Here is a 144,179-nt window from a genome sequence, read left to right as displayed (position 1 = left end):
TAAGTGCATAAAACAGTAAAATAATGCTTAAAATCGAGACCCTAATTCGGAAACCCTAATCTGGGACGTTTGAAATTCGTGCTAAAAAAACAGAGTCACGGCCGATGTTTTTCGAAACTTTTGTGGGAAATGATTAAGCTTGATGATTTATAATAGAATTTCGAAGAAACGGAGTGCATAAAACAGTAAAATAGTGCTTAAAATCGAGACCCTAATTCGGAAAGCTTAATCTCGGACGTTTGAAGTACGTAAAAACAAAAAATCGTGTCACGGTCGACTTTTTTTTTAACGTTTCGAGGGGAATCATTAGGCCTAAAGATTTAGAATACAATTTCAAAAAAACGGAGTGCATCAAATAGTAAGAGAGTACTAAAATCGAACCCTAATTCGTAAACCGAAATCTTTGAAGTTTGAAGGACGTGCTAAAAAAATTGAGTCACGGCCGACATTTTATTGAAACTTTTGAGGGGAATGATTAGGCTTGATTATTTAGAATAAAATGTCGAAGAAACAGAATGTAAAATACAGTAAAAGAGTGCTTAAAATCGAGACCCCAATTTAGAAACCCTAATATGGGACATTTGAAGGACGTGCTAAAAAAACTGAGTCACGACCGACGTTCTTTTGAAACTTTTGTAGGGAATGATTAGGCTTGACGATTTAGAATAGAATTTCGAAGAAACGGAGTGCATAAAACAGTAAGAGAGTGCTTAAAATCGAACCCTAATTCGTAAACCCTAATCTGGGATGTTTTACGTACGTGCTAAAAAATCGAACCCTAATTTGTAAACCCTAATGTGGGAAGTTTCAAGTACGATCGAAATAAACCGAGTCACGATCGACATATTTCGAAACTTTTGTGGGAAATGATTAGGCTTGATGATTTAGAATAGAATTTCAAAGAAAATAAATGCATAAAACAGTAAAATAATGCTTAAAATCAAGAACCGAATTTGGAAACCCTAATCTGGGACGTTTGAAATTTGTGCTAGAAAAACAGAGTCACGGCCGACGTTTTTCGAAACTTTTGTGGGAAATGATTAGGCTTGATGATTTAGAATAGAATTTCAAAGAAAATAAGTGCATAAAACAGTAAAATAATGCTTAAAATCGAGACCCTAATTCGGAAACCCTAATCTGGGACGTTTGAAATTCGTGCTAAAAAAACAGAGTCACGGCCGACGTTTTTCGAAACTTTTGTGGGAAATGATTAGGCTTGACGATTTAGAATAGAATTTCGAAGAAACGGAGTGCATAAAACAGTAAGAGAGTGCTTAAAATCGAACCCTAATTCGTAAACCCTAATCTGGGATGTTTTACGTACGTGCTAAAAAATCGAACCCTAATTTGTAAACCCTAATGTGGGAAGTTTCAAGTACGATCGAAATAAACCGAGTCACGATCGACATATTTCGAAACTTTTGTGGGAAATGATTAGGCTTGATGATTTAGAATAGAATTTCAAAGAAAATAAATGCATAAAACAGTAAAAGAGTGCTTAAAATCGAGACCCCAATTTAGAAACCCTAATCTGGGACATTTGAAGGACGTGCTAAAAAAACTGAGTCACGACCGACGTTTTTCGAAATTTTTTTGGGAAATGATTAGGCTTGATGATTTAGAATAGAATTTCAAAGAAAATAAGTGCATAAAACAGTAAAATAATGCTTAAAATCGAGACCCTAATTCGTAAACCCTAATCTGGGACGTTTGAAATTCGTGCTAAAAAAACAGAGTCACGGCCGACGTTTTTCGAAACTTTTGTGGGAAATGATTAGGCTTGATGATTTATAATAGAATTTCGAAGAAACGGAGTGCATAAAACAGTAAAATAGTGCTTAAAATCGAGACCCTAATTTGGAAAGCTTAATCTCGGACGTTTGAAGTACGTAAAAACAAAAAACCGTGTCACGGTCGACTTTTTTTTTAACGTTCCGAGGGGAATCATTAGGCCTAAAGATTTAGAATACAATTTCGAAAAAACGGAGTGCATCAAATAGTAAGAGAGTGCTAAAATCGAACCCTAATTCGTAAACCGAAATCTTTGACGTTTGAAGGACGTGCTAAAAAAATTGAGTCACAGCCGACATTTTATTGAAACTTTTGACGGGAATGATTAGGCTTGATTATTTAGAATAAAATGTCGAAGAAACAGAATGTAAAATACAGTGAATGAGTGCTTAAAATCGAGACCCCAATATAGAAACCCTAATCTGGGACATTTGAAGGACGTACTAAAAAAACTGAGTCACCACCGACGTTCTTTCGAAACTTTTGTAGGGAATGATTAGGCTTGACGATTTAGAATAGAATTTCGAAGAAACGGAGTGCATAAAACAGTAAGAGAGTGCTTAAAATCGAACCCTAATTCGTAAACCCTAATCTGGGATGTTTTACGTACGTGCTAAAAAATCGAACCCTAATTTGTAAACCCTAATGTGGGAAGTTTCAAGTACGATCGAAATAAACCGAGTCACGATCGACATATTTCGAAACTTTTGTGGGAAATGATTAGACTTGATGATTTAGAATAGAATTTCAAAGAAACTAAGTGCATAAAACAGTAAAATAATGCTCAAAATCGAGAACCTAATTTGGAAACCCTAATCTGAGACGTTTGAAATTTGTGCTAAAAAAACCAAGTCAAGGCTGACGTTTTTCGAAACTTTTGTGGGGAATGATTAGACTTGATGATTTAGAATAGAATTTCAAAGAAAATAAGTGCATAAAACAGTAAAATAATGCTTAAAATCGAGACCCTAATTCGGAAACCCTAATCTGGGATGTTTGAAATTCGTGCTAAAAAAACAGAGTCACGGCCGACGTTTTTCGAAACTTTTGTGGGAAATGATTAGGCTTGACGATTTAGAATAGAATTTCGAAGAAACGGAGTGCATAAAACAGTAAGAGAGTGCTTAAAATCGAACCCTAATTCGTAAACCCTAATCTGGGATGTTTTACGTACGTGCTAAAAAATCGAACCCTAATTTGTAAACCCTAATGTGGGAAGTTTCAAGTACGATCGAAATAAACCGAGTCACGATCGACATATTTCGAAACTTTTGTGGGAAATGATTAGGCTTGATGATTTAGAATAGAATTTCAAAGAAACTAAGAGCATAAAACAGTAAAATAATGCTTAAAATCGAGAACCTAATTTGGAAACCCTAATCTGGGACGTTTGAAATTTGTGCAAAAAAAACAGAGTCACGGCCGACGTTTTTCGAAATTTTTTTGGGAAATGATTAGGCTTGATGATTTAGAATAGAATTTCAAAGAAAATAAGTGCATAAAACAGTAAAATAATGCTTAAAATCGAGACCCTAATTCGTAAACCCTAATCTGGGACGTTTGAAATTCGTGCTAAAAAAACAGAGTCACGGCCGACGTTTTTCGAAACTTTTGTGGGAAATGATTAGGCTTGATGATTTATAATAGAATTTCGAAGAAACGGAGTGCATAAAACAGTAAAATAGTGCTTAAAATCGAGACCCTAATTTGGAAAGCTTAATCTCGGACGTTTGAAGTACGTAAAAACAAAAAACCGTGTCACGGTCGACTTTTTTTTTAACGTTTCGAGGGGAATCATTAGGCCTAAAGATTTAGAATACAATTTCGAAAAAACGGAGTGCATCAAATAGTAAGAGAGTGCTAAAATCGAACCATAATTCGTAAACCGAAATCTTTGACGTTTGAAGGACGTGCTAAAAAAATTGAGTCACAGCCGACATTTTATTGAAACTTTTGACGGGAATGATTAGGCTTGATTATTTAGAATAAAATGTCGAAGAAACAGAATGTAAAATACAGTGAATGAGTGCTTAAAATCGAGACCCCAATATAGAAACCCTAATCTGGGACATTTGAAGGACGTGCTAAAAAAACTGAGTCACGACCGACGTTCTTTCGAAACTTTTGTAGGGAATGATTAGGCTTGACGATTTAGAATAGAATTTCGAAGAAACGGAGTGCATAAAACAGTAAGAGAGTGCTTAAAATCGAACCCTAATTCGTAAACCCTAATCTGGGATGTTTTACGTACGTGCTAAAAAATCGAACCCTAATTTGTAAACCCTAATGTGGGAAGTTTCAAGTACGATCGAAATAAACCGAGTCACGATCGACATATTTCGAAACTTTTGTGGGAAATGATTAGGCTTGATGATTTAGAATAGAATTTCAAAGAAACTAAGTGCATAAAACAGTAAAATAATGCTTAAAATCGAGAACCTAATTTGGAAACCCTAATCTGAGACGTTTGAAATTTGTGCTAAAAAAACGAAGTCAAGGCTGACGTTTTTCGAAACTTTTGTGGGGAATGATTAGACTTGATGATTTAGAATAGAATTTTAAAGAAAATAAGTGCATAAAACAGTAAAATAATGCTTAAAATCGAGACCCTAATTCGGAAACCCTAATCTGGACGTTTGAAATTCGTGCTAAAAAAACAGAGTCACGGCCGACGTTTTTCGAAACTTTTGTGGGAAATGATTAAGCTTGATGATTTATAATAGAATTTCGAAGAAACGGAGTGCATAAAACAGTAAAATAGTGCTTAAAATCGAGACCCTAATTCGGAAAGCTTAATCTCGGACGTTTGAAGTACGTAAAAACAAAAAACCGTGTCACGGTCGACTTTTTTTTTAACGTTTCGAGGGGAATCATTAGGCCTAAAGATTTAGAATACAATTTCAAAAAAACGGAGTGCATCAAATAGTAAGAGAGTACTAAAATCGAACCCTAATTCGTAAACCGAAATCTTTGAAGTTTGAAGGACGTGCTAAAAAAATTGAGTCACGGCCGACATTTTATTGAAACTTTTGAGGGGAATGATTAGGCTTGATTATTTAGAATAAAATGTCGAAGAAACAGAATGTAAAATACAGTAAAAGAGTGCTTAAAATCGAGACCCCAATTTAGAAACCCTAATATGGGACATTTGAAGGACGTGCTAAAAAAACTGAGTCACGACCGACGTTCTTTTGAAACTTTTGTAGGGAATGATTAGGCTTGACGATTTAGAATAGAATTTCGAAGAAACGGAGTGCATAAAACAGTAAGAGAGTGCTTAAAATCGAACCCTAATTCGTAAACCCTAATCTGGGATGTTTTACGTACGTGCTAAAAAATCGAACCCTAATTTGTAAACCCTAATGTGGGAAGTTTCAAGTACGATCGAAATAAACCGAGTCACGATCGACATATTTCGAAACTTTTGTGGGAAATGATTAGGCTTGATGATTTAGAATAGAATTTCAAAGAAAATAAATGCATAAAACAGTAAAATAATGCTTAAAATCAAGAACCTAATTTGGAAACCCTAATCTGGGACGTTTGAAATTTGTGCTAGAAAAACAGAGTCACGGCCGACGTTTTTCGAAACTTTTGTGGGAAATGATTAGGCTTGATGATTTAGAATAGAATTTCAAAGAAAATAAGTGCATAAAACAGTAAAATAATGCTTAAAATCGAGACCCTAATTCGGAAACCCTAATCTGGGACGTTTGAAATTCGTGCTAAAAAAACAGAGTCACGGCCGACGTTTTTCGAAACTTTTGTGGGAAATGACTAGGCTTGATGATTTATAATAGAATTTCGAAGAAACGGAGTGCATAAAACAGTAAAATAGTGCTTAAAATCGAGACCCTAATTCGGAAAGCTTAATCTCGGACGTTTGAAGTACGTAAAAACAAAAAACCGTTTCACGGTCGACTTTTTTTTTAACGTTTCGAGGGGAATCATTAGGCCTAAAGATTTAGAATACAATTTCGAAAAAACGGAGTGCATCAAATAGTAAGAGAGTGCTAAAATCGAACCCTAATTCGTAAACCGAAATCTTTGACGTTTGAAGGACGTGCTAAAAAAATTGAGTCACGGCCGACATTTTATTGAAACTTTTGAGGGGAATGATTAGGCTTGATTATTTAGAATAAAATGTCGAAGAAACAGAATGTAAAATACAGTGAAAGAGTGCTTAAAATCGAGACCCCAATTTAGAAACCCTAATCTGGGACATTTGAAGGACGTGCTAAAAAAACTGAGTCACGACCGACGTTCTTTTGAAACTTTTGTAGGGAATGATTAGGCTTGACGATTTAGAATAGAATTTCGAAGAAACGGAGTGCATAAAACAGTAAGAGAGTGCTTAAAATCGAACCCTAATTCGTAAACCCTAATCTGGGATGTTTTACGTACGTGCTAAAAAATCGAACCCTAATTTGTAAACCCTAATGTGGGAAGTTTCAAGTACGATCGAAATAAACCGAGTCACGATCGACATATTTCGAAACTTTTGTTGGAAATGATTAGGCTTGATGATTTAGAATAGAATTTCAAAGAAAATAAATGCATAAAACAGTAAAATAATGCTTAAAATCAAGAACCTAATTTGGAAACCCTAATCTGGGACGTTTGAAATTTGTGCTAGAAAAACAGAGTCACGGCCGACGTTTTTCGAAACTTTTGTGGGAAATGATTAGGCTTGATGATTTAGAATAGAATTTCAATGAAAATAAGTGCATAAAACAGTAAAATAATGCTTAAAATCGAGACCCTAATTCGGAAACCCTAATCTGGGACGTTTGAAATTCGTGCTAAAAAAACAGAGTCACGGCCGACGTTTTTCGAAACTTTTGTGGGAAATGACTAGGCTTGATGATTTATAATAGAATTTCGAAGAAACGGAGTGCATAAAACAGTAAAATAGTGCTTAAAATCGAGACCCTAATTCGGAAAGCTTAATCTCGGACGTTTGAAGTACGTAAAAACAAAAAACCGTTTCACGGTCGACTTTTTTTTTAACGTTTCGAGGGGAATCATTAGGCCTAAAGATTTAGAATACAATTTCGAAAAAACGGAGTGCATCAAATAGTAAGAGAGTGCTAAAATCGAACCCTAATTCGTAAACCGAAATCTTTGACGTTTGAAGGACGTGCTAAAAAAATTGAGTCACGGCCGACATTTTATTGAAACTTTTGACGGGAATGATTAGGCTTGATTATTTAGAATAAAATGTCGAAGAAACAGAATGTAAAATATAGTGAAAGAGTGCTTAAAATCGAGACCCCAATATAGAAACCCTAATCTAGGACATTTGAAGGACGTGCTAAAAAAACTGAGTCACGACCGACGTTCTTTCGAAACTTTTGTAGGGAATGATTAGGCTTGACGATTTAGAATAGAATTTCGAAGAAACGGAGTGCATAAAACAGTAAGAGAGTGCTTAAAATCGAACCCTAATTCGTAAACCCTAATCTGGGATGTTTTACGTACGTGCTAAAAAATTGAACCCTAATTTGTAAACCCTAATGTGGGAAGTTTCAAGTACGATCGAAATAAACCGAGTCACGATCGACATATTTCGAAACTTTTGTGGGAAATGATTAGGCTTGATGATTTAGAATAGAATTTCAAAGAAACTAAGTGCATAAAACAGTAAAATAATGCTTAAAATCGAGAACCTAATTTAGAAACCCTAATCTGGGACGTTTGAAATTTGTGCTAAAAAAACAGAGTCACGGCCGACGTTTTTCGAAACTTTTGTGGGGAATGATTAGGCTTGATGATTTATAATAGAATTTCGAAGAAACGGAGTGCATAAAACAGTAAAATAGTGCTTAAAATCAAGACCCTAATTCGGAATGCTTAATCTCGGACGTTTGAAGTACGTAAAAACAAAAAACCGTGTCACGGTCGACTTTTTTTTTAACGTTTCGAGGGGAATCATTAGGCCTAAAGATTTAGAATACAATTTCGAAAAAACGGAGTGCATCAAATAGTAAGAGAGTGCTAAAATCGAACCCTAATTCGTAAACCGAAATCTTTGACGTTTGAAGGACGTGCTAAAAAAATTGAGTCACGGCCGACATTTTATTGAAACTTCTGACGGGAATGATTAGGCTTGATTATTTAGAATAAAATGTCGAAGAAACAGAATGTAAAATACAGTGAAAGAGTGCTTAAAATCGAGACTCCAATATAGAAACCCTAATCTGGGACATTTGAAGGACGTGCTAAAAAAACTGAGTCACGACCGACGTTCTTTCGAAACTTTTGTAGGGAATGATTAGGCTTAACGATTTAGAATAGAATTTCGAAGAAACGGAGTGCATAAAACAGTAAGAGAGTGCTTAAAATCGAACCCTAATTCGTAAACCCTAATCTGGGATGTTTTACGTACGTGCTAAAAAATCGAACCCTAATTTGTAAACCCTAATGTGGGAAGTTTCAAGTACGATCGAAATAAACCGAGTCACGATCGACATATTTCGAAACTTTTGTGGGAAATGATTAGGCTTGATGATTTAGAATAGAATTTCAAAGAAAATAAATGCATAAAACAGTAAAATAATGCTTAAAATCAAGAACCTAATTTGGAAACCCTAATCTGGGACGTTTGAAATTTGTGCTAGAAAAACAGAGTCACGGCCGACGTTTTACGAAACTTTTGTGCGAAATGATTTGGCTTGATGATTTAGAATAGAATTTCAAAGAAAATAAGTGCATAAAACAGTAAAATAATGCTTAAAATCGAGACCCTAATTCGGAAACCCTAATCTGGGACGTTTGAAATTCGTGCTAAAAAAACAGAGTCACGGCCGACGTTTTTCGAAACTTTTGTGGGAAATGATTAGGCTTCATGATTTATAATAGAATTTCGAAGAAACGGAGTGCATAAAACAGTAAAATAGTGCTTAAAATCAAGACCCTAATTCGGAATGCTTAATCTCGGACGTTTGAAGTACGTAAAAACAAAAAACCGTGTCACGGTCGACTTTTTTTTTAACGTTTCGAGGGGAATCATTAGGCCTAAAGATTTAGAATACAATTTCGAAAAAACGGAGTGCATCAAATAGTAAGAGAGTGCTAAAATCGAACCCTAATTCGTAAACCGAAATCTTTGACGTTTGAAGGACGTGCTAAAAAAATTGAGTCACGGCCGACATTTTATTGAAACTTCTGACGGGAATGATTAGGCTTGATTATTTAGAATAAAATGTCGAAGAAACAGAATGTAAAATACAGTGAAAGAGTGCTTAAAATCGAGACTCCAATATAGGAACCCTAATCTGGAACATTTGAAGGACGTGCTAAAAAAACTGAGTCACGACCGACGTTCTTTCGAAACTTTTGTAGGGAATGATTAGGCTTGACGATTTAGAATAGAATTTCGAAGAAACGGAGTGCATAAAACAGTAAGAGAGTGCTTAGAATCGAACCCTAATTCGTAAACCCTAATCTGGGATGTTTTACGTACGTGCTAAAAATCGAACCCTAATTTGTAAACCCTAATGTGGGAAGTTTCAAGTACGATCGAAATAAACCGAGTCACGATCGACATATTTCGAAACTTTTGTGGGAAATGATTAGACTTGATGATTTAGAATAGAATTTCAAAGAAACTAAGTGCATAAAACAGTAAAATAATGCTTAAAATCGAGAACCTAATTTGGAAACCCTAATCTGGGACGTTTGAAATTTGTGCTAAAAAAACAGAGTCACGGCCGACTTTTTTCGAAACTTTTGTGGGAAATGATTAGGCTTGATGATTTAGAATAGAATTTCAAAGAAAATAAGTGCATAAAACAGTAAAATAATGCTTAAAATCGAGACCCTAATTCGGAAACCCTAATCTGGGACGTTTGAAATTCGTGCTAAAAAAACAGAGTCACGGCCGACGTTTTTCGAAACTTTTGTGGGAAATGACTAGGCTTGATGATTTATAATAGAATTTCGAAGAAACGGAGTGCATAAAACAGTAAAATAGTGCTTAAAATCGAGACCCTAATTCGGAAAGCTTAATCTCGGACGTTTGAAGTACGTAAAAACAAAAAACCGTTTCACGGTCGACTTTTTTTTTAACGTTTCGAGGGGAATCATTAGGCCTAAAGATTTAGAATACAATTTCGAAAAAACGGAGTGCATCAAATAGTAAGCGAGTGCTAAAATCGAACCCTAATTCGTAAACCGAAATCTTTGACGTTTGAAGGACGTGCTAAAAAAATTGAGTCACGGCCGACATTTTATTGAAACTTTGGAGGGGAATGATTAGGCTTGATTATTTAGAATAAAATGTCGAAGAAACAGAATGTAAAATACAGTGAAAGAGTGCTTAAAATTGAGACCCCAATATAGAAACCCTAATCTGGGACATTTGAAGGACGTGCTAAAAAAACTGAGTCACGACCGATGTTCTTTCGAAACTTTTGTAGGGAATGATTAGGCTTGACGATTTAGAATAGAATTTCGAAGAAACGGAGTGCATAAAACAGTAAGAGAGTGCTTAAAATCGAACCCTAATTCGTAAACCCTAATCTGGGATGTTTTACGTACGTGATAAAAAATCGAACCCTAATTTGTAAACACTAATGATTTAGAATAGAATTTCAAAGAAAATAAATGCATAAAACAGTAAAATAATGCTTAAAATCGAGAACCTAATTTGGAAACCCTAATCTGGGACGTTTGAAATTTGTGCTAAAAAAACAGAGTCACGGCCGACGTTTTTCGAAACTTTTGTGGGAAATGATTAGGCTTGATGATTTAGAATAGAATTTCAAAGAAAATAAGTGCATAAAACAGTAAAATAATGCTTAAAATTGAGACCTTAATTTGGAAACCCTAATCTGGGACGTTTGAAATTCGTGCTAAAAAAACAGAGTCACGGCCGACGTTTATCGAAACTTTTGTGGGAAATGATTAGGCTTGATGATTTATAATAGAATTTCGAAGAAACGGAGTGCATAAAATAGTAAAATAGTGCTTAAAATCGAGACCCTAATTCGGAAAGCTTAATCTCGGACGTTTGAAGTACGTAAAAACAAAAAACCGTGTCACGGTCGACTTTTTTTTAACCTTTCGAGGGGAATCATTAGGCCTAAAGATTTATTATACAATTTCGAAAAAACGTAGTGCATCAAATAGTAAGAGAGTACTAAAATCGAACCCTAATTCGTAAACCGAAATCTTTGACGTTTGAAGGACGTGCTAAAAAAATTGAGTCACGGCCGACATTTTATTGAAACTTTTGAGGGGAATGATTAGGCTTGATTATTTAGAATAAAATGTCGAAGAAACAGAATGTAAAATACAGTAAAAGAGTGCTTAAAATCGAGACTCCAATTTAGAAACCCTAATCTGGGACATTTGAAGGACGTGCTAAAAAAACTGAGTCACGACCGACGTTCTTTTGAAACTTTTGTAGGGAATGATTAGGCTTGACGATTTAGAATAGAATTTCGAAGAAACGGAGTGCATAAAACAGTAAGAGAGTGCTTAAAATCGAACCCTAATTTGTAAACCCTAATCTGGGATATTTTACGTACGTGCTAAAAAATCGAACCCTAATTTGTAAACCCTAATGTGGGAAGTTTCAAGTACGATCGAAATAAACCGAGTCACGATCGACATATTTCGAAACTTTTGTGGGAAATGATTAGGCTTGATGATTTAGAATAGAATTTCAAAGAAAATAAATGCATAAAACAGTAAAATAATGCTTAAAATCAAGAACCTAATTTGGAAACCCTAATCTGGGACGTTTGAAATTTGTGCTAGAAAAACAGAGTCACGGCCGACGTTTTACGAAACTTTTGTGGGAAATGATTAGGCTTGATGATTTAGAATAGAATTTCAAAGAAAATAAGTGCATAAAACAGTAAAATAATGCTTAAAATCGAGACCCTAATTCGGAAACCCTAATCTGGGACGTTTGAAATTCGTGCTAAAAAAACAGAGTCACGGCCGACGTTTTTCGAAACTTTTGTGGGAAATGATTAGGCTTCATGATTTATAATAGAATTTCGAAGAAACGGAGTGCATAAAACAGTAAAATAGTGCTTAAAATCAAGACCCTAATTCGGAATGCTTAATCTCGGACGTTTGAAGTACGTAAAAACAAAAAACCGTGTCACGGTCGACTTTTTTTTTAACGTTTCGAGGGGAATCATTAGGCCTAAAGATTTAGAATACAATTTCGAAAAAACGGAGTGCATCAAATAGTAAGAGAGTGCTAAAATCGAACCCTAATTCGTAAACCGAAATCTTTGACGTTTGAAGGACGTGCTAAAAAAATTGAGTCACGGCCGACATTTTATTGAAACTTCTGACGGGAATGATTAGGCTTGATTATTTAGAATAAAATGTCGAAGAAACAGAATGTAAAATACAGTGAAAGAGTGCTTAAAATCGAGACTCCAATATAGGAACCCTAATCTGGAACATTTGAAGGACGTGCTAAAAAAACTGAGTCACGACCGACGTTCTTTCGAAACTTTTGTAGGGAATGATTAGGCTTGACGATTTAGAATAGAATTTCGAAGAAACGGAGTGCATAAAACAGTAAGAGAGTGCTTAGAATCGAACCCTAATTCGTAAACCCTAATCTGGGATGTTTTACGTACGTGCTAAAAAATCGAACCCTAATTTGTAAACCCTAATGTGGGAAGTTTCAAGTACGATCGAAATAAACCGAGTCACGATCGACATATTTCGAAACTTTTGTGGGAAATGATTAGACTTGATGATTTAGAATAGAATTTCAAAGAAACTAAGTGCATAAAACAGTAAAATAATGCTTAAAATCGAGAACCTAATTTGGAAACCCTAATCTGGGACGTTTGAAATTTGTGCTAAAAAAACAGAGTCACGGCCGACGTTTTTCGAAACTTTTGTGGGAAATGATTAGGCTTGATGATTTAGAATAGAATTTCAAAGAAAATAAGTGCATAAAACAGTAAAATAATGCTTAAAATCGAGTCCTTAATTCGGAAACCCTAATCTGGGACGTTTGAAATTCGTGCTAAAAAAACAGAGTCACGGCCGACGTTTTTCGAAACTTTTGTGGGAAATGACTAGGCTTGATGATTTATAATAGAATTTCGAAGAAACGGAGTGCATAAAACAGTAAAATAGTGCTTAAAATCGAGACCCTAATTCGGAAAGCTTAATCTCAGACGTTTGAAGTACGTAAAAACAAAAAACCGTGTCACGGTCGACTTTTTTTTGTAACGTTTCGAGGGGAATCTTTAGGCCTAAAGATTTAGAATACAATTTCGAAAAAACGGAGTGCATCAAATAGTAAGAGAGTGCTAAAATCGAACCCTAATTCGTAAACCGAAATCTTTGACGTTTGAAGGACGTGCTAAAAAAATTGAGTCACGGCCGACATTTTATTGACACTTTTGAGGGGAATGATTAGGCTTGATTATTTAGAATAAAATGTCTAAGAAACAGAATGTAAAATACAGTAAAAGAGTGCTTAAAATCGAGACCCCAATTTAGAAACCCTAATCTGGGACATTTGAAGGACGTGCTAAAAAAACTGAGTCACGACCGACGTTCTTTTGAAACTTTTGTAGGGAATGATTAGGCTTGACGATTTAGAATAGAATTTCGAAGAAACGGAGTGCATAAAACAGTAAGAGAGTGCTTAAAATCGAACCCTAATTCGTAAACCCTAATCTGGGATGTTTTACGTACGTGCTAAAAAATCGAACCCTAATTTGTAAACCCTAATGTGGGAAGTTTCAAGTACGATCGAAATAAACCGAGTCACGATCGACATATTTCGAAACTTTTGTGGGAAATGATTAGGCTTGATGATTTAGAATAGAATTTCAAAGAAAATAAATGCATAAAACAGTAAAATAATGCTTAAAATCAAGAACCTAATTTGGAAACCCTAATCTGGGACGTTTGAAATTTGTGCTAGAAAAACAGAGTCACGGCCGACGTTTTTCGAAACTTTTGTGGGAAATGATTAGGCTTGATGATTTAGAATAGAATTTCAAAGAAAATAAGTGCATAAAACAGTAAAATAATGCTTAAAATCGAGACCCTAATTCGGAAACCCTAATCTGGGACGTTTGAAATTCGTGCTAAAAAAACAGAGTCACGGCCGACGTTTTTCGAAACTTTTGTGGGAAATGATTAGGCTTGATGATTTATAATAGAATTTCGAAGAAACGGAGTGCATAAAACAGTAAAATAGTGCTTAAAATCGAGACCCTAATCCGGAAATCTTAATCTCGGACGTTTGAAGTACGTAAAAACAAAAAACCGTGTCACGGTCGACTTTTTTTTGTAACGTTTCGAGGGGAATCATTAGGCCTAAAGATTTAGAATACAATTTCGAAAAAACGGAGTGCATCAAATAGTAAGAGAGTGCTAAAATCGAACCCTAATTCGTAAACCGAAATCTTTGACGTTTGAAGGACGTGCTAAAAAAATTGAGTCACGGCCGACATTTTATTGAAACTTTTGAGGGGAATGATTAGGCTTGATTATTTAGAATAAAATGTCGAAGAAACAGAATGTAAAATACAGTAAAAGAGTGCTTAAAATCGAGACCCCAATTTAGAAACCCTAATCTGGGACATTTGAAGGACGTGCTAAAAAAACTGAGTCACGACCGACGTTCTTTCGAAACTTTTGTAGGGAATGATTAGGCTTGACGATTTAGAATAGAATTTCGAAGAAACGGAGTGCATAAAACAGTAAGAGAGTGCTTAGAATCGAACCCTAATTCGTAAACCCTAATCTGGGATGTTTTACGTACGTGCTAAAAAATCGAACCCTAATTTGTAAACCCTAATGTGGGAAGTTTCAAGTACGATCGAAATAAACCGAGTCACGATCGACATATTTCGAAACTTTTGTGGGAAATGATTAGACTTGATGATTTAGAATAGAATTTCAAAGAAACTAAGTGCATAAAACAGTAAAATAATGCTTAAAATCGAGAACCTAATTTGGAAACCCTAATCTGGGACGTTTGAAATTTGTGCTAAAAAAACAGAGTCACGGCCGACGTTTTTCGAAACTTTTGTGGGAAATGATTAGGCTTGATGATTTAGAATAGAATTTCAAAGAAAATAAGTGCATAAAACAGTAAAATAATGCTTAAAATCGAGTCCCTAATTCGGAAACCCTAATCTGGGACGTTTGAAATTCGTGCTAAAAAAACAGAGTCACGGCCGACGTTTTTCGAAACTTTTGTGGGAAATGACTAGGCTTGATGATTTATAATAGAATTTCGAAGAAACGGAGTGCATAAAACAGTAAAATAGTGCTTAAAATCGAGACCCTAATTCGGAAAGCTTAATCTCAGACGTTTGAAGTACGTAAAAACAAAAAACCGTGTCACGGTCGACTTTTTTTTGTAACGTTTCGAGGGGAATCTTTAGGCCTAAAGATTTAGAATACAATTTCGAAAAAACGGAGTGCATCAAATAGTAAGAGAGTGCTAAAATCGAACCCTAATTCGTAAACCGAAATCTTTGACGTTTGAAGGACGTGCTAAAAAAATTGAGTCACGGCCGACATTTTATTGACACTTTTGAGGGGAATGATTAGGCTTGATTATTTAGAATAAAATGTCTAAGAAACAGAATGTAAAATACAGTAAAAGAGTGCTTAAAATCGAGACCCCAATTTAGAAACCCTAATCTGGGACATTTGAAGGACGTGCTAAAAAAACTGAGTCACGACCGACGTTCTTTTGAAACTTTTGTAGGGAATGATTAGGCTTGACGATTTAGAATAGAATTTCGAAGAAACGGAGTGCATAAAACAGTAAGAGAGTGCTTAAAATCGAACCCTAATTCGTAAACCCTAATCTGGGATGTTTTACGTACGTGCTAAAAAATCGAACCCTAATTTGTAAACCCTAATGTGGGAAGTTTCAAGTACGATCGAAATAAACCGAGTCACGATCGACATATTTCGAAACTTTTGTGGGAAATGATTAGGCTTGATGATTTAGAATAGAATTTCAAAGAAAATAAATGCATAAAACAGTAAAATAATGCTTAAAATCAAGAACCTAATTTGGAAACCCTAATCTGGGACGTTTGAAATTTGTGCTAGAAAAACAGAGTCACGGCCGACGTTTTTCGAAACTTTTGTGGGAAATGATTAGGCTTGATGATTTAGAATAGAATTTCAAAGAAAATAAGTGCATAAAACAGTAAAATAATGCTTAAAATCGAGACCCTAATTCGGAAACCCTAATCTGGGACGTTTGAAATTCGTGCTAAAAAAACAGAGTCACGGCCGACGTTTTTCGAAACTTTTGTGGGAAATGATTAGGCTTGATGATTTATAATAGAATTTCGAAGAAACGGAGTGCATAAAACAGTAAAATAGTGCTTAAAATCGAGACCCTAATCCGGAAATCTTAATCTCGGACGTTTGAAGTACGTAAAAACAAAAAACCGTGTCACGGTCGACTTTTTTTTGTAACGTTTCGAGGGGAATCATTAGGCCTAAAGATTTAGAATACAATTTCGAAAAAACGGAGTGCATCAAATAGTAAGAGAGTGCTAAAATCGAACCCTAATTCGTAAACCGAAATCTTTGACGTTTGAAGGACGTGCTAAAAAAATTGAGTCACGGCCGACATTTTATTGAAACTTTTGAGGGGAATGATTAGGCTTGATTATTTAGAATAAAATGTCGAAGAAACAGAATGTAAAATACAGTAAAAGAGTGCTTAAAATCGAGACCCCAATTTAGAAACCCTAATCTGGGACATTTGAAGGACGTGCTAAAAAAACTGAGTCACGACCGACGTTCTTTCGAAACTTTTGTAGGGAATGATTAGGCTTGACGATTTAGAATAGAATTTCGAAGAAACGGAGTGCATAAAACAGTAAGAGAGTGCTTAAAATCGAACCCTAATTCGTAAACCCTAATCTGGGATGTTTTACGTACGTGCTAAAAAATCGAACCCTAATTTGTAAACCCTAATGTGGGAAGTTTCAAGTACGATCGAAATAAACCGAGTCACGATCGACATATTTCGAAACTTTTGTGGGAAATGATTAGGCTTGATGATTTAGGATAGAATTTCAAAGAAACTAAGTGCATAAAACAGTAAAATAATGCTTAAAATCGAGAACCTAATTTGGAAACCCTAATCTGGGACGTTTGAAATTTGTGCTAAAAAAACAGAGTCACGGCCGACGTTTTTCGAAACTTTTGTGGGAAATGATTAGGCTTGATGATTTAGAATAGAATTTCAAAGAAAATAAGTGCATAAAACAGTAAAATAATGCTTAAAATCGAGACCCTAATTCGGAAACCCTAATCTGGGACGTTTGAAATTCGTGCTAAAAAAACAGAGTCACGGCCGACGTTTTTCGAAACTTTTGTGGGAAATGATTAGGCTTGATGATTTATAATAGAATTTCGAAGAAACGGAGTGCATAAAACAGTAAAATAGTGCTTAAAATCGAGACCCTAATTCGGAAAGCTTAATCTCGGACGTTTGCAGTACGTAAAAACAAAAAATCGTGTCACGGTCGACTTTTTTTTTAACGTTTCGAGGGGAATCATTAGGCCTAAAGATTTAGAATACAATTTCGAAAAAACGGAGTGCATCAAATAGTAAGAGAGTGCTAAAATCGAACCCTAATTCGTAAACCGAAATCTTTGACGTTTGAAGGACGTGCTAAAAAAATTGAGTCACGGCCGACATTTTATTGACACTTTTGAGGGGAATGATTAGGCTTGATTATTTAGAATAAAATGTCTAAGAAACAGAATGTAAAATACAGTAAAAGAGTGCTTAAAATCGAGACCCCAATTTAGAAACCCTAATCTGGGACATTTGAAGGACGTGCTAAAAAAACTGAGTCACGACCGACGTTCTTTTGAAACTTTTGTAGGGAATGATTAGGCTTGACGATTTAGAATAGAATTTCGAAGAAACGGAGTGCATAAAACAGTAAGAGAGTGCTTAAAATCGAACCCTAATTCGTAAACCCTAATCTGGGATGTTTTACGTACGTGCTAAAAAATCGAACCCTAATTTGTAAACCCTAATGTGGGAAGTTTCAAGTACGATCGAAATAAACCGAGTCACGATCGACATATTTCGAAACTTTTGTGGGAAATGATTAGGCTTGATGATTTAGAATAGAATTTCAAAGAAAATAAATGCATAAAACAGTAAAATAATGCTTAAAATCAAGAACCTAATTTGGAAACCCTAATCTGGGACGTTTGAAATTTGTGCTAGAAAAACAGAGTCACGGCCGACGTTTTTCGAAACTTTTGTGGGAAATGATTAGGCTTGATGATTTAGAATAGAATTTCAAAGAAAATAAGTGCATAAAACAGTAAAATAATGCTTAAAATCGAGACCCTAATTCGGAAACCCTAATCTGGGACGTTTGAAATTCGTGCTAAAAAAACAGAGTCACGGTCGACGTTTTTCGAAACTTTTGTGGGAAATGATTAGGCTTGATGATTTATAATAGAATTTCGAAGAAACGGAGTGCATAAAACAGTAAAATAGTGCTTAAAATCGAGACCCTAATCCGGAAATCTTAATCTCGGACGTTTGAAGTACGTAAAAACAAAAAACCGTGTCACGGTCGACTTTTTTTTGTAACGTTTCGAGGGGAATCATTAGGCCTAAAGATTTAGAATACAATTTCGAAAAAACGGAGTGCATCAAATAGTAAGAGAGTGCTAAAATCGAACCCTAATTCGTAAACCGAAATCTTTGACGTTTGAAGGACGTGCTAAAAAAATTGAGTCACGGCCGACATTTTATTGAAACTTTTGAGGGGAATGATTAGGCTTGATTATTTAGAATAAAATGTCGAAGAAACAGAATGTAAAATACAGTAAAAGAGTGCTTAAAATCGAGACCCCAATTTAGAAACCCTAATCTGGGACATTTGAAGGACGTGCTAAAAAAACTGAGTCACGACCGACGTTCTTTCGAAACTTTTGTAGGGAATGATTAGGCTTGACGATTTAGAATAGAATTTCGAAGAAACGGAGTGCATAAAACAGTAAGAGAGTGCTTAAAATCGAACCCTAATTCGTAAACCCTAATCTGGGATGTTTTACGTACGTGCTAAAAAATCGAACCCTAATTTGTAAACCCTAATGTGGGAAGTTTCAAGTACGATCGAAATAAACCGAGTCACGATCGACATATTTCGAAACTTTTGTGGGAAATGATTAGGCTTGATGATTTAGGATAGAATTTCAAAGAAACTAAGTGAATAAAACAGTAAAATAATGCTTAAAATCGAGAACCTAATTTGGAAACCCTAATCTGGGACGTTTGAAATTTGTGCTAAAAAAACAGAGTCACGGCCGACGTTTTTCGAAACTTTTGTGGGAAATGATTAGGCTTGATGATTTAGAATAGAATTTCAAAGAAAATAAGTGCATAAAACAGTAAAATAATGCTTAAAATCGAGACCCTAATTCGGAAACCCTAATCTGGGACGTTTGAAATTCGTGCTAAAAAAACAGAGTCACGGCCGACGTTTTTCGAAACTTTTGTGGGAAATGATTAGGCTTGATGATTTATAATAGAATTTCGAAGAAACGGAGTGCATAAAACAGTAAAATAGTGCTTAAAATCGAGACCCTAATTCGGAAAGCTTAATCTCGGACGTTTGCAGTACGTAAAAACAAAAAATCGTGTCACGGTCGACTTTTTTTTTAACGTTTCGAGGGGAATCATTAGGCCTAAAGATTTAGAATACAATTTCGAAAAAACGGAGTGCATCAAATAGTAAGAGAGTGCTAAAATCGAACCCTAATTCGTAAACCGAAATCTTTGACGTTTGAAGGACGTGCTAAAAAAACCAAGTCAAGGCCGACGTTTTTCGAAACTTTTGTGGGGAATGATTAGACTTGATGATTTAGAATAAAATGTCGAAGAAACAGAATGTAAAATACAGTGAAAGAGTGCTTAAAATCGAGACCCCAATATAGAAACCCTAATCTGGGACATTTGAAGGACGTGCTAAAAAAACTGAGTCACGACCGATGTTCTTTCGAAACTTTTGTAGGGAATGATTAGGCTTGACGATTTAGAATAGAATTTCGAAGAAACGGAGTGCATAAAACAGTAAGAGAGTGCTTAAAATCGAACCCTAATTCGTAAACCCTAATCTGGGATGTTTTACGTACGTGCTAAAAAATCGAACCCTAATTTGTAAACACTAATGTGGGAAGTTTCAAGTACGATCGAAATAAACCGAGTCACGATCGACATATTTCGAAACTTTTGTGGGAAATGATTAGGCTTGATGATTTAGAATAGAATTTCAAAGAAAATAAATGCATAAAACAGTAAAATAATGCTTAAAATCAAGAACCTAATTTGGAAACCCTAATCTGGGACGTTTGAAATTTGTGCTAAAAAAACAGAGTCACGGCCGACGTTTTTCGAAACTTTTGTGGGAAATGATTAGGCTTGATGATTTAGAATAGAATTTCAAAGAAAATAAGTGCATAAAACAGTAAAATAATGCTTAAAATCGAGACCTTAATTTGGAAACCCTAATCTGGGACGTTTGAAATTCGTGCTAAAAAAACAGAGTCACGGCCGACGTTTTTCGAAACTTTTGTGGGAAATGATTAGGCTTGATGATTTATAATAGAATTTCGAAGAAACGGAGTGCATAAAACAGTAAAATAGTGCTTAAAATCGAGACCCTAATTCGGAAAGCTTAATCTCGGACGTTTGAAGTACGTAAAAACAAAAAACCGTGTCACGGTCGACTTTTTTTTAACCTTTCGAGGGGAATCATTAGGCCTAAAGATTTATTATACAATTTCGAAAAAACGTAGTGCATCAAATAGTAAGAGAGTACTAAAATCGAACCCTAATTCGTAAACCGAAATCTTTGACGTTTGAAGGACGTGCTAAAAAAATTGAGTCACGGCCGACATTTTATTGAAACTTTTGAGGGGAATGATTAGGCTTGATTATTTAGAATAAAATGTCGAAGAAACAGAATGTAAAATACAGTGAAAGAGTGCTTAAAATCGAGACCCCAATTTAGAAACCCTAATCTGGGACATTTGAAGGACGTGCTAAAAAAACTGAGTCACGACCGACGTTCTTTTGAAACTTTTGTAGGGAATGATTAGGCTTGACGATTTAGAATAGAATTTCGAAGAAACGGAGTGCATAAACAGTAAGAGAGTGCTTAAAATCGAACCCTAATTCGTAAACCCTAATCTGGGATGTTTTACGTACGTGCTAAAAAATCGAACCCTAATTTGTAAACCCTAATGTGGGAAGTTTCAAGTACGATCGAAATAAACCGAGTCACGATCGACATATTTCGAAACTTTTGTTGGAAATGATTAGGCTTGATGATTTAGAATAGAATTTCAAAGAATATAAATGCATAAAACAGTAAAATAACGCTTAAAATCAAGAACCTAATTTGGAAACCCTAATCTGGGACGTTTGAAATTTGTGCTAGAAAAACAGAGTCACGGCCGACGTTTTTCGAAACTTTTGTGGGAAATGATTAGGCTTGATGATTTAGAATAGAATTTCAAAGAAAATAAGTGCATAAAACAGTAAAATAATGCTTAAAATCGAGACCCTAATTCGGAAACCCTAATCTGGGACGTTTGAAATTCGTGCTAAAAAAACAGAGTCACGGCCGACGTTTTTCGAAACTTTTGTGGGAAATGACTAGGCTTGATGATTTATAATAGAATTTCGAAGAAACGGAGTGCATAAAACAGTAAAATAGTGCTTAAAATCGAGACCCTAATTCGGAAAGCTTAATCTCGGACGTTTGAAGTACGTAAAAACAAAAAACCGTTTCACGGTCGACTTTTTTTTTAACGTTTCGAGGGGAATCATTAGGCCTAAAGATTTAGAATACAATTTCGAAAAAACGGAGTGCATCAAATAGTAAGAGAGTGCTAAAATCGAACCCTAATTCGTAAACCGAAATCTTTGACGTTTGAAGGACGTGCTAAAAAAATTGAGTCACGGCCGACATTTTATTGAAACTTTTGACGGGAATGATTAGGCTTGATTATTTAGAATAAAATGTCGAAGAAACAGAATGTAAAATATAGTGAAAGAGTGCTTAAAATCGAGACCCCAATATAGAAACCCTAATCTAGGACATTTGAAGGACGTGCTAAAAAAACTGAGTCACGACCGACGTTGTTTCGAAACTTTTGTAGGGAATGATTAGGCTTGACGATTTAGAATAGAATTTCGAAGAAACGGAGTGCATAAAACAGTAAGAGAGTGCTTAAAATCGAACCCTAATTCGTAAACCCTAATCTGGGATGTTTTACGTACGTGCTAAAAAATTGAACCCTAATTTGTAAACCCTAATGTGGGAAGTTTCAAGTACGATCGAAATAAACCGAGTCACGATCGACATATTTCGAAACTTTTGTGGGAAATGATTAGGCTTGATGATTTAGAATAGAATTTCAAAGAAAATAAGTGCATAAAACAGTAAAATAATGCTTAAAATCGAGACCCTAATTCGGAAACCCTAATCTGGGACGTTTGAAATTCGTGCTAAAAAAACAGAGTCACGGCCGACGTTTTTCGAAACTTTTGTGGGAAATGACTAGGCTTGATGATTTATAATAGAATTTCGAAGAAACGGAGTGCATAAAACAGTAAAATAGTGCTTAAAATCGAGACCCTAATTCGGAAAGCTTAATCTCGGACGTTTGAAGTACGTAAAAACAAAAAACCGTGTCACGGTCGACTTTTTTTTTAACGTTTCGAGGGGAATCATTAGGCCTAAAGATTTAGAATACAATTTCGAAAAAACGGAGTGCATCAAATAGTAAGAGAGTGCTAAAATCGAACCCTAATTCGTAAACCGAAATCTTTGACGTTTGAAGGACGTGCTAAAAAAATTGAGTCACGGCCGACATTTTATTGAAACTTCTGACGGGAATGATTAGGCTTGATTATTTAGAATAAAATGTCGAAGAAACAGAATGTAAAATACAGTGAAAGAGTGCTTAAAATCGAGACTCCAATATAGAAACCCTAATCTGGGACATTTGAAGGACGTGCTAAAAAAACTGAGTCACGACCGACGTTCTTTCGAAACTTTTGTAGGGAATGATTAGGCTTAACGATTTAGAATAGAATTTCGAAGAAACGGAGTGCATAAAACAGTAAGAGAGTGCTTAAAATCGAACCCTAATTCGTAAACCCTAATCTGGGATGTTTTACGTACGTGCTAAAAAATCGAACCCTAATTTGTAAACCCTAATGTGGGAAGTTTCAAGTACGATCGAAATAAACCGAGTCACGATCGACATATTTCGAAACTTTTGTGGGAAATGATTAGGCTTGATGATTTAGAATAGAATTTCAAAGAAAATAAATGCATAAAACAGTAAAATAATGCTTAAAATCAAGAACCTAATTTGGAAACCCTAATCTGGGACGTTTGAAATTTGTGCTAGAAAAACAGAGTCACGGCCGACGTTTTACGAAACTTTTGTGCGAAATGATTATGCTTGATGATTTAGAATAGAATTTCAAAGAAAATAAGTGCATAAAACAGTAAAATAATGCTTAAAATCGAGACCCTAATTCGGAAACCCTAATCTGGGACGTTTGAAATTCGTGCTAAAAAAACAGAGTCACGGCCGACGTTTTTCGAAACTTTTGTGGGAAATGATTAGGCTTCATGATTTATAATAGAATTTCGAAGAAACGGAGTGCATAAAACAGTAAAATAGTGCTTAAAATCAAGACCCTAATTCGGAATGCTTAATCTCGGACGTTTGAAGTACGTAAAAACAAAAAACCGTGTCACGGTCGACTTTTTTTTTAACGTTTCGAGGGGAATCATTAGGCCTAAAGATTTAGAATACAATTTCGAAAAAACGGAGTGCATCAAATAGTAAGAGAGTGCTAAAATCGAACCCTAATTCGTAAACCGAAATCTTTGACGTTTGAAGGACGTGCTAAAAAAATTGAGTCACGGCCGACATTTTATTGAAACTTCTGACGGGAATGATTAGGCTTGATTATTTAGAATAAAATGTCGAAGAAACAGAATGTAAAATACAGTGAAAGAGTGCTTAAAATCGAGACTCCAATATAGGAACCCTAATCTGGAACATTTGAAGGACGTGCTAAAAAAACTGAGTCACGACCGACGTTCTTTCGAAACTTTTGTAGGGAATGATTAGGCTTGACGATTTAGAATAGAATTTCGAAGAAACGGAGTGCATAAAACAGTAAGAGAGTGCTTAGAATCGAACCCTAATTCGTAAACCCTAATCTGGGATGTTTTACGTACGTGCTAAAAATCGAACCCTAATTTGTAAACCCTAATGTGGGAAGTTTCAAGTACGATCGAAATAAACCGAGTCACGATCGACATATTTCGAAACTTTTGTGGGAAATGATTAGACTTGATGATTTAGAATAGAATTTCAAAGAAACTAAGTGCATAAAACAGTAAAATAATGCTTAAAATCGAGAACCTAATTTGGAAACCCTAATCTGGGACGTTTGAAATTTGTGCTAAAAAAACAGAGTCACGGCCGACTTTTTTCGAAACTTTTGTGGGAAATGATTAGGCTTGATGATTTAGAATAGAATTTCAAAGAAAATAAGTGCATAAAACAGTAAAATAATGCTTAAAATCGAGACCCTAATTCGGAAACCCTAATCTGGGACGTTTGAAATTCGTGCTAAAAAAACAGAGTCACGGCCGACGTTTTTCGAAACTTTTGTGGGAAATGACTAGGCTTGATGATTTATAATAGAATTTCGAAGAAACGGAGTGCATAAAACAGTAAAATAGTGCTTAAAATCGAGACCCTAATTCGGAAAGCTTAATCTCGGACGTTTGAAGTACGTAAAAACAAAAAACCGTTTCACGGTCGACTTTTTTTTTAACGTTTCGAGGGGAATCATTAGGCCTAAAGATTTAGAATACAATTTCGAAAAAACGGAGTGCATCAAATAGTAAGCGAGTGCTAAAATCGAACCCTAATTCGTAAACCGAAATCTTTGACGTTTGAAGGACGTGCTAAAAAAATTGAGTCACGGCCGACATTTTATTGAAACTTTGGAGGGGAATGATTAGGCTTGATTATTTAGAATAAAATGTCGAAGAAACAGAATGTAAAATACAGTGAAAGAGTGCTTAAAATTGAGACCCCAATATAGAAACCCTAATCTGGGACATTTGAAGGACGTGCTAAAAAAACTGAGTCACGACCGATGTTCTTTCGAAACTTTTGTAGGGAATGATTAGGCTTGACGATTTAGAATAGAATTTCGAAGAAACGGAGTGCATAAAACAGTAAGAGAGTGCTTAAAATCGAACCCTAATTCGTAAACCCTAATCTGGGATGTTTTACGTACGTGATAAAAAATCGAACCCTAATTTGTAAACACTAATGATTTAGAATAGAATTTCAAAGAAAATAAATGCATAAAACAGTAAAATAATGCTTAAAATCGAGAACCTAATTTGGAAACCCTAATCTGGGACGTTTGAAATTTGTGCTAAAAAAACAGAGTCACGGCCGACGTTTTTCGAAACTTTTGTGGGAAATGATTAGGCTTGATGATTTAGAATAGAATTTCAAAGAAAATAAGTGCATAAAACAGTAAAATAATGCTTAAAATTGAGACCTTAATTTGGAAACCCTAATCTGGGACGTTTGAAATTCGTGCTAAAAAAACAGAGTCACGGCCGACGTTTATCGAAACTTTTGTGGGAAATGATTAGGCTTGATGATTTATAATAGAATTTCGAAGAAACGGAGTGCATAAAATAGTAAAATAGTGCTTAAAATCGAGACCCTAATTCGGAAAGCTTAATCTCGGACGTTTGAAGTACGTAAAAACAAAAAACCGTGTCACGGTCGACTTTTTTTTAACGTTTCGAGGGGAATCATTAGGCCTAAAGATTTATTATACAATTTCGAAAAAACGTAGTGCATCAAATAGTAAGAGAGTACTAAAATCGAACCCTAATTCGTAAACCGAAATCTTTGACGTTTGAAGGACGTGCTAAAAAAATTGAGTCACGGCCGACATTTTATTGAAACTTTTGAGGGGAATGATTAGGCTTGATTATTTAGAATAAAATGTCGAAGAAACAGAATGTAAAATACAGTAAAAGAGTGCTTAAAATCGAGACTCCAATTTAGAAACCCTAATCTGGGACATTTGAAGGACGTGCTAAAAAAACTGAGTCACGACCGACGTTCTTTTGAAACTTTTGTAGGGAATGATTAGGCTTGACGATTTAGAATAGAATTTCGAAGAAACGGAGTGCATAAAACAGTAAGAGAGTGCTTAAAATCGAACCCTAATTTGTAAACCCTAATCTGGGATATTTTACGTACGTGCTAAAAAATCGAACCCTAATTTGTAAACCCTAATGTGGGAAGTTTCAAGTACGATCGAAATAAACCGAGTCACGATCGACATATTTCGAAACTTTTGTGGGAAATGATTAGGCTTGATGATTTAGAATAGAATTTCAAAGAAAATAAATGCATAAAACAGTAAAATAATGCTTAAAATCAAGAACCTAATTTGGAAACCCTAATCTGGGACGTTTGAAATTTGTGCTAGAAAAACAGAGTCACGGCCGACGTTTTACGAAACTTTTGTGGGAAATGATTAGGCTTGATGATTTAGAATAGAATTTCAAAGAAAATAAGTGCATAAAACAGTAAAATAATGCTTAAAATCGAGACCCTAATTCGGAAACCCTAATCTGGGACGTTTGAAATTCGTGCTAAAAAAACAGAGTCACGGCCGACGTTTTTCGAAACTTTTGTGGGAAATGATTAGGCTTCATGATTTATAATAGAATTTCGAAGAAACGGAGTGCATAAAACAGTAAAATAGTGCTTAAAATCAAGACCCTAATTCGGAATGCTTAATCTCGGACGTTTGAAGTACGTAAAAACAAAAAACCGTGTCACGGTCGACTTTTTTTTTAACGTTTCGAGGGGAATCATTAGGCCTAAAGATTTAGAATACAATTTCGAAAAAACGGAGTGCATCAAATAGTAAGAGAGTGCTAAAATCGAACCCTAATTCGTAAACCGAAATCTTTGACGTTTGAAGGACGTGCTAAAAAAATTGAGTCACGGCCGACATTTTATTGAAACTTCTGACGGGAATGATTAGGCTTGATTATTTAGAATAAAATGTCGAAGAAACAGAATGTAAAATACAGTGAAAGAGTGCTTAAAATCGAGACTCCAATATAGGAACCCTAATCTGGAACATTTGAAGGACGTGCTAAAAAAACTGAGTCACGACCGACGTTCTTTCGAAACTTTTGTAGGGAATGATTAGGCTTGACGATTTAGAATAGAATTTCGAAGAAACGGAGTGCATAAAACAGTAAGAGAGTGCTTAGAATCGAACCCTAATTCGTAAACCCTAATCTGGGATGTTTTACGTACGTGCTAAAAAATCGAACCCTAATTTGTAAACCCTAATGTGGGAAGTTTCAAGTACGATCGAAATAAACCGAGTCACGATCGACATATTTCGAAACTTTTGTGGGAAATGATTAGACTTGATGATTTAGAATAGAATTTCAAAGAAACTAAGTGCATAAAACAGTAAAATAATGCTTAAAATCGAGAACCTAATTTGGAAACCCTAATCTGGGACGTTTGAAATTTGTGCTAAAAAAACAGAGTCACGGCCGACGTTTTTCGAAACTTTTGTGGGAAATGATTAGGCTTGATGATTTAGAATAGAATTTCAAAGAAAATAAGTGCATAAAACAGTAAAATAATGCTTAAAATCGAGTCCCTAATTCGGAAACCCTAATCTGGGACGTTTGAAATTCGTGCTAAAAAAACAGAGTCACGGCCGACGTTTTTCGAAACTTTTGTGGGAAATGACTAGGCTTGATGATTTATAATAGAATTTCGAAGAAACGGAGTGCATAAAACAGTAAAATAGTGCTTAAAATCGAGACCCTAATTCGGAAAGCTTAATCTCAGACGTTTGAAGTACGTAAAAACAAAAAACCGTGTCACGGTCGACTTTTTTTTGTAACGTTTCGAGGGGAATCTTTAGGCCTAAAGATTTAGAATACAATTTCGAAAAAACGGAGTGCATCAAATAGTAAGAGAGTGCTAAAATCGAACCCTAATTCGTAAACCGAAATCTTTGACGTTTGAAGGACGTGCTAAAAAAATTGAGTCACGGCCGACATTTTATTGACACTTTTGAGGGGAATGATTAGGCTTGATTATTTAGAATAAAATGTCTAAGAAACAGAATGTAAAATACAGTAAAAGAGTGCTTAAAATCGAGACCCCAATTTAGAAACCCTAATCTGGGACATTTGAAGGACGTGCTAAAAAAACTGAGTCACGACCGACGTTCTTTCGAAACTTTTGTAGGGAATGATTAGGCTTGACGATTTAGAATAGAATTTCGAAGAAACGGAGTGCATAAAACAGTAAGAGAGTGCTTAAAATCGAACCCTAATTCGTAAACCCTAATCTGGGATGTTTTACGTACGTGCTAAAAAATCGAACCCTAATTTGTAAACCCTAATGTGGGAAGTTTCAAGTACGATCGAAATAAACCGAGTCACGATCGACATATTTCGAAACTTTTGTGGGAAATGATTAGGCTTGATGATTTAGAATAGAATTTCAAAGAAACTAAGTGCATAAAACAGTAAAATAATGCTTAAAATCGAGAACCTAATTTGGATACCCTAATCTGGGACGTTTGAAATTTGTGCTAAAAAAACAGAGTCACGGCCGACGTTTTTCGAAACTTTTGTGGGGAATGATTAGACTTGATGATTTAGAATAAAATTTCAAAGAAAATAAGTGCATAAAACAGTAAAATAATGCCTAAAATCGAGACCCAAATTCGGAAACCCTAATCTGGGACGTTTGAAATTCGTGCTAAAAAACAGAGTCACAGCCGACGTTTTTCGAAACTTTTGTGGGAAATGATTAGGCTTGATGATTTATAATAGAATTTCGAAGAAACGGAGTGCATAAAACAGTAAAATAGTGCTTAAAATCGAGACCCTAATTCGGAAAGCTTAATCTCGGACGTTTGAAGTACGTAAAAACAAAAAACCGTGTCACGGTCGACTTTTTTTTTAACGTTTCGAGGGGAATCATTAGGCCTGAAGATTTAGAATACAATTTCAAAAAAACGGAGTGCATCAAATAGTAAGAGAGTGCTAAAATCGAACCCTAATTCGTAAACCGAAATCTTTGACGTTTGAAGGACGTGCTAAAAAAATCGAGTAACGGCCGACATTTTATTGAAACTTTTGAGGGGAATGATTAGGCTTGATTATTTACAATAAAATGTCGAAGAAACAGAATGTAAAATACAGTAAAAGAGTACTTAAAATCGAGACCCCAATTTAGAAACCCTAATCTGGGACGTTTGAAGGACGTGCTAAAAAAACTGAGTCACGACAGACGTTCTTTCGAAACTTTTGTAGCGAATGATTAGGCTTGACGATTTAGAATAGAATTTCGAAGAAACAGAGTGCATAATACAGTAAGAGAGTGCTTAAAATCGAACCCTAATTCGTAAACCCTTATCTGGGATGTTTTACGTACGTGCTAAAAAATCGAACCCTAATTTGTAAACCCTAATGTGGGAAGTTTCAAGTACGATCGAAATAAACCGAGTCACGATCGACATTTTTCGAAAATTTGGTGGGGAATGATTAGGCTTGATGATTTAGAATAGAATTTCAAAGAAAATAAGTGCATAAAACAGTAAAAGAATGCTTAAAATCGAGAATGTAATTCGGAAACCCTAATCTGGGACATTTGAAATTCGTGCTAAAAAAACCGACTCACGGCCGACGTTTTTCAAAACTTTTGTGGGGAATGATTAGGCTTGATGATTTAGAATAGAATTTTTAAGAAAATAAGTGCATAAAACAGTAAAATAATGCTTAAAATCGAGACCCTAATTCGGAAACCCTAATCTAGGACGTTTGAAATTCGTGCTAAAAAAACAGAGTCACGGACGACGTTTTTCGAAACTTTTGTGGGGAATGATTAGGCTTTATTATTTATAATAGAATTTCGATGAAACGGACTGCATAAAACCGTAACATAGTGCTTAAAATCTAGACCCTAATTCGTAAACCCTAATCTTGGACGTTTTACGTACGTGCTAAAAAATCAAACCCTAATTTGTAAACCCTAATCCGGTTCGTTTGAAGTACGATCGAAATAAACCGAGTCACGGTCGACATTTTCTGAAACTTTTGTGGGGAATGATTAGACTTGATGATTTATTATAGAATTTCAAAGAAAATAAGTGAGTGCATAAAACAGTAAGAGAGTTCTTAAAATCGAACCCTTATTTGTAAACCCTAATCTGGGACGTTTGAAGTACGATCAAAATAAACCGAGTCACGTTCGACATTTTTCGAAACTTTTGTGGGGAATGATTAGGCTTGATGATTTAGAATAGAATTTCTAAGAAAATAAATGCATAAAACAGTAAAATAATGCTTAAAATCGAGAACCTAATTTGGAAACTCTAATCTGGGACGTTTGAAATTCGTGCGAAAAAAACCAAGTCACGGCCGACGTTTTTTGAAACTTTTTTGTGGAATGATTAGGCTTGATGATTTAGAATAGAATTTCAAAGAAAATAAGTGCATAAAACAGTAAAATAATTATTAAAATCGAGACCCTAATTTGGAAACCCTAATCTAGGACGTTTGAAATTCGTGCTAAAAAAACAGAGTCACGGCCGACGTTTTTCGAAACTTTTGTAGGGAATGATTAGGCTTTATGATTTATAAAAGAATTTGGATGAAACGGACTGCATAAAACCGTAACATAGTGCTTAAAATCGAGACCCTAATTTGTAATCTCTAATCTTGGACGTTTTACGTACGTGCTAAAAAAACCAACTCACGGCCGACGTTTTTCAAAACTTTTGTGGGGAATTATTAGGCTTGATGATTTAGAATAGAATTTCGAAGAAACGGAGTGCATAAAACAATAAAATAGTGCTCAAATTCGAGACCTTAATTCGACAACCCTAATCTGGGACGTTTGATGGACGTGATAAAAAAACTGAGTCGCAACCGACGTTCTTTCGAAACTTTTGTAGCGAATGATTAGACTTGATGATTTAGAATAGAATTTCAAAGAAAATAAGTGAGTGCATAAAACAGTAAGAGAGTTCTTCAAATGGAACCCTTATTTGTAAACCCTAATCTTGGACGTTTGAAGTACGATTGTAATAAACCGAGTCACGGTCGACATTTTTCAAAACTTTTGTGGGGAATGATTAGGCTTGATGATTTAGAATAGAATTTCAAAGAAAATAAATGCATAAACAGTAAAATAATGCTTAATATCGAGACCCAAATTCGGAAACCATAATCTGGGACGTTTGAAATTCGTTCTAAAAAAACCGAGTCACGGCCGACATTTTTCGAAACTTTTGTTGGGATGATTAGGCTTGATGATTTATAATAGAATTTTGAAGAAACGAAGTGCATAAAACAGTAAAATAGTGCTTAAAATCAAGACCCTAATTCGGAAAGCCTAATCTGGGACGTTTGAAGTACGTAAAAAAAAAACCGTGTCACGGTCGACTTTTTTTTGAAAGTTTCGAGCGGAATCATTAGGCCTGAAGATTTAGAATACAATTTCGAAAAAACGGAGTGCATAAAAACCGTAACATAGTGCTTAAAATCGAGACCCTAATTTGTAATCTCTAATCTTGGACGTTTTACGTACGTGCTAAAAAAACCGACTCACGGCCGACGTTTTTCAAAACTTTTGTAGGGAATGATTAGACTTGATGATTTAGAATAGAATTTCAAAGAAAATAAGTGAGTTCATAAAACAATAAGAGAGTTCTTAAAATCGAACCCTTATTTGTAAACCCTAATATGGGACGTTTGAAGTACGATCGAAATAAACCGAGTCACGTTCGACATTTTTCGAAACTTTTGTGGGGAATGATTAGGCTTGATGATTTAGAATAGAATTTCTAAGAAAATAAATGCATAAAACAGTAAAATAATGCTTAAAATCGAGAACTTAATTTGGAAACTCTAATCTAGGATGTTTGAAATTAATGCGAAAAAAACCAAGTCACGGCCGACGTTTTTTGAAACTTTTGTGGGGAATGATTAGGCTTGATGATTTAGAATAGAATTTCAACGAAAATAAGTGCATAAAACAGTAAAATAATGATTAAAATCGAGACCCTAATTTGGAAACCCTAATCTAGGACGTTTGAAATTCGTGCTAAAAAAACAGAGTCACGGACGACGTTATTCGAAACTTTTGTGGGGAATGATTAGGCTTTATGATATATAATAGAATTTCGATGAAACGGACTGCATAAAACCGTAACATAGTGCTTAAAATCTAGACCCTAATTCGTAAACCCTAATCTTGGACGTTTTACGTACGTGCTAAAAATTCGAACCCTAATTTGTAAAACCTAATCTGGGACGTTTGAAGTACGATCGAAATAAACCGAGTCACGGTCAACATTTTCTGAAACTTTTGTGGGGAATGATTAGACTTGATGATTTAGAATAGAATTTCAAAGAAAATAAGTGAGTGCATAAAACAGTAAGAGAGTTCTTAAAATCGAACCCTTATTTGTAAACCCTAATCTGGGACGTTTGAAGTATGATCGAAATAAACCGAGTCACGGTCGACAATTTTCGAAACTTTTGTGGGGAATGATTAGGCTTGATGATTTAGAATAGAATTTCAAAGAAAATGAGTGCATAAAAAAGGAAAATAATGCTTAAAATCGAGAACCTAATTTGGAAACCCTAATCTTGGATGTTTGAAATTTGTGTGAAAAAAACCAAGTCACGGCCGACGTTTTTCGAAACTTTTGTGGGGAATGATTAGGCTTGATGATTTAGAATAGAATTACAAAGAAAATAAGTGCATAAAACAGTATAATAATGCTTAAAATCGAGACCCTAATTCGGAAACCCTAATCTAGAACGTTTGAAATTCGTACTAAAAAAACAGTCACGACCGACGTTTTTCGAAACTTTTGTGGGGAATGATTAGGCTTTATGATTTATAATAGAATTTGGATGAAACGGACTGCATACAACCGTAACATAGTGCTTAAAATCTAGACCCTAATTCATAAACCCTAATCTTGGACGTTTTACTTACGTGCTAAAAAATCAAACCCTAATTTGTAAACCCTAATCTGGGATGTTTGAAGTACGATCGAAATAAACCAAGTCACGGTAGACATTTTTTTGAAACTTTTGTGGGGAATGATTAGACTTGATGATTTAGACTAGAATTTCAAAGAAAATAAGTGAGTGCATAAAACAGTAAGAATGTTCTTAAAATCGAACCCTTATTCGTAAACCCTAATCTGAGACGTTTGAAGTACGATCGAAATAAACCGAGTCACGGTCGACATTTTTCGAAACTTTTGTGGGTAATTCGTAAACCGAAATCTTTGACGTTTGAAGGACGTGCTAAAAAAATTGAGTCACGGCCGACATTTTATTGAAACTTTTGAGGGGAATGATTAGGCTTGATTATTTAGAATAAAATGTCGAAGAAACAGAATGTAAAATACAGTAAAAGAGTGCTTAAAATCGAGACCCCAATTTAGAAACCCTAATCTGGGACATTTGAAGGACGTGCTAAAAAAACTGAGTCACGACCGACGTTCTTTCGAAACTTTTGTAGGGAATGATTAGGCTTGACGATTTAGAATAGAATTTCGAAGAAACGGAGTGCATAAAACAGTAAGAGAGTGCTTAAAATCGAACCCTAATTCGTAAACCCTAATCTGGGATGTTCTACGTACGTGCTAAAAAATCGAAACCTAATTTGTAAACCCTAATGTGGGAAGTTTCAAGTACGATCGAAATAAACCGAGTCACGATCGACATATTTCGAAACTTTTGTGGGAAATGATTAGGCTTGATGATTTAGAATAGAATTTCAAAGAAAATAAATGCATAAAACAGTAAAATAATGCTTAAAATCAAGAACCTAATTTGGAAACCCTAATCTGGGACGTTTGAAATTTGTGCTAAAAAAACAGAGTCATGGCCGACGTTTTTCGAAACTTTTGTGGGAAATGATTAGGCTTGATGATTTAGAATAGAATTTCAAAGAAAATAAGTGCATAAAACAGTAAAATAATGCTTAAAATCGAGACCCTAATTCGGAAACCCTAATCTGGGACGTTTGAAATTCGTGCTAAAAAAACAGAGTCACGGCCGACGTTTTTTGAAACTTTTGTGGGAAATGATTAGGCTTGATGATTTATACTAGAATTTCGAAGAAACGGAGTGCATAAAACAGTAAAATAGTGCTTAAAATCGAGACCCTAATTCGGAAAGCTTAATCTCGGACGTTTGAAGTACGTAAAAACAAAAAACCGTGTCACGGTCGACTTTTTTTTGTAACGTTTCGAGGGGAATCATTAGGCCTAAAGATTTAGAATACAATTTCGAAAAAACGGAGTGCATCAAATAGTAAGAGAGTGCTAAAATCGAACCCTAATTCGTAAACCGAAATCTTTGACGTTTGAAGGACGTGCTAAAAAAATTGAGTCACGGCCGACATTTTATTGAAACTTTTGACGGGAATGATTAGGCTTGATTATTTAGAATAAAATGTCGAAGAAACAGAATGTAAAATACAGTGAAAGAGTGCTTAAAATCGAGACCCCAATATAGAAACCCTAATCTGGGACATTTGAAGGACGTGCTAAAAAAACTGAGTCACGACCGACGTTCTTTCGAAACTTTTGTAGGGAATGATTAGGCTTGACGATTTAGAATAGAATTTCGAAGAAACGGAGTGCATAAAACAGTAAGAGAGTGCTTAAAATCGAACCCTAATTCGTAAACCCTAATCTGGGATGTTTTACGTACGTGCTAAAAAATCGAACCCTAATTTGTAAACACTAATGTGGGAAGTTTCAAGTACGATCGAAATAAACCGAGTCACGATCGACATATTTCGAAACTTTTGTGGGAAATGATTAGGCTTGATGATTTAGAATAGAATTTCAAAGAAAATAAATGCATAAAACAGTAAAATAATGCTTAAAATCAAGAACCTAATTTGGAAACCCTAATCTGGGACGTTTGAAATTTGTGCTAAAAAAACAGAGTCACGGCCGACGTTTTTCGAAACTTTTGTGGGAAATGATTAGGCTTGATGATTTAGAATAGAATTTCAAAGAAAATAAATGCATAAAACAGTAAAATAATGCTTAAAATCAAGAACCTAATTTGGAAACCCTAATCTGGGACGTTTGAAATTCATGCTAAAAAAACAGAGTCACGGCCGACGTTTTTCGAAACTTTTGTGGGAAATGATTAGGCTTGATGATTTATAATAGAATTTCGAAGAAACGGAGTGCATAAAACAGTAAAATAGTGCTTAAAATCGAGACCCTAATTCGGAAAGCTTAATCTCGGACGTTTGAAGTACGTAAAAACAAAAAACCGTGTCACGGTCGACTTTTTTTTTAACGTTTCGAGGGGAATCATTACGCCTAAAGATTTAGAATACAATTTCAAAAAAATGGAGTGCATCAAATAGTAAGAGAGTACTAAAATCGAACCCTAATTCGTAAACCGAAATCTTTGACGTTTGAAGGACGTGCTAAAAAAATTGAGTCACGGCCGACATTTTATTGAAACTTTTGAGGGGAATGATTAGGCTTGATTATTTAGAATAAAATGTCGAAGAAACAGAATGTAAAATACAGTAAAAGAGTGCTTAAAATCGAGACCCCAATTTAGAAACCCTAATCTGGGACATTTGAAGGACGTGCTAAAAAAACTGAGTCACGACCGACATTCTTTCGAAACTTTTGTAGGGAATGATTAGGCTTGACGATTTAGAATAGAATTTCGAAGAAACGGAGTGCATAAAACAGTAAGAGAGTGCTTAAAATCGAACCCTAATTCGTAAACCCTAATCTGGGATGTTTTACGTACGTGCTAAAAAATCGAACCCTAATTTGTAAACACTAATGTGGGAAGTTTCAAGTACGATCGAAATAAACCGAGTCACGATCGACATATTTCGAAACTTTTGTGGGAAATGATTACGCTTGATGATTTAGAATAGAATTTCAAAGAAAATAAATGCATAAAACTGTAAAATAATGCTTAAAATCAAGAACCTAATTTGGAAACCCTAATCTGGGACGATTGAAATTTGTGCTAAAAAAACAGAGTCACGGCCGACGTTTTTCGAAACTTTTGTGGGAAATGATTAGGCTTGATGATTTAGAATAGAATTTCAAAGAAAATAAATGCATAAAAATGTAAAATAATGCTTAAAATCAAGAACCTAATTTGGAAACCCTAATCTGGGACGTTTGAAATTCGTGCTAAAAAAACAGAGTCACGGCCGACGTTTTTCGAAACTTTTGTGGGAAATGATTAGGCTTGATGATTTATAATAGAATTTCGAAGAAACGGAGTGCATAAAACAGTAAAATAATGCTTAAAATCGAGACCCTAATTCGGAAAGCTTAATCTCGGACGTTTGAAGTACGTAAAAACAAAAAACCGTGTCACGGTCGACTTTTTTTTTAACGTTTCGAGGGGAATCATTACGCCTAAAGATTTAGAATACAATTTCAAAAAAACGGAGTGCATCAAATAGTAAGAGAGTACTAAAATCGAACCCTAATTCGTAAACCGAAATCTTTGACGTTTGAAGGACGTGCTAAAAAAATTGAGTCACGGCCGACATTTTATTGAAACTTTTGAGGGGAATGATTAGGCTTGATTATTTAGAATAAAATGTCGAAGAAACAGAATGTAAAATACAGTAAAAGAGTGCTTAAAATCGAGACCCCAATTTAGAAACCCTAATCTGGGACATTTGAAGGACGTGCTAAAAAAACTGAGTCACGACCGACGTTCTTTCGAAACTTTTGTAGGGAATGATTAGGCTTGACGATTTAGAATAGAATTTCGAAGAAACGGAGTGCATAAAACAGTAAGAGAGTGCTTAAAATCGAACCCTAATTCGTAAACCCTAATCTGGGATGTTTTACGTACGTGCTAAAAAATCGAACCCTAATTTGTAAACCCTAATGTGGGAAGTTTCAAGTACGATTGAAATAAACCGAGTCACGATCGACATATTTCGAAACTTTTTGTGGGAAATGATTAGGCTTGATGATTTAGAATAGAATTTCAAAGAAACTAAGTGCATAAAACAGTAAAATAATGCTTAAAATCGAGAACCTAATTTGGAAACCCTAATCAGGGACGTTTGAAATTTGTGCTAAAAAAACAGAGTCACGGCCGACGTTTTTCGAAATTTTTGTGGGAAATGATTAGGCTTGATGATTTAGAATAGAATTTCAAAGAAAATAAGTGCATAAAACAGTAAAATAATGCTTAAAATCGAGACCCTAATTCGTAAACCCTAATCTGGGACGTTTGAAATTCGTGCTAAAAAAACAGAGTCACGGCCGATGTTTTTCGAAACTTTTGTGGGAAATGATTAGGCTTGATGATGTATAATAGAATTTCGAAGAAACGGAGTGCATAAAACAGTAAAATAGTGCTTAAAATCGAGACCCTAATTCGGAAAGCTTAATCTCGGACGTTTGAAGTACGTAAAAACAAAAAACCGTGTCACGGTCGACTTTTTTTTGTAACGTTTCGAGGGGAATCATTAGGCCTAAAGATTTAGAATACAATTTCGAAAAAACGGAGTGCATCAAATAGTAAGAGAGTGCTAAAATCGAACCCTAATTCGTAAACCGAAATCTTTGACGTTTGAAGGACGTGCTAAAAAAATTGAGTCACGGCCGACATTTTATTGAAACTTTTGAGGGGAATGATTAGGCTTGATTATTTAGAATAAAATGTCGAAGAAACAGAATGTAAAATACAGTAAAAGAGTGCTTAAAATCGAGACCCCAATTTAGAAACCCTAATCTGGGACATTTGAAGGACGTGCTAAAAAAACTGAGTCACGACCGACGTTCTTTCGAAACTTTTGTAGGGAATGATTAGGCTTGACGATTTAGAATAGAATTTCGAAGAAACGGAGTGCATAAAACAGTAAGAGAGTGCTTAAAATCGAACCCTAATTCGTAAACCCTAATCTGGGATGTTTTACGTACGTGCTAAAAAATCGAACCCTAATTTGTAAACACTAATGTGGGAAGTTTCAAGTACGATCGAAATAAACCGAGTCACGATCGACATATTTCGAAACTTTTGTGGGAAATGATTAGGCTTGATGATTTAGAATAGAATTTCAAAGAAAATAAATGCATAAAACAGTAAAATAATGCTTAAAATCAAGAACCTAATTTGGAAACCCTAATCTGGGACGTTTGAAATTTGTGCTAAAAAAACAGAGTCACGGCCGACGTTTTTCGAAACTTTTGTGGGAAATGATTAGGCTTGATGATTTAGAATAGAATTTCAAAGAAAATAAATGCATAAAACAGTAAAATAATGCTTAAAATCAAGAACCTAATTTGGAAACCCTAATCTGGGACGTTTGAAATTCATGCTAAAAAAACAGAGTCACGGCCGACGTTTTTCGAAACTTTTGTGGGAAATGATTAGGCTTGATGATTTATAATAGAATTTCGAAGAAACGGAGTGCATAAAACAGTAAAATAGTGCTTAAAATCGAGACCCTAATTCGGAAAGCTTAATCTCGGACGTTTGAAGTACGTAAAAACAAAAAACCGTGTCACGGTCGACTTTTTTTTGTAACGTTTCGAGGGGAATCATTAGGCCTAAAGATTTAGAATACAATTTCAAAAAAACGGAGTGCATCAAATAGTAAGAGAGTGCTAAAATCGAACCCTAATTCGTAAACCGAAATCTTTGACGTTTGAAGGACGTGCTAAAAAAATTGAGTCACGGCCGACATTTTATTGAAACTTTTGACGGGAATGATTAGGCTTGATTATTTAGAATAAAATGTCGAAGAAACAGAATGTAAAATACAGTGAAAGAGTGCTTAAAATCGAGACCCCAATATAGAAACCCTAATCTGGGACATTTGAAGGACGTGCTAAAAAAACTGAGTCACGACCGACGTTCTTTCGAAACTTTTGTAGGGAATGATTAGGCTTGACGATTTAGAATAGAATTTCGAAGAAACGGAGTGCATAAAACAGTAAGAGAGTGCTTAAAATCGAACCCTAATTCGTAAACCCTAATCTGGGATGTTTTACGTACGTGCTAAAAAATCGAACCCTAATTTGTAAACACTAATGTGGGAAGTTTCAAGTACGATCGAAATAAACCGAGTCACGATCGACATATTTCGAAACTTTTGTGGGAAATGATTAGGCTTGATGATTTAGAATAGAATTTCAAAGAAAATAAATGCATAAAACAGTAAAATAATGCTTAAAATCAAGAACCTAATTTGGAAACCCTAATCTGGGACGTTTGAAATTTGTGCTAAAAAAACAGAGTCACGGCCGACGTTTTTCGAAACTTTTGTGGGAAATGATTAGGCTTGATGATTTAGAATAGAATTTCAAAGAAAATAAATGCATAAAACAGTAAAATAATGCTTAAAATCAAGAACCTAATTTGGAAACCCTAATCTGGGACGTTTGAAATTCATGCTAAAAAAACAGAGTCACGGCCGACGTTTTTCGAAACTTTTGTGGGAAATGATTAGGCTTGATGATTTATAATAGAATTTCGAAGAAACGGAGTGCATAAAACAGTAAAATAGTGCTTAAAATCGAGACCCTAATTCGGAAAGCTTAATCTCGGACGTTTGAAGTACGTAAAAACAAAAAACCGTGTCACGGTCGACTTTTTTTTTAACGTTTCGAGGGGAATCATTACGCCTAAAGATTTAGAATACAATTTCAAAAAAATGGAGTGCATCAAATAGTAAGAGAGTACTAAAATCGAACCCTAATTCGTAAACCGAAATCTTTGACGTTTGAAGGACGTGCTAAAAAAATTGAGTCACGGCCGACATTTTATTGAAACTTTTGAGGGGAATGATTAGGCTTGATTATTTAGAATAAAATGTCGAAGAAACAGAATGTAAAATACAGTAAAAGAGTGCTTAAAATCGAGACCCCAATTTTGAAACCCTAATCTGGGACATTTGAAGGACGTGCTAAAAAAACTGAGTCACGACCGACATTCTTTCGAAACTTTTGTAGGGAATGATTAGGCTTGACGATTTAGAATAGAATTTCGAAGAAACGGAGTGCATAAAACAGTAAGAGAGTGCTTAAAATCGAACCCTAATTCGTAAACCCTAATCTGGGATGTTTTACGTACGTGCTAAAAAATCGAACCCTAATTTGTAAACACTAATGTGGGAAGTTTCAAGTACGATCGAAATAAACCGAGTCACGATCGACATATTTCGAAACTTTTGTGGGAAATGATTACGCTTGATGATTTAGAATAGAATTTCAAAGAAAATAAATGCATAAAACTGTAAAATAATGCTTAAAATCAAGAACCTAATTTGGAAACCCTAATCTGGGACGATTGAAATTTGTGCTAAAAAAACAGAGTCACGGCCGACGTTTTTCGAAACTTTTGTGGGAAATGATTAGGCTTGATGATTTAGAATAGAATTTCAAAGAAAATAAATGCATAAAAATGTAAAATAATGCTTAAAATCAAGAACCTAATTTGGAAACCCTAATCTGGGACGTTTGAAATTCGTGCTAAAAAAACAGAGTCACGGCCGACGTTTTTCGAAACTTTTGTGGGAAATGATTAGGCTTGATGATTTATAATAGAATTTCGAAGAAACGGAGTGCATAAAACAGTAAAATAATGCTTAAAATCGAGACCCTAATTCGGAAAGCTTAATCTCGGACGTTTGAAGTACGTAAAAACAAAAAACCGTGTCACGGTCGACTTTTTTTTTAACGTTTCGAGGGGAATCATTACGCCTAAAGATTTAGAATACAATTTCAAAAAAACGGAGTGCATCAAATAGTAAGAGAGTACTAAAATCGAACCCTAATTCGTAAACCGAAATCTTTGACGTTTGAAGGACGTGCTAAAAAAATTGAGTCACGGCCGACATTTTATTGAAACTTTTGAGGGGAATGATTAGGCTTGATTATTTAGAATAAAATGTCGAAGAAACAGAATGTAAAATACAGTAAAAGAGTGCTTAAAATCGAGACCCCAATTTAGAAACCCTAATCTGGGACATTTGAAGGACGTGCTAAAAAAACTGAGTCACGACCGACGTTCTTTCGAAACTTTTGTAGGGAATGATTAGGCTTGACGATTTAGAATAGAATTTCGAAGAAACGGAGTGCATAAAACAGTAAGAGAGTGCTTAAAATCGAACCCTAATTCGTAAACCCTAATCTGGGATGTTTTACGTACGTGCTAAAAAATCGAACCCTAATTTGTAAACCCTAATGTGGGAAGTTTCAAGTACGATTGAAATAAACCGAGTCACGATCGACATATTTCGAAACTTTTTGTGGGAAATGATTAGGCTTGATGATTTAGAATAGAATTTCAAAGAAACTAAGTGCATAAAACAGTAAAATAATGCTTAAAATCGAGAACCTAATTTGGAAACCCTAATCAGGGACGTTTGAAATTTGTGCTAAAAAAACAGAGTCACGGCCGACGTTTTTCGAAATTTTTGTGGGAAATGATTAGGCTTGATGATTTAGAATAGAATTTCAAAGAAAATAAGTGCATAAAACAGTAAAATAATGCTTAAAATCGAGACCCTAATTCGTAAACCCTAATCTGGGACGTTTGAAATTCGTGCTAAAAAAACAGAGTCACGGCCGATGTTTTTCGAAACTTTTGTGGGAAATGATTAGGCTTGATGATGTATAATAGAATTTCGAAGAAACGGAGTGCATAAAACAGTAAAATAGTGCTTAAAATCGAGACCCTAATTCGGAAAGCTTAATCTCGGACGTTTGAAGTACGTAAAAACAAAAAACCGTGTCACGGTCGACTTTTTTTTGTAACGTTTCGAGGGGAATCATTAGGCCTAAAGATTTAGAATACAATTTCGAAAAAACGGAGTGCATCAAATAGTAAGAGAGTGCTAAAATCGAACCCTAATTCGTAAACCGAAATCTTTGACGTTTGAAGGACGTGCTAAAAAAATTGAGTCACGGCCGACATTTTATTGAAACTTTTGAGGGGAATGATTAGGCTTGATTATTTAGAATAAAATGTCGAAGAAACAGAATGTAAAATACAGTAAAAGAGTGCTTAAAATCGAGACCCCAATTTAGAAACCCTAATCTGGGACATTTGAAGGACGTGCTAAAAAAACTGAGTCACGACCGACGTTCTTTCGAAACTTTTGTAGGGAATGATTAGGCTTGACGATTTAGAATAGAATTTCGAAGAAACGGAGTGCATAAAACAGTAAGAGAGTGCTTAAAATCGAACCCTAATTCGTAAACCCTAATGTGGGATGTTTTACGTACGTGCTAAAAAATCGAACCCTAATTTGTAAACCCTAATGTGGGAAGTTTCAAGTACGATCGAAATAAACCGAGTCACGATCGACATATTTCAAAACTTTTGTGGGAAATGATTAGGCTTGATGATTTAGAATAGAATTTCAAAGAAACTAAGTGCATAAAACAGTAAAATAATGCTTAAAATCGAGAACCTAATTTGGAAACCCTAATCTGGGACGTTTGAAATTTGTGCTAAAAAAACAGAGTCACGGCCGACGTTTTTCGAAACTTTTGTGGGGAATGATTAGACTTGATGATTTAGAATAGAATTTCAAAGAAAATAAGTGCATAAAACAGAAAAATAATGCTTAAAATCGAGACCCTAATTCGTAAACCCTAATCTGGGACGTTTGAAATTCGTGCTAAAAAAACAGAGTCACAGCCGACGTTTTTCGAAACTTTTGTGGGAAATTATTAGGCTTGATGATTTATAATAGAATTTCGAAGAAACGGAGTGCATAAAACAGTAAAATAGTGCTTAAAATCGAGACCCTAATTCGGAAAGCTTAATCTCGGACGTTTGAAGTACGTAAAAACAAAAAACCGTGTCACGGTCGACTTTTTTTTGTAACGTTTCGAGGGGAATCATTAGGCCTAAAGATTTAGAATACAATTTCAAAAAAACGGAGTGCATCAAATAGTAAGAGAGTGCTAAAATCGAACCCTAATTCGTAAACCGAAATCTTTGACGTTTGAAGGACGTGCTAAAAAAATTGAGTCACGGCCGACATTTTATTGAAACTTTTGAGGGGAATGATTAGGCTTGATTATTTAGAATAAAATGTCGAAGAAACAGAATGTAAAATACAGTGAAAGAGTGCTTAAAATCGAGACCCCAATTTAGAAACCCTAATCTGGGACATTTGAAGGACGTGGTAAAAAAACTGAGTCACGACCGACGTTCTTTCGAAACTTTTGTAGGGAATGATTAGGCTTGACGATTTAGAATAGAATTTCGAAGAAACGAAGTGCATAAAACAGTAAGAGAGTGCTTAAAATCGAACCCTAATTCGTAAACCCTAATCTGGGATGTTTTACGTACGTGCTAAAAAATCGAACCCTAATTTGTAAACACTAATGTGGGAAGTTTCAAGTACGATCGAAATAAACCGAGTCACGATCGACATATTTCGAAACTTTTGTGGGAAATGATTAGGCTTGATGATTTAGAATAGAATTTCAAAGAAAATAAATGCATAAAACAGTAAAATAATGCTTAAAATCAAGAACCTAATTTGGAAACCCTAATCAGGGACGTTTGAAATTTGTGCTAAAAAAACAGAGTCACGGCCGACGTTTTTCGAAACTTTTGTGGGAAATGATTAGGCTTGATGATTTAGAATAGAATTTCAAAGAAAATAAATGCATAAAACAGTAAAATAATGCTTAAAATCAAGAACCTAATTTGGAAACCCTAATCTGGGACGTTTGAAATTCGTGCTAAAAAAACAGAGTCACGGCCGACGTTTTTCGAAACTTTTGTGGGAAATGATTAGGCTTGATGATTTATAATAGAATTTCGAAGAAACGGAGTGCATAAAACAGTAAAATAGTGCTTAAAATCGAGACCCTAATTCGGAAAGCTTAATCTCGGACGTTTGAAGTACGTAAAAACAAAAAACCGTGTCACGGTCGACTTTTTTTGTAACGTTTCGAGGGGAATCATTAGGCCTAAAGATTTAGAATACAATTTCGAAAAAACGGAGTGCATCAAATAGTAAGAGAGTGCTAAAATCGAACCCTAATTCGTAAACCGAAATCTTTGACGTTTGAAGGACGTGCTAAAAAAATTGAGTCACGGCCGACATTTTATTGAAACTTTTGAGGGGAATGATTAGGCTTGATTATTTAGAATAAAATGTCGAAGAAACAGAATGTAAAATACAGTGAAAGAGTGCTTAAAATCGAGACCCCAATTTAGAAACCCTAATCTGGGACATTTGAAGGACGTGCTAAAAAAACTGAGTCACGACCGACGTTCTTTCGAAACTTTTGTAGGGAATGATTAGGCTTGACGATTTAGAATAGAATTTCGAAGAAACGGAGTGCATAAAACAGTAAGAGAGTGCTTAAAATCGAACCCTAATTCGTAAACCCTAATCTGGGATGTTTTACGTACGTGCTAAAAAATCGAACCCTAATTTGTAAACCCTAATGTGGGAAGTTTCAAGTACGATCGAAATAAACCGAGTCACGATCGACATATTTCGAAACTTTTGTGGGAAATGATTAGGCTTGATGATTTAGAATAGAATTTCAAAGAAACTAAGTGCATAAAACAGTAAAATAATGCTTAAAATCGAGAAACTAATTTGGAAACCCTAATCTGGGACGTTTGAAATTTGTGCTAAAAAAACAGAGTCACGGCCGACGTTTTTCGAAATTTTTTTGGGAAATGATTAGGCTTGATGATTTAGAATAGAATTTCAAAGAAAATAAGTGCATAAAACAGTAAAATAATGCTTAAAATCGAGACCCTAATTCGGAAAGTCTAATCTGGGACGTTTGAAATTCGTGCTAAAAAAACAGAGTCACAGCCGACGTTTTTCGAAACTTTTGTGGGAAATGATTAGGCTTGATGATTTATAATAGAATTTCGAAGAAACGGAGTGCATAAAACAGTAAAATAGTGCTTAAAATCGAGACCCTAATTCGGAAAGCTTAATCTCGGACGTTTGAAGTACGTAAAAACAAAAAACCGTGTCACGGTCGACTTTTTTTTGTAACGTTTCGAGGGGAATCATTAGGCCTAAAGATTTAGAATACAATTTCGAAAAAACGGAGTGCATCAAATAGTAAGAGAGTGCTAAAATCGAACCCTAATTCGTAAACCGAAATCTTTGACGTTTGAAGGACGTGCTAAAAAAATTGAGTCACGGCCGACATTTTATTGAAACTTTTGAGGGGAATGATTAGGCTTGATTATTTAGAATAAAATGTCGAAGAAACAGAATGTAAAATACAGTGAAAGAGTGCTTAAAATCGAGACCCCAATTTAGAAACCCTAATATGGGACATTTGAAGGACGTGCTAAAAAAACTGAGTCACGACCGACGTTCTTTCGAAACATTTGTAGGGAATGATTAGGCTTGACGATTTAGAATAGAATTTTGAAGAAACGGAGTGCATAAAACAGTAAGAGAGTGCTTAAAATCGAACCCTAATTCGTAAACCCTAATCTGGGATGTTTTACGTACGTGCTAAAAAATCGAACCCTAATTTGTAAACCGTAATGTGGGAAGTTTCAAGTACGATCGAAATAAACCGAGTCACGATCGACATATTTCGAAACTTTTGTGGGAAATGATTAGGCTTGATGATTTAGAATAGAATTTCAAAGAAACTAAGTGCATAAAACAGTAAAATAATGCTTAAAATCGAGAACCTAATTTGGAAACCCTAATCTGGGACGTTTGAAATTTGTGCTAAAAAAACAGAGTCACGGCCGACGTTTTTCGAAATTTTTTTGGGAAATGATTAGGCTTGATGATTTAGAATAGAATTTCAAAGAAAATAAGTGCATAAAACAGTAAAATAATGCTTAAAATCGAGACCCTAATTCGTAAACCCTAATCTGGGACGTTTGAAATTCGTGCTAAAAAAACAGAGTCACGGCCGACGTTTTTCGAAACTTTTGTGGGAAATGATTAGGCTTGATGATTTATAATAGAATTTCGAAGAAACAGAGTGCATAAAACAGTAAAATAGTGCTTAAAATCGAGACCCTAATTTGGAAAGCTTAATCTCGGACGTTTGAAGTACGTAAAAACAAAAAACCGTGTCACGGTCGACTTTTCTTTGTAACGTTTCGAGGGGAATCATTAGGCCTAAAGATTTAGAATACAATTTCGAAAAAACGGAGTGCATCAAATAGTAAGAGAGTGCTAAAATCGAACCCTAATTCGTAAACCGAAATCTTTGACGTTTGAAGGACGTGCTAAAAAAATTGAGTCACAGCCGACATTTTATTGAAACTTTTGACGGGAATGATTAGGCTTGATTATTTAGAATAAAATTTCGAAGAAACAGAATGTAAAATACAGTGAATGAGTGCTTAAAATCGAGACCCCAATATAGAAACCCTAATCTGGGACATTTGAAGGACGTGCTAAAAAAACTGAGTCACGACCGACGTTCTTTCGAAACTTTTGTAGGGAATGATTAGGCTTGACGATTTAGAATAGAATTTCGAAGAAACGGAGTGCATAAAACAGTAAGAGAGTGCTTAAAATCGAACCCTAATTCGTAAACCCTAATCTGGGATGTTTTACGTACGTGCTAAAAAATCGAACCCTAATTTGTAAACCCTAATGTGGGATGTTTCAAGTACGATCGAAATAAACCGAGTCACGATCGACATATTTCGAAACTTTTGTGGGAAATGATTAGGCTTGATGATTTAGAATAGAATTTCAAAGAAACTAAGTGCATAAAACAGTAAAATAATGCTTAAAATCGAGAACCTAATTTGGAAACCCTAATCTGAGACGTTTGAAATTTGTGCTAAAAAAACCAAGTCAAGGCTGACGTTTTTCGAAACTTTTGTGGGGAATGATTAGACTTGATGATTTAGAATAGAATTTCAAAGAAAATAAGTGCATAAAACAGTAAAATAATGCTTAAAATCGAGACCCTAATTCGGAAACCCTAATCTGGGACGTTTGAAATTCGTGCTAAAAAAACAGAGTCACGGCTGACGTTTTTCGAAACTTTTGTGGGAAATGATTAAGCTTGATGATTTATAATAGAATTTCGAAGAAACGGAGTGCATAAAACAGTAAAATAGTGCTTAAAATCGAGACCCTAATTCGGAAAGCTTAATCTCGGACGTTTGAAGTACGTAAAAACAAAAAACCGTGTCACGGTCGACTTTTTTTTTAACGTTTCGAGGGGAATCATTAGGCCTAAAGATTTAGAATACAATTTCAAAAAAACGGAGTGCATCAAATAGTAAGAGAGTACTAAAATCGAACCCTAATTCGTAAACCGAAATCTTTGAAGTTTGAAGGACGTGCTAAAAAAATTGATTCACGGCCGACATTTTATTGAAACTTTTGAGGGGAATGATTAGGCTTGATTATTTAGAATAAAATGTCGAAGAAACAGAATGTAAAATACAGTAAAAGAGTGCTTAAAATCGAGACCCCAATTTAGAAACCCTAATCTGGGACATTTGAAGGACGTGCTAAAAAAACTGAGTCACGACCGACGTTCTTTTGAAACTTTTGTAGGGAATGATTAGGCTTGACGATTTAGAATAGAATTTCGAAGAAACGGAGTGCATAAAACAGTAAGAGAGTGCTTAAAATCGAACCCTAATTCGTAAACCCTAATCTGGGATGTTTTACGTACGTGCTAAAAAATCGAACCCTAATTTGTAAACCCTAATGTGGGAAGTTTCAAGTACGATCGAAATAAACCGAGTCACGATCGACATATTTCGAAACTTTTGTGGGAAATGATTAGGCTTGATGATTTAGAATAGAATTTCAAAGAAAATAAATGCATAAAACAGTAAAATAATGCTTAAAATCAAGAACCTAATCTGGAAACCCTAATCTGGGACGTTTGAAATTTGTGCCAAAAAAACCAAGTCAAGGCCGAATTTTTTCGAAACTTTTGTGGGGAATGATTAGGCTTGATGATTTAGAATAGAATTTCAAAGAAAATAAGTGCATAAAACAGTAAAATAATGCTTAAAATCGAGACCCTACTTCGGAAACCCTAATCTGGGACGTTTGAAATTCGTGCTAAAAAAACAGAGTCACGGCCGACGTTTTTCGAAACTTTTGTGGGAAATGATTAGGCTTGATGATTTATAATAGAATTTCGAAGAAACGGAGTGCATAAAACACTAAAATAGTGCTTAAAATCGAGACCCTAATTCGGAAAGCTTAAACTCGGACGTTTGAAGTACGTAAAAACAAAAAACCGTGTCACGGTCGACTTTTTTTTTAACGTTTCGAGGGGAATCATTAGGCCTAAAGATTTAGAATACAATTTCGAAAAAACGGAGTGCATCAAATAGTAAGAGAGTGCTAAAATCGAACCCTAATTCGTAAACCGAAATCTTTGACGTTTGAAGGACGTGCTAAAAAAATTGAGTCACGGCCGAAATTTTATTGAAACTTTTGAGGGGAATGATTAGGCTTGATTATTTAGAATAAAATGTCGAAGAAACAGAATGTAAAATACAGTAAAAGAGTGCTTAAAATCGAGACCCCAATTTAGAAACCCTAATCTGGGACATTTGAAGGACGTGCTAAAAAAACTGAGTCACGACCGACGTTCTTTCGAAACTTTTGTAGGGAATGATTAGGCTTGACGATTTAGAATAGAATTTCGAAGAAACAAAGTGCATAAAACAGTAAGAGAGTGCTTAAAATCGAACCCTAATTCGTAAACCCTAATCTGGGATGTTTTACGTACGTGCTAAAAAATCGAACCCTAATTTGTAAACCCTAATGTGGGAAGTTTCAAGTACGATCGAAATAAACCGAGTCACGATCGACATATTTCGAAACTTTTGTGGGAAATGATTAGGCTTGATGATTTAGAATAGAATTTCAAAGAAACTAAGTGCACAAAACAGTAAAATAATGCTTAAAATCGAGAACCTAATTTGGAAACCCTAATCTGGGACGTTTGAAATTTGTGCTAAAAAAACAAAGTCACGGCCGACGTTTTTCGAAACTTTTGTGGGGAATGATTAGACTTGATGATTTAGAATAGAATTTCAAAGAAAATAAGTGCATAAAACAGTAAAATAATGCTTAAAATCGAGACCCTAATTCGGAAACCCTAATCTGGGACGTTTGAAATTCGTGCTAAAAAAACAGAGTCACGGCCGACGTTTTTCGAAACTTTTGTGGGAAATGATTAGGCTTGATGATTTATAATAGAATTTCGAAGAAACGGAGTGCATAAAACAGTAAAATAGTGCTTAAAATCGAGACCCTAATTCGGAAAGCTTAATCTCGGACGTTTGAAGTACGTAAAAACAAAAAACCGTGTCACGGTCGACTTTTTTTTTAACGTTTCGAGGGGAATCATTAGGCCTAAAGATTTAGAATACAATTTCGAAAAAACGGAGTGCATCAAATAGTAAGAGAGTACTAAAATCGAACCCTAATTCGTAAACCGAAATCTTTGAAGTTTGAAGGACGTGCTAAAAAAATTGATTCACGGCCGACATTTTATTGAAACTTTTGAGGGGAATGATTAGGCTTGATTATTTAGAATAAAATGTCGAAGAAACAGAATGTAAAATACAGTAAAAGAGTGCTTAAAATCGAGACCCCAATTTAGAAACCCTAATCTGGGACATTTGAAGGACGTGCTAAAAAAACTGAGTCACGACCGACGTTCTTTTGAAACTTTTGTAGGGAATGATTAGGCTTGACGATTTAGAATAGAATTTCGAAGAAACGGAGTGCATAAAACAGTAAGAGAGTGCTTAAAATCGAACCCTAATTCGTAAACCCTAATCTGGGATGTTTTACGTACGTGCTAAAAAATCGAACCCTAATTTGTAAACCCTAATGTGGGAAGTTTCAAGTACGATCGAAATAAACCGAGTCACGATCGACATATTTCGAAACTTTTGTGGGAAATGATTAGGCTTGATGATTTAGAATAGAATTTCAAAGAAAATAAATGCATAAAACAGTAAAATAATGCTTAAAATCAAGAACCTAATCTGGAAACCCTAATCTGGGACGTTTGAAATTTGTGCCAAAAAAACCAAGTCAAGGCCGAATTTTTTCGAAACTTTTGTGGGGAATGATTAGGCTTGATGATTTAGAATAGAATTTCAAAGAAAATAAGTGCATAAAACAGTAAAATAATGCTTAAAATCGAGACCCTACTTCGGAAACCCTAATCTGGGACGTTTGAAATTCGTGCTAAAAAAACAGAGTCACGGCCGACGTTTTTCGAAACTTTTGTGGGAAATGATTAGGCTTGATGATTTATAATAGAATTTCGAAGAAACGGAGTGCATAAAACACTAAAATAGTGCTTAAATGCGAGACCCTAATTCGGAAAGCTTAAACTCGGACGTTTGAAGTACGTAAAAACAAAAAACCGTGTCACGGTCGACTTTTTTTTTAACGTTTCGAGGGGAATCATTAGGCCTAAAGATTTAGAATACAATTTCGAAAAAACGGAGTGCATCAAATAGTAAGAGAGTGCTAAAATCGAACCCTAATTCGTAAACCGAAATCTTTGACGTTTGAAGGACGTGCTAAAAAAATTGAGTCACGGCCGAAATTTTATTGAAACTTTTGAGGGGAATGATTAGGCTTGAATATTTAGAATAAAATGTCGAAGAAACAGAATGTAAAATACAGTGAAAGAGTGCTTAAAATCGAGACCCCAATTTAGAAACCCTAATCTGGGACATTTGAAGGACGTGCTAAAAAAACTGAGTCACGACCGACGTTCTTTCGAAACTTTTGTAGGGAATGATTAGGCTTGACGATTTAGAATAGAATTTCGAAGAAACAAAGTGCATAAAACAGTAAGAGAGTGCTTAAAATCGAACCCTAATTCGTAAACCCTAATCTGGGATGTTTTACGTACGTGCTAAAAAATCGAACCCTAATTTGTAAACCCTAATGTGGGAAGTTTCAAGTACGATCGAAATAAACCGAGTCACGATCGACATATTTCGAAACTTTTGTGGGAAATGATTAGGCTTGATGATTTAGAATAGAATTTCAAAGAAACTAAGTGCATAAAACAGTAAAATAATGCTTAAAATCGAGAACCTAATTTGGAAACCCTAATCTGGGACGTTTGAAATTTGTGCTAAAAAAACAAAGTCACGGCCGACGTTTTTCGAAACTTTTGTGGGGAATGATTAGACTTGATGATTTAGAATAGAATTTCAAAGAAAATAAGTGCATAAAACAGTAAAATAATGCTTAAAATCGAGACCCTAATTCGGAAACCCTAATCTGGGACGTTTGAAATTCGTGCTAAAAAAACAGAGTCACGGCCGACGTTTTTCGAAACTTTTGTGGGAAATGATTAGGCTTGATGATTTATAATAGAATTTCGAAGAAACGGAGTGCATAAAACAGTAAAATAGTGCTTAAAATCGAGACCCTAATTCGGAAAGCTTAATCTCGGACGTTTGAAGTACGTAAAAACAAAAAACCGTGTCACGGTCGACTTTTTTTTTTAACGTTTCGAGGGGAATCATTAGGCCTAAAGATTTAGAATACAATTTCGAAAAAACGGAGTGCATCAAATAGTAAGAGAGTGCTAAAATCGAACCCTAATTCGTAAACCGAAATCTTTGACGTTTGAAGGACGTGCTAAAAAAATTGAGTCACGGCCGACATTTTATTGAAACTTTTGACGGGAATGATTAGGCTTGATTATTTAGAATAAAATGTCGAAGAAACAGAATGTAAAATACAGTGAAAGAGTGCTTAAAATCGAGACCCCAATATAGAAACCCTAATCTGGGACATTTGAAGGACGTGCTAAAAAAACTGAGTCACGACCGACGTTCTTTCGTAACTTTTGTAGGGAATGATTAGGCTTGACGATTTAGAATAGAATTTCGAAGAAACGGAGTGCATAAAACAGTAACAGAGTGCTTAAAATCAAACCCTAATTCGTAAACCCTAATCTGGGATGTTTTACGTACGTGCTAAAAAATCGAACCCTAATTTGTAAACCCTAATGTGGGAAGTTTCAAGTACGATCGAAATAAACCGAGTCACGATCGACATATTTCGAAACTTTTGTGGGAAATGATTAGGCTTGATGATTTAGAATAGAATTTCAAAGAAACTAAGTGCATAAAACAGTAAAATAATGCTTAAAATCAAGAACCTAATTTGGAAACCCTAATCTGGGACGTTTGAAATTGGTGCTAAAAAAACCGAGTCACGGCCGACGTTTTTCGAAACTTTTTTGGGGATGATTAGGCTTGATGATTTATAATAGAATTTCGAAGAAACGAAATGCATAAAACAGTAAAATAATGCTTAAAATCGAGACCCTAATTCGGAAAGCCTAATCTGGGACGTTTGAAGTACGTAAGAAAAAAAAACCGTGTCACGTTCGACTTTTTTTTTAAAGTTTCGAGGGGAATCATTAGGCCTGAAGATTTAGAATACAATTTCGAAAAAATGGAGTGCATCAAATAGTAAGAGAGTGCTAAAATCGAACCCTAATTCGTAAACCGAAATCTTTGACGTTTGAAGGACGAGCTAAAAAAATCGAGTCACGGCCGACATTTTATTGAAACTTTTGAGTGGAATGATTAGGCATGATTATTTACAATAAAATGTCGAAGAAAAAGAATGTAAAATACAGTAAAAGAGTGCTTAAAATCGAGACCCCAATTTAGAAACCCTAATCTGGGACGTTTGAAGGACGTGCTAAAAAAACTGAGTCACGACCGACGTTCTTTCGAAACTTTTGTAGGGAATGATTAGGCTTGACGATTTAGAATAGAATTTCGAAGAAACAAAGTGCATAAAACAGTAAGAGAGTGCTTAAAATCGAACCCTAATTCGTAAACCCTAATCTGGGATGTTTAACGTACGTGCTCAAAAATCGAACCCTAATTTGTAAACCCTAATGTGGGAAGTTTCAAGTACGATCGAAATAAACCGAGTCACGATCGACATTTTTCGATACTTTTGTGGGGAATGATTAGGCTTGATGATTTAGAATAGAATTTCAAAGAAAATAAGTGCATAAAACAGTAAAATAATGCTTAAAATCGAGAATGTAATTCGGAAACCCAAATCTGGGACATTTGAAATTCGTGCTAAAGAAACGGACTCACGGCCGACGTTTTTCAAACCTTTTGTGGGGAATGATTAGGCTTGATGATTTAGAATAGAATTTCAAAGAAAATAAGTGCATAAAACAGTAAAATAATGCTTAAAATCGAGACCCTAATTCGGAAACCCTAATCTAGGACGTTTGAAATTCGTGCTAAAAAAACAGAGTCACGGCCGACATTTTTCGAAACTTTTGTGGGGAATGATTAGGCTTTATGATTTATGATAGAAGTTCGATGAAACGGACTGCATAAAACTGTTACATAGTGCTTAAAATCTAGACCCTAATTCGTAAACCCTAATCTTGGACGTTTTACGTACGTGCTAAAAAATCGAACCCTAATTTGTAAACCCTAATCTGGTTCGTTTGAAGTACGATCGAAATAAACCGAGTCACGGTCGACATTTTTTGAAACTTTTGTGGGGAATGATTAGACTTGATGATTTCGATTAGAATTTCAAAGAAAATAAGTGAGTGCATAAAACAGTAAGAGAGTTCTTAAAATCGAACCCTTATTTGTAAACCCTAATCTGGGACGTTTGAAGTACGATCGAAATAAACCGAGTCACGGTCGACATTTTTCGAAACTTTTGTGGGGAATGATTAGGCTTGATGATTTAGAATAGAATGTCTAAGAAAATAAGTGCATAAAACAGAAAAATAATGCTTAAAATCGAGACCCAAATTTGGAAACCATAATCTGGGACGTTTGAAATTCGTGCTAAAAAAACTGAGTCACGGCCGACGTTTTTCTAAACTTTTTTGGGGATGATTAGGCTTGATGATTTATAATAGAATTTCGAAGAAACGAAATGCATAAAACAGTAAAATAATGCTTAAAATCGAGACCCTAATTCGGAAAGCCTAATCTGGGACGTTTGAAGTACGTAAGAAAAAAAAACCGTGTCACGTTCGACTTTTTTTTGAAAGTTTTGAGGGGAATCATTAGTCCTGAAGATTTAGAATACAATTTCGAAAAAATGGAGTGCATCAAATAGTAAGAGAGTGCTAAAATCGAACCCTAATTCGTAAACCGAAATCTTTGACGTTTGAAGGACGAGCTAAAAAAATCGAGTCACGGCCGACATTTTATTGAAACTTTTGAGGGGAATGATTAGGCATGATTATTTACAATAAAATGTCGAAGAAAAAGAATGTAAAATACAGTAAAAGAGTGCTTAAAATCGAGACCCCAATTTAGAAACCCTAATCTGGGACGTTTGAAGGACGTGCTAAAAAAACTGAGTCACGACCGACGTTCTTTCGAAACTTTTGTAGGGAATGATTAGGCTTGACGATTTAGAATAGAATTTCGAAGAAACGGAGTGCATAAAACAGTAAGAGAGTGCTTAGAATCGAACCCTAATTCGTAAACCCTAATCTGGGATGTTTTACGTACGTGCTAAAAAATCGAACCCTAATTTGTAAACCCTAATGTGGGAAGTTTCAAGTACGATCGAAATAAACCGAGTCACGATCGACATATTTCGAAACTTTTGTGGGAAATGATTAGACTTGATGATTTAGAATAGAATTTCAAAGAAACTAAGTGCATAAAACAGTAAAATAATGCTTAAAATCGAGAACCTAATTTGGAAACCCTAATCTGGGACGTTTGAAATTTGTGCTAAAAAAACAGAGTCACGGCCGACGTTTTTCGAAACTTTTGTGGGAAATGATTAGGCTTGATGATTTAGAATAGAATTTAAAAGAAAATAAGTGCATAAAACAGTAAAATAATGCTTAAAATCGAGACCCTAATTCGGAAACCCTAATCTGGGACGTTTGAAATTCGTGCTAAAAAAACAGAGTCACGGCCGACGTTTTTCGAAACTTTTGTGAGAAATGATTAGGCTTGATGATTTATAATAGAATTTCGAAGAAACGGAGTGCAGAAAACAGTAAAATAGTGCTTAAAATCGAGACCCTAATTCGGAAAGCTTAATCTCAGACGTTTGAAGTACGTAAAAACAAAAAACCGTGTCACGGTCGACTTTTTTTTGTAACGTTTCGAGGGGAATCATTAGGCCTAAAGATTTAGAATACAATTTCGAAAAAACGGAGTGCATCAAATAGTAAGAGAGTGCTAAAATCGAACCCTAATTCGTAAACCGAAATCATTGACGTTTGAAGGACGAGCTAAAAAAATCGAGTCACGGCCGACATTTTATTGAAACTTTTGAGGGGAATGATTAGGCATGATTATTTACAATAAAATGTCGAAGAAAAAGAATGTAAAATACAGTAAAAGAGTGCTTAAAATCGAGACCCCAATTTAGAAACCCTAATCTGGGACGTTTGAAGGACGTGCTAAAAAAACTGAGTCACGACCGACGTTCTTTCGAAACTTTTGTAGGGAATGATTAGGCTTGACGATTTAGAATAGAATTTCGAAGAAACAAAGTGCATAAAACAGTAAGAGAGTGCTTAAAATCGAACCCTAATTCGTAAACCCTAATCTGGGATGTTTAACGTACGTGCTAAAAAATCGAACCCTAATTTGTAAACCCTAATGTGGGAAGTTTCAAGTACGATCGAAATAAACCGAGTCATGATCGACATTTTTCGATACTTTTGTGGGGAATGATTAGGCTTGATGATTTAGAATAGAATTTCAAAGAAAATAAGTGCATAAAACAGTAAAATAATGCTTAAAATCGAGAATGTAATTCGGAAACCCTAATCTGGGACATTTGAAATTCGTGCTAAAGAAACCGACTCACGGCAGACGTTTTTCAAAACTTTTGTGGGGAATGATTAGGCTTGATGATTTAGAATAGAATTTCAAAGAAAATAAGTGCATAAAACAGTAAAATAATGCTTAAAATCGAGACCCTAATTCGGAAACCCTAATCTAGGACGTTTGAAATTCGTGCTAAAAAAACAGAGTCACGGCCGACATTTTTCGAAACTTTTGTGGGGAATGATTAGGCTTTATGATTTATGATAGAATTTCGATGAAACGGACTGCATAAAACCGTAACATAGTGCTTAAAATGTAGACTCTAATTCGTAAACCCTAATCTTGGACGTTTTACGTACGTGCTAAAAAATCGAACCCTAATTTGTAAACCCTAATCTGGTTTGTTTGAAGTACGATCGAAATAAACCGAGTCACGGTCGACATTTTTTGAAACTTTTGTGGGGAATGATTAGACTTGATGATTTAGAATAGAATTTCAAAGAAAATAAGTGAGTGCATAAAACAGTAAGAGAGTTCTTAAAATCGAACCCTTATTTGTAAACCCTAATCTGGGACGTTTGAAGTACGATCGAAATAAACCGAGTCACGGTCGACATTTTTCGAAACTTTTGTGGGGAATGATTAGGCTTGATGATTTAGAATAGAATTTCAAAGAAAATAAATTTATAAAACAGTAAAATAATGCTTAAAATCGAGACCCAAATTCGGAAACCATAATCTATGACGTTTGAAATTCGTGCTAAAAAAACCGAGTCACGGCCGACATTTTTCGAAACTTTTGTTGGGATGATTAGGCTTGATGATTTATAATAGAATTTCGAAGAAACGAAGTGCATAAAACAGTAAAATAGTGCTTAAAATCGAGACCCTAATTCGGAAAGCCTATTCTGGGATGTTTGAAGTACGTAAAAAAAGAAAACAGTGTCACGGTCGACTTTTTTTTGAAAGTTTTGAGCGGAATCATTAGGCCTAAAGATTTAGAATACAATTTTGAAAAAACGGAGTGCATCAAATAGTAAGAGAGTGCTAAAATTGAACCCTAATTCGTAAACCGAAATCTTTGACGTTTGAAGGACGTGCTAAAAAAATCGAGTAACGGCCGACATTTTATTGAAACTTTTGAGGGGAATGATTAGGCTTGATTATTTACAATAAAATGTCGAAGAAACAGAATGTAAAATACAGTAAAAGAGTACTTAAAATCGAGACCCCAATTTAGAAACCCTAATCTGGGACGTTTGAAGGACATGCTAAAAAAACTGAGTCACGACAGACGTTCTTTCGAAACTTTTGTAGCGAATGATTAGGCTTGACGATTTAGAATAGAATTTCGAAGAAACAGAGTGCATAATACAGTAAGAGAGTGCTTAAAATCGAACCCTAATTCGTAAACCCTTATCTGGGATGTTTTACGTACGTGCTAAAAAATCGAACCCTAATTTGTAAACCCTAATGTGGGAAGTTTCAAGTACGATCGAAATAAACCGAGTCACGATCGACATTTTTCGAAAATTTTGTGGGGAATGATTAGGCTTGATGATTTAGAATAGAATTTCAAAGAAAATAAGTGCATAAAACAGTAAAAGAATGCTTAAAATCGAGAATGTAATTCGGAAACCCTAATCTGGGACATTTGAAATTCGTGCTAAAAAAACCGACTCACGGCCGACGTTTTTCAAAACTTTTGTGGGGAATGATTAGGCTTGATGATTTAGAATAGAATTTCAAAGAAAATAAGTGCATAAAACAGTAAAATAATGCTTAAAATCGAGACCCTAATTCGGAAACCCTAATCTAGGACGTTTGAAATTCGTGCTAAAAAAACAGAGTCACGGACGACGTTTTTCGAAACTTTTATGGGGAATGATTAGGCTTTATTATTTATAATAGAATTTCGATGAAACGGACTGCATAAAACCGTAACATAGTGCTTAAAATCTAGACCCTAATTCGTAAACCCTAATCTTGGACGTTTTACGTACGTGCTAAAAAATCAAACCCTAATTTGTAAACCCTAATCCGGTTCGTTTGAAGTACGATCGAAATAAACCGAGTCACGGTCGACATTTTCTGAAACTTTTGTGGGGAATGATTAGACTTGATGATTTAGAATAGAATTTCAAAGAAAATAAGTGAGTGCATAAAACAGTAAGAGAGTTCTTAAAATCGAACCCTTATTTGTAAACCCTAATCTGGGACGTTTGAAGTACGATCAAAATAAACCGAGTCACGTTCGACATTTTTCGAAACTTTTGTGGGGAATGATTAGGCTTGATGATTTAGAATAGAATTTCTAAGAAAATAAATGCATAAAACAGTAAAATAATGCTTAAAATCGAGAACCTAATTTGGAAACTCTAATCTGGGACGTTTGAAATTCGTGCGAAAAAAACCAAGTCACGGCCGACGTTTTTTGAAACTTTTTTGTGGAATGATTAGGCTTGATGATTTAGAATAGAATTTCAAAGAAAATAAGTGCATAAAACAGTAAAATAATTATTAAAATCGAGACCCTAATTTGGAAACCCTAATCTAGGACGTTTGAAATTCGTGCTAAAAAAACAGAGTCACGGCCGACGTTTTTCGAAACTTTTGTAGGGAATGATTAGGCTTTATGATTTATAAAAGAATTTGGATGAAACGGACTGCATAAAACCGTAACATAGTGCTTAAAATCGAGACCCTAATTTGTAATCTCTAATCTTGGACGTTTTACGTACGTGCTAAAAAAACCAACTCACGGCCGACGTTTTTCAAAACTTTTGTGGGGAATTATTAGGCTTGATGATTTAGAATAGAATTTCGAAGAAACGGAGTGCATAAAACAATAAAATAGTGCTCAAATTCGAGACCTTAATTCGACAACCCTAATCTGGGACGTTTGATGGACGTGATAAAAAAACTGAGTCGCAACCGACGTTCTTTCGAAACTTTTGTAGCGAATGATTAGACTTGATGATTTAGAATAGAATTTCAAAGAAAATAAGTGAGTGCATAAAACAGTAAGAGAGTTCTTCAAATGGAACCCTTATTTGTAAACCCTAATCTTGGACGTTTGAAGTACGATTGAAATAAACCGAGTCACGGTCGACATTTTTCGAAACTTTTGTGGGGAATGATTAGGCTTGATGATTTAGAATAGAATTTCAAAGAAAATAAATGCATAAACAGTAAAATAATGCTTAATATCGAGACCCAAATTCGGAAACCATAATCTGGGACGTTTGAAATTCGTTCTAAAAAAACCGAGTCACGGCCGACATTTTTCGAAACTTTTGTTGGGATGATTAGGCTTGATGATTTATAATAGAATTTCGAAGAAACGAAGTGCATAAAACAGTAAAATAGTGCTTAAAATCAAGACCCTAATTCGGAAAGCCTAATCTGGGACGTTTGAAGTACGTAAAAAAAAAACCGTGTCACGGTCGACTTTTTTTTGAAAGTTTCGAGCGGAATCATTAGGCCTGAAGATTTAGAATACAATTTCGAAAAAACGGAGTCACGGTCGAAATAAACCGAACCCTTATTTGTAAACCCTAATCTGGGACGTTTGAAGTACGATCGAAATAAACCGAGTCACGGTCGACATTTTTCGAAACTTTTGTGGGTAATTCGTAAACCGAAATCTTTGACGTTTGAAGGACGTGCTAAAAAAATTGAGTCACGGCCGACATTTTATTGAAACTTTTGAGGGGAATGATTAGGCTTGATTATTTAGAATAAAATGTCGAAGAAACAGAATGTAAAATACAGTAAAAGAGTGCTTAAAATCGAGACCCCAATTTAGAAACCCTAATCTGGGACATTTAAAGGACGTGCTAAAAAAACCGAGTCACGGCCGACGTTTTTCGAAACTTTTGTGGGGATGATTAGGCTTGATGATTTATAATAGAATTTTGAAGAAACGGAGTGCATAAAACAGTAAAATAGTCCTTAAAATCGAACCCTAATTCGTAAACCCTAATATGGGATGTTTTACGTACGTGCTAAAAAATCGAACCCTAATTTGTAAACCCTAATGTGGGAAGTTTCAAGTACGATCGAAATAAACCGAGTCACGATCGACATTTTTCGAAATTTTTTTGGGAAATGATTAGGCTTGATGATTTAGAATAGAATTTCAAAGAAAATAAGTGCATAAAACAGTAAAATAATGCTTAAAATCGAGACCCTAATTCGGAAAGTCTAATCTGGGACGTTTGAAATTCGTGCTAAAAAAACAGAGTCACGGCCGACGTTTTTCGAAACTTTTGTGGGAAATGATTAGGCTTGATGATTTATAATAGAATTTCGAAGAAACGGAGTGCATAAAACAGTAAAATAGTGCTTAAAATCGAGACCCTAATTCGGAAAGCTTAATCTCGGACGTTTGAAGTACGTAAAAACAAAAAACCGTGTCACGGTCGACTTTTTTTTGTAACGTTTCGAGGGGAATCATTAGGCCTAAAGATTTAGAATACAATTTCGAAAAAACGGAGTGCATCAAATAGTAAGAGAGTGCTAAAATCGAACCCTAATTCGTAAACCGAAATCTTTGACGTTTGAAGGACGTGCTAAAAAAATTGAGTCACGGCCGACATTTTATTGAAACTTTTGACGGGAATGATTAGGCTTGATTATTTAGAATAAAATGTCGAAGAAACAGAATGTAAAATACAGTGAAAGAGTGCTTAAAATCGAGACCCCAATTTAGAAACCCTAATCTGGGACATTTGAAGGACGTGCTAAAAAAACTGAGTCACGACCGACGTTCTTTCGAAACTTTTGTAGGGAATGATTAGGCTTGACGATTTAGAATAGAATTTCGAAGAAACGGAGTGCATAAAACAGTAAGAGAGTGCTTAAAATCGAACCCTAATTCGTAAACCCTAATGTGGGATGTTTTACGTACGTGCTAAAAAATCGAACCCTAATTTGTAAACCCTAATGTGGGAAGTTTCAAGTACGATCGAAATAAACCGAGTCACGATCGACATATTTCAAAACTTTTGTGGGAAATGATTAGGCTTGATGATTTAGAATAGAATTTCAAAGAAACTAAGTGCATAAAACAGTAAAATAATGCTTAAAATCGAGAACCTAATTTGGAAACCCTAATCTGGGACGTTTGAAATTTGTGCTAAAAAAACAGAGTCACGGCCGACGTTTTTCGAAATTTTTGTGGGGAATGATTAGACTTGATGATTTAGAATAGAATTTCAAAGAAAATAAGTGCATAAAACAGTAAAATAATGCTTAAAATCGAGACCCTAATTCGTAAACCCTAATCTGGGACGTTTGAAATTCGTGCTAAAAAAACAGAGTCACGGCCGACGTTTTTCGAAACTTTTGTGGGAAATGATTAGGCTTGATGATTTATAATAGAATTTCGAAGAAACGGAGTGCATAAAACAGTAAAATAGTGCTTAAAATCGAGACCCTAATTCGGAAAGCTTAATCTCGGACGTTTGAAGTACGTAAAAACAAAAAACCGTGTCACGGTCGACTTTTTTTTGTAACGTTTCGAGGGGAATCATTAGGCCTAAAGATTTAGAATACAATTTCGAAAAAACGGAGTGCATCAAATAGTAAGAGAGTGCTAAAATCGAACCCTAATTCGTAAACCGAAATCTTTGACGTTTGAAGGACGTGCTAAAAAAATTGAGTCACGGCCGACATTTTATTGAAACTTTTGACGGGAATGATTAGGCTTGATTATTTAGAATAAAATGTCGAAGAAACAGAATGTAAAATACAGTGAAAGAGTGCTTAAAATCGAGACCCCAATTTAGAAACCCTAATCTGGGACATTTGAAGGACGTGCTAAAAAAACGGAGTCACGACCGACGTTCTTTCGAAACTTTTGTAGGGAATGATTAGGCTTGACGATTTAGAATAGAATTTCGAAGAAACGGAGTGCATAAAACAGTAAGAGAGTGCTTAAAATCGAACCCTAATTCGTAAACCCTAATGTGGGATGTTTTACGTACGTGCTAAAAAATCGAACCCTAATTTGTAAACCCTAATGTGGGAAGTTTCAAGTACGATCGAAATAAACCGAGTCACGATCGACATATTTCAAAACTTTTGTGGGAAATGATTAGGCTTGATGATTTAGAATAGAATTTCAAAGAAACTAAGTGCATAAAACAGTAAAATAATGCTTAAAATCGAGAACCTAATTTGGAAACCCTAATCTGGGACGTTTGAAATTTGTGCTAAAAAAACAGAGTCACGGCCGACGTTTTTCGAAATTTTTGTGGGGAATGATTAGACTTGATGATTTAGAATAGAATTTCAAAGAAAATAAGTGCATAAAACAGTAAAATAATGCTTAAAATCGAGACCCTAATTCGTAAACCCTAATCTGGGACGTTTGAAATTCGTGCTAAAAAAACAGAGTCACGGCCGACGTTTTTCGAAACTTTTGTGGGAAATGATTAGGCTTGATGATTTATAATAGAATTTCGAAGAAACGGAGTGCATAAAACAGTAAAATAGTGCTTAAAATCGAGACCCTAATCCGGAAATCTTAATCTCGGACGTTTGAAGTACGTAAAAACAAAAAACCGTGTCACGGTCGACTTTTTTTTGTAACGTTTCGAGGGGAATCATTAGGCCTAAAGATTTAGAATACAATTTCGAAAAAACGGAGTGCATCAAATAGTAAGAGAGTGCTAAAATCGAACCCTAATTCGTAAACCGAAATCTTTGACGTTTGAAGGACGTGCTAAAAAAATTGAGTCACGGCCGACATTTTATTGAAACTTTTGAGGGGAATGATTAGGCTTGATTATTTAGAATAAAATGTCGAAGAAACAGAATGTAAAATACAGTAAAAGAGTGCTTAAAATCGAGACCCCAATTTAGAAACCCTAATCTGGGACATTTGAAGGACGTGCTAAAAAAACGGAGTCACGACCGACGTTCTTTCGAAACTTTTGTAGGGAATGATTAGGCTTGACGATTTAGAATAGAATTTCGAAGAAACGGAGTGCATAAAACAGTAAGAGAGTGCTTAAAATCGAACCCTAATTCGTAAACCCTAATGTGGGATGTTTTACGTACGTGCTAAAAAATCGAACCCTAATTTGTAAACCCTAATGTGGGAAGTTTCAAGTACGATCGAAATAAACCGAGTCACGATCGACATATTTCAAAACTTTTGTGGGAAATGATTAGGCTTGATGATTTAGAATAGAATTTCAAAGAAACTAAGTGCATAAAACAGTAAAATAATGCTTAAAATCGAGAACCTAATTTGGAAACCCTAATCTGGGACGTTTGAAATTTGTGCTAAAAAAACAGAGTCACGGCCGACGTTTTTCGAAATTTTTGTGGGGAATGATTAGACTTGATGATTTAGAATAGAATTTCAAAGAAAATAAGTGCATAAAACAGTAAAATAATGCTTAAAATCGAGACCCTAATTCGTAAACCCTAATCTGGGACGTTTGAAATTCGTGCTAAAAAAACAGAGTCACGGCCGACGTTTTTCGAAACTTTTGTGGGAAATGATTAGGCTTGATGATTTATAATAGAATTTCGAAGAAACGGAGTGCATAAAACAGTAAAATAGTGCTTAAAATCGAGACCCTAATTCGGAAAGCTTAATCTCGGACGTTTGAAGTACGTAAAAACAAAAAACCGTGTCACGGTCGACTTTTTTTTGTAACGTTTCGAGGGGAATCATTAGGCCTAAAGATTTAGAATACAATTTCGAAAAAACGGAGTGCATCAAATAGTAAGAGAGTGCTAAAATCGAACCCTAATTCGTAAACCGAAATCTTTGACGTTTGAAGGACGTGCTAAAAAAATTGAGTCACGGCCGACATTTTATTGAAACTTTTGAGGGGAATGATTAGGCTTGATTATTTAGAATAAAATGTCGAAGAAACAGAATGTAAAATACAGTAAAAGAGTGCTTAAAATCGAGACCCCAATTTAGAAACCCTAATCTGGGACATTTGAAGGACGTGCTAAAAAAACTGAGTCACGACCGACGTTCTTTCGAAACTTTTGTAGGGAATGATTAGGCTTGACGATTTAGAATAGAATTTCGAAGAAACGGAGTGCATAAAACAGTAAGAGAGTGCTTAAAATCGAACCCTAATTCGTAAACCCTAATGTGGGATGTTTTACGTACGTGCTAAAAAATCGAACCCTAATTTGTAAACCCTAATGTGGGAAGTTTCAAGTACGATCGAAATAAACCGAGTCACGATCGACATATTTCAAAACTTTTGTGGGAAATGATTAGGCTTGATGATTTAGAATAGAATTTCAAAGAAACTAAGTGCATAAAACAGTAAAATAATGCTTAAAATCGAGAACCTAATTTGGAAACCCTAATCTGGGACGTTTGAAATTTGTGCTAAAAAAACAGAGTCACGGCCGACGTTTTTCGAAATTTTTGTGGGGAATGATTAGACTTGATGATTTAGAATAGAATTTCAAAGAAAATAAGTGCATAAAACAGTAAAATAATGCTTAAAATCGAGACCCTAATTCGTAAACCCTAATCTGGGACGTTTGAAATTCGTGCTAAAAAAACAGAGTCACGGCCGACGTTTTTCGAAACTTTTGTGGGAAATGATTAGGCTTGATGATTTATAATAGAATTTCGAAGAAACGGAGTGCATAAAACAGTAAAATAGTGCTTAAAATCGAGACCCTAATTCGGAAAGCTTAATCTCGGACGTTTGAAGTACGTAAAAACAAAAAACCGTGTCACGGTCGACTTTTTTTTGTAACGTTTCGAGGGGAATCATTAGGCCTAAAGATTTAGAATACAATTTCGAAAAAACGGAGTGCATCAAATAGTAAGAGAGTGCTAAAATCGAACCCTAATTCGTAAACCGAAATCTTTGACGTTTGAAGGACGTGCTAAAAAAATTGAGTCACGGCCGACATTTTATTGAAACTTTTGAGGGGAATGATTAGGCTTGATTATTTAGAATAAAATGTCGAAGAAACAGAATGTAAAATACAGTAAAAGAGTGCTTAAAATCGAGACCCCAATTTAGAAACCCTAATCTGGGACATTTGAAGGACGTGCTAAAAAAACTGAGTCACGACCGACGTTCTTTCGAAACTTTTGTAGGGAATGATTAGGCTTGACGATTTAGAATAGAATTTCGAAGAAACGGAGTGCATAAAACAGTAAGAGAGTGCTTAAAATCGAACCCTAATTCGTAAACCCTAATGTGGGATGTTTTACGTACGTGCTAAAAAATCGAACCCTAATTTGTAAACCCTAATGTGGGAAGTTTCAAGTACGATCGAAATAAACCGAGTCACGATCGACATATTTCAAAACTTTTGTGGGAAATGATTAGGCTTGATGATTTAGAATAGAATTTCAAAGAAACTAAGTGCATAAAACAGTAAAATAATGCTTAAAATCGAGAACCTAATTTGGAAACCCTAATCTGGGACGTTTGAAATTTGTGCTAAAAAAACAGAGTCACGGCCGACGTTTTTCGAAATTTTTGTGGGGAATGATTAGACTTGATGATTTAGAATAGAATTTCAAAGAAAATAAGTGCATAAAACAGTAAAATAATGCTTAAAATCGAGACCCTAATTCGTAAACCCTAATCTGGGACGTTTGAAATTCGTGCTAAAAAAACAGAGTCACGGCCGACGTTTTTCGAAACTTTTGTGGGAAATGATTAGGCTTGATGATTTATAATAGAATTTCGAAGAAACGGAGTGCATAAAACAGTAAAATAGTGCTTAAAATCGAGACCCTAATTCGGAAAGCTTAATCTCGGACGTTTGAAGTACGTAAAAACAAAAAACCGTGTCACGGTCGACTTTTTTTTGTAACGTTTCGAGGGGAATCATTAGGCCTAAAGATTTAGAATACAATTTCGAAAAAACGGAGTGCATCAAATAGTAAGAGAGTGCTAAAATCGAACCCTAATTCGTAAACCGAAATCTTTGACGTTTGAAGGACGTGCTAAAAAAATTGAGTCACGGCCGACATTTTATTGAAACTTTTGAGGGGAATGATTAGGCTTGATTATTTAGAATAAAATGTCGAAGAAACAGAATGTAAAATACAGTAAAAGAGTGCTTAAAATCGAGACCCCAATTTAGAAACCCTAATCTGGGACATTTGAAGGACGTGCTAAAAAAACTGAGTCACGACCGACGTTCTTTCGAAACTTTTGTAGGGAATGATTAGGCTTGACGATTTAGAATAGAATTTCGAAGAAACGGAGTGCATAAAACAGTAAGAGAGTGCTTAAAATCGAACCCTAATTCGTAAACCCTAATGTGGGATGTTTTACGTACGTGCTAAAAAATCGAACCCTAATTTGTAAACCCTAATGTGGGAAGTTTCAAGTACGATCGAAATAAACCGAGTCACGATCGACATATTTCAAAACTTTTGTGGGAAATGATTAGGCTTGATGATTTAGAATAGAATTTCAAAGAAACTAAGTGCATAAAACAGTAAAATAATGCTTAAAATCGAGAACCTAATTTGGAAACCCTAATCTGGGACGTTTGAAATTTGTGCTAAAAAAACAGAGTCACGGCCGACGTTTTTCGAAATTTTTGTGGGGAATGATTAGACTTGATGATTTAGAATAGAATTTCAAAGAAAATAAGTGCATAAAACAGTAAAATAATGCTTAAAATCGAGACCCTAATTCGTAAACCCTAATCTGGGACGTTTGAAATTCGTGCTAAAAAAACAGAGTCACGGCCGACGTTTTTCGAAACTTTTGTGGGAAATGATTAGGCTTGATGATTTATAATAGAATTTCGAAGAAACGGAGTGCATAAAACAGTAAAATAGTGCTTAAAATCGAGACCCTAATTCGGAAAGCTTAATCTCGGACGTTTGAAGTACGTAAAAACAAAAAACCGTGTCACGGTCGACTTTTATTTGTAACGTTTCGAGGGGAATCATTAGGCCTAAAGATTTAGAATACAATTTCGAAAAAACGGAGTGCATCAAATAGTAAGAGAGTGCTAAAATCGAACCCTAATTCGTAAACCGAAATCTTTGACGTTTGAAGGACGTGCTAAAAAAATTGAGTCACGGCCGACATTTTATTGAAACTTTTGAGGGGAATGATTAGGCTTGATTATTTAGAATAAAATGTCGAAGAAACAGAATGTAAAATACAGTGAATGAGTGCTTAAAATCGAGACCCCAATTTAGAAACCCTAATATGGGACATTTGAAGGACGTGCTAAAAAAACTGAGTCACGACCGACGTTCTTTCGAAACATTTGTAGGGAATGATTAGGCTTGACGATTTAGAATAGAATTTCGAAGAAACGGAGTGCATAAAACAGTAAGAGAGTGCTTAAAATCGAACCCTAATTCGTAAACCCTAATCTGGGATGTTTTACGTACGTGCTAAAAAATCGAACCCTAATTTGTAAACCGTAATGTGGGAAGTTTCAAGTACGATCGAAATAAACCGAGTCACGATCGACATATTTCGAAACTTTTGTGGGAAATGATTAGGCTTGATGATTTAGAATAGAATTTCAAAGAAACTAAGTGCATAAAACAGTAAAATAATGCTTAAAATCGAGAACCTAATTTGGAAACCCTAATCTTGGACGTTTGAAATTTGTGCTAAAAAAACAGAGTCACGGCCGACGTTTTTCGAAATTTTTTTGGGAAATGATTAGGCTTGATGATTTAGAATAGAATTTCAAAGAAAATAAGTGCATAAAACAGTAAAATAATGCTTAAAATCGAGACCCTAATTCGTAAACCCTAATCTGGGACGTTTGAAATTCGTGCTAAAAAAACAGAGTCACGGCCGACGTTTTTCGAAACTTTTGTGGGAAATGATTAGGCTTGATGATTTATAATAGAATTTCGAAGAAACGGAGTGCATAAAACAGTAAAATAGTGCTTAAAATCGAGACCCTAATTTGGAAAGCTTAATCTTGGACGTTTGAAGTACGTAAAAACAAAAAACCGTGTCACGGTCGACTTTTTTTGTAACATTTCGAGGGGAATCATTAGGCCTAAAGATTTAGAATACAATTTCGAAAAAACGGAGTGCATCAAATAGTAAGAGAGTGCTAAAATCGAACCCTAATTCGTAAACCGAAATCTTTGACGTTTGAAGGACGTGCTAAAAAAATTGAGTCACGGCCGACATTTTATTGAAACTTTTGAGGGGAATGATTAGGCTTGATTATTTAGAATAAAATGTCGAAGAAACAGAATGTAAAATACAGTGAAAGAGTGCTTAAAATCGAGACCCCAATTTAGAAACCCTAATCTGGGACATTTGAAGGACGTGCTAAAAAAACTGAGTCACGACCGACGTTCTTTCGAAACTTTTGTAGGGAATGATTAGGCTTGACGATTTAGAATAGAATTTCGAAGAAACGGAGTGCATAAAACAGTAAGAGAGTGCTTAAAATCGAACCCTAATTCGTAAACCCTAATCTGGGATGTTTTACGTACGTGCTAAAAAATCGAACCCTAATTTGTAAACCCTAATGTGGGAAGTTTCAAGTACGATCGAAATAAACCGAGTCACGATCGACATATTTCAAAACTTTTGTGGGAAATGATTAGGCTTGATGATTTAGAATAGAATTTCAAAGAAACTAAGTGCATAAAACAGTAAAATAATGCTTAAAATCGAGAACCTAATTTGGAAACCCAAATCTGAGACGTTTGAAATTTGTGCTAAAGAAACCAAGTCAAGGCTGACGTTTTTCGAAACTTTTGTGGGGAATGATTAGACTTGATGATTTAGAATAGAATTTCAAAGAAAATAAGTGCATAAAACAGTAAAATAATGCTTAAAATCGAGACCCTAATTCGGAAACCCTAATCTGGGACGTTTGAAATTCGTGCTAAAAAAACAGAGTCACGGCCGACGTTTTTCGAAACTTTTGTGGGAAATGATTAAGCTTGATGATTTATAATAGAATTTCGAAGAAACGGAGTGCATAAAACAGTAAAATAGTGCTTAAAATCGAGACCCTAATTCGGAAAGCTTAATCTCGGACGTTTGAAGTACGTAAAAACAAAAAACCGTGTCACGGTCGACTTTTTTTTTAACGTTTCGAGGGGAATCATTAGGCCTAAAGATTTAGAATACAATTTCAAAAAAACGGAGTGCATCAAATAGTAAGAGAGTACTAAAATCGAACCCTAATTCGTAAACCGAAATCTTTGAAGTTTGAAGGACGTGCTAAAAAAATTGAGTCACGGCCGACATTTTATTGAAACTTTTGAGGGGAATGATTAGGCTTGATTATTTAGAATAAAATGTCGAAGAAACAGAATGTAAAATACAGTAAAAGAGTGCTTAAAATCGAGACCCCAATTTAGAAACCCTAATCTGGGACATTTGAAGGACGTGCTAAAAAAACTGAGTCACGACCGACGTTCTTTTGAAACTTTTGAAGGGAATGATTAGGCTTGACGATTTAGAATAGAATTTCGAAGAAACGGAGTGCATAAAACAGTAAGAGAGTGCTTAAAATCGAACCCTAATTCGTAAACCCTAATCTGGGATGTTTTACGTACGTGCTAAAAAATCGAACCCTAATTTGTAAACCCTAATGTGGGAAGTTTCAAGTACGATCGAAATAAACCGAGTCACGATCGACATATTTCGAAACTTTTGTGGGAAATGATTAGGCTTGATGATTTAGAATAGAATTTCAAAGAAAATAAATGCATAAAAGAGTAAAATAATGCTTAAAATCAAGAACCTAATCTGGAAACCCTAATATGGGACGTTTGAAATTTGTGCCAAAAAAACCAAGTCAAGGCCGAATTTTTTCGAAACTTTTGTGGGGAATGATTAGGCTTGATGATTTAGAATAGAATTTCAAAGAAAATAAGTGCATAAAACAGTAAAATAATGCTTAAAATCGAGACCCTAATTCGGAAACCCTAATCTGGGACGTTTGAAATTCGTGCTAAAAAAACAGAGTCACGGCCGACGTTTTTCGAAACTTTTGTGGGAAATGATTAGGCTTGATGATTTATAATAGAATTTCGAAGAAACGGAGTGCATAAAACAGTAAAATAGTGCTTAAAATCGAGACCCTAATCCGTAAAGCTTAATCTCGGACGTTTGAAGTACGTAAAAACAAAAAACCGTGTCACGGTCGACTTTTTTTTGTAACGTTTCGAGGGGAATCATTAGGCCTAAAGATTTAGAATACAATTTCGAAAAAACGGAGTGCATCAAATAGTAAGAGAGTGCTAAAATTGAACCCTAATTCGTAAACCGAAATCTTTGACGTTTGAAGGACGTGCTAAAAAAATTGAGTCACGGCCGAAATTTTATTGAAACTTTTGAGGGGAATGATTAAGCTTGATTATTTAGAATAAAATGTCGAAGAAACAGAATGTAAAATACAGTGAAAGAGTGCTTAAAATCGAGACCCCAATTTAGAAACCCTAATCTGGGACATTTGAAGGACGTGCTAAAAAAACTGAGTCACGACCGACGTTCTTTCGAAACTTTTGTAGGGAATGATTAGGCTTGACGATTTAGAATAGAATTTCGAAGAAACAAAGTGCATAAAACAGTAAGAGAGTGCTTAAAATCGAACCCTAATTCGTAAACCCTAATCTGGGATGTTTTACGTACGTGCTAAAAAATCGAACCCTAATTTGTAAACCCTAATGTGGGAAGTTTCAAGTACGATCGAAATAAACCGAGTCACGATCGACATATTTCGAAACTTTTGTGGGAAATGATTAGGCTTGATGATTTAGAATAGAATTTCAAAGAAACTAAGTGCATAAAACAGTAAAATAATGCTTAAAATCGAGAACCTAATTTGGAAACCCTAATCTGGGACGTTTGAAATTTGTGCTAAAAAAACAAAGTCACGGCCGACGTTTTTCGAAACTTTTGTGGGGAATGATTAGACTTGATGATTTAGAATAGAATTTCAAAGAAAATAAGTGCATAAAACAGTAAAATAATGCTTAAAATCGAGACCCTAATTCGGAAACCCTAATCTGGGACGTTTGAAATTCGTGCTAAAAAAACAGAGTCACGGCCGACGTTTTTCGAAACTTTTGTGGGAAATGATTAGGCTTGATGATTTATAATAGAATTTCGAAGAAACGGAGTGCATAAAACAGTAAAATGGTGCTTAAAATCGAGACCCTAATTCGGAAAGCTTAATCTCGGACGTTTGAAGTACGTAAAAACAAAAAACCGTGTCACGGTCGACTTTTTTTTTAACGTTTCGAGGGGAATCATTAGGCCTAAAGATTTAGAATACAATTTCGAAAAAACGGAGTGCATCAAATAGTAAGAGAGTGCTAAAATCGAACCCTAATTCGTAAACCGAAATCTTTGACGTTTGAAGGACGTGCTAAAAAAATTGAGTCACGGCCGAAATTTTATTGAAACTTTTGAGGGGAATGATTAAGCTTGATTATTTAGAATAAAATGTCGAAGAAACAGAATGTAAAATACAGTGAAAGAGTGCTTAAAATCGAGACCCCAATTTAGAAACCCTAATCTGGGACATTTGAAGGACGTGCTAAAAAAACTGAGTCACGACCGACGTTCTTTCGAAACTTTTGTAGGGAATGATTAGGCTTGACGATTTAGAATAGAATTTCGAAGAAACAAAGTGCATAAAACAGTAAGAGAGTGCTTAAAATCGAACCCTAATTCGTAAACCCTAATCTGGGATGTTTTACGTACGTGCTAAAAAATTGAACCCTAATTTGTAAACCCTAATGTGGGAAGTTTCAAGTACGATCGAAATAAACCGAGTCACGATCGACATATTTCGAAACTTTTGTGGGAAATGATTAGGCTTGATGATTTAGAATAGAATTTCAAAGAAACTAAGTGCATAAAACAGTAAAATAATGCTTAAAATCGAGAACCTAATTTGGAAACCCTAATCTGGGACGTTTGAAATTTGTGCTAAAAAAACAAAGTCACGGCCGACGTTTTTCGAAACTTTTGTGGGGAATGATTAGACTTGATGATTTAGAATAGAATTTCAAAGAAAATAAGTGCATAAAACAGTAAAATAATGCTTAAAATCGAGACCCTAATTCGGAAACCCTAATCTGGGACGTTTGAAATTCGTGCTAAAAAAAAATAGTCACGGCCGACGTTTTTCGAAACTTTTGTGGGAAATGATTAGGCTTGATGATTTATAATAGAATTTCGAAGAAACGGAGTGCATAAAACAGTAAAATAGTGCTTAAAATCGAGACCCTAATTCGGAAAGCTTAATCTCGGACGTTTGAAGTACGTAAAAACAAAAAACCGTGTCACGGTCGACTTTTTTTTTAACGTTTCGAGGGGAATCATTAGGCCTAAAGATTTAGAATACAATTTCGAAAAAACGGAGTGCATCAAATAGTAAGAGAGTGCTAAAATCGAACCCTAATTCGTAAACCGAAATCTTTGACGTTTGAAGGACGTGCTAAAAAAATTGAGTCACGGCCGAAATTTTATTGAAACTTTTGAGGGGAATGATTAAGCTTGATTATTTAGAATAAAATGTCGAAGAAACAGAATGTAAAATACAGTGAAAGAGTGCTTAAAATCGAGACCCCAATTTAGAAACCCTAATCTGGGACATTTGAAGGACGTGCTAAAAAAACTGAGTCACGACCGACGTTCTTTCGAAACTTTTGTAGGGAATGATTAGGCTTGACGATTTAGAATAGAATTTCGAAGAAACAAAGTGCATAAAACAGTAAGAGAGTGCTTAAAATCGAACCCTAATTCGTAAACCCTAATCTGGGATGTTTTACGTACGTGCTAAAAAATCGAACCCTAATTTGTAAACCCTAATGTGGGAAGTTTCAAGTACGATCGAAATAAACCGAGTCACGATCGACATATTTCGAAACTTTTGTGGGAAATGATTAGGCTTGATGATTTAGAATAGAATTTCAAAGAAACTAAGTGCATAAAACAGTAAAATAATGCTTAAAATCGAGAACCTAATTTGGAAACCCTAATCTGGGACGTTTGAAATTTGTGCTAAAAAAACAAAGTCATGGCCGACGTTTTTCGAAACTTTTGTGGGGAATGATTAGACTTGATGATTTAGAATAGAATTTCAAAGAAAATAAGTGCATAAAACAGTAAAATAATGCTTAAAATCGAGACCCTAATTCGGAAACCCTAATCTGGGACGTTTGAAATTCGTGCTAAAAAAACAGAGTCACGGCCGACGTTTTTCGAAACTTTTGTGGGAAATGATTAGGCTTGATGATTTATAATAGAATTTCGAAGAAACGGAGTGCATAAAACAGTAAAATAGTGCTTAAAATCGAGACCCTAATTCGGAAAGCTTAATCTCGGACGTTTGAAGTACGTAAAAACAAAAAACCGTGTCACGGTCGACTTTTTTTTTAACGTTTCGAGGGGAATCATTAGGCCTAAAGATTTAGAATACAATTTCGAAAAAACGGAGTGCATCAAATAGTAAGAGAGTGCTAAAATCGAACCCTAATTCGTAAACCGAAATCTTTGACGTTTGAAGGACGTGCTAAAAAAATTGAGTCACGGCCGACATTTTATTGAAACTTTTGACGGGAATGATTAGGCTTGATTATTTAGAATAAAATGTCGAAGAAACAGAATGTAAAATACAGTGAATGAGTGCTTAAAATCGAGACCTCAATATAGAAACCCTAATCTGGGACATTTGAAGGACGTGCTAAAAAAACTGAGTCACGACCGACGTTCTTTCGAAACATTTGTAGGGAATGATTAGGCTTGACGATTTAGAATAGAATTTCGAAGAAACGGAGTGCATAAAACAGTAAGAGAGTGCTTAAAATCGAACCCTAATTCGTAAACCCTAATCTGGGATGTTTTACGTACGTGCTAAAAAATCGAACCCTAATTTGTAAACCCTAATGTGGGAAGTTTCAAGTACGATCGAAATAAACCGAGTCACGATCGACATATTTCGAAACTTTTGTGGGAAATGATTAGGCTTGATGATTTAGAATAGAATTTCAAAGAAACTAAGTGCATAAAACAGTAAAATAATGCTTAAAATCGAGTCCCTAATTCGGAAACCCTAATCTGGGACGTTTGAAATTCGTGCTAAAAAAACAGAGTCACGGCCGACGTTTTTCGAAACTTTTGTGGGAAATGATTAAGCTTGATGATTTATAATAGAATTTCGAAGAAACGGAGTGCATAAAACAGTAAAATAGTGCTTAAAATCGAGACCCTAATTCGGAAAGCTTAATCTCGGACGTTTGAAGTACGTAAAAACAAAAAACCGTGTCACGGTCGACTTTTTTTTTAACGTTTCGAGGGGAATCATTAGGCCTAAAGATTTAGAATACAATTTCGAAAAAACGGAGTGCATCAAATAGTAAGAGAGTGCTAAAATCGAACCCTAATTCGTAAACCGAAATCTTTGACGTTGGAAGGACGTGCTAAAAAAATTGAGTCACAGCCGACATTTTATTGAAACTTTTGACGGGAATGATTAGGCTTGATTATTTAGAATAAAATGTCGAAGAAACAGAATGTAAAATACAGTGAATGAGTGCTTAAAATCGAGACCCCAATATAGAAACCCTAATCTGGGACATTTGAAGGACGTGCTAAAAAAACTGAGTCACGACCGACGTTCTTTCGAAACTTTTGTAGGGAATGATTAGGCTTGACGATTTAGAATAGAATTTCGAAGAAACAAAGTGCATAAAACAGTAAGAGAGTGCTTAAAATCGAACCCTAATTCGTAAACCCTAATCTGGGATGTTTTACGTACGTGCTAAAAAATCGAACCCTAATTTGTAAACCCTAATGTGGGAAGTTTCAAGTACGATCGAAATAAACCGAGTCACGATCGACATATTTCGAAACTTTTGTGGGAAATGATTAGGCTTGATGATTTAGAATAGAATTTCAAAGAAACTAAGTGCATAAAACAGTAAAATAATGCTTAAAATCGAGAACCTAATTTGGAAACCCTAATCTGAGACGTTTGAAATTTGTGCTAAAAAAACCAAGTCAAGGCTGACGTTTTTCGAAACTTTTGTGGGGAATGATTAGACTTGATGATTTAGAATAGAATTTCAAAGAAAATAAGTGCATAAAACAGTAAAATAATGCTTAAAATCGAGACCCTAATTCGGAAACCCTAATCTGGGACGTTTGAAATTCGTGCTAAAAAAACAGAGTCACGGCCGACGTTTTTCGAAACTTTTGTGGGAAATGATTAAGCTTGATGATTTATAATAGAATTTCGAAGAAACGGAGTGCATAAAACAGTAAAATAGTGCTTAAAATCGAGACCCTAATTCGGAAAGCTTAATCTCGGACGTTTGAAGTACGTAAAAACAAAAAACCGTGTCACGGTCGACTTTTTTTTTAACGTTTCGAGGGGAATCATTAGGCCTAAAGATTTAGAATACAATTTCAAAAAAACGGAGTGCATCAAATAGTAAGAGAGTACTAAAATCGAACCCTAATTCGTAAACCGAAATCTTTGAAGTTTGAAGGACGTGCTAAAAAAATTGAGTCACGGCCGACATTTTATTGAAACTTTTGAGGGGAATGATTAGGCTTGATTATTTAGAATAAAATGTCGAAGAAACAGAATGTAAAATACAGTAAAAGAGTGCTTAAAATCGAGACCCCAATTTAGAAACCCTAATCTGGGACATTTGAAGGACGTGCTAAAAAAACTGAGTCACGACCGACGTTCTTTTGAAACTTTTGAAGGGAATGATTAGGCTTGACGATTTAGAATAGAATTTCGAAGAAACGGAGTGCATAAAACAGTAAGAGAGTGCTTAAAATCGAACCCTAATTCGTAAACCCTAATCTGGGATGTTTTACGTACGTGCTAAAAAATCGAACCCTAATTTGTAAACCCTAATGTGGGAAGTTTCAAGTACGATCGAAATAAACCGAGTCACGATCGACATATTTCGAAACTTTTGTGGGAAATGATTAGGCTTGATGATTTAGAATAGAATTTCAAAGAAAATAAATGCATAAAACAGTAAAATAATGCTTAAAATCAAGAACCTAATCTGGAAACCCTAATCTGGGACGTTTGAAATTTGTGCCAAAAAAACCAAGTCAAGGCCGAATTTTTTCGAAACTTTTGTGGGGAATGATTAGGCTTGATGATTTAGAATAGAATTTCAAAGAAAATAAGTGCATAAAACAGTAAAATAATGCTTAAAATCGAGACCCTAATTCGGAAACCCTAATCTGGGACGTTTGAAATTCGTGCTAAAAAAACAGAGTCACGGCCGACGTTTTTCGAAACTTTTGTGGGAAATGATTAGGCTTGATGATTTATAATAGAATTTCGAAGAAACGGAGTGCATAAAACAGTAAAATAGTGCTTAAAATCGAGACCCTAATCCGGAAAGCTTAATCTCGGACGTTTGAAGTACGTAAAAACAAAAAACCGTGTCACGGTCGACTTTTTTTTGTAACGTTTCGAGGGGAATCATTAGGCCTAAAGATTTAGAATACAATTTCGAAAAAACGGAGTGCATCAAATAGTAAGAGAGTGCTAAAATCGAACCCTAATTCGTAAACCGAAATCTTTGACGTTTGAAGGACGTGCTAAAAAAATTGAGTCACGGCCGAAATTTTATTGAAACTTTTGAGGGGAATGATTAAGCTTGATTATTTAGAATAAAATGTCGAAGAAACAGAATGTAAAATACAGTGAAAGAGTGCTTAAAATCGAGACCCCAATTTAGAAACCCTAATCTGGGACATTTGAAGGACGTGCTAAAAAAACTGAGTCACGACCGACGTTCTTTCGAAACTTTTGTAGGGAATGATTAGGCTTGACGATTTAGAATAGAATTTCGAAGAAACAAAGTGCATAAAACAGTAAGAGAGTGCTTAAAATCGAACCCTAATTCGTAAACCCTAATTTGGGATGTTTTACGTACGTGCTAAAAAATCGAACCCTAATTTGTAAACCCTAATGTGGGAAGTTTCAAGTACGATCGAAATAAACCGAGTCACGATCGACATATTTCGAAACTTTTGTGGGAAATGATTAGGCTTGATGATTTAGAATAGAATTTCAAAGAAACTAAGTGCATAAAACAGTAAAATAATGCTTAAAATCGAGAACCTAATTTGGAAACCCTAATCTGAGACGTTTGAAATTTGTGCTAAAAAAACCAAGTCAAGGCTGACGTTTTTCGAAACTTTTGTGGGGAATGATTAGACTTGATGATTTAGAATAGAATTTCAAAGAAAATAAGTGCATAAAACAGTAAAATAATGCTTAAAATCGAGACCCTAATTCGGAAACCCTAATCTGGGACGTTTGAAATTCGTGCTAAAAAAACAGAGTCACGGCCGACGTTTTTCGAAACTTTTGTGGGAAATGATTAAGCTTGATGATTTATAATAGAATTTCGAAGAAACGGAGTGCATAAAACAGTAAAATAGTGCTTAAAATCGAGACCCTAATTCGGAAAGCTTAATCTCGGACGTTTGAAGTACGTAAAAACAAAAAACCGTGTCACGGTCGACTTTTTTTTTAACGTTTCGAGGGGAATCATTAGGCCTAAAGATTTAGAATACAATTTCAAAAAAACGGAGTGCATCAAATAGTAAGAGAGTACTAAAATCGAACCCTAATTCGTAAACCGAAATCTTTGAAGTTTGAAGGACGTGCTAAAAAAATTGAGTCACGGCCGACATTTTATTGAAACTTTTGAGGGGAATGATTAGGCTTGATTATTTAGAATAAAATGTCGAAGAAACAGAATGTAAAATACAGTAAAAGAGTGCTTAAAATCGAGACCCCAATTTAGAAACCCTAATCTGGGACATTTGAAGGACGTGCTAAAAAAACTGAGTCACGACCGACGTTCTTTTGAAACTTTTGAAGGGAATGATTAGGCTTGACGATTTAGAATAGAATTTCGAAGAAACGGAGTGCATAAAACAGTAAGAGAGTGCTTAAAATCGAACCCTAATTCGTAAACCCTAATCTGGGATGTTTTACGTACGTGCTAAAAAATCGAACCCTAATTTGTAAACCCTAATGTGGGAAGTTTCAAGTACGATCGAAATAAACCGAGTCACGATCGACATATTTCGAAACTTTTGTGGGAAATGATTAGGCTTGATGATTTAGAATAGAATTTCAAAGAAAATAAATGCATAAAACAGTAAAATAATGCTTAAAATCAAGAACCTAATCTGGAAACCCTAATCTGGGACGTTTGAAATTTGTGCCAAAAAAACCAAGTCAAGGCCGAATTTTTTCGAAACTTTTGTGGGGAATGATTAGGCTTGATGATTTAGAATAGAATTTCAAAGAAAATAAGTGCATAAAACAGTAAAATAATGCTTAAAATCGAGACCCTAATTCGGAAACCCTAATCTGGGACGTTTGAAATTCGTGCTAAAAAAACAGAGTCACGGCCGACGTTTTTCGAAACTTTTGTGGGAAATGATTAGGCTTGATGATTTATAATAGAATTTCGAAGAAACGGAGTGCATAAAACAGTAAAATAGTGCTTAAAATCGAGACCCTAATCCGGAAAGCTTAATCTCGGACGTTTGAAGTACGTAAAAACAAAAAACCGTGTCACGGTCGACTTTTTTTTGTAACGTTTCGAGGGGAATCATTAGGCCTAAAGATTTAGAATACAATTTCGAAAAAACGGAGTGCATCAAATAGTAAGAGAGTGCTAAAATCGAACCCTAATTCGTAAACCGAAATCTTTGACGTTTGAAGGACGTGCTAAAAAAATTGAGTCACGGCCGAAATTTTATTGAAACTTTTGAGGGGAATGATTAAGCTTGATTATTTAGAATAAAATGTCGAAGAAACAGAATGTAAAATACAGTGAAAGAGTGCTTAAAATCGAGACCCCAATTTAGAAACCCTAATCTGGGACATTTGAAGGACGTGCTAAAAAAACTGAGTCACGACCGACGTTCTTTCGAAACTTTTGTAGGGAATGATTAGGCTTGACGATTTAGAATAGAATTTCGAAGAAACAAAGTGCATAAAACAGTAAGAGAGTGCTTAAAATCGAACCCTAATTCGTAAACCCTAATTTGGGATGTTTTACGTACGTGCTAAAAAATCGAACCCTAATTTGTAAACCCTAATGTGGGAAGTTTCAAGTACGATCGAAATAAACCGAGTCACGATCGACATATTTCGAAACTTTTGTGGGAAATGATTAGGCTTGATGATTTAGAATAGAATTTCAAAGAAACTAAGTGCATAAAACAGTAAAATAATGCTTAAAATCGAGAACCTAATTTGGAAACCCTAATCTGAGACGTTTGAAATTTGTGCTAAAAAAACCAAGTCAAGGCTGACGTTTTTCGAAACTTTTGTGGGGAATGATTAGACTTGATGATTTAGAATAGAATTTCAAAGAAAATAAGTGCATAAAACAGTAAAATAATGCTTAAAATCGAGACCCTAATTCGGAAACCCTAATCTGGGACGTTTGAAATTCGTGCTAAAAAAACAGAGTCACGGCCGACGTTTTTCGAAACTTTTGTGGGAAATGATTAAGCTTGATGATTTATAATAGAATTTCGAAGAAACGGAGTGCATAAAACAGTAAAATAGTGCTTAAAATCGAGACCCTAATTCGGAAAGCTTAATCTCGGACGTTTGAAGTACGTAAAAACAAAAAACCGTGTCACGGTCGACTTTTTTTTTAACGTTTCGAGGGGAATCATTAGGCCTAAAGATTTAGAATACAATTTCAAAAAAACGGAGTGCATCAAATAGTAAGAGAGTACTAAAATCGAACCCTAATTCGTAAACCGAAATCTTTGAAGTTTGAAGGACGTGCTAAAAAAATTGAGTCACGGCCGACATTTTATTGAAACTTTTGAGGGGAATGATTAGGCTTGATTATTTAGAATAAAATGTCGAAGAAACAGAATGTAAAATACAGTAAAAGAGTGCTTAAAATCGAGACCCCAATTTAGAAACCCTAATCTGGGACATTTGAAGGATGTGCTAAAAAAACTGAGTCACGACCGACGTTCTTTTGAAACTTTTGAAGGGAATGATTAGGCTTGACGATTTAGAATAGAATTTCGAAGAAACGGAGTGCATAAAACAGTAAGAGAGTGCTTAAAATCGAACCCTAATTCGTAAACCCTAATCTGGGATGTTTTACGTACGTGCTAAAAAATCGAACCCTAATTTGTAAACCCTAATGTGGGAAGTTTCAAGTACGATCGAAATAAACCGAGTCACGATCGACATATTTCGAAACTTTTGTGGGAAATGATTAGGCTTGATGATTTAGAATAGAATTTCAAAGAAAATAAATGCATAAAACAGTAAAATAATGCTTAAAATCAAGAACCTAATCTGGAAACCCTAATCTGGGACGTTTGAAATTTGTGCCAAAAAAACCAAGTCAAGGCCGAATTTTTTCGAAACTTTTGTGGGGAATGATTAGGCTTGATGATTTAGAATAGAATTTCAAAGAAAATAAGTGCATAAAACAGTAAAATAATGCTTAAAATCGAGACCCTAATTCGGAAACCCTAATCTGGGACGTTTGAAATTCGTGCTAAAAAAACAGAGTCACGGCCGACGTTTTTCGAAACTTTTGTGGGAAATGATTAGGCTTGATGATTTATAATAGAATTTCGAAGAAACGGAGTGCATAAAACAGTAAAATAGTGCTTAAAATCGAGACCCTAATCCGGAAAGCTTAATCTCGGACGTTTGAAGTACGTAAAAACAAAAAACCGTGTCACGGTCGACTTTTTTTTGTAACGTTTCGAGGGGAATCATTAGGCCTAAAGATTTAGAATACAATTTCGAAAAAACGGAGTGCATCAAATAGTAAGAGAGTGCTAAAATCGAACCCTAATTCGTAAACCGAAATCTTTGACGTTTGAAGGACGTGCTAAAAAAATTGAGTCACGGCCGAAATTTTATTGAAACTTTTGAGGGGAATGATTAAGCTTGATTATTTAGAATAAAATGTCGAAGAAACAGAATGTAAAATACAGTGAAAGAGTGCTTAAAATCGAGACCCCAATTTAGAAACCCTAATCTGGGACATTTGAAGGACGTGCTAAAAAAACTGAGTCACGACCGACGTTCTTTCGAAACTTTTGTAGGGAATGATTAGGCTTGACGATTTAGAATAGAATTTCGAAGAAACAAAGTGCATAAAACAGTAAGAGAGTGCTTAAAATCGAACCCTAATTCGTAAACCCTAATCTGGGATGTTTTACGTACGTGCTAAAAAATCGAACCCTAATTTGTAAACCCTAATGTGGGAAGTTTCAAGTACGATCGAAATAAACCGAGTCACGATCGACATATTTCGAAACTTTTGTGGGAAATGATTAGGCTTGATGATTTAGAATAGAATTTCAAAGAAACTAAGTGCATAAAACAGTAAAATAATGCTTAAAATCGAGAACCTAATTTGGAAACCCTAATCTGAGACGTTTGAAATTTGTGCTAAAAAAACCAAGTCAAGGCTGACGTTTTTCGAAACTTTTGTGGGGAATGATTAGACTTGATGATTTAGAATAGAATTTCAAAGAAAATAAGTGCATAAAACAGTAAAATAATGCTTAAAATCGAGACCCTAATTCGGAAACCCTAATCTGGGACGTTTGAAATTCGTGCTAAAAAAACAGAGTCACGGCCGACGTTTTTCGAAACTTTTGTGGGAAATGATTAAGCTTGATGATTTATAATAGAATTTCGAAGAAACGGAGTGCATAAAACAGTAAAATAGTGCTTAAAATCGAGACCCTAATTCGGAAAGCTTAATCTCGGACGTTTGAAGTACGTAAAAACAAAAAACCGTGTCACGGTCGACTTTTTTTTTAACGTTTCGAGGGGAATCATTAGGCCTAAAGATTTAGAATACAATTTCAAAAAAACGGAGTGCATCAAATAGTAAGAGAGTACTAAAATCGAACCCTAATTCGTAAACCGAAATCTTTGAAGTTTGAAGGACGTGCTAAAAAAATTGAGTCACGGCCGACATTTTATTGAAACTTTTGAGGGGAATGATTAGGCTTGATTATTTAGAATAAAATGTCGAAGAAACAGAATGTAAAATACAGTAAAAGAGTGCTTAAAATCGAGACCCCAATTTAGAAACCCTAATCTGGGACATTTGAAGGACGTGCTAAAAAAACTGAGTCACGACCGACGTTCTTTTGAAACTTTTGAAGGGAATGATTAGGCTTGACGATTTAGAATAGAATTTCGAAGAAACGGAGTGCATAAAACAGTAAGAGAGTGCTTAAAATCGAACCCTAATTCGTAAACCCTAATCTGGGATGTTTTACGTACGTGCTAAAAAATCGAACCCTAATTTGTAAACCCTAATGTGGGAAGTTTCAAGTACGATCGAAATAAACCGAGTCACGATCGACATATTTCGAAACTTTTGTGGGAAATGATTAGGCTTGATGATTTAGAATAGAATTTCAAAGAAAATAAATGCATAAAACAGTAAAATAATGCTTAAAATCAAGAACCTAATCTGGAAACCCTAATCTGGGACGTTTGAAATTTGTGCCAAAAAAACCAAGTCAAGGCCGAATTTTTTCGAAACTTTTGTGGGGAATGATTAGGCTTGATGATTTAGAATAGAATTTCAAAGAAAATAAGTGCATAAAACAGTAAAATAATGCTTAAAATCGAGACCCTAATTCGGAAACCCTAATCTGGGACGTTTGAAATTCGTGCTAAAAAAACAGAGTCACGGCCGACGTTTTTCGAAACTTTTGTGGGAAATGATTAGGCTTGATGATTTATAATAGAATTTCGAAGAAACGGAGTGCATAAAACAGTAAAATAGTGCTTAAAATCGAGACCCTAATCCGGAAAGCTTAATCTCGGACGTTTGAAGTACGTAAAAACAAAAAACCGTGTCACGGTCGACTTTTTTTTGTAACGTTTCGAGGGGAATCATTAGGCCTAAAGATTTAGAATACAATTTCAAAAAAACGGAGTGCATCAAATAGTAAGAGAGTGCTAAAATCGAACCCTAATTCGTAAACCGAAATCTTTGACGTTTGAAGGACGTGCTAAAAAAATTGAGTCATGGCCGAAATTTTATTGAAACTTTTGAGGGGAATGATTAAGCTTGATTATTTAGAATAAAATGTCGAAGAAACAGAATGTAAAATACAGTGAAAGAGTGCTTAAAATCGAGACCCCAATTTAGAAACCCTAATCTGGGACATTTGAAGGACGTGCTAAAAAAACTGAGTCACGACCGACGTTCTTTCGAAACTTTTGTAGGGAATGATTAGGCTTGACGATTTAGAATAGAATTTCGAAGAAACAAAGTGCATAAAACAGTAAGAGAGTGCTTAAAATCGAACCCTAATTCGTAAACCCTAATCTGGGATGTTTTACGTACGTGCTAAAAAATCGAACCCTAATTTGTAAACCCTAATGTGGGAAGTTTCAAGTACGATCGAAATAAACCGAGTCACGATCGACATATTTCGAAACTTTTGTGGGAAATGATTAGGCTTGATGATTTAGAATAGAATTTCAAAGAAACTAAGTGCATAAAAGAGTAAAATAATGCTTAAAATCGAGAACCTAATTTGGAAACCCTAATCTGGGACGTTTGAAATTTGTGCTAAAAAAACAAAGTCACGGCCGACGTTTTTCGAAACTTTTGTGGGGAATGATTAGACTTGATGATTTAGAATAGAATTTCAAAGAAAATAAGTGCATAAAACAGTAAAATAATGCTTAAAATCGAGACCCTAATTCGGAAACCCTAATCTGGGACGTTTGAAATTCGTGCTAAAAAAACAGAGTCACGGCCGACGTTTTTCGAAACTTTTGTGGGAAATGATTAGGCTTGATGATTTATAATAGAATTTCGAAGAAACGGAGTGCATAAAACAGTAAAATAGTGCTTAAAATCGAGACCCTAATCCGGAAAGCTTAATCTCGGACGTTTGAAGTACGTAAAAACAAAAAACCGTGTCACGGTCGACTTTTTTTTGTAACGTTTCGAGGGGAATCATTAGGCCTAAAGATTTAGAATACAATTTCGAAAAAACGGAGTGCATCAAATAGTAAGAGAGTGCTAAAATCGAACCCTAATTCGTAAACCGAAATCTTTGACGTTTGAAGGACGTGCTAAAAAAATTGAGTCACGGCCGATATTTTATTGAAACTTTTGAGGGGAATGATTAGGCTTGATTATTTAGAATAAAATGTCGAAGAAACAAAATATAAAATACAGTGAAAGAGTGCTTAAAATCGAGACCCCAATATAGAAACCCTAATCTGGGACATTTGAAGGACGTGCTAAAAAAACTGAGTCACGACCGACGTTCTTTCGTAACTTTTGTAGGGAATGATTAGGCTTGACGATTTAGAATAGAATTTCGAAGAAACGGAGTGCATAAAACAGTAACAGAGTGCTTAAAATCGAACCCTAATTCGTAAACCCTAATCTGGGATGTTTTACGTACGTGCTAAAAAATCGAACCCTAATTTGTAAACCCTAATGTGGGAAGTTTCAAGTACGATCGAAATAAACCGAGTCACGATCGACATATTTCGAAACTTTTGTGGGAAATGATTAGGCTTGATGATTTAGAATAGAATTTCAAAGAAACTAAGTGCATAAAACAGTAAAATAATGCTTAAAATCAAGAACCTAATTTGGAAACCCTAATCTGGGACGTTTGAAATTCGTGCTAAAAAAACCGAGTCACGGCCGACGTTTTTCGAAACTTTTTTGGGGATGATTAGGCTTGATGATTTATAATAGAATTTCGAAGAAACGAAATGCATAAAACAGTAAAATAATGCTTAAAATCGAGACCCTAATTCGGAAAGCCTAATCTGGGACGTTTGAAGTACGTAAGAAAAAAAAACCGTGTCACGTTCGACTTTTTTTTTAAAGTTTCGAGGGGAATCATTAGGCCTGAAGATTTAGAATACAATTTCGAAAAAATGGAGTGCATCAAATAGTAAGAGAGTGCTAAAATCGAACCCTAATTCGTAAACCGAAATCTTTGACGTTTGAAGGACGAGCTAAAAAAATCGAGTCACGGCCGACATTTTATTGAAACTTTTGAGGGGAATTATTAGGCATGATTATTTACAATAAAATGTCGTAGAAAAAGAATGTAAAATACAGTAAAAGAGTGCTTAAAATCGAGACCCCAATTTAGAAACCCTAATCTGGGACGTTTGAAGGACGTGCTAAAAAAACTGAGTCACGACCGACGTTCTTTCGAAACTTTTGTAGGGAATGATTAGGCTTGACGATTTATAATAGAATTTCGAAGAAACAAAGTGCATAAAACAGTAAGAGAGTGCTTAAAATCGAACCCTAATTCGTAAACCCTAATCTGGGATGTTTAACGTACGTGCTCAAAAATCGAACCCTAATTTGTAAACCCTAATGTGGGAAGTTTCAAGTACGATCGAAATAAACCGAGTCACGATCGACATTTTTCGATACTTTTGTGGGGAATGATTAGGCTTGATGATTTAGAATAGAATTTCAAAGAAAATAAGTGCATAAAACAGTAAAATAATGCTTAAAATCGAGAATGTAATTCGGAAACCCTAATCTGGGACATTTGAAATTCGTGCTAAAGAAACGGACTCACGGCCGACGTTTTTCAAACCTTTTGTGGGGAATGATTAGGCTTGATGATTTAGAATAGAATTTCAAAGAAAATAAGTGCATAAAACAGTAAAATAATGCTTAAAATCGAGACCCTAATTCGGAAACCCTAATCTAGGACGTTTGAAATTCGTGCTAAAAAAACAGAGTCACGGCCGACATTTTTCGAAACTTTTGTGGGGAATGATTAGGCTTTATGATTTATGATAGAAGTTCGATGAAACGGACTGCATAAAACTGTTACATAGTGCTTAAAATCTAGACCCTAATTCGTAAACCCTAATCTTGGACGTTTTACGTACGTGCTAAAAAATCGAACCCTAATTTGTAAACCCTAATCTAGTTCGTTTGAAGTACGATCGAAATAAACCGAGTCACGGTCGACATTTTTTGAAACTTTTGTGGGGAATGATTAGACTTGATGATTTCGATTAGAATTTCAAAGAAAATAAGTGAGTGCATAAAACAGTAAGAGAGTTCTTAAAATCGAACCCTTATTTGTAAACCCTAATCTGGGACGTTTGAAGTACGATCGAAATAAACCGAGTCACGGTCAACATTTTTCGAAACTTTTGTGGGGAATGATTAGGCTTGATGATTTAGAATAGAATGTCTAAGAAAATAAGTGCATAAAACAGAAAAATAATGCTTAAAATCGAGACCCAAATTTGGAAACCATAATCTGGGACGTTTGAAATTCGTGCTAAAAAAACCGAGTCACGGCCGACGTTTTTCGAAACTTTTTTGGGGATGATTAGGCTTGATGATTTATAATAGAATTTCGAAGAAACGAAATGCATAAAACAGTAAAATAATGCTTAAAATCGAGACCCTAATTCGGAAAGCCTAATCTGGGACGTTTGAAGTACGTAAGAAAAAAAAACCGTGTCACGTTCGACTTTTTTTTGAAAGTTTTGAGGGGAATCATTAGTCCTGAAGATTTAGAATACAATTTCGAAAAAATGGAGTGCATCAAATAGTAAGAGAGTGCTAAAATCGAACCCTAATTCGTAAACCGAAATCTTTGACGTTTGAAGGACGAGCTAAAAAAATCGAGTCACGGCCGACATTTTATTGAAACTTTTGAGGGGAATGATTAGGCATGATTATTTACAATAAAATGTCGAAGAAAAAGAATGTAAAATACAGTAAAAGAGTGCTTAAAATCGAGACCCCAATTTAGAAACCCTAATCTGGGACGTTTGAAGGACGTGCTAAAAAAACTGAGTCACGACCGACGTTCTTTCGAAACTTTTGTAGGGAATGATTAGGCTTGACGATTTAGAATAGAATTTCGAAGAAACAAAGTGCATAAAACAGTAAGAGAGTGCTTAAAATCGAACCCTAATTCGTAAACCCTAATCTGGGATGTTTAACGTACGTGCTCAAAAATCGAACCCTAATTTGTAAACCCTAATGTGGGAAGTTTCAAGTACGATCGAAATAAACCGAGTCACGATCGACATTTTTCGATACTTTTGTGGGGAATGATTAGGCTTGATGATTTAGAATAGAATTTCAAAGAAAATAAGTGCATAAAACAGTAAAATAATGCTTAAAATCGAGATTGTAATTCGGAAACCCTAATCTGGGACATTTGACATTCGTGCTAAAGAAACCGACTCACGGCCGACGTTTTTCAAAACTTTTGTGGGGAATGATTAGGCTTGATGATTTAGAATAGAATTTCAAAGAAAATAAGTGCATAAAACAGTAAAATAATGCTTAAAATCGAGACCCTAATTCGGAAACCCTAATCTAGGACGTTTGAAATTCGTGCTAAAAAAACCGAGTCACGGCCGACATTTTTCGAAACTTTTGTGGGGAATGATTAGGCTTTATGATTTATGATAGAAGTTCGATGAAACGGACTGCATAAAACTGTTACATAGTGCTTAAAATCTAGACCCTAATTCGTAAACCCTAATCTTGGACGTTTTACGTACGTGCTAAAAAATCGAACCCTAATTTGTAAACCCTAATCTGGTTCGTTTGAAGTACGATCGAAATAAACCGAGTCACGGTCGACATTTTTTGAAACTTTTGTGGGGAATGATTAGACTTGATGATTTCGATTAGAATTTCAAAGAAAATAAGTGAGTGCATAAAACAGTAAGAGAGTTCTTAAAATCGAACCCTTATTTGTAAACCCTAATCTGGGACGTTTGAAGTACGATCGAAATAAACCGAGTCACTGTTTTACAAATAAACCCTTATTTGTAAAACAGAAAAATAATGCTTAAAATCGAGACCCAAATTTGGAAACCATAATCTGGGACGTTTGAAATTCGTGCTAAAAAAACCGAGTCACGGCCGACGTTTTTCGAAACTTTTTTGGGGATGATTAGGCTTGATGATTTATAATAGAATTTCGAAGAAACGAAATGCATAAAACAGTAAAATAATGCTTAAAATCGAGACCCTAATTCGGAAAGCCTAATCTGGGACGTTTGAAGTACGTAAGAAAAAAAAACCGTGTCACGTTCGACTTTTTTTTGAAAGTTTTGAGGGGAATCATTAGTCCTGAAGATTTAGAATACAATTTCGAAAAAATGGAGTGCATCAAATAGTAAGAGAGTGCTAAAATCGAACCCTAATTCGTAAACCGAAATCTTTGACGTTTGAAGGACGAGCTAAAAAAATCGAGTCACGGCCGACATTTTATTGAAACTTTTGAGGGGAATGATTAGGCATGATTATTTACAATAAAATGTCGAAGAAAAAGAATGTAAAATACAGTAAAAGAGTGCTTAAAATCGAGACCCCAATTTAGAAACCCTAATCTGGGACGTTTGAAGGACGTGCTAAAAAAACTGAGTCACGACCGACGTTCTTTCGAAACTTTTGTAGGGAATGATTAGGCTTGACGATTTAGAATAGAATTTCGAAGAAACAAAGTGCATAAAACAGTAAGAGAGTGCTTAAAATCGAACCCTAATTCGTAAACCCTAATCTGGGATGTTTAACGTACGTGCTCAAAAATCGAACCCTAATTTGTAAACCCTAATGTGGGAAGTTTCAAGTACGATCGAAATAAACCGAGTCACGATCGACATTTTTCGATACTTTTGTGGGGAATGATTAGGCTTGATGATTTAGAATAGAATTTCAAAGAAAATAAGTGCATAAAACAGTAAAATAATGCTTAAAATCGAGATTGTAATTCGGAAACCCTAATCTGGGACATTTGACATTCGTGCTAAAGAAACCGACTCACGGCCGACGTTTTTCAATACTTTTGTGGGGAATGATTAGGCTTGATGATTTAGAATAGAATTTCAAAGAAAATAAGTGCATAAAACAGTAAAATAATGCTTAAAATCGAGACCCTAATTCGGAAACCCTAATCTAGGACGTTTGAAATTCGTGCTAAAAAAATAGAGTCACGGCCGACATTTTTCGAAACTTTTGTGGGGAATGATTAGGCTTTATGATTTATGATAGAAGTTCGATGAAACGGACTGCATAAAACTGTTACATTGTGCTAAAATCTAGACCCTAATTCGTAAACCCTAATCTTGGACGTTTTACGTACGTGCTAAAAAATCGAACCCTAATTTGTAAACCCTAATCTGGTTCGTTTGAAGTACGATCGAAATAAACCGAGTCACGGTCGACATTTTTTGAAACTTTTGTGGGGAATGATTAGACTTGATGATTTCGATTAGAATTTCAAAGAAAATAAGTGAGTGCATAAGACAGTAAGAGAGTTCTTAAAATCGAACCCTTATTTGTAAACCCTAATCCGGGACGTTTGAAGTACGATCGAAATAAACCGAGTCACGGTCGACATTTTTCGAAACTTTTGTGGGGAATGATTAGGCTTGATGATTTAGAATAGAATGTCTAAGAAAATAAGTGCATAAAACAGAAAAATAATGCTTAAAATCGAGACCCAAATTTGGAAACCATAATCTGGGACGTTTGAAATTCGTGCTAAAAAAACCGAGTCACGGCCGACGTTTTTTGAAACTTTTTTGGGGATGATTAGGCTTGATGATTTATAATAGAATTTCGAAGAAACGAAATGCATAAAACAGTAAAATAATGCTTAAAATCGAGACCCTAATTCGGAAAGCCTAATCTGGGACGTTTGAAGTACGTAAGAAAAAAAAACCGTGTCACGTTCGACTTTTTTTTGAAAGTTTTGAGGGGAATCATTAGTCCTGAAGATTTAGAATACAATTTCGAAAAAATGGAGTGCATCAAATAGTAAGAGAGTGCTAAAATCGAACCCTAATTCGTAAACCGAAATCTTTGACGTTTGAAGGACGAGCTAAAAAAATCGAGTCACGGCCGACATTTTATTGAAACTTTTGAGGGGAATGATTAGGCATGATTATTTACAATAAAATGTCGAAGAAAAAGAATGTAAAATACAGTAAAAGAGTGCTTAAAATCGAGACCCCAATTTAGAAACCCTAATCTGGGACGTTTGAAGGACGTGCTAAAAAAACTGAGTCACGACCGACGTTCTTTCGAAACTTTTGTAGGGAATGATTAGGCTTGACAATTTAGAATAGAATTTCGAAGAAACAAAGTGCATAAAACAGTAAGAGAGTGCTTAAAATCGAACCCTAATTCGTAAACCCTAATCTGGGATGTTTAACGTACGTGCTAAAAAATCGAACCCTAATTTGTAAACCCTAATGTGGGAAGTTTCAAGTACGATCGAAATAAACCGAGTCACGATCGACATTTTTCGATACTTTTGTGGGGAATGATTAGGCTTGATGATTTAGAATAGAATTTCAAAGAAAATAAGTGCATAAAACAGTAAAATAATGCTTAAAATCGAGATTGTAATTCGGAAACCCTAATCTGGGACATTTGACATTCGTGCTAAAGAAACCGACTCACGGCCGACGTTTTTCAAAACTTTTGTGGGGAATGATTAGGCTTGATGATTTAGAATAGAATTTCAAAGAAAATAAGTGCATAAAACAGTAAAATAATGCTTAAAATCGAGACCCTAATTCGGAAACCCTAATCTAGGACGTTTGAAATTCGTGCTAAAAAAACAGAGTCACGGCCGACATTTTTCGAAACTTTTGTGGGGAATGATTAGGCTTTATGATTTATGATAGAAGTTCGATGAAACGGACTGCATAAAACTGTTACATAGTGCTTAAAATCTAGACCCTAATTCGTAAACCCTAATCTTGGACGTTTTACGTACGTGCTAAAAAATCGAACCCTAATTTGTAAACCCTAATCTGGTTCGTTTGAAGTACGATCGAAATAAACCGAGTCACGGTCGACATTTTTTGAAACTTTTGTGGGGAATGATTAGACTTGATGATTTCGATTAGAATTTCAAAGAAAATAAGTGAGTGCATAAAACAGTAAGAGAGTTCTTAAAATCGAACCCTTATTTGTAAACCCTAATCTGGGACGTTTGAAGTACGATCGAAATAAACCGAGTCACGGTCGACATTTTTCGAAACTTTTGTGGGGAATGATTAGGCTTGATGATTTAGAATAGAATGTCTAAGAAAATAAATGCATAAAACAGAAAAATAATGCTTAAAATCGAGACCCAAATTTGGAAACCATAATCTGGGACGTTTGAAATTCGTGCTAAAAAAACCGAGTCACGGCCGACGTTTTTCGAAACTTTTTTGGGGATGATTAGGCTTGATGATTTATAATAGAATTTCGAAGAAACGAAATGCATAAAACAGTAAAATAATGCTTAAAATCGAGACCCTAATTCGGAAAGCCTAATCTGGGACGTTTGAAGTACGTAAGAAAAAAAAACCGTGTCACGTTCGACTTTTTTTTGAAAGTTTTGAGGGGAATCATTAGTCCTGAAGATTTAGAATACAATTTCGAAAAAATGGAGTGCATCAAATAGTAAGAGAGTGCTACAATCGAACCCTAATTCGTAAACCGAAATCTTTGACGTTTGAAGGACGAGCTAAAAAAATCGAGTCACGGCCGACATTTTATTGAAACTTTTGAGGGGAATGATTAGGCATGATTATTTACAATAAAATGTCGAAGAAAAAGAATGTAAAATACAGTAAAAGAGTGCTTAAAATCGAGACCCCAATTTAGAAACCCTAATCTGGGACGTTTGAAGGACGTGCTAAAAAAACTGAGTCACGACCGACGTTCTTTCGAAACTTTTGTAGGGAATGATTAGGCTTGACGATTTAGAATAGAATTTCGAAGAAACAAAGTGCATAAAACAGTAAGAGAGTGCTTAAAATCGAACCCTAATTCGTAAACCCTAATCTGGGATGTTTAACGTACGTGCTCAAAAATCGAACCCTAATTTGTAAACCCTAATGTGGGAAGTTTCAAGTACGATCGAAATAAACCGAGTCACGATCGACATTTTTCGATACTTTTGTGGGGAATGATTAGGCTTGATGATTTAGAATAGAATTTCAAAGAAAATAAGTGCATAAAACAGTAAAATAATGCTTAAAATCGAGATTGTAATTCGGAAACCCTAATCTGGGACATTTGACATTCGTGCTAAAGAAACCGACTCACGGCCGACGTTTTTCAAAACTTTTGTGGGGAATGATTAGGCTTGATGATTTAGAATAGAATTTCAAAGAAAATAAGTGCATAAAACAGTAAAATAATGCTTAAAATCGAGACCCTAATTCGGAAACCCTAATCTAGGACGTTTGAAATTCGTGCTAAAAAAACAGAGTCACGGCCGACATTTTTCGAAACTTTTGTGGGGAATGATTAGGCTTTATGATTTATGATAGAAGTTCGATGAAACGGACTGCATAAAACTGTTACATAGTGCTTAAAATCTAGACCCTAATTCGTAAACCCTAATCTTGGACGTTTTACGTACGTGCTAAAAAATCGAACCCTAATTTGTAAACCCTAATCTGGTTCGTTTGAAGTACGATCGAAATAAACCGAGTCACGGTCGACATTTTTTGAAACTTTTGTGGGGAATGATTAGACTTGATGATTTCGATTAGAATTTCAAAGAAAATAAGTGAGTGCATAAAACAGTAAGAGAGTTCTTAAAATCGAACCCTTATTTGTAAACCCTAATCTGGGACGTTTGAAGTACGATCGAAATAAACCGAGTCACGGTCGACATTTTTCGAAACTTTTGTGGGGAATGATTAGGCTTGATGATTTAGAATAGAATGTCTAAGAAAATAAGTGCATAAAACAGAAAAATAATGCTTAAAATCGAGACCCAAATTTGGAAACCATAATCTGGGACGTTTGAAATTCGTGCTAAAAAAACCGAGTCACGGCCGACGTTTTTCGAAACTTTTTTGGGGATGATTAGGCTTGATGATTTATAATAGAATTTCGAAGAAACGAAATGCATAAAACAGTAAAATAATGCTTAAAATCGAGACCCTAATTCGGAAAGCCTAATCTGGGACGTTTGAAGTACGTAAGAAAAAAAAACCGTGTCACGTTCGACTTTTTTTTGAAAGTTTTGAGGGGAATCATTAGTCCTGAAGATTTAGAATACAATTTCGAAAAAATGGAGTGCATCAAATAGTAAGAGAGTGCTAAAATCGAACCCTAATTCGTAAACCGAAATCTTTGACGTTTGAAGGACGAGCTAAAAAAATCGAGTCACGGCCGACATTTTATTGAAACTTTTGAGGGGAATGATTAGGCATGATTATTTACAATAAAATGTCGAAGAAAAAGAATGTAAAATACAGTAAAAGAGTGCTTAAAATCGAGACCCCAATTTAGAAACCCTAATCTGGGACGTTTGAAGGACGTGCTAAAAAAACTGAGTCACGACCGACGTTCTTTCGAAACTTTTGTAGGGAATGATTAGGCTTGACGATTTAGAATAGAATTTCGAAGAAACAAAGTGCATAAAACAGTAAGAGAGTGCTTAAAATCGAACCCTAATTCGTAAACCCTAATCTGGGATGTTTAACGTACGTGCTAAAAAATCGAACCCTAATTTGTAAACCCTAATGTGGGAAGTTTCAAGTACGATCGAAATAAACCGAGTCACGATCGACATTTTTCGATACTTTTGTGGGGAATGATTAGGCTTGATGATTTAGAATAGAATTTCAAAGAAAATAAGTGCATAAAACAGTAAAATAATGCTTAAAATCGAGATTGTAATTCGGAAACCCTAATCTGGGACATTTGACATTCGTGCTAAAGAAACCGACTCACGGCCGACGTTTTTCAAAACTTTTGTGGGGAATGATTAGGCTTGATGATTTAGAATAGAATTTCAAAGAAAATAAGTGCATAAAACAGTAAAATAATGCTTAAAATCGAGACCCTAATTCGGAAACCCTAATCTAGGACGTTTGAAATTCGTGCTAAAAAAATAGAGTCACGGCCGACATTTTTCGAAACTTTTGTGGGGAATGATTAGGCTTTATGATTTATGATAGAAGTTCGATGAAACGGACTGCATAAAACTGTTACATTGTGCTAAAATCTAGACCCTAATTCGTAAACCCTAATCTTGGACGTTTTACGTACGTGCTAAAAAATCGAACCCTAATTTGTAAACCCTAATCTGGTTCGTTTGAAGTACGATCGAAATAAACCGAGTCACGGTCGACATTTTTTGAAACTTTTGTGGGGAATGATTAGACTTGATGATTTCGATTAGAATTTCAAAGAAAATAAGTGAGTGCATAAAACAGTAAGAGAGTTCTTAAAATCGAACCCTTATTTGTAAACCCTAATCTGGGACGTTTGAAGTACGATCGAAATAAACCGAGTCACGGTCGACATTTTTCGAAACTTTTGTGGGGAATGATTAGGCTTGATGATTTAGAATAGAATGTCTAAGAAAATAAGTGCATAAAACAGAAAAATAATGCTTAAAATCGAGACCCAAATTTGGAAACCATAATCTGGGACGTTTGAAATTCGTGCTAAAAAAACCGAGTCACGGCCGACGTTTTTCGAAACTTTTTTGGGGATGATTAGGCTTGATGATTTATAATAGAATTTCGAAGAAACGAAATGCATAAAACAGTAAAATAATGCTTAAAATCGAGACCCTAATTCGGAAAGCCTAATCTGGGACGTTTGAAGTACGTAAGAAAAAAAAACCGTGTCACGTTCGACTTTTTTTTGAAAGTTTTGAGGGGAATCATTAGTCCTGAAGATTTAGAATACAATTTCGAAAAAATGGAGTGCATCAAATAGTAAGAGAGTGCTAAAATCGAACCCTAATTCGTAAACCGAAATCTTTGACGTTTGAAGGACGAGCTAAAAAAATCGAGTCACGGCCGACATTTTATTGAAACTTTTGAGGGGAATGATTAGGCATGATTATTTACAATAAAATGTCGAAGAAAAAGAATGTAAAATACAGTAAAAGAGTGCTTAAAATCGAGACCCCAATTTAGAAACCCTAATCTGGGACGTTTGAAGGACGTGCTAAAAAAACTGAGTCACGACCGACGTTCTTTCGAAACTTTTGTAGGGAATGATTAGGCTTGACGATTTAGAATAGAATTTCGAAGAAACAAAGTGCATAAAACAGTAAGAGAGTGCTTAAAATCGAACCCTAATTCGTAAACCCTAATCTGGGATGTTTAACGTACGTGCTCAAAAATCGAACCCTAATTTGTAAACCCTAATGTGGGAAGTTTCAAGTACGATCGAAATAAACCGAGTCACGATCGACATTTTTCGATACTTTTGTGGGGAATGATTAGGCTTGATGATTTAGAATAGAATTTCAAAGAAAATAAGTGCATAAAACAGTAAAATAATGCTTAAAATCGAGATTGTAATTCGGAAACCCTAATCTGGGACATTTGACATTCGTGCTAAAGAAACCGACTCACGGCCGACGTTTTTCAAAACTTTTGTGGGGAATGATTAGGCTTGATGATTTAGAATAGAATTTCAAAGAAAATAAGTGCATAAAACAGTAAAATAATGCTTAAAATCGAGACCCTAATTCGGAAACCCTAATCTAGGACGTTTGAAATTCGTGCTAAAAAAACAGAGTCACGGCCGACATTTTTCGAAACTTTTGTGGGGAATGATTAGGCTTTATGATTTATGATAGAAGTTCGATGAAACGGACTGCATAAAACTGTTACATAGTGCTTAAAATCTAGACCCTAATTCGTAAACCCTAATCTTGGACGTTTTACGTACGTGCTAAAAAATCGAACCCTAATTTGTAAACCCTAATCTGGTTCGTTTGAAGTACGATCGAAATAAACCGAGTCACGGTCGACATTTTTTGAAACTTTTGTGGGGAATGATTAGACTTGATGATTTCGATTAGAATTTCAAAGAAAATAAGTGAGTGCATAAAACAGTAAGAGAGTTCTTAAAATCGAACCCTTATTTGTAAACCCTAATCTGGGACGTTTGAAGTACGATCGAAATAAACCGAGTCACGGTCGACATTTTTCGAAACTTTTGTGGGGAATGATTAGGCTTGATGATTTAGAATAGAATGTCTAAGAAAATAAGTGCATAAAACAGAAAAATAATGCTTAAAATCGAGACCCAAATTTGGAAACCATAATCTGGGACGTTTGAAATTCGTGCTAAAAAAACCGAGTCACGGCCGACGTTTTTCGAAACTTTTTTGGGGATGATTAGGCTTGATGATTTATAATAGAATTTCGAAGAAACGAAATGCATAAAACAGTAAAATAATGCTTAAAATCGAGACCCTAATTCGGAAAGCCTAATCTGGGACGTTTGAAGTACGTAAGAAAAAAAAACCGTGTCACGTTCGACTTTTTTTTGAAAGTTTTGAGGGGAATCATTAGTCCTGAAGATTTAGAATACAATTTCGAAAAAATGGAGTGCATCAAATAGTAAGAGAGTGCTAAAATCGAACCCTAATTCGTAAACCGAAATCTTTGACGTTTGAAGGACGAGCTAAAAAAATCGAGTCACGGCCGACATTTTATTGAAACTTTTGAGGGGAATGATTAGGCATGATTATTTACAATAAAATGTCGAAGAAAAAGAATGTAAAATACAGTAAAAGAGTGCTTAAAATCGAGACCCCAATTTAGAAACCCTAATCTGGGACGTTTGAAGGACGTGCTAAAAAAACTGAGTCACGACCGACGTTCTTTCGAAACTTTTGTAGGGAATGATTAGGCTTGACGATTTAGAATAGAATTTCGAAGAAACAAAGTGCATAAAACAGTAAGAGAGTGCTTAAAATCGAACCCTAATTCGTAAACCCTAATCTGGGATGTTTAACGTACGTGCTCAAAAATCGAACCCTAATTTGTAAACCCTAATGTGGGAAGTTTCAAGTACGATCGAAATAAACCGAGTCACGATCGACATTTTTCGATACTTTTGTGGGGAATGATTAGGCTTGATGATTTAGAATAGAATTTCAAAGAAAATAAGTGCATAAAACAGTAAAATAATGCTTAAAATCGAGATTGTAATTCGGAAACCCTAATCTGGGACATTTGACATTCGTGCTAAAGAAACCGACTCACGGCCGACGTTTTTCAAAACTTTTGTGGGGAATGATTAGGCTTGATGATTTAGAATAGAATTTCAAAGAAAATAAGTGCATAAAACAGTAAAATAATGCTTAAAATCGAGACCCTAATTCGGAAACCCTAATCTAGGACGTTTGAAATTCGTGCTAAAAAAACAGAGTCACGGCCGACATTTTTCGAAACTTTTGTGGGGAATGATTAGGCTTTATGATTTATGATAGAAGTTCGATGAAACGGACTGCATAAAACTGTTACATAGTGCTTAAAATCTAGACCCTAATTCGTAAACCCTAATCTTGGACGTTTTACGTACGTGCTAAAAAATCGAACCCTAATTTGTAAACCCTAATCTGGTTCGTTTGAAGTACGATCGAAATAAACCGAGTCACGGTCGACATTTTTTGAAACTTTTGTGGGGAATGATTAGACTTGATGATTTCGATTAGAATTTCAAAGAAAATAAGTGAGTGCATAAAACAGTAAGAGAGTTCTTAAAATCGAACCCTTATTTGTAAACCCTAATCTGGGACGTTTGAAGTACGATCGAAATAAACCGAGTCACGGTCGACATTTTTCGAAACTTTTGTGGGGAATGATTAGGCTTGATGATTTAGAATAGAATGTCTAAGAAAATAAGTGCATAAAACAGAAAAATAATGCTTAAAATCGAGACCCAAATTTGGAAACCATAATCTGGGACGTTTGAAATTCGTGCTAAAAAAACCGAGTCACGGCCGACGTTTTTCGAAACTTTTTTGGGGATGATTAGGCTTGATGATTTATAATAGAATTTCGAAGAAACGAAATGCATAAAACAGTAAAATAATGCTTAAAATCGAGACCCTAATTCGGAAAGCCTAATCTGGGACGTTTGAAGTACGTAAGAAAAAAAAACCGTGTCACGTTCGACTTTTTTTTGAAAGTTTTGAGGGGAATCATTAGTCCTGAAGATTTAGAATACAATTTCGAAAAAATGGAGTGCATCAAATAGTAAGAGAGTGCTAAAATCGAACCCTAATTCGTAAACCGAAATCTTTGACGTTTGAAGGACGAGCTAAAAAAATCGAGTCACGGCCGACATTTTATTGAAACTTTTGAGGGGAATGATTAGGCATGATTATTTACAATAAAATGTCGAAGAAAAAGAATGTAAAATACAGTAAAAGAGTGCTTAAAATCGAGACCCCAATTTAGAAACCCTAATCTGGGACGTTTGAAGGACGTGCTAAAAAAACTGAGTCACGACCGACGTTCTTTCGAAACTTTTGTAGGGAATGATTAGGCTTGACGATTTAGAATAGAATTTCGAAGAAACAAAGTGCATAAAACAGTAAGAGAGTGCTTAAAATCGAACCCTAATTCGTAAACCCTAATCTGGGATGTTTAACGTACGTGCTCAAAAATCGAACCCTAATTTGTAAACCCTAATGTGGGAAGTTTCAAGTACGATCGAAATAAACCGAGTCACGATCGACATTTTTCGATACTTTTGTGGGGAATGATTAGGCTTGATGATTTAGAATAGAATTTCAAAGAAAATAAGTGCATAAAACAGTAAAATAATGCTTAAAATCGAGATTGTAATTCGGAAACCCTAATCTGGGACATTTGACATTCGTGCTAAAGAAACCGACTCACGGCCGACGTTTTTCAAAACTTTTGTGGGGAATGATTAGGCTTGATGATTTAGAATAGAATTTCAAAGAAAATAAGTGCATAAAACAGTAAAATAATGCTTAAAATCGAGACCCTAATTCGGAAACCCTAATCTAGGACGTTTGAAATTCGTGCTAAAAAAACAGAGTCACGGCCGACATTTTTCGAAACTTTTGTGGGGAATGATTAGGCTTTATGATTTATGATAGAAGTTCGATGAAACGGACTGCATAAAACTGTTACATAGTGCTTAAAATCTAGACCCTAATTCGTAAACCCTAATCTTGGACGTTTTACGTACGTGCTAAAAAATCGAACCCTAATTTGTAAACCCTAATCTGGTTCGTTTGAAGTACGATCGAAATAAACCGAGTCACGGTCGACATTTTTTGAAACTTTTGTGGGGAATGATTAGACTTGATGATTTCGATTAGAATTTCAAAGAAAATAAGTGAGTGCATAAAACAGTAAGAGAGTTCTTAAAATCGAACCCTTATTTGTAAACCCTAATCTGGGACGTTTGAAGTACGATCGAAATAAACCGAGTCACGGTCGACATTTTTCGAAACTTTTGTGGGGAATGATTAGGCTTGATGATTTAGAATAGAATGTCTAAGAAAATAAGTGCATAAAACAGAAAAATAATGCTTAAAATCGAGACCCAAATTTGGAAACCATAATCTGGGACGTTTGAAATTCGTGCTAAAAAAACCGAGTCACGGCCGACGTTTTTCGAAACTTTTTTGGGGATGATTAGGCTTGATGATTTATAATAGAATTTCGAAGAAACGAAATGCATAAAACAGTAAAATAATGCTTAAAATCGAGACCCTAATTCGGAAAGCCTAATCTGGGACGTTTGAAGTACGTAAGAAAAAAAAACCGTGTCACGTTCGACTTTTTTTTGAAAGTTTTGAGGGGAATCATTAGTCCTGAAGATTTAGAATACAATTTCGAAAAAATGGAGTGCATCAAATAGTAAGAGAGTGCTAAAATCGAACCCTAATTCGTAAACCGAAATCTTTGACGTTTGAAGGACGAGCTAAAAAAATCGAGTCACGGCCGACATTTTATTGAAACTTTTGAGGGGAATGATTAGGCATGATTATTTACAATAAAATGTCGAAGAAAAAGAATGTAAAATACAGTAAAAGAGTGCTTAAAATCGAGACCCCAATTTAGAAACCCTAATCTGGGACGTTTGAAGGACGTGCTAAAAAAACTGAGTCACGACCGACGTTCTTTCGAAACTTTTGTAGGGAATGATTAGGCTTGACGATTTAGAATAGAATTTCGAAGAAACAAAGTGCATAAAACAGTAAGAGAGTGCTTAAAATCGAACCCTAATTCGTAAACCCTAATCTGGGATGTTTAACGTACGTGCTCAAAAATCGAACCCTAATTTGTAAACCCTAATGTGGGAAGTTTCAAGTACGATCAAAATAAACCGAGTCACGATCGACATTTTTCGATACTTTTGTGGGGAATGATTAGGCTTGATGATTTAGAATAGAATTTCAAAGAAAATAAGTGCATAAAACAGTAAAATAATGCTTAAAATCGAGATTGTAATTCGGAAACCCTAATCTGGGACATTTGACATTCGTGCTAAAGAAACCGACTCACGGCCGACGTTTTTCAAAACTTTTGTGGGGAATGATTAGGCTTGATGATTTAGAATAGAATTTCAAAGAAAATAAGTGCATAAAACAGTAAAATAATGCTTAAAATCGAGACCCTAATTCGGAAACCCTAATCTAGGACGTTTGAAATTCGTGCTAAAAAAACAGAGTCACGGCCGACATTTTTCGAAACTTTTGTGGGGAATGATTAGGCTTTATGATTTATGATAGAAGTTCGATGAAACGGACTGCATAAAACTGTTACATAGTGCTTAAAATCTAGACCCTAATTCGTAAACCCTAATCTTGGACGTTTTACGTACGTGCTAAAAAATCGAACCCTAATTTGTAAACCCTAATCTGGTTCGTTTGAAGTACGATCGAAATAAACCGAGTCACGGTCGACATTTTTTGAAACTTTTGTGGGGAATGATTAGACTTGATGATTTCGATTAGAATTTCAAAGAAAATAAGTGAGTGCATAAAACAGTAAGAGAGTTCTTAAAATCGAACCCTTATTTGTAAACCCTAATCTGGGACGTTTGAAGTACGATCGAAATAAACCGAGTCACGGTCGACATTTTTCGAAACTTTTGTGGGGAATGATTAGGCTTGATGATTTAGAATAGAATGTCTAAGAAAATAAGTGCATAAAACAGAAAAATAATGCTTAAAATCGAGACCCAAATTTGGAAACCATAATCTGGGACGTTTGAAATTCGTGCTAAAAAAACCGAGTCACGGCCGACGTTTTTCGAAACTTTTTTGGGGATGATTAGGCTTGATGATTTATAATAGAATTTCGAAGAAACGAAATGCATAAAACAGTAAAATAATGCTTAAAATCGAGACCCTAATTCGGAAAGCCTAATCTGGGACGTTTGAAGTACGTAAGAAAAAAAAACCGTGTCACGTTCGACTTTTTTTTGAAAGTTTTGAGGGGAATCATTAGTCCTGAAGATTTAGAATACAATTTCGAAAAAATGGAGTGCATCAAATAGTAAGAGAGTGCTAAAATCGAACCCTAATTCGTAAACCGAAATCTTTGACGTTTGAAGGACGAGCTAAAAAAATCGAGTCACGGCCGACATTTTATTGAAACTTTTGAGGGGAATGATTAGGCATGATTATTTACAATAAAATGTCGAAGAAAAAGAATGTAAAATACAGTAAAAGAGTGCTTAAAATCGAGACCCCAATTTAGAAACCCTAATCTGGGACGTTTGAAGGACGTGCTAAAAAAACTGAGTCACGACCGACGTTCTTTCGAAACTTTTGTAGGGAATGATTAGGCTTGACGATTTAGAATAGAATTTCGAAGAAACAAAGTGCATAAAACAGTAAGAGAGTGCTTAAAATCGAACCCTAATTCGTAAACCCTAATCTGGGATGTTTAACGTACGTGCTCAAAAATCGAACCCTAATTTGTAAACCCTAATGTGGGAAGTTTCAAGTACGATCGAAATAAACCGAGTCACGATCGACATTTTTCGATACTTTTGTGGGGAATGATTAGGCTTGATGATTTAGAATAGAATTTCAAAGAAAATAAGTGCATAAAACAGTAAAATAATGCTTAAAATCGAGATTGTAATTCGGAAACCCTAATCTGGGACATTTGACATTCGTGCTAAAGAAACCGACTCACGGCCGACGTTTTTCAAAACTTTTGTGGGGAATGATTAGGCTTGATGATTTAGAATAGAATTTCAAAGAAAATAAGTGCATAAAACAGTAAAATAATGCTTAAAATCGAGACCCTAATTCGGAAACCCTAATCTAGGACGTTTGAAATTCGTGCTAAAAAAACAGAGTCACGGCCGACATTTTTCGAAACTTTTGTGGGGAATGATTAGGCTTTATGATTTATGATAGAAGTTCGATGAAACGGACTGCATAAAACTGTTACATAGTGCTTAAAATCTAGACCCTAATTCGTAAACCCTAATCTTGGACGTTTTACGTACGTGCTAAAAAATCGAACCCTAATTTGTAAACCCTAATCTGGTTCGTTTGAAGTACGATCGAAATAAACCGAGTCACGGTCGACATTTTTTGAAACTTTTGTGGGGAATGATTAGACTTGATGATTTCGATTAGAATTTCAAAGAAAATAAGTGAGTGCATAAAACAGTAAGAGAGTTCTTAAAATCGAACCCTTATTTGTAAACCCTAATCTGGGACGTTTGAAGTACGATCGAAATAAACCGAGTCACGGTCGACATTTTTCGAAACTTTTGTGGGGAATGATTAGGCTTGATGATTTAGAATAGAATGTCTAAGAAAATAAGTGCATAAAACAGAAAAATAATGCTTAAAATCGAGACCCAAATTTGGAAACCATAATCTGGGACGTTTGAAATTCGTGCTAAAAAAACCGAGTCACGGCCGACGTTTTTCGAAACTTTTTTGGGGATGATTAGGCTTGATGATTTATAATAGAATTTCGAAGAAACGAAATGCATAAAACAGTAAAATAATGCTTAAAATCGAGACCCTAATTCGGAAAGCCTAATCTGGGACGTTTGAAGTACGTAAGAAAAAAAAACCGTGTCACGTTCGACTTTTTTTTGAAAGTTTTGAGGGGAATCATTAGTCCTGAAGATTTAGAATACAATTTCGAAAAAATGGAGTGCATCAAATAGTAAGAGAGTGCTAAAATCGAACCCTAATTCGTAAACCGAAATCTTTGACGTTTGAAGGACGAGCTAAAAAAATCGAGTCACGGCCGACATTTTATTGAAACTTTTGAGGGGAATGATTAGGCATGATTATTTACAATAAAATGTCGAAGAAAAAGAATGTAAAATACAGTAAAAGAGTGCTTAAAATCGAGACCCCAATTTAGAAACCCTAATCTGGGACGTTTGAAGGACGTGCTAAAAAAACTGAGTCACGACCGACGTTCTTTCGAAACTTTTGTAGGGAATGATTAGGCTTGACGATTTAGAATAGAATTTCGAAGAAACAAAGTGCATAAAACAGTAAGAGAGTGCTTAAAATCGAACCCTAATTCGTAAACCCTAATCTGGGATGTTTAACGTACGTGCTCAAAAATCGAACCCTAATTTGTAAACCCTAATGTGGGAAGTTTCAAGTACGATCGAAATAAACCGAGTCACGATCGACATTTTTCGATACTTTTGTGGGGAATGATTAGGCTTGATGATTTAGAATAGAATTTCAAAGAAAATAAGTGCATAAAACAGTAAAATAATGCTTAAAATCGAGATTGTAATTCGGAAACCCTAATCTGGGACATTTGACATTCGTGCTAAAGAAACCGACTCACGGCCGACGTTTTTCAAAACTTTTGTGGGGAATGATTAGGCTTGATGATTTAGAATAGAATTTCAAAGAAAATAAGTGCATAAAACAGTAAAATAATGCTTAAAATCGAGACCCTAATTCGGAAACCCTAATCTAGGACGTTTGAAATTCGTGCTAAAAAAACAGAGTCACGGCCGACATTTTTCGAAACTTTTGTGGGGAATGATTAGGCTTTATGATTTATGATAGAAGTTCGATGAAACGGACTGCATAAAACTGTTACATAGTGCTTAAAATCTAGACCCTAATTCGTAAACCCTAATCTTGGACGTTTTACGTACGTGCTAAAAAATCGAACCCTAATTTGTAAACCCTAATCTGGTTCGTTTGAAGTACGATCGAAATAAACCGAGTCACGGTCGACATTTTTTGAAACTTTTGTGGGGAATGATTAGACTTGATGATTTCGATTAGAATTTCAAAGAAAATAAGTGAGTGCATAAAACAGTAAGAGAGTTCTTAAAATCGAACCCTTATTTGTAAACCCTAATCTGGGACGTTTGAAGTACGATCGAAATAAACCGAGTCACGGTCGACATTTTTCGAAACTTTTGTGGGGAATGATTAGGCTTGATGATTTAGAATAGAATGTCTAAGAAAATAAGTGCATAAAACAGAAAAATAATGCTTAAAATCGAGACCCAAATTTGGAAACCATAATCTGGGACGTTTGAAATTCGTGCTAAAAAAACCGAGTCACGGCCGACGTTTTTCGAAACTTTTTTGGGGATGATTAGGCTTGATGATTTATAATAGAATTTCGAAGAAACGAAATGCATAAAACAGTAAAATAATGCTTAAAATCGAGACCCTAATTCGGAAAGCCTAATCTGGGACGTTTGAAGTACGTAAGAAAAAAAAACCGTGTCACGTTCGACTTTTTTTTGAAAGTTTTGAGGGGAATCATTAGTCCTGAAGATTTAGAATACAATTTCGAAAAAATGGAGTGCATCAAATAGTAAGAGAGTGCTAAAATCGAACCCTAATTCGTAAACCGAAATCTTTGACGTTTGAAGGACGAGCTAAAAAAATCGAGTCACGGCCGACATTTTATTGAAACTTTTGAGGGGAATGATTAGGCATGATTATTTACAATAAAATGTCGAAGAAAAAGAATGTAAAATACAGTAAAAGAGTGCTTAAAATCGAGACCCCAATTTAGAAACCCTAATCTGGGACGTTTGAAGGACGTGCTAAAAAAACTGAGTCACGACCGACGTTCTTTCGAAACTTTTGTAGGGAATGATTAGGCTTGACGATTTAGAATAGAATTTCGAAGAAACAAAGTGCATAAAACAGTAAGAGAGTGCTTAAAATCGAACCCTAATTCGTAAACCCTAATCTGGGATGTTTAACGTACGTGCTAAAAAATCGAACCCTAATTTGTAAACCCTAATGTGGGAAGTTTCAAGTACGATCGAAATAAACCGAGTCACGATCGACATTTTTCGATACTTTTGTGGGGAATGATTAGGCTTGATGATTTAGAATAGAATTTCAAAGAAAATAAGTGCATAAAACAGTAAAATAATGCTTAAAATCGAGATTGTAATTCGGAAACCCTAATCTGGGACATTTGACATTCGTGCTAAAGAAACCGACTCACGGCCGACGTTTTTCAAAACTTTTGTGGGGAATGATTAGGCTTGATGATTTAGAATAGAATTTCAAAGAAAATAAGTGCATAAAACAGTAAAATAATGCTTAAAATCGAGACCCTAATTCGGAAACCCTAATCTAGGACGTTTGAAATTCGTGCTAAAAAAACAGAGTCACGGCCGACATTTTTCGAAACTTTTGTGGGGAATGATTAGGCTTTATGATTTATGATAGAAGTTCGATGAAACGGACTGCATAAAACTGTTACATAGTGCTTAAAATCTAGACCCTAATTCGTAAACCCTAATCTTGGACGTTTTACGTACGTGCTAAAAAATCGAACCCTAATTTGTAAACCCTAATCTGGTTCGTTTGAAGTACGATCGAAATAAACCGAGTCACGGTCGACATTTTTTGAAACTTTTGTGGGGAATGATTAGACTTGATGATTTCGATTAGAATTTCAAAGAAAATAAGTGAGTGCATAAAACAGTAAGTGCATAAAACAGTAAGAGAGTTCTTAAAATCGAACCCTTATTTGTAAACCCTAATCTGGGACGTTTGAAGTACGATCGAAATAAACCGAGTCACTGTTTTACAAATAAACCCTTATTTGTAAAACAGAAAAATAATGCTTAAAATCGAGACCCAAATTTGGAAACCATAATCTGGGACGTTTGAAATTCGTGCTAAAAAAACAGAGTCACGGCCGACATTTTTCGAAACTTTTGTGGGGAATGATTAGGCTTTATGATTTATGATAGAAGTTCGATGAAACGGACTGCATAAAACTGTTACATAGTGCTTAAAATCTAGACCCTAATTCGTAAACCCTAATCTTGGACGTTTTACGTACGTGCTAAAAAATCGAACCCTAATTTGTAAACCCTAATCTGGTTCGTTTGAAGTACGATCGAAATAAACCGAGTCACGGTCGACATTTTTTGAAACTTTTGTGGGGAATGATTAGACTTGATGATTTCGATTAGAATTTCAAAGAAAATAAGTGAGTGCATAAAACAGTAAGAGAGTTCTTAAAATCGAACCCTTATTTGTAAACCCTAATCTGGGACGTTTGAAGTACGATCGAAATAAACCGAGTCACGGTCGACATTTTTCGAAACTTTTGTGGGGAATGATTAGGCTTGATGATTTAGAATAGAATGTCTAAGAAAATAAGTGCATAAAACAGAAAAATAATGCTTAAAATCGAGACCCAAATTTGGAAACCATAATCTGGGACGTTTGAAATTCGTGCTAAAAAAACCGAGTCACGGCCGACGTTTTTCGAAACTTTTTTGGGGATGATTAGGCTTGATGATTTATAATAGAATTTCGAAGAAACGAAATGCATAAAACAGTAAAATAATGCTTAAAATCGAGACCCTAATTCGGAAAGCCTAATCTGGGACGTTTGAAGTACGTAAGAAAAAAAAACCGTGTCACGTTCGACTTTTTTTTGAAAGTTTTGAGGGGAATCATTAGTCCTGAAGATTTAGAATACAATTTCGAAAAAATGGAGTGCATCAAATAGTAAGAGAGTGCTAAAATCGAACCCTAATTCGTAAACCGAAATCTTTGACGTTTGAAGGACGAGCTAAAAAAATCGAGTCACGGCCGACATTTTATTGAAACTTTTGAGGGGAATGATTAGGCATGATTATTTACAATAAAATGTCGAAGAAAAAGAATGTAAAATACAGTAAAAGAGTGCTTAAAATCGAGACCCCAATTTAGAAACCCTAATCTGGGACGTTTGAAGGACGTGCTAAAAAAACTGAGTCACGACCGACGTTCTTTCGAAACTTTTGTAGGGAATGATTAGGCTTGACGATTTAGAATAGAATTTCGAAGAAACAAAGTGCATAAAACAGTAAGAGAGTGCTTAAAATCGAACCCTAATTCGTAAACCCTAATCTGGGATGTTTAACGTACGTGCTAAAAAATCGAACCCTAATTTGTAAACCCTAATGTGGGAAGTTTCAAGTACGATCGAAATAAACCGAGTCACGATCGACATTTTTCGATACTTTTGTGGGGAATGATTAGGCTTGATGATTTAGAATAGAATTTCAAAGAAAATAAGTGCATAAAACAGTAAAATAATGCTTAAAATCGAGACCCTAATTTGGAAACCCTAATCTGTGACGTTTGAAATTCGTGCTAAAAAAACTGAGTCACGGCCGACATTTTTCGAAACTTTTGTGGGAAATGATTAGGCTTGATGATTTATAATAGAATTTTGAAGAAACGGACTGCATAAAACCGTAACATAGTGCTTAAAATCGAGACCCTAATTCGTAAACCCTAATCTTGGAAGTTTTACGTACGTGCTAAAAAATCGAACCCTAATTTGTAAACCCTAATATGGGACGTTTGAAGTACGATCAAAATAAACCGAGTCACGGTCGACATTTTATGAAACTTTCGGGGGGAATGATTTGACTTGATGATTTAGAATAGAATTTCAAAGAAAATAAGTGAGTGGATAAAACAGTAAGAGAGTTCTTAAAATCGAACCCTTATTTGTAAACCCTAATCTGGGACGTTTGAAGTACGATCGAAATAAACAGAGTCACGGTCGACATTTTATGAAACTTTTGGGGGGAATGATTAGACTTGATGATTTAGATTAGAATTTCAAAGAAAATAAGTGAGTGCATAAAACAGTAAGAGAGTTCTTAAAATCGAACCCTTATTTGTAAACCCTAATCTGGGACGTTTGAAGTACGATCGAAATAAACCGAGTCACGGTCGACATTTTTCGAAACTTTTGTGGGGAATGATTAGGCTTGATGATTTAGAATAGAATGTCTAAGAAAATAAGTGCATAAAACAGAAAAATAATGCTTAAAATCGAGACCCAAATTTGGAAACCATAATCTGGGACGTTTGAAATTCGTGCTAAAAAAACCGAGTCACGGCCGACGTTTTTCGAAACTTTTTTGGGGATGATTAGGCTTGATGATTTATAATAGAATTTCGAAGAAACGAAATGCATAAAACAGTAAAATAATGCTTAAAATCGAGACCCTAATTCGGAAAGCCTAATCTGGGACGTTTGAAGTACGTAAGAAAAAAAAACCGTGTCACGTTCGACTTTTTTTTGAAAGTTTCGAGGGGAATCATTAGTCCTGAAGATTTAGAATACAATTTCGAAAAAATGGAGTGCATCAAATAGTAAGAGAGTGCTAAAATCGAACCCTAATTCGTAAACCGAAATCTTTGACGTTTGAAGGACGAGCTAAAAAAATCGAGTCACGGCCGACATTTTATTGAAACTTTTGAGGGGAATGATTAGGCATGATTATTTACAATAAAATGTCGAAGAAAAAGAATGTAAAATACAGTAAAAGAGTGCTTAAAATCGAGACCCCAATTTAGAAACCCTAATCTGGGACGTTTGAAGGACGTGCTAAAAAAACTGAGTCACGACCGACGTTCTTTCGAAACTTTTGTAGGGAATGATTAGGCTTGACGATTTAGAATAGAATTTCGAAGAAACAAAGTGCATAAAACAGTAAGAGAGTGCTTAAAATCGAACCCTAATTCGTAAACCCTAATCTGGGATGTTTAACGTACGTGCTAAAAAATCGAACCCTAATTTGTAAACCCTAATGTGGGAAGTTTCAAGTACGATCGAAATAAACCGAGTCACGATCAACATTTTTCGATACTTTTGTGGGGAATGATTAGGCTTGATGATTTAGAATAGAATTTCAAAGAAAATAAGTGCATAAAACAGTAAAATAATGCTTAAAATCGAGATTGTAATTCGGAAACCCTAATCTGGGACATTTGACATTCGTGCTAAAGAAACCGACTCATGGCCGACGTTTTTCAAAACTTTTGTGGGGAATGATTAGGCTTGATGATTTAGAATAGAATTTCAAAGAAAATAAGTGCATAAAACAGTAAAATAATGCTTAAAATCGAGACCCTAATTCGGAAACCCTAATCTAGGACGTTTGAAATTCGTGCTAAAAAAACAGAGTCACGGCCGACATTTTTCGAAACTTTTGTGGGGAATGATTAGGCTTTATGATTTATGATAGAAGTTCGATGAAACGGACTGCATAAAACTGTTACATAGTGCTTAAAATCTAGACCCTAATTCGTAAACCCTAATCTTGGACGTTTTACGTACGTGCTAAAAAATCGAACCCTAATTTGTAAACCCTAATCTGGTTCGTTTGAAGTACGATCGAAATAAACCGAGTCACGGTCGACATTTTTTGAAACTTTTGTGGGGAATGATTAGACTTGATGATTTCGATTAGAATTTCAAAGAAAATAAGTGAGTGCATAAAACAGTAAGAGAGTTCTTAAAATCGAACCCTTATTTGTAAACCCTAATCTGGGACGTTTGAAGTACGATCGAAATAAACCGAGTCACGGTCGACATTTTTCGAAACTTTTGTGGGGAATGATTAGGCTTGATGATTTAGAATAGAATGTCTAAGAAAATAAGTGCATAAAACAGAAAAATAATGCTTAAAATCGAGACCCAAATTTGGAAACCATAATCTGGGACGTTTGAAATTCGTGCTAAAAAAACCGAGTCACGGCCGACGTTTTTTCGAAACTTTTTTGGGGATGATTAGGCTTGATGATTTATAATAGAATTTCGAAGAAACGAAATGCATAAAACAGTAAAATAATGCTTAAAATCGAGACCCTAATTCGGAAAGCCTAATCTGGGACGTTTGAAGTACGTAAGAAAAAAAAACCGTGTCACGTTCGACTTTTTTTTGAAAGTTTCGAGGGGAATCATTAGTCCTGAAGATTTAGAATACAATTTCGAAAAAATGGAGTGCATCAAATAGTAAGAGAGTGCTAAAATCGAACCCTAATTCGTAAACCGAAATCTTTGACGTTTGAAGGACGAGCTAAAAAAATCGAGTCACGGCCGACATTTTATTGAAACTTTTGAGGGGAATGATTAGGCATGATTATTTACAATAAAATGTCGAAGAAAAAGAATGTAAAATACAGTAAAAGAGTGCTTAAAATCGAGACCCCAATTTAGAAACCCTAATCTGGGACGTTTGAAGGACGTGCTAAAAAAACTGAGTCACGACCGACGTTCTTTCGAAACTTTTGTAGGGAATGATTAGGCTTGACGATTTAGAATAGAATTTCGAAGAAACAAAGTGCATAAAACAGTAAGAGAGTGCTTAAAATCGAACCCTAATTCGTAAACCCTAATCTGGGATGTTTAACGTACGTGCTAAAAAATCGAACCCTAATTTGTAAACCCTAATGTGGGAAGTTTCAAGTACGATCGAAATAAACCGAGTCACGATCGACATTTTTCGATACTTTTGTGGGGAATGATTAGGCTTGATGATTTAGAATAGAATTTCAAAGAAAATAAGTGCATAAAACAGTAAAATAATGCTTAAAATCGAGACCCTAATTTGGAAACCCTAATCTGTGACGTTTGAAATTCGTGCTAAAAAAACTGAGTCACGGCCGACATTTTTCGAAACTTTTGTGGGAAATGATTAGGCTTGATGATTTATAATAGAATTTTGAAGAAACGGACTGCATAAAACCGTAACATAGTGCTTAAAATCGAGACCCTAATTCGTAAACCCTAATCTTGGAAGTTTTACGTACGTGCTAAAAAATCGAACCCTAATTTGTAAACCCTAATATGGGACGTTTGAAGTACGATCAAAATAAACCGAGTCACGGTCGACATTTTATGAAACTTTCGGGGGGAATGATTTGACTTGATGATTTAGAATAGAATTTCAAAGAAAATAAGTGAGTGGATAAAACAGTAAGAGAGTTCTTAAAATCGAACCCTTATTTGTAAACCCTAATCTGGGACGTTTGAAGTACGATCGAAATAAACAGAGTCACGGTCGACATTTTATGAAACTTTTGGGGGGAATGATTAGACTTGATGATTTAGATTAGAATTTCAAAGAAAATAAGTGAGTGCATAAAACAGTAAGAGAGTTCTTAAAATCGAACCCTTATTTGTAAACCCTAATCTGGGACGTTTGAAGTACGATCGAAATAAACCGAGTCACGGTCGACATTTTTCGAAACTTTTGTGGGGAATGATTAGGCTTGATGATTTAGAATAGAATGTCTAAGAAAATAAGTGCATAAAACAGAAAAATAATGCTTAAAATCGAGACCCAAATTTGGAAACCATAATCTGGGACGTTTGAAATTCGTGCTAAAAAAACCGAGTCACGGCCGACGTTTTTCGAAACTTTTTTGGGGATGATTAGGCTTGATGATTTATAATAGAATTTCGAAGAAACGAAATGCATAAAACAGTAAAATAATGCTTAAAATCGAGACCCTAATTCGGAAAGCCTAATCTGGGACGTTTGAAGTACGTAAGAAAAAAAAACCGTGTCACGTTCGACTTTTTTTTGAAAGTTTCGAGGGGAATCATTAGTCCTGAAGATTTAGAATACAATTTCGAAAAAATGGAGTGCATCAAATAGTAAGAGAGTGCTAAAATCGAACCCTAATTCGTAAACCGAAATCTTTGACGTTTGAAGGACGAGCTAAAAAAATCGAGTCACGGCCGACATTTTATTGAAACTTTTGAGGGGAATGATTAGGCATGATTATTTACAATAAAATGTCGAAGAAAAAGAATGTAAAATACAGTAAAAGAGTGCTTAAAATCGAGACCCCAATTTAGAAACCCTAATCTGGGACGTTTGAAGGACGTGCTAAAAAAACTGAGTCACGACCGACGTTCTTTCGAAACTTTTGTAGGGAATGATTAGGCTTGACGATTTAGAATAGAATTTCGAAGAAACAAAGTGCATAAAACAGTAAGAGAGTGCTTAAAATCGAACCCTAATTCGTAAACCCTAATCTGGGATGTTTAACGTACGTGCTAAAAAATCGAACCCTAATTTGTAAACCCTAATGTGGGAAGTTTCAAGTACGATCGAAATAAACCGAGTCACGATCGACATTTTTCGATACTTTTGTGGGGAATGATTAGGCTTGATGATTTAGAATAGAATTTCAAAGAAAATAAGTGCATAAAACAGTAAAATAATGCTTAAAATCGAGACCCTAATTTGGAAACCCTAATCTGTGACGTTTGAAATTCGTGCTAAAAAAACTGAGTCACGGCCGACATTTTTCGAAACTTTTGTGGGAAATGATTAGGCTTGATGATTTATAATAGAATTTTGAAGAAACGGACTGCATAAAACCGTAACATAGTGCTTAAAATCGAGACCCTAATTCGTAAACCCTAATCTTGGAAGTTTTACGTACGTGCTAAAAAATCGAACCCTAATTTGTAAACCCTAATATGGGACGTTTGAAGTACGATCAAAATAAACCGAGTCACGGTCGACATTTTATGAAACTTTCGGGGGGAATGATTTGACTTGATGATTTAGAATAGAATTTCAAAGAAAATAAGTGAGTGGATAAAACAGTAAGAGAGTTCTTAAAATCGAACCCTTATTTGTAAACCCTAATCTGGGACGTTTGAAGTACGATCGAAATAAACAGAGTCACGGTCGACATTTTATGAAACTTTTGGGGGGAATGATTAGACTTGATGATTTAGATTAGAATTTCAAAGAAAATAAGTGAGTGCATAAAACAGTAAGAGAGTTCTTAAAATCGAACCCTTATTTGTAAACCCTAATCTGGGACGTTTGAAGTACGATCGAAATAAACCGAGTCACGGTCGACATTTTTCGAAACTTTTGTGGGGAATGATTAGGCTTGATGATTTAGAATAGAATGTCTAAGAAAATAAGTGCATAAAACAGAAAAATAATGCTTAAAATCGAGACCCAAATTTGGAAACCATAATCTGGGACGTTTGAAATTCGTGCTAAAAAAACCGAGTCACGGCCGACGTTTTTCGAAACTTTTTTGGGGATGATTAGGCTTGATGATTTATAATAGAATTTCGAAGAAACGAAATGCATAAAACAGTAAAATAATGCTTAAAATCGAGACCCTAATTCGGAAAGCCTAATCTGGGACGTTTGAAGTACGTAAGAAAAAAAAACCGTGTCACGTTCGACTTTTTTTTGAAAGTTTCGAGGGGAATCATTAGTCCTGAAGATTTAGAATACAATTTCGAAAAAATGGAGTGCATCAAATAGTAAGAGAGTGCTAAAATCGAACCCTAATTCGTAAACCGAAATCTTTGACGTTTGAAGGACGAGCTAAAAAAATCGAGTCACGGCCGACATTTTATTGAAACTTTTGAGGGGAATGATTAGGCATGATTATTTACAATAAAATGTCGAAGAAAAAGAATGTAAAATACAGTAAAAGAGTGCTTAAAATCGAGACCCCAATTTAGAAACCCTAATCTGGGACGTTTGAAGGACGTGCTAAAAAAACTGAGTCACGACCGACGTTCTTTCGAAACTTTTGTAGGGAATGATTAGGCTTGACGATTTAGAATAGAATTTCGAAGAAACAAAGTGCATAAAACAGTAAGAGAGTGCTTAAAATCGAACCCTAATTCGTAAACCCTAATCTGGGATGTTTAACGTACGTGCTCAAAAATCGAACCCTAATTTGTAAACCCTAATGTGGGAAGTTTCAAGTACGATCGAAATAAACCGAGTCACGATCAACATTTTTCGATACTTTTGTGGGGAATGATTAGGCTTGATGATTTAGAATAGAATTTCAAAGAAAATAAGTGCATAAAATAGTAAAATAATGCTTAAAATCGAGAATGTAAGTCGGAAACCCTAATCTGGGACATTTGAAATTCGTGCTAAAGAAACCGACTCACGGCCGACGTTTTTCAAAACTTTTGTGGGGAATGATTAGGCTTGATGATTTAGATTAGAATTTCAAAGAAAATAAGTCAGTGCATAAAACAGTAAGAGAGTTCTTAAAATCGAACCCTTATTTGGAAACCCTTATCTGGGACGTTTGAAGTTCGATCGAAATAAACCGAGTCACGGTCGACATTTTTCGAAACTTTTTTGGGGAATGATTAGGCTTGATGATTTAGAATAGAATTTCAAAGAAAATAAGTGCATAAAACAGTAAAATAATGCTTAAAATCGAGACCCTAATTTGGAAACCCTAATCTGTGACGTTTGAAATTCGTGCTAAAAAAACTGAGTCACGGCCGACGTTTTTCGAAACTTTTGTGGGAAATGATTAGGCTTGATGATTTATAATAGAATTTCGAAGAAACGGACTGCATAAAACCGTAACATAGTGCTTAAAATCGATACCCTAATTCGTAAACCCTAATCTTGGACGTTTTACGTACGTGCTAAAAAATCGAACCCTAATTTGTAAACCCTAATATGGGACGTTTGAAGTACGATCAAAATAAACCGAGTCACGGTCGACATTTTATGAAACTTTTGGGGGGAATGATTTGACTTGATGATTTAGAATAGAATTTCAAAGAAAATAAGTGAGTGGATAAAAGAGTAAGAGAGTTCTTAAAATCGAACCCTTATTTGTAAACCCTAATCTGGGACGTTTGAAGTACGATCGAAATAAACCGAGTCACGGTCGACATTTTTTGAAACTTTTGTGGGGAATGATTAGACTTGATGATTTAGATTAGAATTTCAAAGAAAATAAGTGAGTGCATAAAACAGTAAGAGAGTTCTTAAAATCGAACCCTTATTTGTAAACCCTAATCTGGGACGTTTGAAGTACGATCGAAATAAACCGAGTCACGGTCGACATTTTTCGAAACTTTTGTGGGGAATGATTAGGCTTGATGATTTAGAATAGAATGTCTAAGAAAATAAGTGCATAAAACAGAAAAATAATGCTTAAAATCGAGACCCAAATTTGGAAACCATAATCTGGGACGTTTGAAATTCGTGCTAAAAAAACCGAGTCACGGCCGACGTTTTTCGAAACTTTTTTGGGGATGATTAGGCTTGATGATTTATAATAGAATTTCGAAGAAACGAAATGCATAAAACAGTAAAATAATGCTTAAAATCGAGACCCTAATTCGGAAAGCCTAATCTGGGACGTTTGAAGTACGTAAGAAAAAAAAACCGTGTCACGTTCGACTTTTTTTTGAAAGTTTTGAGGGGAATCATTAGTCCTGAAGATTTAGAATACAATTTCGAAAAAATGGAGTGCATCAAATAGTAAGAGAGTGCTAAAATCGAACCCTAATTCGTAAACCGAAATCTTTGACGTTTGAAGGACGAGCTAAAAAAATCGAGTCACGGCCGACATTTTATTGAAACTTTTGAGGGGAATGATTAGGCATGATTATTTACAATAAAATGTCGAAAAAAAAGAATGTAAAATACAGTAAAAGAGTGCTTAAAATCGAGACCCCAATTTAGAAACCCTAATCTGGGACGTTTGAAGGACGTGCTAAAAAAACTGAGTCACGACCGACGTTCTTTCGAAACTTTTGTAGGGAATGATTAGGCTTGACGATTTAGAATAGAATTTCGAAGAAACAAAGTGCATAAAACAGTAAGAGAGTGCTTAAAATCGAACCCTAATTCGTAAACCCTAATCTGGGATGTTTAACGTACGTGCTCAAAAATCGAACCCTAATTTGTAAACCCTAATGTGGGAAGTTTCAAGTACGATCGAAATAAACCGAGTCACGATCGACATTTTTCGATACTTTTGTGGGGAATGATTAGGCTTGATGATTTAGAATAGAATTTCAAAGAAAATAAGTGCATAAAACAGTAAAATAATGCTTAAAATCGAGAATGTAATTCGGAAACCCTAATCTGGGACATTTGAAATTCGTGCTAAAGAAACCGACTCACGGCCGACGTTTTTCAAAACTTTTGTGGGGAATGATTAGGCTTGATGATTTAGAATAGAATTTCAAAGAAAATAAGTGCATAAAACAGTAAAATAATGCTTAAAATCGAGACCCTAATTCGGAAACCCTAATCTAGGACGTTTGAAATTCGTGCTAAAAAAACAGAGTCACGGCCGACATTTTTCGAAACTTTTGTGGGGAATGATTAGGCTTTATGATTTATGATAGAAGTTTGATGAAACGCACTGCATAAAACTGTTACATAGTGCTTAAAATCTAGACCCTAATTCGTAAACCCTAATCTTGGACGTTTTACGTACGTGCTAAAAAATCAAACCCTTATTTGGAAACCCTTATCTGGGACGTTTGAAGTTCGATCGAAATAAACCGAGTCACGGTCGACATTTTTCGAAACTTTTTTGGGGAATGATTAGGCTTGATGATTTAGAATAGAATTTCAAAGAAAATAAGTGCATAAAACAGTAACATAATGCTTAAAATCGAGACCCTAATTTGGAAACCCTAATCTGTGACGTTTGAAATTCGTGCTAAAAAAACTGAGTCACGGCCGACGTTTTTCGAAACTTTTGTGGGAAATGATTAGGCTTGATGATTTATAATAGAATTTCGAAGAAACGGACTGCATAAAACCGTAACATAGTGCTTAAAATCGATACCCTAATTCGTAAACCCTAATCTTGGACGTTTTACGTACGTGCTAAAAAATCGAACCCTAATTTGTAAACCCTAATATGGGACGTTTGAAGTACGATCAAAATAAACCGAGTCACGGTCGACATTTTATGAAACTTTTGGGGGGAATGATTTGACTTGATGATTTAGAATAGAATTTCAAAGAAAATAAGTGAGTGGATAAAACAGTAAGAGAGTTCTTAAAATCGAACCCTTATTTGTAAACCCTAATCTGGGACGTTTGAAGTACGATCGAAATAAACCGAGTCACGGTCGACATTTTTTGAAACTTTTGTGGGGAATGATTAGACTTGATGATTTAGATTAGAATTTCAAAGAAAATAAGTGAGTGCATAAAACAGTAAGAGAGTTCTTAAAATCGAACCCTTATTTGTAAACCCTAATCTGGGACGTTTGAAGTACGATCGAAATAAACCGAGTCACGGTCGACATTTTTCGAAACTTTTGTGGGGAATGATTAGGCTTGATGATTTAGAATAGAATGTCTAAGAAAATAAATGCATAAAACAGAAAAATAATGCTTAAAATCGAGACCCAAATTTGGAAACCATAATCTGGGACGTTTGAAATTCGTGCTAAAAAAACCGAGTCACAGCCGACGTTTTTCGAAACTTTTTTGGGGATGATTAGGCTTGATGATTTATAATAGAATTTCGAAGAAACGAAATGCATAAAACAGTAAAATAATGCTTAAAATCGAGACCCTAATTCGGAAAGCCTAATCTGGGACGTTTGAAGTACGTAAGAAAAAAAAACCGTGTCACGTTCGACTTTTTTTTGAAAGTTTCGAGGGGAATCATTAGGCCTGAAGATTTAGAATACAATTTCGAAAAAATGGAGTGCATCAAATAGTAAGAGAGTGCTAAAATCGAACCCTAATTCGTAAACCGAAATCTTTGACGTTTGTAGGACGAGCTAAAAAAATCGAGTCACGGCCGACATTTTATTGAAATTTTGAGGGGAATGATTAGGCATGATTATTACAATAAAATGTCGAAGAAAAAGAATGTAAAATACAGTAAAAGAGTGGTTAAAATCGAGACCCCAATTTAGAAACCCTAATCTGGGACGTTTGAAGGACGTGCTAAAAAAACTGAGTCACGACCGACGTTCTTTCGAAACTTTTGTAGGGAATGATTAGGCTTGACGATTTAGAATAGAATTTCGAAGAAACAAAGTGCATAAAACAGTAAGAGAGTGCTTAAAATCGAACCCTAATTCGTAAACCCTAATCTGGGATGTTTAACGTACGTGCTAAAAAATCGAACCCTAATTTGTAAACCCTAATGTGGGAAGTTTCAAGTACGATCGAAATAAACCGAGTCACGATCAACATTTTTCGATACTTTTGTGGGGAATGATTAGGCTTGATGATTTAGAATAGAATTTCAAAGAAAATAAGTGCATAAAACAGTAAAATAATGCTTAAAATCGAGAATGTAAGTCGGAAACCCTAATCTGGGACATTTGAAATTCGTGCTAAAGAAACCGACTCACGGCCGACGTTTTTCAAAACTTTTGTGGGGAATGATTAGGCTTGATGATTTAGATTAGAATTTCAAAGAAAATAAGTCAGTGCATAAAACAGTAAGAGAGTTCTTAAAATCGAACCCTTATTTGGAAACCCTTATCTGGGACGTTTGAAGTTCGATCGAAATAAACCGAGTCACGGTCGACATTTTTCGAAACTTTTTTGGGGAATGATTAGGCTTGATGATTTAGAATAGAATTTCAAAGAAAATAAGTGCATAAAACAGTAAAATAATGCTTAAAATCGAGACCCTAATTTGGAAACCCTAATCTGTGACGTTTGAAATTCGTGCTAAAAAAACTGAGTCACGGCCGACGTTTTTCGAAACTTTTGTGGGAAATGATTAGGCTTGATGATTTATAATAGAATTTCGAAGAAACGGACTGCATAAAACCGTAACATAGTGCTTAAAATCGATACCCTAATTCGTAAACCCTAATCTTGGACGTTTTACGTACGTGCTAAAAAATCGAACCCTAATTTGTAAACCCTAATATGGGACGTTTGAAGTACGATCAAAATAAACCGAGTCACGGTCGACATTTTATGAAACTTTTGGGGGGAATGATTTGACTTGATGATTTAGAATAGAATTTCAAAGAAAATAAGTGAGTGGATAAAAGAGTAAGAGAGTTCTTAAAATCGAACCCTTATTTGTAAACCCTAATCTGGGACGTTTGAAGTACGATCGAAATAAACCGAGTCACGGTCGACATTTTTTGAAACTTTTGTGGGGAATGATTAGACTTGATGATTTAGATTAGAATTTCAAAGAAAATAAGTGAGTGCATAAAACAGTAAGAGAGTTCTTAAAATCGAACCCTTATTTGTAAACCCTAATCTGGGACGTTTGAAGTACGATCGAAATAAACCGAGTCACGGTCGACATTTTTCGAAACTTTTGTGGGGAATGATTAGGCTTGATGATTTAGAATAGAATGTCTAAGAAAATAAGTGCATAAAACAGAAAAATAATGCTTAAAATCGAGACCCAAATTTGGAAACCATAATCTGGGACGTTTGAAATTCGTGCTAAAAAAACCGAGTCACGGCCGACGTTTTTCGAAACTTTTTTGGGGATGATTAGGCTTGATGATTTATAATAGAATTTCGAAGAAACGAAATGCATAAAACAGTAAAATAATGCTTAAAATCGAGACCCTAATTCGGAAAGCCTAATCTGGGACGTTTGAAGTACGTAAGAAAAAAAAACCGTGTCACGTTCGACTTTTTTTTGAAAGTTTCGAGGGGAATCATTAGGCCTGAAGATTTAGAATACAATTTCGAAAAAATGGAGTGCATCAAATAGTAAGAGAGTGCTAAAATCGAACCCTAATTCGTAAACCGAAATCTTTGACGTTTGTAGGACGAGCTAAAAAAATCGAGTCACGGCCGACATTTTATTGAAATTTTGAGGGGAATGATTAGGCATGATTATTACAATAAAATGTCGAAGAAAAAGAATGTAAAATACAGTAAAAGAGTGCTTAAAATCGAGACCCCAATTTAGAAACCCTAATCTGGGACGTTTGAAGGACGTGCTAAAAAAACTGAGTCACGACCGACGTTCTTTCGAAACTTTTGTAGGGAATGATTAGGCTTGACGATTTAGAATAGAATTTCGAAGAAACAAAGTGCATAAAACAGTAAGAGAGTGCTTAAAATCGAACCCTAATTCGTAAACCCTAATCTGGGATGTTTAACGTACGTGCTAAAAAATCGAACCCTAATTTGTAAACCCTAATGTGGGAAGTTTCAAGTACGATCGAAATAAACCGAGTCACGATCGACATTTTTCGATACTTTTGTGGGGAATGATTAGGCTTGATGATTTAGAATAGAATTTCAAAGAAAATAAGTGCATAAAACAGTAAAATAATGCTTAAAATCGAGTATGTAAGTCGGAAACCCTAATCTGGGACATTTGAAATTCGTGCTAAAGAAACCGACTCACGGCCGACGTTTTTCAAAACTTTTGTGGGGAATGATTAGGCTTGATGATTTAGATTAGAATTTCAAAGAAAATAAGTCAGTGCATAAAACAGTAAGAGAGTTCTTAAAATCGAACCCTTATTTGGAAACCCTTATCTGGGACGTTTGAAGTTCGATCGAAATAAACCGAGTCACGGTCGACATTTTTCGAAACTTTTTTGGGGAATGATTAGGCTTGATGATTTAGAATAGAATTTCAAAGAAAATAAGTGCATAAAACAGTAAAATAATGCTTAAAATCGAGACCCTAATTTGGAAACCCTAATCTGTGACGTTTGAAATTCGTGCTAAAAAAACTGAGTCACGGCCGACGTTTTTCGAAACTTTTGTGGGAAATGATTAGGCTTGATGATTTATAATAGAATTTCGAAGAAACGGACTGCATAAAACCGTAACATAGTGCTTAAAATCGATACCCTAATTCGTAAACCCTAATCTTGGACGTTTTACGTACGTGCTAAAAAATCGAACCCTAATTTGTAAACCCTAATATGGGACGTTTGAAGTACGATCAAAATAAACCGAGTCACGGTCGACATTTTATGAAACTTTTGGGGGGAATGATTTGACTTGATGATTTAGAATAGAATTTCAAAGAAAATAAGTGAGTGGATAAAAGAGTAAGAGAGTTCTTAAAATCGAACCCTTATTTGTAAACCCTAATCTGGGACGTTTGAAGTACGATCGAAATAAACCGAGTCACGGTCGACATTTTTTGAAACTTTTGTGGGGAATGATTAGACTTGATGATTTAGATTAGAATTTCAAAGAAAATAAGTGAGTGCATAAAACAGTAAGAGAGTTCTTAAAATCGAACCCTTATTTGTAAACCCTAATCTGGGACGTTTGAAGTACGATCGAAATAAACCGAGTCACGGTCGACATTTTTCGAAACTTTTGTGGGGAATGATTAGGCTTGATGATTTAGAATAGAATGTCTAAGAAAATAAGTGCATAAAACAGAAAAATAATGCTTAAAATCGAGACCCAAATTTGGAAACCATAATCTGGGACGTTTGAAATTCGTGCTAAAAAAACCGAGTCACGGCCGACGTTTTTCGAAACTTTTTTGGGGATGATTAGGCTTGATGATTTATAATAGAATTTCGAAGAAACGAAATGCATAAAACAGTAAAATAATGCTTAAAATCGAGACCCTAATTCGGAAAGCCTAATCTGGGACGTTTGAAGTACGTAAGAAAAAAAAACCGTGTCACGTTCGACTTTTTTTTGAAAGTTTCGAGGGGAATCATTAGGCCTGAAGATTTAGAATACAATTTCGAAAAAATGGAGTGCATCAAATAGTAAGAGAGTGCTAAAATCGAACCCTAATTCGTAAACCGAAATCTTTGACGTTTGTAGGACGAGCTAAAAAAATCGAGTCACGGCCGACATTTTATTGAAATTTTGAGGGGAATGATTAGGCATGATTATTACAATAAAATGTCGAAGAAAAAGAATGTAAAATACAGTAAAAGAGTGCTTAAAATCGAGACCCCAATTTAGAAACCCTAATCTGGGACGTTTGAAGGACGTGCTAAAAAAACTGAGTCACGACCGACGTTCTTTCGAAACTTTTGTAGGGAATGATTAGGCTTGACGATTTAGAATAGAATTTCGAAGAAACAAAGTGCATAAAACAGTAAGAGAGTGCTTAAAATCGAACCCTAATTCGTAAACCCTAATCTGGGATGTTTAACGTACGTGCTAAAAAATCGAACCCTAATTTGTAAACCCTAATGTGGGAAGTTTCAAGTACGATCGAAATAAACCGAGTCACGATCGACATTTTTCGATACTTTTGTGGGGAATGATTAGGCTTGATGATTTAGAATAGAATTTCAAAGAAAATAAGTGCATAAAACAGTAAAATAATGCTTAAAATCGAGTATGTAAGTCGGAAACCCTAATCTGGGACATTTGAAATTCGTGCTAAAGAAACCGACTCACGGCCGACGTTTTTCAAAACTTTTGTGGGGAATGATTAGGCTTGATGATTTAGATTAGAATTTCAAAGAAAATAAGTCAGTGCATAAAACAGTAAGAGAGTTCTTAAAATCGAACCCTTATTTGGAAACCCTTATCTGGGACGTTTGAAGTTCGATCGAAATAAACCGAGTCACGGTCGACATTTTTCGAAACTTTTTTGGGGAATGATTAGGCTTGATGATTTAGAATAGAATTTCAAAGAAAATAAGTGCATAAAACAGTAAAATAATGCTTAAAATCGAGACCCTAATTTGGAAACCCTAATCTGTGACGTTTGAAATTCGTGCTAAAAAAACTGAGTCACGGCCGACGTTTTTCGAAACTTTTGTGGGAAATGATTAGGCTTGATGATTTATAATAGAATTTCGAAGAAACGGACTGCATAAAACCGTAACATAGTGCTTAAAATCGATACCCTAATTCGTAAACCCTAATCTTGGACGTTTTACGTACGTGCTAAAAAATCGAACCCTAATTTGTAAACCCTAATATGGGACGTTTGAAGTACGATCAAAATAAACCGAGTCACGGTCGACATTTTATGAAACTTTTGGGGGGAATGATTTGACTTGATGATTTAGAATAGAATTTCAAAGAAAATAAGTGAGTGGATAAAACAGTAAGAGAGTTCTTAAAATCGAACCCTTATTTGTAAACCCTAATCTGGGACGTTTGAAGTACGATCGAAATAAACCGAGTCACGGTCGACATTTTTTGAAACTTTTGTGGGGAATGATTAGACTTGATGATTTAGATTAGAATTTCAAAGAAAATAAGTGAGTGCATAAAACAGTAAGAGAGTTCTTAAAATCGAACCCTTATTTGTAAACCCTAATCTGGGACGTTTGAAGTACGATCGAAATAAACCGAGTCACGGTCGACATTTTTCGAAACTTTTGTGGGGAATGATTAGGCTTGATGATTTAGAATAGAATGTCTAAGAAAATAAGTGCATAAAACAGAAAAATAATGCTTAAAATCGAGACCCAAATTTGGAAACCATAATCTGGGACGTTTGAAATTCGTGCTAAAAAAACCGAGTCACGGCCGACGTTTTTCGAAACTTTTTTGGGGATGATTAGGCTTGATGATTTATAATAGAATTTCGAAGAAACGAAATGCATAAAACAGTAAAATAATGCTTAAAATCGAGACCCTAATTCGGAAAGCCTAATCTGGGACGTTTGAAGTACGTAAGAAAAAAAAACCGTGTCACGTTCGACTTTTTTTTGAAAGTTTCGAGGGGAATCATTAGGCCTGAAGATTTAGAATACAATTTCGAAAAAATGGAGTGCATCAAATAGTAAGAGAGTGCTAAAATCGAACCCTAATTCGTAAACCGAAATCTTTGACGTTTGTAGGACGAGCTAAAAAAATCGAGTCACGGCCGACATTTTATTGAAATTTTGAGGGGAATGATTAGGCATGATTATTACAATAAAATGTCGAAGAAAAAGAATGTAAAATACAGTAAAAGAGTGCTTAAAATCGAGACCCCAATTTAGAAACCCTAATCTGGGACGTTTGAAGGACGTGCTAAAAAAACTGAGTCACGACCGACGTTCTTTCGAAACTTTTGTAGGGAATGATTAGGCTTGACGATTTAGAATAGAATTTCGAAGAAACAAAGTGCATAAAACAGTAAGAGAGTGCTTAAAATCGAACCCTAATTCGTAAACCCTAATCTGGGATGTTTAACGTACGTGCTAAAAAATCGAACCCTAATTTGTAAACCCTAATGTGGGAAGTTTCAAGTACGATCGAAATAAACCGAGTCACGATCGACATTTTTCGATACTTTTGTGGGGAATGATTAGGCTTGATGATTTAGAATAGAATTTCAAAGAAAATAAGTGCATAAAACAGTAAAATAATGCTTAAAATCGAGAATGTAAGTCGGAAACCCTAATCTGGGACATTTGAAATTCGTGCTAAAGAAACCGACTCACGGCCGACGTTTTTTAAAACTTTTGTGGGGAATGATTAGGCTTGATGATTTAGATTAGAATTTCAAAGAAAATAAGTCAGTGCATAAAACAGTAAGAGAGTTCTTAAAATCGAACCCTTATTTGGAAACCCTTATCTGGGACGTTTGAAGTTCGATCGAAATAAACCGAGTCACGGTCAACATTTTTCGAAACTTTTTTGGGGAATGATTAGGCTTGATGATTTAGAATAGAATTTCAAAGAAAATAAGTGCATAAAACAGTAAAATAATGCTTAAAATCGAGACCCTAATTTGGAAACCCTAATCTGTGACGTTTGAAATTCGTGCTAAAAAAACTGAGTCACGGCCGACGTTTTTCGAAACTTTTGTGGGAAATGATTAGGCTTGATGATTTATAATAGAATTTCGAAGAAACGGACTGCATAAAACCGTAACATAGTGCTTAAAATCGATACCCTAATTCGTAAACCCTAATCTTGGACGTTTTACGTACGTGCTAAAAAATCGAACCCTAATTTGTAAACCCTAATATGGGACGTTTGAAGTACGATCAAAATAAACCGAGTCACGGTCGACATTTTATGAAACTTTTGGGGGGAATGATTTGACTTGATGATTTAGAATAGAATTTCAAAGAAAATAAGTGAGTGGATAAAACAGTAAGAGAGTTCTTAAAATCGAACCCTTATTTGTAAACCCTAATCTGGGACGTTTGAAGTACGATCGAAATAAACCGAGTCACGGTCGACATTTTTTGAAACTTTTGTGGGGAATGATTAGACTTGATGATTTAGATTAGAATTTCAAAGAAAATAAGTGAGTGCATAAAACAGTAAGAGAGTTCTTAAAATCGAACCCTTATTTGTAAACCCTAATCTGGGACGTTTGAAGTACGATCGAAATAAACCGAGTCACGGTCGACATTTTTCGAAACTTTTGTGGGGAATGATTAGGCTTGATGATTTAGAATAGAATGTCTAAGAAAATAAATGCATAAAACAGAAAAATAATGCTTAAAATCGAGACCCAAATTTGGAAACCATAATCTGGGACGTTTGAAATTCGTGCTAAAAAAACCGAGTCACGGCCGACGTTTTTCGAAACTTTTTTGGGGATGATTAGGCTTGATGATTTATAATAGAATTTCGAAGAAACGAAATGCATAAAGCAGTAAAATAATGCTTAAAATCGAGACCCTAATTCGGAAAGCCTAATCTGGGACGTTTGAAGTACGTAAGAAAAAAAAACCGTGTCACGTTCGACTTTTTTTTGAAAGTTTCGAGGGGAATCATTAGGCCTGAAGATTTAGAATACAATTTCGAAAAAATGGAGTGCATCAAATAGTAAGAGAGTGCTAAAATCGAACCCTAATTCGTAAACCGAAATCTTTGACGTTTGAAGGACGAGCTAAAAAAATCGAGTCACGCCCGACATTTTATTGAAATTTTGAGGGGAATGATTAGGCATGATTATTTACAATAAAATGTCGAAGAAAAAGAATGTAAAATACAGTAAAAGAGTGCTTAAAATCGAGACCCCAATTTAGAAACCCTAATCTGGGACGTTTGAACGACGTGCTAAAAAAACTGAGTCATGACCGACGTTCTTTCTAAACTTTTGTAGGGAATGATTAGGCTTGACGATTTAGAATAGAATTTCGAAGAAACAAAGTGCATAAAACAGTAAGAGAGTGCTTAAAATCGAACCCTAATTCGTAAACCCTAATCTGGGATGTTTAACGTACGTGCTAAAAAATCGAACCCTAATTTGTAAACCCTAATGTGGGAAGTTTCAAGTACGATCGAAATAAACCGAGTCACGATCAACATTTTTCGATACTTTTGTGGGGAATGATTAGGCTTGATGATTTATAATAGAATTTCAAAGAAAATAAGTGCATAAAACAGTAAAATAATGCTTAAAATCGAGAATGTAATTCGGAAACCCTAATCTGGGACATTTGAAATTCGTGCTAAAGAAACCGACTCACGGCCGACGTTTTTCAAAACTTTTGTGGGGAATGATTAGGCTTGATGATTTAGATTAGAATTTCAAAGAAAATAAGTCAGTGCATAAAACAGTAAGAGAGTTCTTAAAATCGAACCCTTATTTGGAAACCCTTATCTGGGACGTTTGAAGTTCGATCGAAATAAACCGAGTCACGGTCAACATTTTTCGAAACTTTTCTGGGGAATGATTAGGCTTGATGATTTAGAATAGAATTTCAAAGAAAATAAGTGCATAAAACAGTAAAATAATGCTTAAAATCGAGACCCTAATTTGGAAACCCTAATCTGTGACGTTTGAAATTCGTGCTAAAAAAACTGAGTCACGGCCGACGTTTTTCGAAACTTTTGTGGGAAATGATTAGGCTTGATGATTTATAATAGAATTTCGAAGAAACGGACTGCATAAAACCGTAACATAGTGCTTAAAATCGATACCCTAATTCGTAAACCCTAATCTTGGACGTTTTACGTACGTGCTAAAAAATCGAACCCTAATTTGTAAACCCTAATATGGGACGTTTGAAGTACGATCAAAATAAACCGAGTCACGGTCGACATTTTATGAAACTTTTGGGGGGAATGATTTGACTTGATGATTTAGAATAGAATTTCAAAGAAAATAAGTGAGTGGATAAAACAGTAAGAGAGTTCTTAAAATCGAACCCTTATTTGTAAACCCTAATCTGGGACGTTTGAAGTACGATCGAAATAAACCGAGTCACGGTCGACATTTTTTGAAACTTTTGTGGGGAATGATTAGACTTGATGATTTAGATTAGAATTTCAAAGAAAATAAGTGAGTGCATAAAACAGTAAGAGAGTTCTTAAAATCGAACCCTTATTTGTAAACCCTAATCTGGGACGTTTGAAGTACGATCGAAATAAACCGAGTCACGGTCGACATTTTTCGAAACTTTTGTGGGGAATGATTAGACTTGATGATTTAGATTAGAATTTCAAAGAAAATAAGTGAGTGCATAAAACAGTAAGAGAGTTCTTAAAATCGAACCCTTATTTGTAAACCCTAATCTGGGACGTTTGAAGTACGATCGAAATAAACCGAGTCACGGTCGACATTTTTCGAAACTTTTGTGGGGAATGATTAGGCTTGATGATTTAGAATAGAATGTCTAAGAAAATAAATGCATAAAACAGAAAAATAATGCTTAAAATCGAGACCCAAATTTGGAAACCATAATCTGGGACGTTTGAAATTCGTGCTAAAAAAACCGAGTCACGGCCGACGTTTTTCGAAACTTTTTTGGGGATGATTAGGCTTGATGATTTATAATAGAATTTCGAAGAAACGAAATGCATAAAGCAGTAAAATAATGCTTAAAATCGAGACCCTAATTCGGAAAGCCTAATCTGGGACGTTTGAAGTACGTAAGAAAAAAAAACCGTGTCACGTTCGACTTTTTTTTGAAAGTTTCGAGGGGAATCATTAGGCCTGAAGATTTAGAATACAATTTCGAAAAAATGGAGTGCATCAAATAGTAAGAGAGTGCTAAAATCGAACCCTAATTCGTAAACCGAAATCTTTGACGTTTGAAGGACGAGCTAAAAAAATCGAGTCACGCCCGACATTTTATTGAAATTTTGAGGGGAATGATTAGGCATGATTATTTACAATAAAATGTCGAAGAAAAAGAATGTAAAATACAGTAAAAGAGTGCTTAAAATCGAGACCCCAATTTAGAAACCCTAATCTGGGACGTTTGAACGACGTGCTAAAAAAACTGAGTCATGACCGACGTTCTTTCTAAACTTTTGTAGGGAATGATTAGGCTTGACGATTTAGAATAGAATTTCGAAGAAACAAAGTGCATAAAACAGTAAGAGAGTGCTTAAAATCGAACCCTAATTCGTAAACCCTAATCTGGGATGTTTAACGTACGTGCTAAAAAATCGAACCCTAATTTGTAAACCCTAATGTGGGAAGTTTCAAGTACGATCGAAATAAACCGAGTCACGATCAACATTTTTCGATACTTTTGTGGGGAATGATTAGGCTTGATGATTTATAATAGAATTTCAAAGAAAATAAGTGCATAAAACAGTAAAATAATGCTTAAAATCGAGAATGTAATTCGGAAACCCTAATCTGGGACATTTGAAATTCGTGCTAAAGAAACCGACTCACGGCCGACGTTTTTCAAAACTTTTGTGGGGAATGATTAGGCTTGATGATTTAGATTAGAATTTCAAAGAAAATAAGTCAGTGCATAAAACAGTAAGAGAGTTCTTAAAATCGAACCCTTATTTGGAAACCCTTATCTGGGACGTTTGAAGTTCGATCGAAATAAACCGAGTCACGGTCAACATTTTTCGAAACTTTTCTGGGGAATGATTAGGCTTGATGATTTAGAATAGAATTTCAAAGAAAATAAGTGCATAAAACAGTAAAATAATGCTTAAAATCGAGACCCTAATTTGGAAACCCTAATCTGTGACGTTTGAAATTCGTGCTAAAAAAACTGAGTCACGGCCGACGTTTTTCGAAACTTTTGTGGGAAATGATTAGGCTTGATGATTTATAATAGAATTTCGAAGAAACGGACTGCATAAAACCGTAACATAGTGCTTAAAATCGATACCCTAATTCGTAAACCCTAATCTTGGACGTTTTACGTACGTGCTAAAAAATCGAACCCTAATTTGTAAACCCTAATATGGGACGTTTGAAGTACGATCAAAATAAACCGAGTCACGGTCGACATTTTATGAAACTTTTGGGGGGAATGATTTGACTTGATGATTTAGAATAGAATTTCAAAGAAAATAAGTGAGTGGATAAAACAGTAAGAGAGTTCTTAAAATCGAACCCTTATTTGTAAACCCTAATCTGGGACGTTTGAAGTACGATCGAAATAAACCGAGTCACGGTCGACATTTTTTGAAACTTTTGTGGGGAATGATTAGACTTGATGATTTAGATTAGAATTTCAAAGAAAATAAGTGAGTGCATAAAACAGTAAGAGAGTTCTTAAAATCGAACCCTTATTTGTAAACCCTAATCTGGGACGTTTGAAGTACGATCGAAATAAACCGAGTCACGGTCGACATTTTTCGAAACTTTTGTGGGGAATGATTAGGCTTGATGATTTAGAATAGAATGTCTAAGAAAATAAATGCATAAAACAGAAAAATAATGCTTAAAATCGAGACCCAAATTTGGAAACCATAATCTGGGACGTTTGAAATTCGTGCTAAAAAAACCGAGTCACGGCCGACGTTTTTCGAAACTTTTTTGGGGATGATTAGGCTTGATGATTTATAATAGAATTTCGAAGAAACGAAATGCATAAAACAGTAAAATAATGCTTAAAATCGAGACCCTAATTCGGAAAGCCTAATCTGGGACGTTTGAAGTACGTAAGAAAAAAAAACCGTGTCACGTTCGACTTTTTTTTGAAAGTTTCGAGGGGAATCATTAGGCCTGAAGATTTAGAATACAATTTCGAAAAAATGGAGTGCATCAAATAGTAAGAGAGTGCTAAAATCGAACCCTAATTCGTAAACCGAAATCTTTGACGTTTGAAGGACGAGCTAAAAAAATCGAGTCACGCCCGACATTTTATTGAAATTTTGAGGGTAATGATTAGGCATGATTAATTACAATAAAATGTCGAAGAAAAAGAATGTAAAATACAGTAAAAGAGTGCTTAAAATCGAGACCCCAATTTAGAAACCCTAATCTGGGACGTTTGAAGGACGTGCTAAAAAAACTGAGTCACGACCGACGTTCTTTCTAAACTTTTGTAGGGAATGATTAGGCTTGACGATTTAGAATAGAATTTCGAAGAAACAAAGTGCATAAAACAGTAAGAGAGTGCTTAAAATCGAACCCTAATTCGTAAACCCTAATCTGGGATGTTTAACGTACGTGCTAAAAAATCGAACCCTAATTTGTAAACCCTAATGTGGGAAGTTTCAAGTACGATCGAAATAAACCGAGTCACGATCAACATTTTTCGATACTTTTGTGGGGAATGATTAGGCTTGATGATTTAGAATAGAATTTCAAAGAAAATAAGTGCATAAAACAGTAAAATAATGCTTAAAATCGAGAATGTAAGTCGGAAACCCTAATCTGGGACATTTGAAATTCGTGCTAAAGAAACCGACTCACGGCCGACGTTTTTCAAAACTTTTGTGGGGAATGATTAGGCTTGATGATTTAGATTAGAATTTCAAAGAAAATAAGTCAGTGCATAAAACAGTAAGAGAGTTCTTAAAATCGAACCCTTATTTGGAAACCCTTATCTGGGACGTTTGAAGTTCGATCGAAATAAACCGAGTCACGGTCGACATTTTTCGAAACTTTTTTGGGGAATGATTAGGCTTGATGATTTAGAATAGAATTTCAAAGAAAATAAGTGCATAAAACAGTAAAATAATGCTTAAAATCGAGACCCTAATTTGGAAACCCTAATCTGTGACGTTTGAAATTCGTGCTAAAAAAACTGAGTCACGGCCGACGTTTTTCGAAACTTTTGTGGGAAATGATTAGGCTTGATGATTTATAATAGAATTTCGAAGAAACGGACTGCATAAAACCGTAACATAGTGCTTAAAATCGATACCCTAATTCGTAAACCCTAATCTTGGACGTTTTACGTACGTGCTAAAAAATCGAACCCTAATTTGTAAACCCTAATATGGGACGTTTGAAGTACGATCAAAATAAACCGAGTCACGGTCGACATTTTATGAAACTTTTGGGGGGAATGATTTGACTTGATGATTTAGAATAGAATTTCAAAGAAAATAAGTGAGTGGATAAAACAGTAAGAGAGTTCTTAAAATCGAACCCTTATTTGTAAACCCTAATCTGGGACGTTTGAAGTACGATCGAAATAAACCGAGTCACGGTCGACATTTTTTGAAACTTTTGTGGGGAATGATTAGACTTGATGATTTAGATTAGAATTTCAAAGAAAATAAGTGAGTGCATAAAACAGTAAGAGAGTTCTTAAAATCGAACCCTTATTTGTAAACCCTAATCTGGGACGTTTGAAGTACGATCGAAATAAACCGAGTCACGGTCGACATTTTTCGAAACTTTTGTGGGGAATGATTAGGCTTGATGATTTAGAATAGAATGTCTAAGAAAATAAATGCATAAAACAGAAAAATAATGCTTAAAATCGAGACCCAAATTTGGAAACCATAATCTGGGACGTTTGAAATTCGTGCTAAAAAAACCGAGTCACGGCCGACATTTTTCGAAACTTTTTTGGGGATGATTAGGCTTGATGATTTATAATAGAATTTCGAAGAAACGAAATGCATAAAACAGTAAAATAATGCTTAAAATCGAGACCCTAATTCGGAAAGCCTAATCTGGGACGTTTGAAGTACGTAAGAAAAAAAAACCGTGTCACGTTCGACTTTTTTTTGAAAGTTTCGAGGGGAATCATTAGGCCTGAAGATTTAGAATACAATTTCGAAAAAATGGAGTGCATCAAATAGTAAGAGAGTGCTAAAATCGAACCCTCATTCGTAAACCGAAATCTTTGACGTTTGAAGGACGAGCTAAAAAAATCGAGTCACGGCCGACATTTTATTGAAATTTTGAGGGGAATGATTAGGCATGATTATTTACAATAAAATGTCGAAGAAAAAGAATGTAAAATACAGTAAAAGAGTGCTTAAAATCGAGACCCCAATTTAGAAACCCTAATCTGGGACGTTTGAAGGACGTGCTAAAAAAACTGAGTCACGACCGACGTTCTTTCGAAACTTTTGTAGGGAATGATTAGGCTTGACGATTTAGAATAGAATTTCGAAGAAACAAAGTGCATAAAACAGTAAGAGAGTGCTTAAAATCGAACCCTAATTCGTAAACCCTAATCTGGGATGTTTAACGTACGTGCTAAAAAATCGAACCCTAATTTTTAAACCCTAATGTGGGAAGTTTCAAGTACGATCGAAATAAACCGAGTCACGATCGACATTTTTCGAAACTTTTGTGGGGAATGATTAGGCTTGATGATTTAGAATAGAATTTCAAAGAAAATAAGTGCATAAAACAGTAAAATAATGCTTAAAATCGAGAATGTAATTCGGAAACCCTAATCTGGGACATTTGAAATTCGTGCTAAAGAAACCGACTCACGGCCGACGTTTTTCAAAACTTTTGTGGGGAATGATTAGGCTTGATGATTTAGATTAGAATTTCAAAGAAAATAAGTCAGTGCATAAAACAGTAAGAGAGTTCTTAAAATCGAACCCTTATTTGGAAACCCTTATCTGGGACGTTTGAAGTTCGATCGAAATAAACCGAGTCACGGTCGACATTTTTCGAAACTTTTTTGGGGAATGATTAGGCTTGATGATTTAGAATAGAATTTCAAAGAAAATAAGTGCATAAAACAGTAAAATAATGCTTAAAATCGAGACCCTAATTTGGAAACCCTAATCTGTGACGTTTGAAATTCGTGCTAAAAAAACTGAGTCACGGCCGACGTTTTTCGAAACTTTTGTGGGAAATGATTAGGCTTGATGATTTATAATAGAATTTCGAAGAAACGGACTGCATAAAACCGTAACATAGTGCTTAAAATCGATACCCTAATTCGTAAACCCTAATCTTGGACGTTTTACGTACGTGCTAAAAAATCGAACCCTAATTTGTAAACCCTAATATGGGACGTTTGAAGTACGATCAAAATAAACCGAGTCACGGTCGACATTTTATGAAACTTTTGGGGGGAATGATTTGACTTGATGATTTAGAATAGAATTTCAAAGAAAATAAGTGAGTGGATAAAACAGTAAGAGAGTTCTTAAAATCGAACCCTTATTTGTAAACCCTAATCTGGGACGTTTGAAGTACGATCGAAATAAACCGAGTCACGGTCGACATTTTTTGAAACTTTTGTGGGGAATGATTAGACTTGATGATTTAGATTAGAATTTCAAAGAAAATAAGTGAGTGCATAAAACAGTAAGAGAGTTCTTAAAATCGAACCCTTATTTGTAAACCCTAATCTGGGACGTTTGAAGTACGATCGAAATAAACCGAGTCACGGTCGACATTTTTCGAAACTTTTGTGGGGAATGATTATGCTTGATGATTTAGAATAGAATGTCTAAGAAAATAAGTGCATAAAACAGTAAAATAATGCTTAAAATCGAGAATGTAATTCGGAAACCCTAATCTGGGACATTTGAAATTCGTGCTAAAGAAACCGACTCACGGCCGACGTTTTTCAAAACTTTTGTGGGGAATGATTAGGCTTGATGATTTAGATTAGAATTTCAAAGAAAATAAGTGAGTGCATAAAACAGTAAGAGAGTTCTTAAAATCGAACCCTTATTTGGAAACCCTTATCTGGGACGTTTGAAGTTCGATCGAAATAAACCGAGTCACGGTCGACATTTTTCGAAACTTTTTTGGGGAATGATTAGGCTTGATGATTTAGAATAGAATTTCAAAGAAAATAAGTGCATAAAACAGTAAAATAATGCTTAAAATCGAGACCCTAATTTGGAAACCCTAATCTGTGACGTTTGAAATTCGTGCTAAAAAAACTGAGTCACGGCCGACGTTTTTCGAAACTTTTGTGGGAAATGATTAGGCTTGATGATTTATAATAGAATTTCGAAGAAACGGACTGCATAAAACCGTAACATAGTGCTTAAAATCGATACCCTAATTCGTAAACCCTAATCTTGGACGTTTTACGTACGTGCTAAAAAATCGAACCCTAATTTGTAAACCCTAATATGGGACGTTTGAAGTACGATCAAAATAAACCGAGTCACGGTCGACATTTTATGAAACTTTTGGGGGGAATGATTTGACTTGATGATTTAGAATAGAATTTCAAAGAAAATAAGTGAGTGGATAAAAGAGTAAGAGAGTTCTTAAAATCGAACCCTTATTTGTAAACCCTAATCTGGGACGTTTGAAGTACGATCGAAATAAACCGAGTCACGGTCGACATTTTTTGAAACTTTTGTGGGGAATGATTAGACTTGATGATTTAGATTAGAATTTCAAAGAAAATAAGTGAGTGCATAAAACAGTAAGAGAGTTCTTAAAATCGAACCCTTATTTGTAAACCCTAATCTGGGACGTTTGAAGTACGATCGAAATAAACCGAGTCACGGTCGACATTTTTCGAAACTTTTGTGGGGAATGATTAGGCTTGATGATTTAGAATAGAATGTCTAAGAAAATAAATGCATAAAACAGAAAAATAATGCTTAAAATCGAGACCCAAATTTGGAAACCATAATCTGGGACGTTTGAAATTCGTGCTAAAAAAACCGAGTCACGGCCGACGTTTTTCGAAACTTTTTTGGGGATGATTAGGCTTGATGATTTATAATAGAATTTCGAAGAAACGAAATGCATAAAACAGTATAATAATGCTTAAAATCGAGACCCTAATTCGGAAAGCCTAATCTGGGACGTTTGAAGTACGTAAGAAAAAAAAACCGTGTCACGTTCGACTTTTTTTTGAAAGTTTCGAGGGGAATCATTAGGCCTGAAGATTTAGAATACAATTTCGAAAAAATGGAGTGCATCAAATAGTAAGAGAGTGCTAAAATCGAACCCTAATTCGTAAACCGAAATCTTTGACGTTTGAAGGACGAGCTAAAAAAATCGAGTCACGGCCGACATTTTATTGAAATTTTGAGGGGAATGATTAGGCATGATTATTTACAATAAAATGTCGAAGAAAAAGAATGTAAAATACAGTAAAAGAGTGCTTAAAATCGAGACCCCAATTTAGAAACCCTAATCTGGGACGTTTGAAGGACGTGCTAAAAAAACTGAGTCACGACCGACGTTCTTTCGAAACTTTTGTAGGGAATGATTAGGCTTGACGATTTAGAATAGAATTTCGAAGAAACAAAGTGCATAAAACAGTAAGAGAGTGCTTAAAATCGAACCCTAATTCGTAAACCCTAATCTGGGATGTTTAACGTACGTGCTAAAAAATCGAACCCTAATTTGTAAACCCTAATGTGGGAAGTTTCAAGTACGATCGAAATAAACCGAGTCACGATCAACATTTTTCGATACTTTTGTGGGGAATGATTAGGCTTGATGATTTAGAATAGAATTTCAAAGAAAATAAGTGCATAAAACAGTAAAATAATGCTTAAAATCGAGAATGTAAGTCGGAAACCCTAATCTGGGACATTTGAAATTCGTGCTAAAGAAACCGACTCACGGCCGACGTTTTTCAAAACTTTTGTGGGGAATGATTAGGCTTGATGATTTAGATTAGAATTTCAAAGAAAATAAGTCAGTGCATAAAACAGTAAGAGAGTTCTTAAAATCGAACCCTTATTTGGAAACCCTTATCTGGGACGTTTGAAGTTCGATCGAAATAAACCGAGTCACGGTCGACATTTTTCGAAACTTTTTTGGGGAATGATTAGGCTTGATGATTTAGAATAGAATTTCAAAGAAAATAAGTGCATAAAACAGTAAAATAATGCTTAAAATCGAGACCCTAATTTGGAAACCCTAATCTGTGACGTTTGAAATTCGTGCTAAAAAAACTGAGTCACGGCCGACGTTTTTCGAAACTTTTGTGGGAAATGATTAGGCTTGATGATTTATAATAGAATTTCGAAGAAACGGACTGCATAAAACCGTAACATAGTGCTTAAAATCGATACCCTAATTCGTAAACCCTAATCTTGGACGTTTTACGTACGTGCTAAAAAATCGAACCCTAATTTGTAAACCCTAATATGGGACGTTTGAAGTACGATCAAAATAAACCGAGTCACGGTCGACATTTTATGAAACTTTTGGGGGGAATGATTTGACTTGATGATTTAGAATAGAATTTCAAAGAAAATAAGTGAGTGGATAAAACAGTAAGAGAGTTCTTAAAATCGAACCCTTATTTGTAAACCCTAATCTGGGACGTTTGAAGTACGATCGAAATAAACCGAGTCACGGTCGACATTTTTTGAAACTTTTGTGGGGAATGATTAGACTTGATGATTTAGATTAGAATTTCAAAGAAAATAAGTGAGTGCATAAAACAGTAAGAGAGTTCTTAAAATCGAACCCTTATTTGTAAACCCTAATCTGGGACGTTTGAAGTACGATCGAAATAAACCGAGTCACGGTCGACATTTTTCGAAACTTTTGTGGGGAATGATTAGGCTTGATGATTTAGAATAGAATGTCTAAGAAAATAAATGCATAAAACAGAAAAATAATGCTTAAAATCGAGACCCAAATTTGGAAACCATAATCTGGGACGTTTGAAATTCGTGCTAAAAAAACCGAGTCACGGCCGACATTTTTCGAAACTTTTTTGGGGATGATTAGGCTTGATGATTTATAATAGAATTTCGAAGAAACGAAATGCATAAAACAGTAAAATAATGCTTAAAATCGAGACCCTAATTCGGAAAGCCTAATCTGGGACGTTTGAAGTACGTAAGAAAAAAAAACCGTGTCACGTTCGACTTTTTTTTGAAAGTTTCGAGGGGAATCATTAGGCCTGAAGATTTAGAATACAATTTCGAAAAAATGGAGTGCATCAAATAGTAAGAGAGTGCTAAAATCGAACCCTAATTCGTAAACCGAAATCTTTGACGTTTGAAGGACGAGCTAAAAAAATCGAGTCACGGCCGACATTTTATTGAAATTTTGAGGGGAATGATTAGGCATGATTATTTACAATAAAATGTCGAAGAAAAAGAATGTAAAATACAGTAAAAGAGTGCTTAAAATCGAGACCCCAATTTAGAAACCCTAATCTGGGACGTTTGAAGGACGTGCTAAAAAAACTGAGTCACGACCGACGTTCTTTCGAAACTTTTGTAGGGAATGATTAGGCTTGACGATTTAGAATAGAATTTCGAAGAAACAAAGTGCATAAAACAGTAAGAGAGTGCTTAAAATCGAACCCTAATTCGTAAACCCTAATCTGGGATGTTTAACGTACGTGCTAAAAAATCGAACCCTAATTTTTAAACCCTAATGTGGGAAGTTTCAAGTACGATCGAAATAAACCGAGTCACGATCGACATTTTTCGAAACTTTTGTGGGGAATGATTAGGCTTGATGATTTAGAATAGAATTTCAAAGAAAATAAGTGCATAAAACAGTAAAATAATGCTTAAAATCGAGAATGTAATTCGGAAACCCTAATCTGGGACATTTGAAATTCGTGCTAAAGAAACCGACTCACGGCCGACGTTTTTCAAAACTTTTGTGGGGAATGATTAGGCTTGATGATTTAGATTAGAATTTCAAAGAAAATAAGTCAGTGCATAAAACAGTAAGAGAGTTCTTAAAATCGAACCCTTATTTGGAAACCCTTATCTGGGACGTTTGAAGTTCGATCGAAATAAACCGAGTCACGGTCGACATTTTTCGAAACTTTTTTGGGGAATGATTAGGCTTGATGATTTAGAATAGAATTTCAAAGAAAATAAGTGCATAAAACAGTAAAATAATGCTTAAAATCGAGACCCTAATTTGGAAACCCTAATCTGTGACGTTTGAAATTCGTGCTAAAAAAACTGAGTCACGGCCGACGTTTTTCGAAACTTTTGTGGGAAATGATTAGGCTTGATGATTTATAATAGAATTTCGAAGAAACGGACTGCATAAAACCGTAACATAGTGCTTAAAATCGATACCCTAATTCGTAAACCCTAATCTTGGACGTTTTACGTACGTGCTAAAAAATCGAACCCTAATTTGTAAACCCTAACATGGGACGTTTGAAGTACGATCAAAATAAACCGAGTCACGGTCGACATTTTATGAAACTTTTGGGGGGAATGATTTGACTTGATGATTTAGAATAGAATTTCAAAGAAAATAAGTGAGTGGATAAAACAGTAAGAGAGTTCTTAAAATCGAACCCTTATTTGTAAACCCTAATCTGGGACGTTTGAAGTACGATCGAAATAAACCGAGTCACGGTCGACATTTTTTGAAACTTTTGTGGGGAATGATTAGACTTGATGATTTAGATTAGAATTTCAAAGAAAATAAGTGAGTGCATAAAACAGTAAGAGAGTTCTTAAAATCGAACCCTTATTTGTAAACCCTAATCTGGGACGTTTGAAGTACGATCGAAATAAACCGAGTCACGGTCGACATTTTTCGAAACTTTTGTGGGGAATGATTATGCTTGATGATTTAGAATAGAATGTCTAAGAAAATAAGTGCATAAAACAGTAAAATAATGCTTAAAATCGAGAATGTAATTCGGAAACCCTAATCTGGGACATTTGAAATTCGTGCTAAAGAAACCGACTCACGGCCGACGTTTTTCAAAACTTTTGTGGGGAATGATTAGGCTTGATGATTTAGATTAGAATTTCAAAGAAAATAAGTGAGTGCATAAAACAGTAAGAGAGTTCTTAAAATCGAACCCTTATTTGGAAACCCTTATCTGGGACGTTTGAAGTTCGATCGAAATAAACCGAGTCACGGTCGACATTTTTCGAAACTTTTTTGGGGAATGATTAGGCTTGATGATTTAGAATAGAATTTCAAAGAAAATAAGTGCATAAAACAGTAAAATAATGCTTAAAATCGAGACCCTAATTTGGAAACCCTAATCTGTGACGTTTGAAATTCGTGCTAAAAAAACTGAGTCACGGCCGACGTTTTTCGAAACTTTTGTGGGAAATGATTAGGCTTGATGATTTATAATAGAATTTCGAAGAAACGGACTGCATAAAACCGTAACATAGTGCTTAAAATCGATACCCTAATTCGTAAACCCTAATCTTGGACGTTTTACGTACGTGCTAAAAAATCGAACCCTAATTTGTAAACCCTAATATGGGACGTTTGAAGTACGATCAAAATAAACCGAGTCACGGTCGACATTTTATGAAACTTTTGGGGGGAATGATTTGACTTGATGATTTAGAATAGAATTTCAAAGAAAATAAGTGAGTGGATAAAAGAGTAAGAGAGTTCTTAAAATCGAACCCTTATTTGTAAACCCTAATCTGGGACGTTTGAAGTACGATCGAAATAAACCGAGTCACGGTCGACATTTTTTGAAACTTTTGTGGGGAATGATTAGACTTGATGATTTAGATTAGAATTTCAAAGAAAATAAGTGAGTGCATAAAACAGTAAGAGAGTTCTTAAAATCGAACCCTTATTTGTAAACCCTAATCTGGGACGTTTGAAGTACGATCGAAATAAACCGAGTCACGGTCGACATTTTTCGAAACTTTTGTGGGGAATGATTAGGCTTGATGATTTAGAATAGAATGTCTAAGAAAATAAATGCATAAAACAGAAAAATAATGCTTAAAATCGAGACCCAAATTTGGAAACCATAATCTGGGACGTTTGAAATTCGTGCTAAAAAAACCGAGTCACGGCCGACGTTTTTCGAAACTTTTTTGGGGATGATTAGGCTTGATGATTTATAATAGAATTTCGAAGAAACGAAATGCATAAAACAGTATAATAATGCTTAAAATCGAGACCCTAATTCGGAAAGCCTAATCTGGGACGTTTGAAGTACGTAAGAAAAAAAAACCGTGTCACGTTCGACTTTTTTTTGAAAGTTTCGAGGGGAATCATTAGGCCTGAAGATTTAGAATACAATTTCGAAAAAATGGAGTGCATCAAATAGTAAGAGAGTGCTAAAATCGAACCCTAATTCGTAAACCGAAATCTTTGACGTTTGAAGGACGAGCTAAAAAAATCGAGTCACGGCCGACATTTTATTGAAATTTTGAGGGGAATGATTAGGCATGATTATTTACAATAAAATGTCGAAGAAAAAGAATGTAAAATACAGTAAAAGAGTGCTTAAAATCGAGACCCCAATTTAGAAACCCTAATCTGGGACGTTTGAAGGACGTGCTAAAAAAACTGAGTCACGACCGACGTTCTTTCGAAACTTTTGTAGGGAATGATTAGGCTTGACGATTTAGAATAGAATTTCGAAGAAACAAAGTGCATAAAACAGTAAGAGAGTGCTTAAAATCGAACCCTAATTCGTAAACCCTAATCTGGGATGTTTAACGTACGTGCTAAAAAATCGAACCCTAATTTGTAAACCCTAATGTGGGAAGTTTCAAGTACGATCGAAATAAACCGAGTCACGATCAACATTTTTCGATACTTTTTTGGGGAATGATTAGGCTTGATAATTTAGAATAGAATTTCAAAGAAAATAAGTGCATAAAACAGTAAAATAATGCTTAAAATCGAGAATGTAATTCGGAAACCCTAATCTGGGACATTTGAAATTCGTGCTAAAGAAACCGACTCACGGCCGACGTTTTTCAAAACTTTTGTGGGGAATGATTAGGCTTGATGATTTAGATTAGAATTTCAAAGAAAATAAGTCAGTGCATAAAACAGTAAGAGAGTTCTTAAAATCGAACCCTTATTTGGAAACCCTTATCTGGGACGTTTGAAGTTCGATCGAAATAAACCGAGTCACGGTCGACATTTTTCGAAACTTTTTTGGGGAATGATTAGGCTTGATGATTTAGAATAGAATTTCAAAGAAAATAAGTGCATAAAACAGTAACATAATGCTTAAAATCGAGACCCTAATTTGGAAACCCTAATCTGTGACGTTTGAAATTCGTGCTAAAAAAACTGAGTCACGGCCGACGTTTTTCGAAACTTTTGTGGGAAATGATTAGGCTTGATGATTTATAATAGAATTTCGAAGAAACGGACTGCATAAAACCGTAACATAGTGCTTAAAATCGATACCCTAATTCGTAAACCCTAATCTTGGACGTTTTACGTACGTGCTAAAAAATCGAACCCTAATTTGTAAACCCTAATATGGGACGTTTGAAGTACGATCAAAATAAACCGAGTCACGGTCGACATTTTATGAAACTTTTGGGGGGAATGATTTGACTTGATGATTTAGAATAGAATTTCAAAGAAAATAAGTGAGTGGATAAAACAGTAAGAGAGTTCTTAAAATCGAACCCTTATTTGTAAACCCTAATCTGGGACGTTTGAAGTACGATCGAAATAAACCGAGTCACGGTCGACATTTTTTGAAACTTTTGTGGGGAATGATTAGACTTGATGATTTAGATTAGAATTTCAAAGAAAATAAGTGAGTGCATAAAACAGTAAGAGAGTTCTTAAAATCGAACCCTTATTTGTAAACCCTAATCTGGGACGTTTGAAGTACGATCGAAATAAACCGAGTCACGGTCGACATTTTTCGAAACTTTTGTGGGGAATGATTATGCTTGATGATTTAGAATAGAATGTCTAAGAAAATAAGTGCATAAAACAGTAAAATAATGCTTAAAATCGAGAATGTAATTCGGAAACCCTAATCTGGGACATTTGAAATTCGTGCTAAAGAAACCGACTCACGGCCGACGTTTTTCAAAACTTTTGTGGGGAATGATTAGGCTTGATGATTTAGATTAGAATTTCAAAGAAAATAAGTCAGTGCATAAAACAGTAAGAGAGTTCTTAAAATCGAACCCTTATTTGGAAACCCTTATCTGGGACGTTTGAAGTTCGATCGAAATAAACCGAGTCACGGTCGACATTTTTCAAAACTTTTTTGGGGAATGATTAGGCTTGATGATTTAGAATAGAATTTCAAAGAAAATAAGTGCATAAAACAGTAAAATAATGCTTAAAATCGAGAATGTAATTCGGAAACCCTAATCTGGGACATTTGAAATTCGTGCTAAAGAAACCGACTCACGGCCGACGTTTTTCAAAACTTTTGTGGGGAATGATTAGGCTTGATGATTTAGATTAGAATTTCAAAGAAAATAAGTCAGTGCATAAAACAGTAAGAGAGTTCTTAAAATCGAACCCTTATTTGGAAACCCTTATCTGGGACGTTTGAAGTTCGATCGAAATAAACCGAGTCACGGTCGACATTTTTCGAAACTTTTTTGGGGAATGATTAGGCTTGATGATTTAGAATAGAATTTCAAAGAAAATAAGTGCATAAAACAGTAAAATAATGCTTAAAATCGAGACCCTAATTTGGAAACCCTAATCTGTGACGTTTGAAATTCGTGCTAAAAAAACTGAGTCACGGCCGACGTTTTTCGAAACTTTTGTGGGAAATGATTAGGCTTGATGATTTATAATAGAATTTCGAAGAAACGGACTGCATAAAACCGTAACATAGTGCTTAAAATCGATACCCTAATTCGTAAACCCTAATCTTGGACGTTTTACGTACGTGCTAAAAAATCGAACCCTAATTTGTAAACCCTAATATGGGACGTTTGAAGTACGATCAAAATAAACCGAGTCACGGTCGACATTTTATGAAACTTTTGGGGGGAATGATTTGACTTGATGATTTAGAATAGAATTTCAAAGAAAATAAGTGAGTGGATAAAACAGTAAGAGAGTTCTTAAAATCGAACCCTTATTTGTAAACCCTAATCTGGGACGTTTGAAGTACGATCGAAATAAACCGAGTCACGGTCGACATTTTTTGAAACTTTTGTGGGGAATGATTAGACTTGATGATTTAGATTAGAATTTCAAAGAAAATAAGTGAGTGCATAAAACAGTAAGAGAGTTCTTAAAATCGAACCCTTATTTGTAAACCCTAATCTGGGACGTTTGAAGTACGATCGAAATAAACCGAGTCACGGTCGACATTTTTCGAAACTTTTGTGGGGAATGATTAGGCTTGATGATTTAGAATAGAATGTCTAAGAAAATAAATGCATAAAACAGAAAAATAATGCTTAAAATCGAGACCCAAATTTGGAAACCATAATCTGGGACGTTTGAAATTCGTGCTAAAAAAACCGAGTCACGGCCGACGTTTTTCGAAACTTTTTTGGGGATGATTAGGCTTGATGATTTATAATAGAATTTCGAAGAAACGAAATGCATAAAACAGTAAAATAATGCTTAAAATCGAGACCCTAATTCGGAAAGCCTAATCTGGGACGTTTGAAGTACGTAAGAAAAAAAAACCGTGTCACGTTCGACTTTTTTTTGAAAGTTTCGAGGGGAATCATTAGGCCTGAAGATTTAGAATACAATTTCGAAAAAATGGAGTGCATCAAATAGTAAGAGAGTGCTAAAATCGAACCCTAATTCGTAAACCGAAATCTTTGACGTTTGAAGGACGAGCTAAAAAAATCGAGTCACGGCCGACATTTTATTGAAATTTTGAGGGGAATGATTAGGCATGATTATTTACAATAAAATGTCGAAGAAAAAGAATGTAAAATACAGTAAAAGAGTGCTTAAAATCGAGACCCCAATTTAGAAACCCTAATCTGGGACGTTTGAAGGACGTGCTAAAAAAACTGAGTCACGACCGACGTTCTTTCGAAACTTTTGTAGGGAATGATTAGGCTTGACGATTTAGAATAGAATTTCGAAGAAACAAAGTGCATAAAACAGTAAGAGAGTGCTTAAAATCGAACCCTAATTCGTAAACCCTAATCTGGGATGTTTAACGTACGTGCTAAAAAATCGAACCCTAATTTGTAAACCCTAATGTGGGAAGTTTCAAGTACGATCGAAATAAACCGAGTCACGATCAACATTTTTCGATACTTTTGTGGGGAATGATTAGGCTTGATGATTTAGAATAGAATTTCAAAGAAAATAAGTGCATAAAACAGTAAAATAATGCTTAAAATCGAGAATGTAATTCGGAAACCCTAATCTGGGACATTTGAAATTCGTGCTAAAGAAACCGACTCACGGCCGACGTTTTTCAAAACTTTTGTGGGGAATGATTAGGCTTGATGATTTAGATTAGAATTTCAAAGAAAATAAGTCAGTGCATAAAACAGTAAGAGAGTTCTTAAAATCGAACCCTTATTTGGAAACCCTTATCTGGGACGTTTGAAGTTCGATCGAAATAAACCGAGTCACGGTCGACATTTTTCGAAACTTTTTTGGGGAATGATTAGGCTTGATGATTTAGAATAGAATTTCAAAGAAAATAAGTGCATAAAACAGTAAAATAATGCTTAAAATCGAGACCCTAATTTGGAAACCCTAATCTGTGACGTTTGAAATTCGTGCTAAAAAAACTGAGTCACGGCCGACGTTTTTCGAAACTTTTGTGGGAAATGATTAGGCTTGATGATTTATAATAGAATTTCGAAGAAACGGACTGCATAAAACCGTAACATAGTGCTTAAAATCGATACCCTAATTCGTAAACCCTAATCTTGGACGTTTTACGTACGTGCTTAAAAATCGAACCGTAATTTGTAAACCCTAATATGGGACGTTT

Source organism: Cucurbita pepo, chromosome 5, assembly GCF_057944985.1.
Source record: "Cucurbita pepo subsp. pepo isolate OVF chromosome 5, ASM5794498v1, whole genome shotgun sequence".
Classification (NCBI taxonomy): domain Eukaryota; kingdom Viridiplantae; phylum Streptophyta; class Magnoliopsida; order Cucurbitales; family Cucurbitaceae; genus Cucurbita; species Cucurbita pepo.
Note: the sequence above shows the minus strand (reverse complement) of the source record.